A 144,179-nucleotide genomic window follows, 5' to 3' on the forward strand; every position below is an offset into this window, starting at 1 on the left:
TCTATTATAAGAGCTAGTGTGGGGATCTTTTTTTATTATTATTATTATTATTATTATTTATTTATTTTTTATTTTTTTATTTTTCTATGGTTGGAATGGAAGGTGGGATATTATACCGAGGCATTTGTCCCTCTAACCACCGATGCCCTAACCCCATTCCCTTTATAGGTGCAATTGTCCATGAGTAGATCTTTGAATGTAATCATAGGAGCCAATAAAGCATGGCAGTTTACCCGCCCTTCACAAGACTCGGACAATAATATCGTTGGCAATTCAAATAGGATATTGTGCATTGAGCATCTTAAGAAAAGAGGCCTAATCTTATCCAATGTTTACCTCCTTTACAAGTGGCATGAAGAGACTAAGGACCATGTCTTCTGCCTTCTGTGCCCTTTCTCAAATGCTATGTGGAAATGGAACTTTGGGGAGTTTGATTTCAATTGGTGATAAAATCAGCAAGGTGTGACCCTAAAAGAGATGGAAAATTTATGGAATCAAATAGAATCAAAGGTACCAATAAAAGAAACAAGGGAAAGCAATCAACCATATAAAGGATACAAGATTGAACATAATTAGGACACAAAAGAATAATACGAGGCTTTATTCACTTGATAATGGATATTACAAAAAGAAAACAAGGCTTAAAACCTCCAAAATACAGCAGCTTTCCCTTTCTAAACAAAGGCCCAAAACAGATACCAAGTACACTCAAATGAGTTCTCCTGTAACACTTTCTATGTCTAAATCTAAATCAGGGCCTGCAACAATGCATGAAAGACCGAACAAGGTGACCCTAATCCCTCACTTTCTCTCACTAGAAGTTAGAGCATAAAACAGGGCACCCCAAACCAAACCCAGTGTAAGCTCTCTCTCTCTCTCTCTCATTGCAAAACAAAAGGCAATAACCCCCTTTTAACATGGGACCTTTCAAAGCACCACTGCCCTTGGATTAGGTGCAATCCACTGACCTAGAAACAAGAGAGAAAAAATAAATAAATAAATAAATAAATAAACCCCAAAAAAATTTATTTGTGATTTGGCTTCACACATGCAACAATCTCTCACTTTAAATAAATCACCAAATATCTAAAATAACAACAAAATGCAACAGCCTACAACCCTCAAGGTTACATCTTCTTCAACCCCGAGCACTTTCTACACATCCGATGTTTTTATATGAAAACTATTTTTGTGTGCATATCAACCACATTCTTCTCAATATGGACTTTATCCACTACCAAATCTTTACGTTCTATGACCAATCACATGAAGTAGTACCAAAACTACTATATGCTTTATCTTTGAGTGGCAGGCTACATTCTTAGCTAGATGAATTCTACTCTGATTATTACAATTACAATTCACAACATATTGTTTTTGTCTCACCTCAAACTAGTCAACAAACTCCTTAACCAAGTCATTTACTTTGTTGCCTCTGTCAACACAACATAACCAACTTAAATTAGTGAAAAATAAAAAATCTAATAAATCATAGAACCAACATGAACTTTTGAATATCACAACACCTTGCATACTATGCATCGATAAAACAAACAACTTCCAATGGCGAATTTCCAAAGTATAAGCATACATTCCGTGTTCCATTCAAATACCAAAGAATCCACTTCAGTGCTTTCCAATATTCCCAACTTGGACTCGACATATATCGGGGAACAACTTCCATAGCATGGGCCATATCAGGTCTACTATAAAACATTGCATACGCCAAACTACCCATTGCAGAAGTATAAGGAACATTATTCATCTTGCTTTTATTTCCTCACTCATTGGAGAGTCATTTTTAGACAATTTAAAATGTTAAGTTAAGGGTATCGAAACAGGTTTATAGTCAACCATATTAAAGCACTCAAGAATTTTCGAAATATATTCAGATTGGCGTAACCAAAACTTACCTTACTTTTTACCTCTGTAGATATTCATGCTTAATATCTTCTTTGTTGGTCCAGGATCCTTGGTGGAAGAGCCTTGGACATATCAAGCTTCAAATGCTTGACTCTTTTGTATCATTGTTGGAAATAAACATATCAATATAAAGCAACAAAATAATAAAATAATCATATGTTTGGCCCTTAAAGTACACATAATGATCAGATTCACGTCTAGTATAGCCTTTACACTGCATAAAATTCAAATTTCTTATACCATTGCCTGTAAGCTTTCTTCAAACTATAAAATCCGTTTTTCAACTTACATGACTTCAAAACCTTCAGGCTGATACATGTAAATTTATTCTTCAAGATTACCATGCATAAAGGCAATTTTAATATCGAGTTGTTCTAGCTAATTCAAGTTATCAACCAAAGATAGAATGACTCTAATAGAACCATGTTTTACAACATGAGCAAAACTTTTATTAAACTTAACCCCTAGTTTTTGTTCATAGGCTTTTACTACAAGTCTAGCCTCATATTGCATAAGACCATTTGCCTATTACATAATTGCATACATTTACCTATTATTTAATGATTTCTTCTCAGAAGCTCCACCAAGTCCCATGCGTTATTTTTGTGCAAAGCATCAACCTCCTCCTCCATTGCCTTATGACATTTTTCAACATTAGAACAATTAATAGCCTCTTGAAAAGGTTCAGGTACACTATCATTAGTATGTAGAGCACAATATAAGGAAGGAGAATATCTTTGTGTTGGCTTATGAGAGCATGTGGATCTTCTCAATCTTTTTACATATGGTAGGCCTTCTTTATTTTCCATTAATACAATGTCTTCTTCATGACTAATATCACCTCCAATAACATCATCTTGAGCATGAAGCTGAGTTTCTTGTATTTACAGAGGAAAAATAATGGGTTCTCGAGCTTCATATGAACAAGTCTTTCTTGCTTTGGTTCTTCTTACTTCTTTCCAATGAGCACCACATTCCCATCAAAGAGAATATAACTACTCCCTATGGTCTTCTTGGTACTAGGATCCTAAAGCCTATAGCCTCTACCATCACCATCATATCCGAGAAAAGCATGTCTTCTTGACTTGATATCCAGCTTAGTTCTATTCTCACCTAGCAATTGAACATAACCATCATACCCAAATATTCTCAAATAACCATATGATACATTTTTATCCCTTCAAATAATTTTAGGTATTTCACCATTGAAGGGTGCACTAGGAGATCTATTACTCAAATATATAGTTGTATTAGCAGCTTGGTGAACTTATTCATCATCTTAATAACAACATTATGTTGTGGTGTTCTAGGAACAATCCTTGCTCTACGAATGTCATTCTCTCTATGAACAACATCTAAAGTATTGGAGCAATATTCACCACCTTTATTCACCCAAAGAAAACATTCATCACCATTATCAATTTGCAAGCACTTACTAAATATTTCTGTTCTTTTTCTTTTTACCTTACCTTTGGAAACTTTGAAAACATCAAAAACTTAATCTTAATTTTTCATTGGATTCAACAAATAGTTTCTAGAATAATCATCTAAAAAATTGACAAAATAAGAAGCACCACGAAGAAACCTTATATCAACAAGGACACAATTACTAGAATATCTAAATCAATGTTGTCAGATTTGCTTCCGAGTCTTTTTTGGTTTGGAGAGAAAAATAAAGCAATTCGGTGCTTTGGCCGATTCGGGAGCAAACGTTTTTTTTAATTTAATTTAATATAAATAAATTAGATATTTATATATAAAATATATACAAATAATAGACAAAAATGAAAATAAAAATAATAAAATAAAAAAATACTTTTATATGGCTAGTTCATTACCGGCCGAAGCAAACTCGAAGAAGACCCAAAGCATACTTGAATTTGGCCGAAGCAGCCTAAAGTGGCCCGAATCTGACTGAAGCGGCAACACCAGGCTTCACTTCGCTTCGGATTATGCTTAAAATCCGAAGAATAATCCGCAGGAGGCCGAAGCGAAGCGAATACGATAGCATTCATATAAATTCTAATGCCTTATTCTTCTATGAGATTCATTTCTTTTGAAGCTAGCTCGACGCTACTTAACTATGGGAGAATGATCACAAAATTCAATAAAGGAATAATTACTAGGGATAAGATTTTGATTTTGGCAATACTATCTTACCAAGTTCACTAAGATGACCCAAGCAGCTATGTCAAATCAGCATATCCTCATGCTTACGAGTTGTGGTAATGATCTTCTTCATAACATCATTCCTTTAAGCTGGACCATGAATAATGTAGAGATTTTCATCCTTTTGCAACGTTAATATTGTATTGTAACTTTCTTGAAATCTTCCATAATCCGTTTTCAAAAGTCATTGTAAAGCGAGAATTATCTCATTGCGCTACTGAAATGAGATCATCTTTAGTTTAGGAATATTCTTCACATTTCTCAATGTGTCTATCTGATTGCTTGATAACAACATTAGTAATGCCCAAATTTTGCAAGTACAATCATCACCACGATAGTCAAACCCACCATTTGCATTTGTGTATGAGAAACATATAATCTTTGTGTGTAAACATGAAATGAAACTCCAGAGTGCAAAACCCCAATGTCTTTATTACACAATGTTGTACATGCAATACTAAAAGTGACCCCTTCTTCACCGTCAAATATAATACTTACTTCATGGTTATCCATATTTTCGGCCTTTTGCTTATCTTCGAAGGAAAACTACCTTTTCGTGTACGACCAAATTTCTTGCAATATCAACAAGTAATCTTATTAGGATATTGATCTCTCTCTACTGAGATTTACCCCCATTAAATTCCAAGGATTGAAATCTTTGTTGTGCTCTTCCTCTATTTCCCTGAACATACTTTGAATCAAATCAGCAAGCATTTGTGTAGATGTTTTTCCAAGAGTGAGATGCTAGTTTCTTGTAGACAAGCGATTCATGTAAAGATCTTGGGTAGTTTTCTCTTTTAGTTAGAGAAAGTCTCGGTTGTTTTTACTTCCTGGGCAACAGTTTAATTATGAAATAGAGATGGGTCTTTACTTGGATAGTAGTTTAACTGTGGAATAGAGATGAGAGATCGATGGGTGGTGCCTGTCGAGAGAGAGGGTAAAAGGTTTTGCTCGACTAGTTTTTTCTTCTCTACTTTTTAAAGCCATTGCACAACCATCTTTCACTAACACCGCATGTATCTTTAATTTCCATGTTGAGAAATTCGAACCGTCAAACTTTAGAATTTCATATCTTGTTGAACTTCTTCCAGCCATCTTCAAAGATATCCGATCGGCCACAAACCTTATGCCCAAAAAAGACCCTAAACAACCCTAACCATTGCCTTTTTTTAAAAAAAAAATACAACACACATGCACAACAAAACCCATTTCTTCACAAATAAAGTGAATCACAAACCCTAAAGCTTAGATGCCATTTATTGATCATAAAATCAGCAAGGTTGTGATACTAGAAGAGTTATTGTGTATCATACACATGCAACAGAGACCATATGGAATCATAGAAAATCAAATGCACCAATAAAAAAACAAGGGACAACAATCAACTATAAAAATGAAACAAGATTTAAAGTGGTTCGGACACAAATTGTGACCCACATTCGTTGGAGATTGATGCTAGGTTCACTTACTTAATAATAAAGACTAAAAAAAAAAAATAAGGCCCAAACCCACAAAAATACAACTTTCTCTTTCTAAAATAGAGCTCAAAATAAGGCACCAAGCACACCCACCCAAAATAGGTTGTCCTTTAACACTTTCTCTTTCCAACAAAGCATGAAAACCAACAAAGTAACCATAAATCCCTTACTTTGTCTCACTAGAAGTCTGGGAGCAAAATAAGGAACCCCACCAAGCCTTAAAATCTCTCTTTTCCTCTCTCTCTATCACTATGAGACAAAAGAAAACGACCTGCGTTTTATCTATCACCATGAGACAAAAGGAAATAACCCCCCTTGTAAGATGGGACCTTTCAAAGCACGAGCCATGGCATTAGGTGCAATCCAATAGCCTAGAAACAAGAGAGAAAAGGGAATGAATACAAATAAATCAAACCTTATGTAATTTAACTTCACACATACAATAATCAGGTTGTTACCAAAAACTGTTAGGCACTCCATTACACAGTAGTAACAACATTTATATCAAGAATTGGTTTACTACTTTGGAAGATAGTGGTTGCAACAATAGTGTCACATCTGCAGAAAAGGCAATTAGTGGGGCCAATTAAAATGAAAAATTGTAATAGAAAGTTAGGCCAAAACATCACAGAGTTTAAGGGACTGTTTAAGGAAGACTTTCTTGAAAATATCAAACAAATTGCTCAAATGTTGGCCTTGGTCCAAGCCAAGGGTTGAAAAAGATATTAAAAATGAAATGATAAAAAAAACCTTTAAAAGAGAAATAAAACTAAAAACATAAGGATTCTAAATAAGCTGAAAAATATAAAAAGCATGTATCTTGAATCTTGATTGATGACATTTTAGGAAAATTCAAAAAAATAAAAATAAAAATATGGCATGTGACAATAAAAAACTCACAAATCTAAAGCACATCCAAATTGCATGTATAATTGCTATACATTGATTCTAAAAGTGTATATAATTTTTATGCCTTTTGTTTTTAATATACCGAGTTGTACTCGGGTACTCAACTGGACCAAGGGCCCACTCGTAGACACTATTCCTGAGCCAGCAGATCAGGAGCTAGTTCAGGAAAGTTAAGCATAGAAAAAAGAAAATTATCAATTTTCTAAGTAATTTCGAAGGTCTAGATATTTCGCTCGCTTCTTTTTTTTCTTTTTTTTCCGTGTGTGTGTGTGTTTTTTTGGAATATTTGTACATCAAACTCGCTGTACGTGCAAGCTTTATTAATAAAACGTCAAAGTTAACATTAAAATAAATAAATAAAAAGAGTTAGTGCTCCTTCCCCCCTGTTAATTCTTCCTAGGAATACAAAATACAAAATACACAAAGAATGAAACCCTATCATAATATGATCGCTAATCAACTTTTTAATTATCTTTCTCAAGCATCATGGAGACCCGCTGCAAATAAAATACTTTTCGAGCGGCTGCTGGGGGTCCCTTTCACAGTAGCTATCATATCAGTTCTACAAGCTTCCATTCTTCTTTAGCAGTCCCTTCTTCTTTTTTAATACAGAAACTGTCAACTTTTCATCTTTTCTCCTTTTGTGATTTACTCTTTTTACAGTTTGGTGCAATGCACGTGTCAACTTGTTCCTTGCAATTAGGCATAGAGTGGTCCATGGGATAAAGCTGGTAAGCCAAGAAAATATCAGGGAATTCAACATCCCACGTGATTTATAAACCATTCCAGTTATTTAGAAAAACGGATAGGTCACCAAATCGGGCATAGCAAAAATTGGTCTCGATCGGTGAATCGGCAGTCCGGATTACCGTTTTATTGTGTGGAAAAATAGTGAACCGGTGAACAAACACGAGCAAATACAGTGAACTAGACAAAAACTGGTCTAGATATGTGAATCGGCATTTTTTCTGTAGCAAATAGCCAGCTCTCTTCTAGAACCGAATGAGTTCCGACATATTGACAGAATCAGCGCGGGGTGACTGATTCCCATGTCAGGCTGAACGATTCCGACATATTGACATAATCACCAGACATTTTTTAAATCACTCACCGTACAAATCCAATTGGCTATATATCTCATACTCCATTTAATTTCCTGATGTACAATCTATCAAAGAGTAGAACCATAAGACCATTTTTCTTTTGGTACAAGCTGGCCACAATTACTCTAAACTATCTCGTGTCAAATCCTAATGTTTAAAATGTATTGTAAAGTTCAAGAATTTGTTTTTATTTTCTTGTTGTTGTTAATTTTGTGGATGACACATCCTCAACCGATACTAATAAATCTGACCACTTTGTACCAAAGATAAATAATCTTATTCTATACTTTTCAAAACCTTTATTAGGATTTAACATGGGTTACATTTGTTATTTACTATCTTGCATTTAGCTTTGAAACAGTATGCGTTGAGCTCCCCAACTGTCTGATTGAAGTTGAGAACGAAAGATAAAAGATCCCCAGCCGGGATATCATAGTATTCCTAACTCAAAAGGCCATAAAATCATACAATTGAAAAATGTTATCATAGTATACTTTCCTCAGTGCATGTTTAAAAGATCAGACCATGCGGTCCGAACTAGTCACCAACTGGTTCTGAGTATGCCCAGTCAGCTCAGAGAGTTAGAAAATATATAAATAAAATAAAAATTGAAAACAATAAAATTTGGGTGAGAAGGAAATGCTAAAAAAGAAGAAAAAAACACTACAACCTGAAGAAATTAAGATAATTTTTTTATAAAAATGAGCTTTAAATCATATTTTTTGATCTACGTCTACATCAGATTCAGAATTGAGCTCAAAATGAAACAAAAAAGAAAAATAAAAGAGAGAGACAAATTTCATCTAAAAAGAGCCTAGATCAAAAAATATGATTCAGATCTTATAAAGTAACTTAAAAAATACCAAAATCATATTTTATTGGGAGAATATACATCATAAGGACAAAAAAAAGGAAAGAAAAAAAAGGACAATTGAAGAAAATGGCAGGAAAATACTTGAAAATAACCAAAAAATCATGTTAGGACGATTATAGATCAATATGACAATAGAACATTTCGAATCAAACTTGACCAAATTTGGTAATAGAATGAGAGTGAAATTGAAGATTTTTTATTTCAATTTCAAGAAACTAAGAAAGGGGTTGAGTCAAGGTGGTAGCACCCCCATACTTAGTTACCAAGTTGTGGTTTTCAATGGTGTTAATACCACCCATCACTTTAAAAAAAACTAATTCCCTAATCTATATGAAAAAAAAATGGGTAGGGCCAGTCTTCCCTACTAAATTACCAAAAAAAAAAAAATTCAAGAAACTCCAAACCTTCATTTTGATTTTTTTTTTTTGAAAAGTAACGCATAAATGGGAAAGAGGGCTTGGAAACTAAAGTTTGAGAGTAATTTCATGATTCTTAGTGAAAAATGAGTAAAAAAGAGTGAAAACGAGAGATTAAATATTTACCCAAAAAAAGAAAATGAGAGATTAGATATTTCATAATAAAATATTTCCCAAGATTTGTTTTCACTAGCAAGGATAGTGTCTGATATTCAAAAAAGTTTCAAACAGTCATCCGTCGATGCCGCTACTGTTCATGTAGAGCCACACGCAACTTTCAAATTTAGATGACACCCAATGGATTTTAGTGCAATTACTTTACGAAACATCAAGTATATATTATTATTATATACCAAGTGATAGATTTGAAAATGCCGCAAAGAGCGGCAACTGTCTCTTCGATCATCCTTTGAAAATTACTTTTTCCCAACCACTATATAATTTTAATATGCCTACTGTTTTTAATTGATTAACTTTGTATTAATAATTAATTAATCAGCCATGCTTCATAAGTTTATGGAGTTAAATCGAATGCCTATGATTTACTTAGTACCCGGGTGATTATGTTACTTTGCTTTTTACCATTCCCATATTAATTATAGGAAAAAGTTTACATAAGGTGTAACCTTATGCTAAACGAGTACAGTGCACCTAGAACACCCACTCGCGAAGATTGTTCCTATGTTGGAAACCCTCAAATCGATCATCTCGAGATCTCGAGATTTATAGACATGAAGAAAAGGAGAATTTTTAGTCCTAAAAATTGTTTACCTTCTAACACGTTATTTGGACTGTCGATTTTCAAGTGTTTATAGATCTGCTTGATCGTCACTATCTCTAAAACTTTAAATTTCATACTTGGGGGTAACAATAGATTTTCAAGGCTTTGCGGTACTAAAACTGTATTTTCGAAATAGTTTTGTGGTGCACCTTAATTCAATAGTATCAGGTTGACACTTTATACAAACATCATCCTTGATTATACTGCTTCAAAGGAGATTGTACATTATAACCCCTTTTTTTTCGGGTAAAAGGAGGGCATAATTATTGTTGCAGTAAAATATAAAATCCATAAGCTTAGGATATGTTATAAAGATCAATAAAAAAAAATTTAAAACTTTAAGCTTGATTAATGACATATCCCCAACTATCAAATTTCAAATCTTGTGACTGATGATAATTATGACTTTTTAATATCAAAGATAAATAATGTTATATGTTTCCCGTGCATGTACAAGTAGCCTCCGCAAGGGAAACATAAAATTCATTATTTCTTTATGAATTAGTCAAAAGGTGCCTTACTTTTCCATCAACAAGGACTAAGGACAATATTTGCATTCAAGATACATAATGATAAAGTCGGTTCTATCAAGGACAAAATTGTGCACAATATTTCTCAAATTATTTTATTCATAGGGTTATCTTTTAAGTAAATTTTGGGGCGTCCATAATCACATACATCTCCTTCTAAATTCATATTAGAGATAGGTTTTGGATGTTAAACTATTTAATTCATAAAACGGTGTGATTTTTATGAGGTTGTAACTTTACTTGTAAAAATAAGATTTTGATGCTCTACACAATCTATTTTATTATGATAGTGTAGACTGTGAAGAGTATCAGGTTTTTCTTAAAAGTCTTAGGTTTCTCTGAAGAGAATCAAAGTCCATTAATTATATAAGTATACAGACTTGACTTTTATAGATAAATTATATAACAGAAAATATAGAAATAAATTACAAATTCCTATACTATACCCAGTCTTACCATAAATATAAAATATTGTATTCACCCTTCTCAAATATACAGATTACAATATACACCTTGCATATTAACCTGATAACAATATATACTTTCCTTTCACACTCTCCCTCAAACTCAAGATTCTATGAGAGAGATTAACTGGAGTTTGAACATTAATTACGGAAACGAGTAGTTGAATCTTCAAGTGTATAGCATGACCAGTAGATACAATGGTTGTCAAGCTCAGATTGCTTGATCAACAAGCACAGAAAGCAGCGGCGGATCAACAAGCCTTAGGAACAGATGGCCTCAAGAATTGAGGACCATATCAGAGTAGGTTCGATTAATCAGACAAAAATGCCAGAGAAAAAAACATATCAAAGAGTCGAAAACGATTCGGTAGATAGACAAATCTGAGAGTTGAAATACGACTCAGCAAAGAGTCAAAAAATGACTTGATAGAAGTTGCACCGACTGGGTGAGCAACAGATTCGTCTTAAAAATCGACGACAATACTCCAGGGACGAGGAATGGACACAACTAAGATGAATTTAGTTATGATACCATATGATGATTCTCAGATTTCTCTGAAGAGTCTTAGGTTTCTCTAAAGAGACTCAGTATCTATTAATCGTATGAATGTATAGACTTGTCTTTTATAAACAAATTATAGATCAGAAAATATAGAAATAAATCACAGATTGCTATACTAAACCCAGTCTTACCATATATATAAGATATTGTATCTACCCTTTCTAAATATACAAATTACAATATACACCTTTCATATTAACCTGATAACAATATATGTTTTCATTTCACATAAATTTACCACAACATTTAAAACAATATCAATACATGACACGTCTTTTAAGACATTATTCAATCTACACTGTCCAAAAAAAAATAGAGGTTAGGACCAACGTTATTGTTGCAAGTAAGGTTACAATCTTACATCTTTTTCCTTCACAAAAATGATCACTACTTTGGTACGATAGCATTCTACAAAGTACACAACTTACATAGGAAATGAGGAAATAAGCCATCGCTCATCTTGGCAATCTTCCTTGTTAATGATGATCATTTGGACTATAGTGGGGCTCACACTTTTCTAATGGATCTACGATGTGATCCCTTGTAAAATTTATCAAAATAATCATAAAATATATACTATTTAACGTCTTTTGATTTAATTTCTAAATACACAATAAAAAAAATGTTATTATAACGGAATTATATATATTGAGACCATTTCTTTTTTATATCAGGAGAGCACAATCATTTTTAGCCATTGAATGTGAAATACAATAAATGAAAATGTCCCAACATTCGATAAGTTTTGTTTAGGAATTTGTATCTAAACAACGAAACATCTTCAACCACCCAATTTAAATTTAATTGTCAAATCATGATTGTAACATCTTGATATCAAAAGTAAATGGTCTGATTGTATATTTTTTGATTAAGATATCGTTTTCATTTGGCCAACCCGCATACTGTAGAAATACAGGCTTGAAAATAAATATATTTTTTAAGTATAATTTGATCCTAATTTTTAGAGAATATATAATCTTTAACATGAAGATAATGAATATAACAAAAAATTAAAAAATTAAAATAATAATTATATCAATAAAACATTTGAACAGTTAGTTACAATGGTTTTTGACGAACAACCTATTTGCATCTATCTTTAAGATGGATGTTTTATACTTCTGGACCACATATTGTAGAAATACAATCCATTCTGCATGAGACAATTTTCCTTCTGATTATAATATGGAATGGTTACATAAGGGTAAATTAGCTCGGCTCCTATAAATCCCAAAAGGCCTTGTCGACTTATTTTATGGTTCAGAAATAACGTAATTTCTTTGGGTTGCTCAGTTTATGGAGACTTTGTAAGCATATTGATGACTTGATTACTCCTAAGAGAGAGAGAGAAAGAAAGGCATTGTAACATGCAATTGCCACCTGATCATAAAGAGGCAAAGAAGAGAATACTTATACTTCGCAATGGTACAAACAACAGAAACCGGAATAGGGTTTTTTTTTAAGGGAAATTATAGAATAAAACCGTTTACCTTTGGTATAAGGTAGTCGCATTAATCTTGATCGTTGGGTGGCTGTTATTATTCCATTGACAAAGCTCAAATTTCAAAAAAAAAATTTCCAATTTGATGACATATCTAATCTATCAAATTTCATATGTTTGTAAGTAATTGTTACCACCTTGTATAAAAAATAAATGGTTTCATTATATAAAATCTCTTTTTCTAATAGTTTTTAAAATTATAAGTAATATTATGCATTTCTTCGAAATATGTCGAATAACAAACAAGCCACAAAATGAACAGCGCCATCCTCAAAAAAAAACAGAAGGAAGAGAGAACAAGAAAAACAAGAAGACTTTAGAGAGAGAGAGAGGTGTACAAAGTAGTTGATGGGCATGGATGTAGTATTTTCACTATTGGGCACTTAGTAATTATACATGAGAGAGAGAGAGAGAGGAGAGAGAGTAAGTTCTCTAGAGAGAGAGAGAGGTGGTTCACATGATGGTGCATGCATGAGGATTATCGTCGCTAAAGAGAGAGGTGTATCGTTCCTGTGTGGTAGTGGGGCTTGGGAGTCCGTAGTCCAGTTTCTTGACATGGCCGGCGGGTGCCTTCTTGTCGTAGGATTGGGGAGCGTAGGGATAATAGACCAAGTTGTATGGAACGTATGGCCAAAACTCCGCCTTCTTTTTACCCGTCGATTGGACCTTCTTCAACACCTTATTTGCTTCCACGTATCCACTCACAGTCACCTTGTGTTGTTTCCTGTTCACTTCCACCTTTCTCACTCCTAATTTTAACACCACCAGCGTCTCACAAACAAATCAATCTTCAAAATCTCTCTCTCTCTAAAAAATAAGGACCTTTCAAACTCTCTCTCTCTCTCTAAGAAATAAGGACTTTCAAAATCTCTCTCTCTCTCCATTAAAAGACAAACTCAAACGAAATTTTTAAAAACTCTCTCTCTAGAAAACACAGTCTCTCTCACGCAAAAACAAGGGTGCAGTTTATACATGGCTTAGGCTCCAAACAATCAAATTAGAGCTTACCTTCAAATAGTATCGAAAAATGTAGTTTCAATATTGGAAATCAAATTAGAGCCTACCTTCAAATGGTATCGATAAATGTAGTTTCAATACTGGAAATCTTTTTATAGCCTTGAAATATATTTTCACCTTTATTTATAAAGTTTAAGTAGTGTAGATCAGAGACCTATCAAAACATAAAAATCTTAAAAAATTGAAGGAAACGTTTATATGGAGTCGATGCTCTAAGCTATCAAATTAGAGCCTACCTAAAATATTTCACCAGAAGAGGTTCTTTCGTGCCCAAATATCTTCAAATTGATCATCTCGACATCAAGATGCATGGACGTGAGAAAAAAATAGATTTTAAGTTTTGGAAATAGTGAATTTTATAATACAGTTTTGTACGGTCAATTTTCAAGGTTTTTAAGTTTACATCAATATGTGGATCTACACTATTTTTTAAGCTTTAAACTTTATAAATAAAGATGAAAACATATTTTAAGGCTAACAAAAAGATTTTCAATGTTGAAACCACATTTCTCGACACTATTTGAAGGTAGGCCGTAATTTGATTGTTTAGAGCCTAGGCTCTATACAAACCACACCCACAATCACACCAAACATACTCCTAAAAATATACCCAACAAAAAAATAAGTATTCAGCATGGCCCTCTCCCCCCGCCCCCCACACACACACGAAACCGGCATAACACCTGCTCACACACACACGAAACAGGCATAATACCTGCTCAATATACATTTCCTAATGAGAAAGTCTGGAAAAACAAACATACCAAGAGAAAAACAAGCTCTCTCTCTCTCTCTCCACATGAAACAGATAGAACGCCTGCTAAATATTCATTTCCTAATGAGAAAGTTTGCAAAAACAAACACTGGATATATAACCAAGAGAAAAACAAGAGATCTCTCTCTCTGTGCCAGGAAATGATGCTTTACCTTTCATGGAAGAGACAGCGTCCTTTACCTTTTTTTCACAACCTTCACAGTCCATCTTGACCTTGATCTCCACAGTCTGAAACCAAATAAAAATTTAAAAAAGATGAAAAAGAAGGAAAAGTATGATCATGATCTTCAATGGTGAAAACGCATAAGGCCTCTTTACCTGCAGTGGTTTACGCTTCTTACGAGAGCCGCTAATGGTGATAAAGTTAGAGAGATAATCCAATGCCCCCATTTCGATCAGAGAGAGAGACGAGAGAAGGGACTCAAATTGGCGAAGAGGTAGTGGAGGCTTATATAGTGGGAGGGAATGAAAGAGAGAAAAGTTTATATATAATAATTTAAAATTTAGAGAGAGAAAATATAGATAATAAACAAGAATATAGAAAAAGAAGGACATAGGGATTTGTAAAGAAGTGGATTACGAATCTAATTTTTTATTTGAATAATGAATCAAAGAAAAAAAAAAAGTCCTCTTATATTTTAAAATCGTCAAAAATTGGTGGGTTTTATGTGGTACCCCTTTTAAATAGAGGTTCATTGTCCTCTGCATTGAAACTTTTTCATAGATTAATGCCCTACGAATTTTCAAAATAACGGAAATACCTTTGATATCTCTGAAAACGACAATAGGACTAGGTTTTCTTGCCTGATTTAAGGATCGTTTTTCAAACCCAAAACCCACCTTCCTCTGCCTTTATTTTTTGGGTGCAGTTTGAATAGAGCCGAGGCTCTAAACAATCAAAATAGAGCACACCTTCAAACAGTGTGGAGAAATGTGGTTTCAATATCGGAAATTTTTGTTGTAGCCTTAAAATATATTTTCATCTCTAATTATAAAATTTAAACTCTAATTATAAACTTTAAAGATTAAAAAATAGTGTAGATCGAGCAGATCTATGAAAACTTAAAAATCTTGAAAATTGACGGTCCAAAAATACATTACAAGATGTACTATTTCCAAAACTTGAAATCCATTTTTTTTCACATGTTCATGCATCTTGAGGTCGAGATTATCAATTTAAGGATATTCGAACATCAAAACAACCTCTCCTAGTGAAATTTTTGATGTTGGTTCTAAAATGATTGTTTAAAGCTTGGGCTCTCAAATGATTGCTTAGAGCTTCGTTATGTAGACATGATCTCTATGAGTATATGTAGAATGAGTCACCTCTTAAAAATCTACTTTTGGAATGGATTTTTTTTTACTTAATTTTTAAGGACATGTATTCTCTAACATGGGATCATGAATATAAAAAATATATACATAAATTTTAAAACTTAAAAATAATAATTTTATTAGAAAAATATTTGGACCATTAGTTTCAATTGGGTTTAGATGGACCACCTATTTACATCCATCTTTAAGATGGATGCTTTATATCTCGGGGATCGCAAATGTAGAAATGCGATCCCCACCGCACGAAACAATTTTCCTTATTTTATAGCAATTTTTAGAAGAAATCGTGGGGAAGGTGTCCCTAACTAGGTGGCATGCTGTCTAACATGGAAGACACCAAAGTCTTTTTGGCCACATTAGGACAACCATGGCCATCTATGAATATGACAAGGGCATTCATGTCATTTGTCACAAATTTTAGGGACCACTTTTGTTTTCCATTCACAAGTGTTGTCCTCCTTATGTTAGCTTCTTGCTATTGTAGAGGCTACCTTAAATTAATTTCTTTCAATTTTTTTTGTTATATTTTATTTGGACTTTAGGAGAAAGGCTTAGATATAGTAAATGAGATGGAGTCCAATTCTAGTAAAATTTATTGATTGTGGCAATTATTTGGTGGGAAAACTGGCCCAGCACAAACCTCCTAAAACCCTAGATTTTTTAAGATGGGAGTGTTGTTAATAGCATGGGGGGTCAGGTCATTCACTAAGGACTCCATTATTGAGGGAACTTAGGTGGGTACTTTCTCCAAAAGATGGTCCTATTTCTCATTTTCTCTTTCTCCCTCTCTATTTTTTCCTAACCCTGAGCATGAGTGGTGGAAAAGGCGTGGTCTAGAGCAATTCAACCTTGAGTTTGAAGAAAAATAAATTATTAAGATATTGTATGTATAGAAAGATATGTATTTAAAAGAAGATTGAACAATCCTTGCGGCCCAAACTATAATGTGGAGAGAAATGTTTAATCTAAAGTTGTATGAGCACTTGTGATGAAGATGGGAGTAATGAGTGATGTTTCATCTGTGATGGAATGCCCTGGAAATGTCATGGACAACCCATGAACAACTCATATATAGGATATATATAGCTCTCTCTTCCTCTAATGTGGTATTGTGGTACCCCATTAGACTAAAGCGGTGAATAAATGAACGACCCGGGGATGAGCCTCGGCCCCGGCCCCCTCCCCGGCCCCGGCCCATGGCTGAGTTGAATAGCTCGGGCCGAGACAGAGTAACTCGGCCCAACCTACTGAGCTAAAAAGTGCTAAAAAAATATAAAAAGCCTCAAAAAATAGAAAAAACATGTTTAAAGTAAAATTAAATAAGCACATCTAGATGAGGTTAAAAAAAAGTAGTGAAAAAAATAGATTTTGAAAAATCAATTTGTGATAGGAATATTTTGGACATAACCCAAAAAGAAGGAAAAATACAAAAATTAGTATTCATGGCCAAAACTATTCCAATCTTTGCCAAAATAATATAAAACACAAAAAATATGTCACTAATGAATGTTTTAGGCTTTATAATTTTTTTAAAAAAAATTAAGAACCCCAAATCCAACCACCCAACTCGGGGAGACTCAGACTCGCCGAGGGGGCAAGTCCGAGTTGGCTCACTCCGAGTTTTTGTAGACTGGACTAAAGTCAAAAGATTCTAGGCTCAATTTCACTTCCTCGATCCCCACCGGTAGACCCTAGCTCGGTGCATTCTCGTGACTCTCAATTTGGGAATATAAACTCCTCAACATATCAACAAAGTTCCCAAAACCGAAAAGAAAACTAAAAATATGATATGCACGCTCTAGGTGCTGACATGACCTCCTATTGAATAAAGACCATGGCCAAAATAGTGTCGGAAAGCAGCAAGCGGGAATGGACCACATGCCCTGGGCAGGGCGGAGTAACCCAGCCTTAACCAGGCTGGTGACAAAAACAAGTATTTAAAAAATTAAAAAATATATTAGTAATCTTAAAATGAATAAATAATATTACAATGAAAATTAAACAAAACACATCTAAATGAAATTTGAAAAATTAAATTTTGAAAAATCAATTTGCTACCAAGGGTGGCGTATCTTATAAATAAAAAGAAAGTTGATATAAGGTTGAGACCTGGAACAAACAAATTAAGGTACACCTTAAATATTTACTAGCAGAGGTTGTTTTGATATCTAAAACGCATCAAACCGAACATCTCGATCTCAAGATATAGACGTGAAAAAAAATGAATTTCAAGTATGAAAAATAGTACATCTTATAATGCATTATCTAGGCATTTATTTTTTAATATTTTTAAGCATTCATAGATCTGCTCGATCCATACTATTTTTTAAGTATTATATTTTATAACTAGATATGGAAATAAAGTTTCAGGCCATTACAAGATATTTGCCATTGAAAATTCATGTTTTGATACTATTTAGAGGTATGCCTTACTTTCGTTGTTTCGGGCTTCGATCTTTACAAATCACACCCTAAAAATAATCCAAAAAGAAGAGAAAATATAAAAATAATTATTTATGATCAAAATACTTTCCATTCTTTACCAAAATAATAAAAAAAATATAAAAACATGTCATACATAATTTTCTTAATTTTTTCTTTTATATAATTTTTTTAAAAAATTTTAAGATCATGAGCTTGACCACCAAACTCGAGATATAACCAAGCTAACTGGGTAAAATCCGGTCAGGTAGTAGAAAAACGTCCCAATAAGAGGCCTACTCTAATAGGTCGGGTAGGGGGTCCCCCCCTAGCGATTAGAGCCCCTAAACAGGCTAAAAACCAGCTCACCCCAGTGGCCGAGTCTGGGTAACCAGGTCCGTTTCGATCCAGCAGGTTTTTACAAATTACAGCGGGCAACACATTATTACTCTTTTTTATTATTATTAACATCAGAGACAAGTGGCATCTCCAAGCGTAACATGTATAATCATGGTATATACTATCCATTATGTCCCCACCAAGTAATAAAAATTGAATTATAGCTATGAAAAGCAACCATAATCCTCTTTTATTTTAAGATAAAGTAATTGTAGTGATTTTCGAGGATAAACATTATCCCACTAGACTTTGTGTAATGCGTTGTCTTTGACCTGCGTTGCATAGATATGTACATGTATCAACATGTATGGTACAGCAATGGATGTGAGAAATATCATTATAAAAATTAGTAACACCATGAAAAGTCATAAATATTTGTTTCAAAATTAACTTTTAAAACATGATTTATTTAGAAATCATTTAAATAACGGGTGTGCTGGAATTTTAGATGACATTACCCGTGATATTTTGATAAGAAAATTGCAAAACAAGTATTTACGCATCTAAAATACCAAACAAAGTGTCGTGCCCTTAGTGTGTTGTCATACACAAAAACCCGTAAAAACACATTATTTTGTTCTGGATATGAAAAGAAAGGGATGGGGTTAGGGCATCAGTGGTCAAGGGGGTTGATGCTTTAAGATAACATCCTACCCTCCATTCCCACCATTAACATATCACAAAAAGAAAAGGGATTGTCTACAAAGACCATTTACCTTTTGTACAATGAGGTCACAATTATTCTGGCTCATTGGATGACAAATTAGATGGCTTGGGGTGAGTCACAATCATTCTTATCTCTTAGATTTCAAAATGGGTGGTTGTAAGAGTGTTATTGATTAGAATGGAGTTCCAATCCTTGTGCAAAAGGCAAATGGTCTCTTTGAAAATAATTTCAAAAGAAAAATACCCAAAATAAAAAAAAGATATGAAAAGAAAGAAAAAGAGACCAGGCAATAGCTCATGGCTTATCGATTTTGCACGTAAGGACCACAGTACCAGCCATTATTCCAAGTTCTACTACCCATCGTAAGGACTGCAGTACCAACCACTGTTCCAAGCTCTACTACCCATCGTATGTATCGAAAGAGAAAGTGTTCAGTGAAGTAAATCCCTTAGAGAATTTTAGAAGAGAGAGTATTTCTGAAGTGTATCTCTTGAGCAATAGAGAATTAGAGAGAAAAATTATTGTTAGGTTACGTAGCCATTAAAAACCTAATGAGAGCATGTAATCAATATCTAATAGTAGAACATAAATATAGTGGGAGTATGGTCTTTTATGGATCATACTAAGCGTATGCTATTTGCCGATACTTAAACTTGGCTTGACGTGTTAAGCCAGTCGAGTTGGAAAACCCATGGTGCCTGGGTATAAAACTAAACAGAAGGAATTTTTGGGTTATCCTTTGATGAGGTCGGAGTTGCCTGGATGAGTGAGCCGAGGGACTGTGTGACCCTTGTATATGATGGTTGGCCTTTAGAGATGAAAGTCAAAGCCTCATCCTTGAACTGTCATACGACATGTACATATGACAGACATATCGGGAAAGCGAACCACATTTCAGGCTGAAGCGTGTACATGTACGAGAGATTACACCTATGCACCATATAGTTATGGTTGCATCAGGTCTAAATGACCTTAGTTCGTCTCTAAGGGAGAACCTGTAATCCATAGACTATATCCCCTTACCTATTGATTGACTTTGGTGAACCAATTATGAATCCCTGCAGTGGTTTGGGGTCATAGAAACCACTGGGTCAGTTTGAGAAAGCAAGTGTAGATTATAGTCAATAGTAGAAGGTGGAGTGCTCTAGCAACTTTATAATTCTTAGACCTTGTCAGATTTGATTTCCCCCCAAAATTATTAAGATTTAATTATTTTAATATTATATAGTTTTTAAAATGATTATTTGAATTTTTGTGAATCTCTGGATATTTTATTTTTAGAAATTGGATTTATAAATCTAAAGAATATTGTTTTTTTGTATTAAAATATTCAAAGGAAAATAAAGTTTATTTCTAATATTTTAAAAATCGTTTTACTAATTTTATAATTCATAAATATTTTAGAGGGCCCATGGGGGCCCACCAACTCCACCATTGTGATGTGTGTGGGGCCCACATAAGGGCCCCATGGGTGGCACATCCCACTTAGTAGGGGTACTTCATTATTTTCTAACCTTGTGAACCAAGACAATCAAACAAGAGAAAATTTATGGAAAGTGTTATGTAGAGATTTTGATTGAAACAAGAAAATAGAGTTTTGAAAATCAAGAGATTTGATTTTTTAAGTTGAAGTAGGTGTAATAAGATTATGGAAAATAAGAGAAAGTATCATATTAGTTTCCATGTTTTATTATTTGATAGGAATTAGGTTTAGGAAGTTAGAAGATAAGGTTTTCGCACATTTTTTTAGTCAATGATGGTTGATCTAAGGAATGTATGACTTATATTTCTCACCCACATGTCTCTTATGATCAATGGTCTGGATCAAATCTAACTAAGGATGACTAACCCTAACCCTAAAGAAAGTCTATAAATAAGGGCGAAATCTCTACCCTTTCTCTACACTTCTCATCTCTCTCTCTCCCTCTCTAGCCTCTCTAAGATAATATTTGAGAAAAGAAAAGAGGGTCATGCCTCAAACCTAAGTATTGAGACTTAGTTCATCATACCAGGTGTTGAGACCTAGCCTAAGTTCCACTTTTGCTCTTTAGTTTAGTTAAAGGTTGTAGCCAAAGCTCTCCCATATTTCAAAGATTTGAGATAGACCGTTGATCCCATACGCTATTAGATGAGGAGATCCTATGTGGGGTATACTAATATGGTTGAGGTAATCTTCGGCATCTTCATTTTATGCTTTCTAGTGATCTCTTATTCCTGTGATTATTATGTGCTTTATTATCTCAAAATCAAATTTATGTAATTTTATTTGTGTAATAAAAGAGTTATTATAGTGGCAATAAGTAATAATCCTTGAGATTCTATATGTTTTTATAATTTTTCATCATATATTTGGACATCTGTAAATAATCCGGGTGGTGAAAATAACAAAAAAAAAGAAAAATTTTTAACCGATAAGTAAAATTTAAATGATGATAGATAGAGAGATAGTTGAGTGGAACTCATGGCTTATAACATAAGCACAAGTTTGATAAGATGAGAATTGAGAATATGACACGCATTCATGTGTAAAATTCAAGTCCTGCGTTACCTGCCCAATTAGACAGGAGACATAACATGTTAAACATAGAAATAAAAATCTTCAACTGCCATATCTCAGCATACCGCAATTAGGCTCCCATAAAGCCACGTGTAGACATGAGGGTACACGCAACACAGAAAGCAGGGCCATACTTATTGATTAGCTAGTAAAAGACAAAAGCCCTAACTCTCCATCTCCATGCTTCTAAGGTTGAAAACTTCCAATCACATGCAAAGGTTCAAAAGTTCAAATGATATAAGGACCAGTCTGCATATTCCAAGGTCCAAAACTTGAAACCACAGCTTACCTACTCCCAAGAGAGAGAGAAAGTGATTGATATAGAGAGAGAAAAAGTGATTGATATCATTTCAAGAGAGAGAGAGAGGAGTTTATTTGATTTTTTTTTTATTTGTTGTCTCATTGTGTATGTGTAACTCTTCATTATTTATTAGGGAAAAGTTTGTTGTAGGTTGCAACATTATACTGTTGAGAAAAAATGCATCTAAAAAATCCTACAGTGGAGAACGTTCTTACATAGGAGAACTCTCATCATTTTGACTTTGAGATGAATGGACATGAAAATGAAAAGATTCAAATTCAAAAATTAATATATTTTGTAAAAAGTTATCGAGACCGTCTATTTTCAAGATTTTCAAGTGTTTATTGATGTGTTCAATCTGTACTGTTTTTAAAATTTTAAATTTTTTAAGTGAAGATAAAAAGAGATTTTGAAACCATCATAAGATTTTCAATGCCGAAACAATATCTCTAAGTAAATTTTATAGATGCACTTGGGTTATACGTTATAAGGAGGCAGCCGTAGACAAACGTCATCCTTATTAGTAATGAAGTAAACACTCTTGTAAAAAAAGAAAAAGAGAAAGACAAAAAACAGAAGAAGGTGATTGATAGCAAAAGACAAAAGTAGACTAGGTTTCAAGTCCAACTACTTATAATACATAGGCTATGAGTTTTGACATGTATCCATGTGGGATACTTCATCTCTCTATTTTTCTTTGGTTCATACCAGCGTTCTAAAAAACGCCGAGTCGAACAGGATTCGTCCGGTCCGACTCGAAAATAGTGAAAAACGAACCGGATCGCCCAAAAATCAGAAATCGTCCGGGTCTAGAGAGAACCGGACGATTCTGTACAGTGAATCACCGATTTACTGTACGGAATCGACGAGTCCGAACAGTGAATCGGCGATTCCGTACGGATTTTTTTTTTTTTTTTTTTTTGGTAATCCATGATAGATTTTTTTGTAATACTTGATCGATTTTTTGTAATCCATGATCGAATTGTTTTTGTTTTTTTGTAATCCATGATCGAATTTTTTGGTTTTTTGTAACCCATAATAGAATTTTTTGTAATCCATGATCGAAATGTTTGTTTTCTTTTCTTGTAATCCATGATCGATTTTTTTGTTTTTTTTTTTTTTTTTGTAACCCATGATAGAATTTTTTGTAATCCATGATCGAATGTTTTGTAATACATGATCGAAATGTTTGTTTTTTTTTTGTAATCCATGATCGAAATGTTTGTTTGTTTTTTTTAATCCATGATTGAATTTTTTGTTGTTTGCTTTTTTTGTAACCCATGATAGAGTTTTTTGTAATCCATGATTGAATTTTTTGTAATCCATGATCGAACTATTTTTTTCATTTTTTGTAATCCACGATTGAATTTTTTGTTTTTTTTGTTTGTTTTTTTTTGTAATCCATGATCGAATTTTATGTAATCCATGATCGAATTTTATGTAATCCATGATCGAATTTTATGTAATCCATGATTGAATTTTTTGAAAATTTGTGATTTTTTTTGTTTAATCTATGATTGATTTTTTTTTTGTAATCCATGATAGAATTTTTTGAAAATTTGTGATTTTTTTTTTAATCCATGATCGATTTTTTTGAAAATTTGTTTTGTTTTTTTTTTAATCCATATTATTCAAAGAGAAAACGAGAGAGATGATGATTCTGAGGCCACCCTATCCAGCCATATTATTCACATATCGAGTCCCAACAGCAACAGTGTAGGGATGAGCACGATATACTGTAAATTAAATGCTGAATGGCGGTTCATGCAGGGAAAGAACATATCAATATTTCCATATTCATTCAAAAACATGAAAATTCTTAATGGAGTACCCTCATTTTTTATTGAATTCCTAAAAACCAATATTTATAATGAATTTTAATAATTTTTTCGAATTTTTTTTAAGCTTTATTCTGACCGATTCACCCGATTCTCGATCCGGATCGCCGATTCGTCGATCCCGATCGGTTTTTTGAAAGCCCGATCCGGGTCACCGATCCGTTTTTTAAACCATTGGTTCAGACATAAACAAACAAAAAAGGACATCTTTCTACTCCAATTGACGATCACAAGTATTTGGTGGTGGTATTAGAGAGGGGCCAATAATTGGTGGGCAATAAGGATCACTTCATGCGTTTCACGCACAATCACGTATACATTGCTCCCATAGAACATATTGTATATCTACTCCCTCAATCAAAAGACTTAGTCAAGTTTAGTTTTCTATTCTAGAATTTAGAAAATCATTTAACAATTACTAGATGATTATTTCAAAAAATTGAAATTTTTAAGTTTTGTGACACTTAGGTCTAACCCTTCAAAAATTGGGTAGTCTCTAGGTATTAGCTTTTACTCATTTCCTGGGGAGTTTATTTCTGATGAAACTTTTTTTGCTAAGATTATTTGTAGATTATAGAGTTACATCCTCAAAATTTGAGACCTAAACAGTATCCCTGGCATGTGTTTTGCTCGAGGGATGAAATGGATCCTGCCTAGGGAGGAGAAAATCTTTTAGCTTAATACAAAGAGGGGTATCAATCCTCATACTTGAAAGCAATGGATAGGAGCTGTGGACCATCGAAAAGGGGCCACTTGAAAATGTAGCTATCCAAAAGTGGAGCACGATCCCTTGAATGCAGAGAGTGAAAAAGAGGGAGAGAGATGTTTAAAGCAATGAATGTGATATCGCCAAGTTTTTGGTCCGTTTAAACAATATTTTTTAAAAAATTATATAAAATCTTAAACAATAAGAGATTTATTTGTAATGGGCTTTTTAATATTTTTTATAGCTGTGAATATTTATTTTTACATTTTTCCATCTTTTCTTTTAAATTTTAAAAATACCTTTGAACACAAATCGATTTTTTAAAATCTATTTTTTTACTAATTTTTAACTTCATTTGGATTTGCTTTGTTTAATCATGCTATAAGTATTTTTTATAGATTTTTTTGTAGTTTTATTTTTTAACACTTTTTTGACCGGTTAGAACTTGTCCAGTTAGTCCAGTTTAACCGACCGGTTTATGGGTTCCTCATAATCGGCCTTTGGCCGGTTTTTGAGGCGGGTTCAATTTTTCAAACACTGGTTTAAAGAATATATGGTTTATTTGCCCCCAAGGTTCTTTAAAATCCTACGAGGGGGGCAATCAGATTCATCAGAAACCCCAATTCCCATGGTTTTTTTGAATTAGTTGTATACTTGTGTGGGTAGATAAACAGGCTCATAGGCACCGGAAACTTGACTTAATGCAGCAAATGGGCCAAGCCAGTCTGGTCAGCCATGGGAAAGTACCTTGGGGCTCGAGTGGGCCCAATTCCAGGGCCCGCATAATTTTAAGGCTATTTTAGGGTCTAGGTTATTGGGCCTTGAAGGTTGTTCGCAATGGGCTCCACGGCCTAGCTCATCTCAGCCCATTGAATTTAGGCTAAATAGTTGAGCCAGTGTTGAAGCATATTAGGGGTTAATATTTGACAAAAAATTTTAAAATAAAAAGATACGGACTTCCTCCGCCATCAGTGAAACTAAGGCTTTTCCTTTCTATCCAAGGTTAAACTTTTTTTGGTGTTCTTGTTTCATGGAAGACCGTCTTTGACGCACTTGGTGAAGCCGCGGCTTTCATAGGTTAACATGGAAGCTACGGCATCCCTAAATCATGTCATTGTGACATTATTTTGAAAGTTGCGAGAAGCCATTGCTTCCAAAATAACACCGCAGCATTAAATTTAAAATAGGTAACCCCTTCCCCTTCTCTTTCAAAGTGCCCAATATAAAGTAATTGATTTTGGATGAGTAAATGATATATTGATAAATTAAAAGGTAAAAAAAACTCATACAAATAAATTAAAAGACTTAGAAACATGAAAATAGGTGCCATCAAAATCATTGTCCCAATGTGTAGACAGTTGAAGGGAATCTTTTTTTGGTGACTCGGTGAATTCAAGTCGAGGTCGAGATCGGTTAGATTTGTCTTGAATTCTAAACAAACTTGTGACTGATTTGGGTTCCCCATTTTCTGGGGATACAATTCCTTAATTTTGAGAAACTAATATCTTCCCATGTGAAAGCTTAATACAAAGTAGAGCTTATGGACTTGAGTGTATCTCATGTTATAGGTTACTTGCGAGTTAAGTTAGGGTTCTTTGAAATAGTGTGTATAAGAATGTATGTGACCTATGCGATGCGCTATTTGGGCCACTAATGGGAAAGATGGGTTCCCTTCTATGGAGAGGCAAGGGCCTCTAGCACAAATAAGGTGGCCCTTTGAAAAAGCTTCTAGAGAGAATTTTGTGTAACATCGCATGAAGAAAGTTGCTATATATTAGAGTGAAGCGATTCTCATGAAGAGTTAAAGTTGCATCCTTTTTATACAGAGAAAGTCAGTTTCACATTGCTTTCACGTCTCTATTTGGTAGTGGTTGGTAGTAGTTACCCAAAAAAAAGCCAATGTTGATTAACGTGCGATGTTAGTCGAAAGAGTAGTAAAAAAGGTTGTCTAGCTAGGTAGAGATAGATCTATGTTTCCAAAATATGTGATGTAATGCTCATCAATATACTAGACTTCCATTTGCCATACCAGTGAATGTTCTTTGTGGTGAACCACATATCCATTGTGTTGTTTTGGTATGCATACCTTTAAGTTTTATTTCCATGCCTGTAATATAGCGTGCACTCACTTATTTCTTTTCTCGTTGGTTATGTACATGATCCCAGTACGATTCCGTTACTTAGAATTCCTATTTTTGAATTGACATCATTAAAACCCCTCAAGTCTTCTACATCGACTTCCCCATGGGTATTCACCTTAACAATATATTAATCAAGTTCAAGTACATGTTAAACTTATATTATGGAACCGGCTCTATCAGAATTTCCATAATACTCCTCATGGTGTCAATCTCTAACAATAAGATATCACACTCAACTATTATTTCACTATAAACTGGTACTTGACATAAATATGCTTTGTCATTGCATGATAGAAGTGGTCCTTCTTTTTTTGGTATTTGATATAGTTTTTCATCAAATATATTGTGCTCTAAGTATCACAATGGACAACAGTCCAACCTTGCTATGAGTGTAGATCACTCACAAGTTCTCCAAGCCAACTAGCTTCTTTCACCGCTTCATAATAGCCTTGAACATTGCTTCAATTGTAGACAAGAAAACAATGGGCTATAGCATAAACCTCCAAAATAATCAAAGTTTTAAGAAGCATAAACACATCATATATGGTGAAAATCACCTCCAAGAATCGCATCCACGTAACCAACAACCTTGTCAATGTACCAACTATTGGTGTTAAGCACCAAGCGCACATTTGATGTACCCCTTAGGTGATACATGATCATTTCACAACATCCTAATGCTTCTTTTGTGGGTTAGTCATGTATTTGCTAACCACACTAACAACGTGAGAAATATTTAGACGAGTGCAAACCCTCGTGTACCTGAGGGTTCCAACTATGCTCGCATAAGGAAAATGAAGCATGCTTTCCCGTTAGCATTTGTATTAGGAGATGTAGGTACCCCTTGGAAATTTTGGTTAATAGAATTCCTAGAAGCCTCTGTTCTGAGTCCCAAGGACGACACTAAGCTTAGTTTTATCCTATGACAAAACTTAATCCCCTTAGTTTTGTCCTAAAAATACCCAAAACCTAGCCTAAGTTATAGTAGATCTCAATAGCTTTGTAATGGTCAAAGAATAATTAAAATCTGACCTACTATTACAACTAAATATTGACTTTGTCAAGTCGTCTGAGAAAAGCTATATATGACTTTGTCAAAGTTGTGGTAACTATTTTATTTGAATTCCCTTCTTCAATGGGATTCTATGTACACCCTTGTCTATTTATACGCTTCTTCTCTGAATAAAAAATATACTCAATACAGAGTTTTGAGTATAGTAGATCTCAATAGTTTTGAGTATAGTATACTCTCTCTCTCCCTCTCTCTCTCTCTCTCTCATTGACGTTGAAACTCTTTATAGAGAGAGAGTTGTCTTCTACTACTGCAACAGTCAAGCACCGTGGTCCCGGAGCTCTACCGCAAGCTCCAACAACTCGCAACCCATTGTGTTGTTGCATACATTCTAGCAAAATGTCTGTCTCCTTCTGAGTTGAGCCTCTACCATTGGTATGGCTTTTGGGTTGCATCTAAAACCCATGCATCAGACAACACTCGTTTGTTGTCATTCCCACTGACAACCACAAGGTACCGCTGGAAGACCAGAACCATTGCGTGGCCATAACGGGGTCTCGAGCTTAGTGAACCACCACCCTATGCTACCAAGAATTGGCACTTGTGATATCGAGCACATAGATATCATCAGTGAAATGCCCTGCTAGCTCTATCCCTCCTTGATCTCTCGCTGATCCCTAATCATGTGACATCTCAGCCATCAGCACCAACTCCCTAATCTTGTGCCATCTCCGCTCCTTCCTCCTCCCCGCCATCCCCATTTTCACCTCCACCATCAGCGGTAGTCCAGCCCGCATCTCCGCCAGCCCTCTCTCAGCTATCCACCCACCTGCAACCTTCTACCCATATGCTACCTCCCACTTTCTCTCTCTACAAAACAAAAACAAACAACACAACAACGACTCTCTCTCCCTATTCTTCGCTACTCTCTTCCTCTCTCTCTCTCTCCCACTATTGTCACCACTGCTCTACACCACGAGGTGGAGAAATTGACCTTTTTAGTTCATTTGCTATTGAATAACACTTCTGTAAAGACAAGTGTCGAGGAGACAGTGCGGATTAAGGGTGGAGAAGTAGAAAGTGAAAGTAAGGAGGACGATGATAGTAAAAGAGAAGAAGACAATGATGACGGAGAAGAGGATGATGATGGAGAAGATGATGTTGAAGGCAATGATGATGCTGATAGCGAGCATGAAAATGAGAGAAAAACAAAGAAAAAAACTAATCACTTTCTAGTGCCGACGTTGCAAGAGGAATCGATGTGGAATTTGTGATCGCAGAGAGATAGGAATGCCGATGAGGAACTCGATGTGAGGGAAAAGAGTGTTCTTAGTTCACCAAAAAAGGCGTTGAGGTGGAGAAATTGACCTTTTTAGTTTTTTTTATTGGATATGGATACTTGAAACAAATATTAAATAAAGAATATGGTTGATATTGATCGACATTCATATGTATTTTTTTATTTTATCTGTATGTTTGAAACAAATGTTACATAAATGATATGGTTGGTATATATTTTGATGTTGAGTTTGATGTGTTTTTGGATTTTATATGATTGTTTGAAACATATGTTAAATCAAAGGTATGTTAAGTAAATGAGATATCTCTCTTTATATGCCTTTCAGTGAATTTTGATCATGTTTCTCTTGATCTTTTTCATATGGGTTTTTTATCTGGATATATGATAATTTTGTCAATGATCATCTTTATCTTGATCTTTTGCATATGGGTTTTTGATCTAGATATATGATGACTTTGTCAATGCTTTGTTTCAATCATGAGGAAGTCATCAACTTGGAGATTGTATATTTTTATGACAATGTAACTTGGTTACCTGATGCAGCTGCTTTCATGCAATGCTAGTTGTTGCTTAGGTGATAAACTGTGAATATAGCAAAGAGAAGTGTAACTCCCTTAACAAAACATGTAGGATATCAAGCATAGAATGTAAAAGCTACAAATTTATACTTCGCAGATTAACACCTGAATTCGCAAAAATTCCAATAAATGACCAGGCTTAAGGAGAAGGATTTAGCAATCAAATCCATCTGCCAGTTAAAAACAGTGTCACCACCACCTAAAAAAAACACGTAACTCCAGTTCTCCCTATTATTAGCTAACATATAACACCACCAAAGGCAAAAAGACAAAAAAAAAAAAACGGAAGTTGAGGGACAGCGCTTTGGCAGTACACGTTTAGGAAACAATGCGCTCTGGCAGCGTCAAAGGGCACTCCGACAATACACGCTTTGGAGCCACAGCGCTCCGGCAATCGCATAGGGTGCTCCGGCACTAAAGACGAAGCGCTCCGGAAGTCAACATTCTAAAGACAATGCGCTCTGGCAGTCTCAAATGGCACTTCGACAATACATGCTCTGAAGCCACAGCGCTCCGACAGTTGCATAGGCCGCTCCGGCACTGAAGATGAAGCGCTCCGGCAGTAGCAGAAGGCGCTCCGATAGTCAACGTTCTAGAGACAATGTGCTCATGCAGTCCCAAAGGGTGCTCCGGGAATACATGCTCTGGAACCACAACGTTTCGACAATTGCATAGGGCGCTTCGGCACTGAAGACACAACGCTCCGGCAGTACACATTCTGGAGAGAATGCGCTCTGGCAGTCCCAAAGGGCACTTTGGCAATACATGCTCTGGAGCCACAGCGCTCCAGTAATTGCATAGGGCACTCCGACGCTGAAGACACAGCGCTCCGACAGTAGCAGAAGGCGCTTTAGCAGTACACATTCTGGAGACAATGCGCTCCGACAGTCTCAAAGGGCGCTCCAGTAATACATGCTCTGGAGCTACAACGCTCCGGCTGTTGCATAGGGCACTCTGGCACTTGAGACAGTGCTCGGGCACTCGAGACACATGAGCTCCGACTATGCATGTTCTAGAGACGACAGTCCTTCAGCATTTGCAAAACGCACTCCGACAATGCTTGTTTTGGAGACGAGGCGCTTCGGCAATTGAATAGGGCGCTTCAGCGATACTTGTCTTAGAATCACAACACTCTGGTTGTATCCGGAGGCGCTCCGACAGTATATGTTCTAGACAGTGCACTCCAACAGTTGCATATCGTGCTCTGGCAATGTGTTACTTGGGTCCAATAGTCAGCGCTAATTGATTTTTTTTTGGTACGGGAAGGGTATTTTTGTCTGAAAAAGAAACAATTACATTAGAGGAGTTTTTGCATAGAAAGTTTATTGTGCGAAAAAAAGTGAGAAAAGGTTTGAATGGGGGTAAGTTGCATAGATAGTGTATTTGGGGGGGTTTTTGTAATTTTCCCTAAAAAACGACACTCAAAATTGAGAGTTTTTTTTTTTTTGGTGAGTTAGTGAGGAGAAGGCCTCTACCCTAATAGAATTTAAGCCTAGGACGTAGCGCTGCAAATCATCTAGCGCTAACAAATTAAGCCCGGGTTCTATTCCTAAAATTTAGAGACATTAGTTTTCATAGAACTAACTATAAATGTGCATACATCTTAGCATTTATGATAAAAACCCAAAACCAGGGCATGTCCAATAAATAGATAAGCATGGTATCTCACAGCATAAGACTGATCTCCATGGCAAGCAAACATATCATGTTAATCGATGGCATATAACAATTAAACGAAGTCACACGTCTGCTTCTCTCCCAACCCTTTCCAGACTACAACATGCCAAAAGGCCGGTACCTTATCATTAAGGCTGCCAAGTATCCAAACCAGGACCTTGGGCATGCCCAGGTATCAGGCTGGGTGCCTACACATTGAAAACTAGCATAACAAAGGTACTCTCTCTCTAAGCCGCAAAATCAAAACCGAAAGTTCTATGTTGAAATCTGGTTCCAAACTCTAAGATACAGCTTTGCGGCTTGGATCTTCAATATTTAATTTTTTTGACATTCTAATCAAGATATAGACTCAGACATCCCCACTCCAATTAGGGGCCTCAAACATTTGGTTGATGTTGTATGTTGAGATTTAGAATAACCAATTGCCAACTAAGCTCACTTGCACCATTTACTTATGATAACTTCTGTAGTCGCTGTCCCCTTAAGCCATTCCAAAATGCACGAGCGCTCACCGCCTTCTTTCCGGGAAGCTGAACTTCCAACACCTGCCAATATTAACCATCAACTATCTCTCTCTCTCTCTCTCTCTCTCTCTCTCTCTCTCTCTCTCTGACACACACACACACACACACACACGGAGTAATAACGGGCAATCAGACCGGACATCCACTGTCACTGCTTATTAATGGATAGTGAAGATCATCGCTGCTGTCCTTTGATCAGTGAGAGCAGTGGATAGCAAGCATGTGTACCCCATAACGAGTATTCCATATTTTCCACAAGGAAAATGTTTTTGTCCAGCCTATAGGCTACACCAGAACTAGTGTGAGCTCACCTCCTTCACAACTTTTTGATAGAATGAGGGCATCTGAAAAAGTTTCCAAACCAGTCTTCCCAACTCCATAATCAATCTCCCTCTAAAAGAAATTTTGATTGGAGCTTTTATAGACCTCCAAATAAAACATTTTGTAGAGTATGATTTGGAAGCATTTATTAGCTCTTTTGGGTCCCTCACCAGGCAACACGGCTTTCTGGTGTAACCTTGGCTACACCATAAATGTACTCTATAATAAAGCATAACCGGTCAAATAACTTTATGAGCACTTCAAAATAGAGCACAACTTTGTGATTTTTATTTTTATTTTACTACATGTAACTGGATTTCACAAATTAATAATTACATTTCTAATATGTAATTAAATAGCTCATTTGCATTATTTCCTCTATCCATTCACTTTCAGAAGAAATTAGAATTTGAAAACACACATGTACTAAGGATTTGATAAGGTGCATCTTTCTGGCCTTGGATTCTCTTCCTGAACTAAAATTCTCTGGAACTCATATTTCTCTCTTATCATAAATATCAACATTGATATCCACCTTTTAACTGTAACATGAATGTTTGTTTAGCAGAAGGGTTGTTACTAGGGTAGTAACTCGTCTGAATAGTTTCATTTCTCGATTTGTTTTAACAAACTAAGAATTCAAACTCATAAAGCTCCCTATAGTTTCATCTTCAATTTAGAAGTCAATAACATCAGGACCATCAGTACTTCAATCTATAGAAAAGATCAAACCAATATTTAAGAAACTAAAAAAAATAGGATGCGGTTTGTATAGAGCCTAGGCTCTAAACAATCAAATTAGAGCCTACCTTCAATTAGCATCGAGAAATGTGGTTTCAATATTAAAAATCCTTTTGATAGCCTTAAAATATATTTTCATCTTTATTTATAAAGTTTAAAACTTCAAAAATAATGTAAATTGAGAGATCTATGAAAACTTCAAAAACTTGAAAATGGACAGTCCAAAAATGCATTACAAAATACGCTATTTCCAAAACTTGAAATCCATTTTTTTCTGATGTCCATGCATCTTGATGTCGAGATGATCAATTTGAAGATATTTGGGCATCAAAACAACCTCTTTTAGTGAAATTTTTTATTGTTTATAGCCTCGGCTCTACATAAACTTTTCCCAAAAAAATATTCTCATTTTTTAAAATTAGTTTAGAATTAAAGTGAACAATACCAAAAAAAAAATTGGTTTAGAATTAGGAGTGTTTACCATGTATCATAAAACTCAATTATCATTTTTGTATCTTTTCTCTTTATGCAATAAACTCATTTTGCCAAATCATATTTCAAGATGTTACTCTGTGATATGTATTTTCACAATTTTGTGCAATATCTGCTCCATTAGTGTGTGTTGTGCACATTGTATCTTGGAAAGCGCACCTCCAATGCAGATCCATGAGCACATGGAAATATCAAGACACCTCCTTCAAATGTGACGTTTCCACCACCCTGGAATTGGTTATTGTAAACTTTAGTGGTAATAATCTTCAGCTCTAGAATTTGAGGCGGTTCATTATCATGAACAATTTGGACTTTGGTCCGAGTTCCTGGCCAGCCTGCAAATGCACGGACCTGAAAAGGGCCAGTTTTCATGAAAATGATCTGCATTAGGATAGAGCCCATGACAAAGGACTCAAATGTCTATGTATTACAACACTTTACCTTGTTATGCACAACCAAAGCGTCTTCATCAAAAGATAGCCATGATTCCTCAACCCTTAGCTGCAACAAAAATCAAGAACAACAAGCGGCAATTATGTTGGACAAGAGTGAAAAACCGTTTTCATGCGTGACTTAGCAGAGATGAATGAGAACAATATAAACTAGTAAGAAGAAGCATATACTGTGGATATTAGAAATGTATAAATGGAAGAATCATTTAATGGTTCAAATGATGGGGGAAATGACCAATTTATTCAACTACACACATTCTTTCAGTTGTCTTATACTGTTTTATCTGCTTTTTCTTTATGAATTTCTTTTAACACGGAAAAAATAGAATACCTTGGATCACATATTGAAAATGGATATGCAAAGACACTGTCAAATACAAATTACATATATAATTCAATTTATTAAGAGTTAATAAAATGGGATTGTATTTATGGACAAGCATGGCTCTACCATTGTGAGACAAATAAGTGCCAGGATTTCCAATGATCTGTACAAGGTGAACACTCCATTTATAAAGTACAAGAGACTCTTACATGTCATTCAGGACAGAATGCCTTCCACAACAACTGTAGCACACAATTTTATCATGAAATTGAAAAAAAAATCATGTTCTCATACTTTACGACAAAAAGGAATCCCTCCATAAAGATTGACAAACTTTAGTACTAATTGAACCATATAAATTACGTATTCATCCATGTGAAGTTGTGATGGAAGTTCCATTACAAGTCCACAGTCAATGTTTATGCTATTAGATAATCAATCACTAGTCCACAGTCATATATATATATATATATATATATATATATATATATATATATATATATATATATATATATATATATATATTTGAAGTTTTCCTCAATCATCAATTTCAGGTACCAAAAAAAATATAAAAATGACAAAAAAAATGTGTAACTTTTAATTGTTAAATAACTATTTGCATTCTATAACTATTGGGCAAATAGATTACTAAAAAGAGTTTCATGAAGGTACACGTATAAAACTCATTGTCATCCAGAACTTTGAAAAGAACGGCACAAATGATACATTTTGTGATACATGTGAACCATAAAAAACCTTAGGAGCCAAAGTAGCCCTGGAATCATCCTGTTCCAATGCAGTTAATCGTGCAAATCCGTCAAAAATGGAAGTCAGTTCTTGAATCAAAAGTTTGCCTCCTGTAGAATTCCACAAACACTTTTAAGATTGAATGATAGGCTAATACCCATAGCGGTTAAACTCCCATGGAGATTAGTGCATAGATAATAGATAGAGCTCATATTGAACTTTTACAACCATAAAAATCATGTAAAATGAAACCCATTTGCTAGTTGGATTCTACCATCAGTTTAGACATCCATTTTCTGTAGAACTGAGACTACGAAGGGAATAAGACAAAATTAAACATTAATAGTTAGCAAATTGATCAAGATCTAGTAACATATAACGTTTCTCCTTGAAATAAGCAGACTATTTAGAGGTGACTCCCAGGAAGCCAAAATGTCCAAATTACTTTATATGCATGCAACTTAAGCTGAGTGAAGGTTCTACCAAAAAATTCAAAATCATTCCAGTAGTGTTACCTACTAACTGCTAATTGTATTCCCCATGATAACTTTTTTTTTTTTAATGTTTGTATTCCCCATGATACTTACAGAGAGGTATTTTAACTGTTTGTATTTGTGCCTTGCATTTATGTTGCTCAGCCTAAGGGCAGTAATCATTATGCTATACATGGAGGCTTAATATTTCCATGTATGGAATCAGTTGAATTATAAAAAATGAAACTCGAGGATGAAAACAACTGAAACTGAGAATCCAAAAGACCTATTTAGGACATCAGTAACTAAGTAATTCCTACAGAACATGAAAAGGACCAACTCATAAAAACCTCAGAAGCAAACCTCATGGTATAATCAACATGCTGTTTGACCCAACGAGATTTGGTTGAGCCAACTCAACTAGGGAATCATCCGCGCACCAATACCTCTTGATTAACTTTGATGTGTGAGGAAAGGGGCAAACGTTGACCTTTAAAATGTTATCCGTTATGCTACGTAACTGGCATGCGTAGCAGAGGCTTCCAATAGTTTAGAGGGCTTTGGTTGCTTGTTGCTACCACTGACTTTGCTCGTTGCCTACAAATCAATTATCAATTTACTCAAAAGGCCTCTAAATCAAGTAGTTTCATAAATATGCGAGGACCTACTTCACGCCTCATTTTATAAGGGCTTTGCGTACTGGACCAAGAAAAGTCAATGTAGGCTTCTTGCGTTTCATCTAGGCTTCTTGTGTTCTGTCTAAGCTTCCTACCCCATGATTGAAGGAGATTTCACTAACACCAATGCTAGAACGAAGGTCAGGGGAAGGTCAAGCAGTTGCTTCAGGTGAGTAGCACAGTAATGAGACCCAAACAATCTGTCACCAAAGAGACTCAGACTGATGCCACCACTGCCCACAACCCAGGTTTCAAACATGTGCTGAGCTTGCACTGCAACGTGGTGGCTTAAGTTGAATATCAAAGGTGTAGAATCGTGGAATCCAGGAGGTGGAGATTGCATCAGTTGGGGCCTAACAGATCTCATGGGCATGAACTCTATTAAATGGAAAACTAGGCATAACTACAGAGAGAAAAAATTTGAGTCACAGGAGGACTTCCCTGCTAAATGGCATATTGCAAGGAAAAAATACGCTTACTATATCCAACACTAGCTCATTACAATACACAAGTCATACAGCAGATCATCCGATTTTCATCATTCTAATCAGGTATCTCATGTGGCATGCTCTAGACCATAGTGATTAGAGGCGGGAGCGGGATCGGTTCGGTATTTGCGGAACCGCCCTGTAATGGAAGCTCCTTGGGGTAAGGATCAGCGTCCGTACAATGAACAAGACAAGGAGCGAGATCCGTAGGTTTATGGAAGCAAGATCCAATGTCAATAGGTTCGATATTTTGACTAGTAGGAATCTAAGCTCCACTCAAAAAAATGAGGTTGTAAATAGAGCTAGTACGAGTTCCCTTGGTTAAGGAATCGAGGTTTAAATATGTCATATATAGGGTTCCTCCTATTCTGATATTGAGATTCTTAAAGTATAGGAATCAAGGTCCTCAGCTGATTGGCCTCGAGGTCTGCAAGTGCCATTTACCAGGGTTCCCTTATCAAGTGCCCCCCGCCCTTTACAATGGATTTATTTATTTTTGTGTGAATAACAACAGATTAATTATGTAGTTGTATAAGCCGGTCTTTCTTATGACTACTACATCTTCTGGCCATGACACAAGTTTGGCATGCACCATTTCCTATGAGTCCTCGACAACCCAGAATCCAACCTCTCAAGAGTCATCTTTTTCGAATGTTGTCTCCTCTGCTTCATTGTTTCTCAAAAGCTGGCTCTCTGAAGGGGCAAGAGAATAAGATGAACTACTCTCTCTCTCTCTCTCTCTCTCTCTCTCTCTCTCTCTCATTGATATAAAATAAGCTTTTTAAAGCTTGAAATGAAAACATATATTCTCATCTCACAACTGCAATAAGATTTAAGACTCTAAAACAGGACATCATAAATATAAAACTTTAAATAGAATATATATTCTCACAACTAAGAGGGATGGCTTACACAATAGGACTTAATAAAACAATGGGTAACGCTAAACCATGCTTATATTTCAAATTAAGAATCTAAAATAATGGAACTTCGTGCTATACGAAAAAGGGACTGGATTTTAACATCATAGAACTTATGAATCCTAAATAATGGAAACTTCGGACAATGGCAATCTCTAACCTGGTATCATCCATTAATGAAGGTAGAACCCACAAACAAAGTACCAAAACCTTGGACCATGATTGATGGGAGAGGGGATCTATTTCGAAATAGTACTAGATTTCACTGATGGATGGTACGTGGTCCCCTATTTTGGGAGCGAGATCCCAAAATCGAAAAAACAAGGTCCCTACAAGATCCCTTGCAAGAACCGTGGGATCGAGGTTTCAGAGCGGGATCGTCACCCTACCCACAAGGTTCCCTTAACTATGCTATGGACATTTGGCTACCTTAGTTTTGAGAAGTGCACATTCTCAATTTGGTTGCTCCTACCCATGACCGCCTTGATCCTTTTTGTGCATGCAGATACCACGACTCTGGTAGAGTGTCCATATACCAACGAGGCTAATACATCAACAGAATAATTATATTAATTATTTACAAACTTATATAATTTTTATTATATTATTATCACATATTAATAATATTCATTAAAAAAATTGTAATAATATAAAATCATCATAATTTAAGTATTACTATAATAAATTAATTATTATATTAAGTTTATTTATTGATAAAATTAGAATAGAGATATGTATCATTTTCATATTTATAATTATCATATGTTATTTATGATATTTATTTTAGTATTTACAATAATATATCAGAATATTTATATATTTTATAATTTAAATATAGCCGCATGAGTTATATGTTATATGTCGGAACACATACAACATTTATAACAGCAACCAAAACTATCTAAAAAAAAAAAATCATTGGCGAAATCGATAGTTGCCATTTAACTATAGGTGTGGTTTGTATAAGGTGTTAACCTTAAACAATCAAAGTAAGGAGCACCTCCAAATTGTGCCGAAAGATCTAGTTATGGCGTCTGAAAATCTATTTTTGCCCCTAATCATGAAATTTAAAGCTCCACTAAAGGTTCAGATCAAGTAGATCTATAAACACTCGAAATTCTTGAAAATTGAAAGTCCAGATAACGCATTACAAGATGCACTATTTTTAGAACTCGAAATTTTGATAATATCTATAAGGCCTGAGTATTGGCAAAGGCAATACGTATGGGGGCAAAGGCCATCAAGATGTGCAAATGCACAATTAGGAGGGATTAAGCTTATGGGTCTCAATTTTCTGACTTATATGGAAATTTAACAGGTTCATTAACTTTTTGGTACCTTGTACTCTAACTCCTTGAACTTTAGACTCACCATCCATCATGTCAAATTTTTACTAAAATATAATGGACTCATTTTTTTCAAACTTAGTTGCCTTCATCGTTGATCCCGTCGGAGTTACATGAAATTTTTACATAGCCTTGTGGTGCAAAAAAAATTTCTAAAGAAAGAGGTCAGTTTTCCATTGTTTTATGGAAAACAATGCTGAGCATTTAGGGGCGTCAACAAGCCAAGTCAGCTCGTCAATCGGGCTGGCTGGGCTCGGCTCGTGTGAGCCAAGCTTGAGCAATATTTTGTGTCTCAATAAGCCAAGGCAAGCCGAGAGCAAGCAGGCCCATTTAGTAAATGGTTATATTAAAGCAGCCCCGCCTCAAAGAAGCAAGTCAAAATACTAAAGAATAAATAATAGATATAATACTATAACACTTGATTATGGGCTTGAAGTTGGTTTATTTATAGCTTGACCCAGCTTGTTTATGAACCTGTTTAGGAGAACAAGTTAAAAACTGATGCTCAAGCTCGGTTGCTTCAGCTCAAGTTACGTTCAACTCAGTGTTTTAAAATGTGGCTGCATCGTCGCATATGCGGCCGCATCAAGCTGTATGCGGTGGGCAGCACATCTGGAATGACCGCATATGCGCTTTGGAGGTATGCGTCGCATCAAAGCTACATAGTGCAACGCCCACATATAGGGCGGATAATTTTCTGCCTTTTTATTTTCGACTATGCCCCTCGGGGATGGGCAAAATGGTCATTTTTACCATAAAAAATTGGAAAAAATAGTTCGGGGTATTAAACCCCCTAAACGAGCATATACATCCACTTTCGTGGCTTTTTTGGGATCAAATCAAGCAAAAAAAAAAATAGGCGAAAATTTTTTTAATTGAGATTTTGGATTTGGGGATTGTTTGATACTTGGATATTGATTTGAACCTTTTGGTTGTTGATTTGGAGAAGTTTAGGTTTGTTGATTTGGGGATGTTTAGGTGAACTTGTGATAAGAAATCGGGGGTTTCAAAGGCCGTGAAAATCGAGCATTGCTTCAAGAACCGTTAACTTTTTATTCCTCCAACAGTAATACCTATTTTTGGGGTAATATCTTCTTCCCAATCTTCTAGTAATAAGGATCCGGTTTGGAAATATGCTAAACTAAAAAATCCGAAAGATAGAAATTGTGTGATTTGCATGCTCTGTGGAAATACTTATATAGGTGGTATTTTTCGACAAAAAGAACACTTAGCCAGAATTTCTAGAAATATAAGAGCAAGCCCACAAGCTACCGACAATATAAAAAAGGAGATTAGAGAATATATGGATAGATTGAAAGCAGATAAAGAGAAGAAAAAAATGAAAAGAAAAGAATTACTTGATGATATGCAATTATTTGATGATGATATTGATGATGATGATGATGATATATCTGAAGTTGCAATGAGGCAAAAAGGTACTTGTACTCCAATCTCAAGAGAGAGGATTATAAATATTGGTGGTAGTGTTGAAAAAAGAACACCTCACTCTAAAAGGCCAATGGATGTTTTTTTCACCCCTAGCCTCGAAATTGTGGTTCAAGAGAGGAAGAAAAAAACAAAACAAACCGCAATTAAAAATAGATACAAGAAAAAACATAAGAAGTCGGAATGTAAGTGGATTGCAAAATGGATTTACATGGCCAGCATTCCTTTTAATACTATAACCCTCGATAGTTTTGCATGTATGGTCCAGGCAATTGGGCAATATGGCCTGGGACTTGTTCCTCCTTCACTACATAAGATTAGGGAGCGCTTATTGAAGGATGTTGTATTTGATATCAAGAAAATTTTGATTTCACAAAGAGAAGGGTGGGACAAATATGGGGCTACTATTATGTGTGAGGATTGGTCCGATGGGAAGTCGAGGGCATACATTAAATTTTTGGTCAACTGTCCAAGGTACTTTTTTCTGTTAAAGCCTGTTGACAGATCCAACAAGTCACATGATGCTACATAATTATGTGGCTTGATGGATGAAATCGTAGAGTTTGCTTGAGAGAAAAATGTGATACAAATTGTAACTGACTATGGTGCCAATTATGCTGCAACAGGGCATTTCTTGACTTTGAAAAGGACGCATATGTTTTGACAACTCTTTGTGTTAATCTTATGCTTAAGGAAAAAGGCACAACATCTTTATTTAGTGGGGTGATTTCAAGAGCTATGTTTGTTGTTGGATTTATTTACAATCACACCATGGTCCTAAGCATGAAAAGGTCTTTTATAAAGAAGAGAGAATTAGTGAGACCGGGTATCACTAGATTTGCCACATCATTTCTCACTCTTCAAAGCCCAGCCAAGCAAAGAAATGCCTTGAGGACCATGTTTGCTTAAGAGTAATGAAGTCAAAGTAAATGGTCAAAGCATAAAAATAGGAGAAAGGTTGAATAAATTATTTTCAATACATATTTTTGGAGTCAAACAATTCTTGCATTGGAGGTGGCTCACCCTTTAATGAGAGTGCTTCGACTGGTTGATGGTGATGTGAAGCCCGTCATGGGCTACATACATGAGGCAATGACTAGGGCAAGAGCAGAGATAAAAAGTGTTTTAAAGGATGATGAAAATAAGCGCAAGGCTATACTTGAAATTATTGATAGGAGATGGGATACCCAGCTTCACAGGCACCTCCATTCAACCGGTTACTTTTTAAACCCATCTCTTCACTACAAGCACCCATACATTGAGTCAGATCGTGTAATAAATGGTCGGTTTTTAGATGTCCTTGAGAGGTTGGTGCCTGACAAAGATATCCAGGATGAGATCTAGAGCGATGAATTGATTAAGTTCAAGTTAAGCTTGGGAACTTTGGGAGAGAGATTGCTACTCGAAATCTACAGATCCAGATAAAAGCCAAAAGTACCCTTACATGTCCATGACTTTACATATAGTTCCATTGTTTATTTGTTTACCCTTAATTTTTATAATCTAAATTATAAAATATTATACAACTACATAGTGGGCATTATATGGAAGTAAGACACCAAATCTACAACGTCTCGCTATTCGAGTGTTGATTCTAACATGTAGCTCATCTGGTTGTAAACGCAATTGGAGTGCATTTGAGCATGTAAGTCCTTAACTCCTTTTCCTTGATCCTTATTTCTTGAATTTCAATTTCAAATTTTCTAATATAAAATCAAATTTATCTAAGTTCAATTTTCTACCACAACTCCATACCAAAAAAAGAAATAGGTTGAGGAAGAGGTATCAAAATCGCATGAAGCTCAACCCTATTCAATTGTATGAAGTTGATGGTGATTCTATAAGTGAGTTGACCATGGATCCAAGACTAGAGCGTGTGTTTGAGGCTGAGGATCTTACATGGCTCGATGTCGAGCTAGCAACAAAGGGCTAATGAAGAAAATCGACCCAACACTAAAGCACAAAGCAGTAGAGGAGTTGGGTTTAATCACACTCGCACATCAGCTCTAGAGGTCGAGGAGGATGCTGCTGACTAAGAGGAGACTGAGGAAGAAGAATACGTGGAGGTTGCCAAGGATGATATTGATGATGCACATGACAACTCTCAAGATGACTTCTCTGATTAATATTTAAAAAATTGACTTCAAAATTGACTCTCAAGATGACTTATATGATGAATGGATGATTGTATTAACTATTAACTCTTATTGAGCTTGACTTAAAAAATCTTTAGCCTTCATGGAGACAAACTTTTGGTTTGCAATATCACGATTTCGGAACTTTAAAGTTTGTAGTTGCAAATTTGTGCTTATGGTGGTTGATTATTTAATATTTTATGGTCTAGTTTAAAGTTTCTAGTTTACATCAGGGGATAGTGAATACAAAATCTCCGACAGCTAATATTTTTGGAGTTAATCATTAAACTAAAATACCTACTATCACATATATCACCTCTATATACTTTTTATGCATTCAACCTATTTTTTTATATTTTTTAGAATTCTTTATATTTATTGACCGTATCGTCGCGATGCACCCGCAGGTGAAGCCCCCCATGCGTCAACCCCTCTCTCAGCCAACAGAAGCTCAACCTCTGCCACTCATTCGGGCTCCCCCCCTAGTGGACTCCAATTTCATCAACGAGATGGAAAATGCCCAGGCCAATACTCCAAAGATCCTCAAGGTTATGGGTTTCAAAATCAACAACTCGCAGGAGGACATAAAAGCCTTCTTCAAATCGGATGCTTAGACCAGATTCAAAGTACGCGGAAAGGGTCAACAAGAGCTATCTAATCTGCGGTTTGAGGTCAATTACAACTTTGGGACTCCTTCCTCCCCCAAGGACCCTTCCTCTTCAATGGTCTCCCAGGGGCTCAAAACCCTTAGATGCTCTTCTCGACGCGTCTCTGCCTCCGAGCACTCCACATGAAGCTTTTAACATGGAATCTCAGGGGGCTACGAGACCCCCTCAAAAGCAGCTTGGTTCAAGCCTTTTGTTACGAATTCAACGAGAGAGGGATCATATAACAAGAGTATGAATGCCACCTTCTTTACCCTCATTCCCAAAGTGGAAAGGGCAGAAGAACTTATTAAGGACTTTAGACCCATCAACCTAATTAACAGCTCTTGCAAGATTTTGGCCAAGGCTCTAATCGAGGTGTTAGGATGGGTGATTTCCTCCTACCAGGGGGCCTTTGTGAAGGACCGACAAATAGTGGATGGAGCCTTGGTCGCACACGTGTTGATAGACGCAAGAATCAAATCCAAGACTCGGGGACTCCAAATCAAACTGGATTGGGAAAAAGCATATGACCATGTCGATTGGGAGATCTTGGACGAAACCCTCCACCACATAGGCTTCATATTCGGTGGCGCACATGGATTAAAGGGTGCATCCCTAATCCCTTTTTCTCTTTACTAATCAATGGTACACCCAAGGGCATTTTTCCTTCCCCAAGGGTCCTTAGACACGGGGACCCCCTATCCGCATTCCTCTTCGCTGTCGTCGCCGAGGTCTTTAGTAGATCCCTAGCCAAATTGTACCAACATGGTTTATTGGAAGTTTTTAATTTTAATAACGGAGGCCACCTCCAATATGTCGACAACACCTTAGTCTTTTTTGGGGCCTCCAAGCAGCAAGTCCACTCACGTCTCCTCTACCCCAAGTGTTCCGAGCAGGATACTAGCTTCAGGGTTAACATGGCCAAATCGAAAATGATTGGCGTTGCTATCGAGCTGTCAGCCACCCAGGTATTTGCCGACAAGTGGGGTTGTACCAGTGTTTTAAAATGCGGGATGCAGCCAAAAGTGGTGTGGGGGGCGATGCGGTGATGTGGCTCAATGCAGTCCGAATGCGGGTGCATCGCAGTGCTACGGTCAATAAATATAAAAAAGTTCTAAAAAATCTAAAAGAATGGGTTAATGCATAAAAAAAAAATAGAGGTGATATAAGTGATAGCAGGTATTTTATTTCTTTAATGATTAACTCCAAAAATATTAGCTGTCGAAGATTATGTATCCACTATCCCCTGATAGAAACTAGAAACTTGAAACTAACTTCATAAAACATTTAACAATCAACAACCATAAGCACAAATTTGCAACAACAAACTTTAAAAGTTATAAAATTGTGATACTACAAACCAAAAGTCCATGTCTCCATGAAGACTAAAGAGTTTTGAAGTCAAGCTCAAGAAGAGCTAATAATTAATACAATCATCCGTTCATGATAGATGTCATCTTGAGAGTCAATTTTGAAGTAGAGTTTTCAAATATTAATTAGAGAAGTCATCTTGAGAGTCGTCATGTGCATCATCAATATCATCATCGACGGCCTCCACGTATTATTCTTCCTCAGTCTCCTCTAAGTCAGCCTCCTCCTCCTCGACCTCTGGAGCTAATGTGAGAGTGAGACTAGACCCAGCTCCTCTACTCCTTTGTGCTCTAGTGTTAGGTCGATCTTCTGCATTAGCCCCTATTGCTAGCTCGACATCGAGCAATGTAAGCTCACCCTCAAACACACACTCTAGTCTTGGATCTGTGGTCCACTCACTTGTGGAATCACCATCAGCTTCATACAATTAAATAGGGTTGAACTTCATGCTATTTTGATACCTCTCCCTAAGCCGCTCATTATGTCGCACATAAACCAAATCATTCAACTTCTTCTGCTCCAGCCTATTTGTTTTTTTTGGTATGGAGCTGTGGTAGAAAATTAAAATTAGATAAATTAATTTTTAGAATAGAAATTTGAAATTGAAATTGAAATTCAAAAAGTAAGGATTAAGGAATGAGGAGTTAAGAACTTACATGCTCAAATGCACTCGAATTGCGTTCACAACCAGATGAGCTACATGTGAGATTCAATACTTGAATAGCGAGACGTTGTAGATTTGCTCGCTGCTATATAATGCCCACTATGAAGCTGTATAATATTTTATAATTTGGATTATAGATAAAACTAAGGGTAAAACAATGGAACTATACATAAAGTCATAGACAAGTAAGGGTACTTTTGGCCTTTACCTGGATCTATAGTGTCCCTATTTCGAGTAGCAATCTCTCTCCCAAAGTTTCCCAAGCCTAGCTTGAGCTTAATCAATTCATGGCTTTGGATCTCATCCTGGATATCTTTGTCAGGCACCAACCTCTCAAGCACATCTAAGAACCCACCATTTATTACATGATCTGACTCAATGGATGGGTGCTTGTGGTGAAGAGATAGGTTTAGAAAGTAGCCGGCTAAATGGAAGGGCATGTGAAGCTGGGTATCCCATCTCATATCAATAATTTCAAGTATAGCCTTAAGCTTATTTTCATCATCCTTTAAAACATTTTAAATCTCTGCTCTTACCCTAGTCATTGCCTCATGTATGTAGCCCATGGCAAGCTTCACACCACCATCAACCAGTTGAAGCACTCCCACTAAAGGGCGAGGCACCTCCAATGCAAGAATTATTTGACTCTAAAAAATTGTATTCAAAATAATTTGTTCAGCCTTTCTCCCATCCTTATGCTTTGACCATTTACTTTGACTCCATTGCTCTGAAGAAAACATGGTCCTCAAGGCACTTTTTTGCTTGGCTAGGCTTCAAAGAGTGCAAAATGACGTGGCAAATCTAGTGATACCCGGTCTCACTAATTCTCTCTTCTCTGTAAAAAAAGCGCATCATGCTTGAGACAATGGTGTGACTGTAAATAAATCCAACAACAAACATAGCTCTTGAAATCACCCCACTAAATAAAGATGTTGTACTCATTTCCTTAAGCATAAGATTAACACAATGAGCTGCACAAGGAGTCCAAAACATATGAGTCCTTTTCAAAGTCAAGAAATGCAAAGCGGCAACATAATTGGTACCATTGTCAAAGACAATTTGTGCTATAGTTTTCTCTCCAACAAACTCTACAATCTCATCCATCAAGCCACATAAGTATGTAGCATCATGTGACTTGCCTGATGCATTAACAGACGTCACAAAAAAAGTACTTGTTGGACAGTTAACCAAAAAATTAATGAATGCCCTCGACTTCCCATCGGACCAACCATCACACATGAAAGTCACCCCATATTTCTCCCACCCTTCTCTTTAAGAAATCAAAATTCTGCTGACATCAAATACAGCTTCTTCAATAAGGGCTCTCTAACCTCATGTAGTGGAGGAGGAACAAGTCCTGCGCCATGTTGCCCAATTGCCTGAACCATACATGCAAAACTATAGAGGGTAATAGTATTAAAAGGAATGTCGGCCATGTAATCCACTTTGAAATCCACTTACATACCGACTTCCTCTGTTCATTCTTGTATCTATTCCCAATTGTGGTTTGTTTTGTTTTTTTCTTCATCTCCTGAACCACAATTTCGGGGCTAGGCATAAAAAAACATTCATTGGCCCCTTAGAGAGAGGTGTTCTTTTTTCAACACTACCACCAATATTTATAATCCACTCTCTTGAGATTGGCGTACGAGTACCCCTTTGCCTGATTGCAACTTCAGATATATCAACATCATCATCATCATCATCATCATCAATATCATCATCAAATAATCGTATATCATCAAGTAATTCTTTTCTGTTCATTTTTTTCTTCTCTTTATCTTTCTTCAAGCTATCCATGTATTCTCTAATCTCCTTTTTTATATCGTCGGTAGCTTGTGGGCATGCTCTTACATTCCCAAAAATTCTGGCTAAATGTTCTTTTTGTTGAAAAATACCACCCACATAAGTATTTTTCACAGAGCATGCAAATCACAAAATTTCTATCTTCCGGATTTTTTGTTTGGCATATGTCCAAGCTAGATCCTTATCACTAGAAGATTGGGAAGAAGACATTACCCCAAAAAAAAGTATTACTGTAGAAGGAATAAAAAGTTACCAGTTCTTGAAGCCATGCTCGATTTCTTCATGGCCTTTAAAACCCCCGATTTCTTGTCACAAGTTCACCTAAACTTTCCCAAATCAACAACCAAAAGGTTCAAATCAATAACTAAGCATCAAACAATCCCCAAATCCAAGATCTCAACAAAAAAAATTTCTGCATATTTTTTTTTGCTCAATTTGATCCCAAAAAAGCCACAAAAGTGGCTGTAAATACTCGTTTAGGGGGTTTAATACCCCCCCAAACTATTTCCCCCAATTTTTGATGGTCAAAAAAACTATTTTTACCATCCCCGAGGGGCATAGTCGAAAATAAAAGTACGAAAAATTATGCTCCCATATGCGGGCAATGCGCTATGCGGCTCTGATGCACTCTGATGTGACGCATATGTGCCCGCATACCTACAAACTGCATATGAGGTCATTCCAAATGTGCTGCCCACCGCATACCACTTGATGCGGCTGCATATGCAACGATGCGGCCACATTTTAAAACACTAGGCTGTACGGTGAACAACCTCCCCTCTACCTATTTGGGCCTCCCCCTTTGTCACGGCAAGCCAAAACTTAGGCAATAGGGGCACGATATATATAGATATATATATATATATAGACAAATTCGACCATAAGCTAGCAACGTTGAAAGGTAGACTTATGTCCCCAGCTGGTAATAACCTTACCAAGGCCACTTTATCCAATGTCCCTATCTTCCAAATGTCCCTCTTCCACATGCCCGCCGTTGTTGCCTCACATCTGAAAAAGCTCATGCACAACTTCTTATGGGATAACGAAACCAAGAAATATCACCTCATTTCCTGAACCATAGTTCGTAAGCCTAAGTCACAGGGTGGCCTGGGCATGGGCATTCACTTTCTTATGTTCAACAATTTGGCATTACTGGGTAAATGGTGGTGGCGCCTGGCCACTCAAGAAGGCCACCTGTGGCAAGCCGTACTTATCCACAAATACCGTCTCCACCACCCACCTTGGCTCCCTCACAACACGCCCTACAATTCTTGTTTAGGAGCCCAGAGATCTTTCTTGCATTGCCTTTTCCCGCTCAAAGCAAACATTCACGTTCATGCAAGGGCGGGCAACAGCATCAACTTTGGACCTTTGGATTGGCCATACTCCCCTGAGAGACCTTTTTCCCAACCCTTTCCGGCCTAGCCAACGATGTCAATATCTCAGTGGAGGAGTCTTTCCAATTGATAGGCTCCACTCTCTCCTTGAACTCTAATTTCAGAAGATATATTCCGTTACAGAGGGGCTCAAGACTTCCTCCAAGCCTTAGCCCTCCTCCATTCCGTCCACCTTTCCCCTCATGAACAGGATAAAGTAATCTGATCCCTTACTGCGGATGGCTCTTTCTCAGTATCGTCCTTTTACAGGAAGCTACAATCCACTTTCCCAACCTCTACCCCCACCTCCTCAATAGTGGCCAGAGCCTGGAGGCCTTTCATTCCTCCCAAAATCCAACTCTTCAGTTGGATTTCCCTCTGCAAAAGGGTCCTAACGGTAGATCAATTGCAAAGAAGGGTATGATCACCCCCAATCGTTGTGTCATATGCATGGCAGATGAGGAAACAAATCCACACCTCTTCATCCACTGCAGTCTAGCCAGCAATCTGTGGAAGGACCTTCTCACACTCTTTCACTGGTCATGGGTCACCCCTAGGTCAATACCTCAATTTTTTGAATTTGCGAAGTTCCTTCCCTGGACTACTCCGGCATCTTACTATGGAAGGGCTCAATAGCAGCCACCCTATGGGTCATTTGGATTGAGTGCAACAACCACATTTTTTGAGGTCACTTCTTCTCAATCCATAATCAGATCCAAGGTCATTTTCTGGCTGCGAACCACAAGTACTTCAAGCACCTCCCAGCCTGGGACTTCTACCTCAACTGGCAATCACTCCTTTCTTTGAGGCCCAATGCCATTCCTCAATCGTCTCTTTGGAGACCTTCAGAACAGGGCAAAACTAAGCTCAACTTCAATGGCTGCTCGCTTGGCAACCCAAAACCAGCTGGTATTGGAGGCATCTTTAGAAACTACCAAGGACTACTCCTCTCTTCTTTCGATAGACCGATTGGCCGAGCCGGCTCCACCATGGCGGAAGCGCTGGCCATCTTGAAAGGGCTCAAACTCTTCAACCCCCAATGGAACACTGAACTTATTGTGGAAGGAGACTCTAGAAATGTCATCCTCTAGGCTTCGAGGGAGGCCACACCCCCGTGGAGACTAACCCACATGTTTAACGAGATTTTCGACATTTGCAGGCTCATTCTCGTTTCATAGATTCATACCTAGCGGAAGGCGAATCACATAGTATACGCACTCGCTAGAGAAGGCACAATAATGGCTGGAGACTAGATGCCTTTGGTTTTTGGGACTTTTTCGGTTTTGGATTTCTTAGCCTTCTTGCTATCAGAGTCACTGGATACACATTTTTTTGCCCTCACCACCCTCTTAGGGGTTTTTGTATAGAGCTCCCGTGTTTGTGGATAGCCCAATTTTTGATAGCTTGTACATCTTTACTTTATGCTTTAATACAATAGTAAACACGTTCAAAAAATAAATAAATAAAGACATGGATTTACAATGTCACAATCCATGCATGATCGTATTCCCTCATCGATTCAACCTCACTTGAGCATCTTTGATTTCCAACAATATATAAATGTTATAGACAATAATGCATATGTGTATATGCTCAAATATAGATATACATGGATATTTAACCTTATGATTGCACTTAAGAAAACAAAAATCCAAACCCACTAGCATTACAGTATAATTGCTAATAATTTATGCCAGATGCGACAAATTGATCAGCCTTTCCAAATACATGGCAAATGTTGTTCAAATCAATGGTCTGTTACAGTAACTTGTAAAAAATATTACTAGTTCCCACTGACCAATCAGAGCAGGTTTGAGATAAGAATTTAAACTGTACCTTAGTATAACTAACCAAAATTTTGGCTTGTCAAATATATCATGCATTTTAAATTATGTATGGTCATAAAAAGGGGAAAGTTGCATACCTCGATCAAAAAGTATTGAAAGCAACTCCGGTGCCTACACAGAATGGTTGCCCAGTAACGAGTAAAACATTTGTGTATCATCGTATAATTATCTTATAATCAAAGAAGCATGAATCAATAAAGTCAATAAGAGAGTTCTCAAATTTTAAGATAAATGCAGCACTGAAAGCCCAATCAAAAAGGCAAGCCGACTCCAGCAGTCTGGCTCATTTATCAAATGAAGTTATCGAGGTAGCTAATTTGTTAAAAAAAATATATACTCTAAATATTCTCACTTTGATAAATGTTGATGGAAGCATGTAGGCTACCTATTACTGTATCTGCTCATATCACATGATTACACAGTTCCATTAGGGTGCTACAGACATCTAACATGTTGAACTCAAGGTCTCAAGAAATCGAAGGATAAGAAAAGCAAGGGGACAACACATGTTTGAATATGGAGACACAACACATGTTTGAATATGGAGACACTAAAGACAAAAGAAAAATAAATTAGATCTTTGAAAATAAAACTTGACAATATTCAATTGGCCAACATGTAAGGTGCCCTGGTGATATTATGCAAGAACACCTGGTTAGAATAGCAAGGAATTCTTGAACAAAGCCCACTACCTTAAATCCATTAACCAAGGATTTTAGTACTAACCACTCATACAAAGTGCACTGATTTTGATACAGATTTATAATGATGGAATTTTAAATACCCAATAACACATTCATAGGACACATGCGCATGCACATGCACATGCATGCCTTTACCTGCTTAATTTGTGAAAGTACTTATGTTTGCACATGTGCATATAATATTCATGCATATTTCCATAATGGGACTGGATAATTCATCAAACCACATCCGACAACTACACAGAAAAATGGAGTGCCTAAGCACAAGAAATGCCACCTCTATGAAGTCACACACTCTTTCTAATCTGTTGAATGCATTTTTCTCGGTATTCTGTAACCCAGACGTAGTAGAAATGTTTGATTTGAAATGTGACATTCTACGAAGCAACTTTTTTTACAAATGTCAAGAGCCTTGCCATCCTCTCTCTCTCTCGGTCACCAGTCACAAGGTCTGGCCACCAGATTTGACCAGGCCTACATGAACTTCGATCACAATTAGAATGGGAAGTGCTACTTTAAGAAATGGTTATTTTCCTATTCATGTTACTTAGAATTATGGTTGGTAATACAAGGAAAAACTAAAGATACCCTAAAGCAAATCTCCCTCTCCCTTAGATCAAAGGACCCGAAGACTACATTAGAAAACCCATGCCCCTAGGAATGCCCTTTTTGCCTAAGAGACTCCTACCTCAAACCTAAACCTGAGGTTAATTCAAGTGGGTAGTTTTAGCAGGTTTACAGGTGTCAGTACCAAAAAGAGCCTCCTAAGGCAGAGTGCTAGTCGCTTGGGTGGCATATAGAATAGGTCATAAGTGTGTCCCGGTATTGACACAGCACACAGTATAAATAAATAAAATCCAATAGAAAATACAGCTGAAACGTCCCAATGGAGAGAAGTCTCTCTACACTAAAAAATGCAGCAAAACTACTCTCTAATCTCTTTACAAATTCTTAAATAGCCACTCTTTTAAACCCTAAATTATAATAAAACACCAAACTACGCCTCCTAGTTAATAAATTCCAAAAACTCCTCACCACCACTAAATAATATTAAAATTTTCAGAAATACCACTGTGGACAGTAATTCATGAACAGTACCCATGAATAGCAACTCATGAATAGTAAAAAAATAAATATTCATGATGATGTCAGCATGATATCAGCAGGACTGCAGCAGGTGTGAAGAATATATCATGCCTTTCCTAAAAGCAGACTGTAAAGCATGACCCTTATGAAAACTGGGACAAGGTAGAAACTTTAAAATGGAGGTTAACTTAACCAGGTCAAGCACCCCACGTGGAAGAAGCCGGACCAACCAGGTTATGTCCCTATTTTTTATGAGGCTGAACATGGTGAATGAAGAGTTAACAGATGGCAGTCGGCCAAACCTGAATAAGGACTGGGTCATGCATTCAAAATGAAGAATGCAACCTCCGCCATCCATTTTACCTTCCACAAAGCAGAGCGAGTGAAAAACATAACGAGCGTTTGAGGCCTGGAGTCAATGTGGGCTTAAACTTCTATTTTACAATGAGGGATAAGTGGGTTGTAAATAGAGCACAATGAAGGAGCCAAATGTTTAGTCTGCACCTCACACTTCCATAGGAAGGAAAAAAGTAGGAAATGTGAAAGGCTCCGTGGGCAATGAAGTCCTCATCTTTGTCAAAGGACTAAGCGGGATAGTACAACCTAACATTCCTTATGGCAAGTGCAACATGGGATTAGCAATATGTTGTTTAATGGAAAAAAGGCATAAGTCAAGGTTTGCCTCTACGAAAGCCAGGAGGGGAGGGAAGAGAAAACAAATCGGTTTTTCAAAGAGACACAAGAGTCCACAAAAGAGTAGAGTACAAATCAGTTTTTCAAAGAGGTGCAAGAGCCCACAAAAGAGCAGAGTAATAATGATGTAAGATAAACCATTAGCAAGGATGGTGTTGGCACCTTCTCAAAGCAGGAGGAATGAAGAGTTTACTACCCCATACTTCAAAGGCCAAAAGTCGCATAGCTCAATGCTCGAAGTAGGCAACTTACTGGATGTGTGATTGCATCATTCCAATTGGCCAACACGTAGTGGATAGTTATAGGTGCATTGAATATGCGGGATATCGCAAAGTATCCTGCGAGGTTGGGATTTCAGAAATTTCTTTGAAAAGTAAGGGCATCAATCCCACTCCTCAGGCAATGTTAATTGTGGGGTTCAGGGTACTGAATTCGGGCATATTCTGCTTGGCACTTTAAGGGTTTGAAAATTTCCTTTGCAGGTACTTGGTGAGTCATCCAAAAGTCAAGGATCTAAACTTATGAGCTTAGGAATCATCTTGTATCTTCCACAACTTTGAAACCAAACTGTAAATATAAGTGACAACGTCCATGAGAACCACTTATAGGAGAGAACTCAGATTTTTATGATCATTCATAAATAATAGAAAAATTAACTCAAGCGACGTGTGTGTGTGTGCATTATCATATAATACAAAAATATCTACATACACACAACCATGTGTTTATATTTTTAATATAACCTGGTCAAGGCTATAACTTTTCACTCATGTCTGCTAATTTTTGCACTTGATGAATCCGCAATAATGTCTATGTCCATATTTCATGGAAGGGAAGGTACTTTGATGCAATCATCAACTTGAAATTTTTCAAATGCAATAATTGGTCCAGCATCCAAGGCCCGAACTGTATATACAAGTGACACTCCAGTTTCTTTGGCATCATCCTGTATCCAACAAAGCCAAAATCAAATTTTCTGACAAAATAACTCACACACTAAAAATTGGAAACAAGAATAAGATAGATCAAAATCTTTTGTATTTAAAACCAAGCAGAAACTGAACTTGTAATGCTCGTTGAACAGGTGCAGCTCCACGATAGAGGGGCAGCAAACTAGGATGTATATTGACAATGCCTGATAGAATCGAGTATCAAGATTTCAATTTCAAACATGAGAAAAAATTTCAATAAGCAATATGAATTATACAACATTAAAACATTTGTAGACACTAGAAAGAAAGAAATTATTATTATGGATGAAATTCCCTTGGAACATTACTTGCTTTGGGTTAGATACATGATAGTAACCAACTTAGCCAACTCTAACTGCTTGATCTATTAAGGCTGACTAAGGTTATGGCACCGGTGATGCCCATTATAGATTGAGCCAAAGAAAAGTTTAAAGTCATCTATCTGACAAAGGGGGAAAAAAACGAAAGACAACTTACACAAAAAACATTCTATGTCCTCATCAGGATTCAAGATAATGTTCTGTATACTGCAAAAGAAATCATTTTAAATGGTCAAGATTTTAGAAAATGCAAGGCAGATGGATGTGGAAACCAACCCACACCTCTTCATCCATTGCCGAGTCGCTTTTACCTTGTGGGGCCTACTGCTCCAACTCTTCGAATGGGTGTGGGTAGCGCCCTCCTCCATCTCACAAAAAACATTTCTCTGTCCTCATCAGGATTCAAGATAATGTTATGTATATCGCAAAAGAAATCATTTTAAATTGTCAAGACTTTAGAAAATGAAAGCTAGACGGATGTGGAAACCAACCCACACCTCTTCATCCATTGCCAAGTCGCATTTACCTTGTGGGGCCCACTGCTCCAACTCTTCGGATGGGTGTGGGTAGCCCCTCCTGCAGCGCACAACTCATTGAGGCCTTCTTCTCTTCTCCCTGGACCAAACAAGAGATCTTCCTATGGAAAGCCGTTAGTCGTTGCCATCCTCTGGGTCATCTAGTTGGAGACAACAGTCGGATCTTTAGAGGAGAATCTTCCACCATTCAGGCCATGTTTCATACGGTAACATCCCTAGTCACTTTCCGGGCCAAAAGCAAAAAGTCATTCCAGCACTACTCCTTCTCGGATTTCCATCTTAATTGGAGAAACCTGTTGTCCCTTTGATCAGAAAGGATCTCTCGTTCCTCTTTATGGAAACCACATGAGCCGGGCCAAGTGAAGCTCAACTTTGATAGCTGCTCCCTTGGCAACCCGAGCTCTACTGGAATAGGGGGCTCATTCAGAAATTCCAATGGCTACACCATTCTTTCCTTTGCTCTCTTCGTCCGACCTACCAACTCCTCCGTGGCCGAAGCTCTGGCTTCCTCGTTGGTTTTTGCAAATTCAATCCCGCTTGGAGTAGCTCCCTCGTAATAGAAGGCAACTCCAAAAATGTCAAAAAATGGCCTCGCAGATTGTCACCTTATCCATGGAGACTGGCTCGCATTTTTTACGAAATCTTTCACATTTGCAAGGATAAATCCATGGCCTATCGGCATATTTGGCGAGAGTCAATTGCAGTAGCCGACACCCTAGCTAAAGCAGGAGCCTCTTAAAAGATCATCACAGAGTCTTTCTAGCACCTTTTTTAGATATAAACATCCATCGTATCTCTTTTTCTATTTATGCTAGTATAGCATTTTTTGGACCCTTTAGGGGTTTTGTACAGGTTCTCCCACCTTAAGGGAGCCCCATTTTTAGTACCTTCTATACAACTCTTTGCAACACAAGAAAAAATTCAGATGAAAAAACTTTCCTCCCCTATCCCCTCCCTCCTACCCTCTCGACACTATTACGCAAGTAAGCGTCGTCCTGCTCTTCCGATGCATCATCCCCCCTTTCTGCCCCATCTCCCGCGTAGCTGGAATGAAATCTACGACCTTTACCCTAAACCCCCTCCTCCGCCTCCCTCTTACTCTATTTCTTTGTTCCCCGCCTCCTTCAGGGCATCTTTCTCTTAGGTTACTGCCTCGCGTAAGCCTAACTCTTCCCTCCCCCTGAACCCACCTCTGAAACTACCTGAGATCCCCCCTATTGTGGTTAGGTCCCCTCTCACATCTTTTTGTATCCCTGTCCCAAAGGTCGATGTTGCGAAGACCAACCCCAAACTCCTTGCATCCATAATAGGAAGGTCCTACCCTGCTCGGCATAATGTTAGAGGAATTGAAAAGGCCACGCAGAAACACTGGGGGGAACCCAATCTCAATTGCAGGCGCCTTTCCAACAGTGATTTCCTCCTCTCCTTTCCCTCTTCTTCTGGTGCTAGCCTTGCACTTCAAAGCTCTTCCCCCTTCACCTTCTTCGGCGAACGATGTGACCTGCGGGCCCGGTCACCTTCCAAAGGGTCTTTCCCTAAGCAGCGTGTTTGGCTTACCATCGACGACATCCCCCTGCACGTCTGGCCCCCTATTACGTTCCAGAGCCTCGCTACTGGGTGTGGATCTTTCGTGTCCACCCATTGGATTTCACTTGAAACTCTCCCTCTGGCAACAATTCGTGTCCTCATTGAAACGCTGGACCCCAGTACCATTCCTAGCTTGCTGTGCTTAGAGGTTGGCGAGCTTTTCTACCCCATTTCGACCTCTTGGTCGTTTGCCTCTCCCCCTTCCCCTCATTTCCTTGCCAATAAGGATCCGCCTGCGCCCTCAGTTGCTCAACCTGACTCTTGGACTCTGGTAGAGAAGAAATCCCATCGACGCTCCAGACATCCTAGGTCTCTTGCTTTGGTGGGGGTCAAAGACTGCCAACCTCCAATCCCTCCTCCTCCGTCTGCACCTAAACTCTCTGCGCCGGCCCCCCTAGCTCTGCCGCACTTAGCCCCTTCCACCTCTGGCCTGCGCCACGTCAAAGAGCCCTCTCCTCCTCAGGTCGACTCCCTGACCCGGGCAAATCTAACTCGAAATCCCCTCCCCCCTGGACGACCCCCCTCAGTAACCGCCTTCTGTGCCCACCCCTCCGGAGTACCCGTGCTAGCTTACTGAGCCCCTTCCTGCCTCGTTCTCTCCAGCTGTCCCTTCAGCCCACGCATCACAAGCTCCCCCCTCCGGCCTGTCGACAAATCCTGCCACTCTCCTGAAAGCACCGTCTTCTTGTGTGGCCCCTTACCACTTTTCTCCCTTTCGTGCCTCCTTGGCCCACCTCTTACCTACCCCCCTCTCTGTTCTCCCCCCCTTTCGAAACGTGGCTTTTGCCACTGCCTTAGATCTCTCTCCCCTTCAGTCTATCTGCCTTCTTAAGCCCAATAAGGATGGCCCGAAGGACCCGCTCACCTCTTCCCAACTTGCTTCGGCCCCGGGTCCCCTTTTGCTACCTGGCCCGACTGCCTCTTCGGTCTTGTCGGTCCCTTTTTTCGTACTTCCTTGCCCCCTTCACACGTGTGAGCATGGCTTCCCCACTGGCGACCCTTCGATCAACAAGGATCTCTCGTTCCTCTTTATGGAGACCACCTGAGCCAGGCCAAGTGAAGCTCAACTTAGATGGCTGCTCCCTTGGCAACTCGAACTCTAATGGAATAGGGGGCTCATTTAGAAATTCCAATGGCTACACCATTCTTTCCTTCTCTCTCTTCGCCCGACCTACCAACTCCTCGGTGGCCAAAGCTCTAGCCACCTCGTTGGTCTTTGCAAATTCAATCCCGCTTGGAGTAGCTTACTCGTAATAGAGGGCGACTCCAAAAATGTCAAACAAATGGCCTTGCAGATTGTCACCTTTATCCATGGAGACTAGCTCGCCTTTTTTACGAAATCTTTCACAATTGCAATGATATATTCGTGGTCCTTCAGCATATTAGGAGGGAGTCCAATGCAGTAGCCGACGCCCTAACTAAAGAAGGAGCCTCTCAGAAGATCGTCACAGAGTCTTTCGAGCACCTTTTTTAGATCTAAACATCCATTGAATCTCTTTTTGTACCTATGCTTGTATAGCATTTTTTGGACCCTTTATGGGTTTTGTACAGGTTCTCCTGCCTTAAAGGAGCCCCATATTTAGTACCTTCTATACAACTCTTTGCAACACAAAAAAAATTTCAGATGAAAAAACTTTCCTCCCCTTTCCCCTCCCTCCGCCCCTCTCAACACCATTACGCGAGTAAGCATCGTCGTGCTCTTCCTGTGCATTATCCCCCCTTCCCTCATCCCCCCTTTCGACCCCATCTCTCGCATAGCTGGAATGTAATCTACGACCTTTACCTCAAAACCCCCTCCTCTGCCTCCCTCTTCTTCTATTTCTTCGTCTCCCGCCTCCTTCAAGGTGTCTTCCTCTCAGGTTACTGCCTCGCATAAGCCTAACTCTTCCCTAACCCTGAACCCACCTCTGAAACCGCCTGAGATCCCCCCTCTTGTGGTTAGGTCCCCTCTTACGTCTTTCTGTATCCCTGTCCCTAAGGACGATGTTGCGAAGACCAACCCCAATATCCTTGCGTCCCTCATAAGAAGGTTCTACCCTGCTAGGCATGATGTCAGAGGAATAGAGAAGGTCGCGCAGAAACACTGGGGGGAACCCAATCTCAATTGCAGGCGCTTTTCCAACAATGATTTCCTCCTCTCCTTTCCCTCTTCTTCTGGTGCTAACCTTGCACTTCAGGGTTCTTCCCCCATCACCATCTTCGGCGCACGATGTGCCCTGTGGGCCTAGTCACCTTCCGAAGGGTCTTTTTGAAAGCAGCGTGTTTGGCTTACCTTCTACGACATCCCCCTGCACGTCTGGTCCCCTACTACATTCCAGAGCCTCGCTACTGAGGGTGGGTCTTCCGTGTCCACCCATTGGATTTCCATTGAAACTCTCCCTCTGAGAGCAATTCGTGTCCTCATTGAAACGCTGGACCCCAGTACCATTCCTAGCTTGTTGTGCTTAGAGGTTAGCGAGCTTTTCTACCCCATTCGACCTCTTGGTCGTTTGCCTCTCCCCCTTTCCCGCATTTCCTTGTCAATAAGGATCCACCTGTGCCCTCAGCTGCTCAACTTGACTCCTGGACTGTGGTGGAGAAGAAATCTCGTCAGTGCTCTAGACATCCTAGATCTCCTGCTTTGGCGTGGGTCAAAGACTGCAAACCTGCTATCCCTCCTCCTCCTTCTGCCCCTGAACTCTCTGCGTCAGCCACCCTAGCTACGCCCTCCTTAGCCCCTACCTCCTCTTGCCGCCGCCCCGACAAAGAGCCCTCTCCTTCCTCCTCGGGTCAACTCCCTGACCCGAGCCCATCTTACTCGAAATCCCCTTCCCCCCTGGACGACCCCCCTCAGCTACCGCCTCCTGCGCCCACCCCTCCGGGGTACGCGTGCCAGCCTAACGAGTCCTTTCCTGCCTCACTGTCCTCTCTAACTGTCCCTTCAGCCCACATGTCGCACGCTCCCCCCTACGGCCTGTCGACAGATCCTGCCACTCTCGAGAGAGCGTCGTCTTCTTGTGTGGCCCCATGCCATTTTTCTCCCTTTCGTGCATCCTTGGCCCACCTCTTAACTACCCCCCTCTCTGTTCTCCCCCCCCTTTGGAAACGTGGCTTCTGCCACTGCCATAGATCTCTCTCCCCTTCATCCTCTCTGCCTTCTTAAGACCAGTAAGGATGGCCCGAAGGACCCGCTTCCCTCTACCTAGCATGCTTCGGCCCCGTGTCCCCTTTTGGAACCTGGCCCAGCTGCCTCTTCGATCTTGTCGGTCCCTTTGTCCGTACTTCCTTGCCCCCTTCATACGTGTGAGCATGGCTTCCCCACTAGAGACCCTCTAATCAGCAAGGATCTCTCGTTCCTCTTTATGGAGACCACCTGAGCCAGGCCAAGTGAAGCTCAACTTTGATGGCTGCTCCCTTAGCAACCCGAGCTCTACTAGAATAGGGGGCTCATTCAGAAATTCCAATGGCTACACCATTCTTTCCTTCTCTCTCTTCATCCAACCTCCCAACTCCTCGGTGGCCGAAGCTCTGGCCTCCTCGTGGGTCTATGCAAATTCAATCCCGCTTGGAGTAGCTCCCTCATAATAGAGGTTGACTCCAAAAATGGCCTTGCAGATTGTCACCTTATCCATGGAGACTGGCTCGCATTATTTACGAAATCTTTCACAATTGCAGGGATATTTCTGTGGTCTTTCGGCATATTTGGAGGGAGTCCAATGCAGTACCCGACGCCCTAGCTAAAGCAGGAACCTCTCAGAAGATCGTCACAGAGTCTTTCGAGCACCGTTTTTACATCTAAACATCTATTATATCTCTTTTTGTATCTATGCTTGTATAGCATTGCTTGGACCCTTTAGGGGTTTTGTACAGGTTCTCCCGCCTTAAAGAAGCCCTATTTTAAGTACCTTCTATACAACTCTTTGCAACACGAAAAAATTCAGATGAAAAAACTTTCCTCCCCTTTTCCCTCCCTCCGCCCCTCTCGACACCATTATGCGAGTAAACGTCATCCGGCTCTTCCTGTGCCCCTCCCCTCATCCCCCCTTTTGGCCCATCTCTCGCATAGCTGGAATGAAATCTACGACCTTTACCCCAAAACCCCCTCTTCCGCCTCCCTCTTCTTCTATTTCTTCGTCCCCCGCCTCCTTCAGGGCATGTTTCACTCAGGTTACTGCCTCGTGTAAGCCTAACTCTTCCCTCCCCCTGAACCAACCTCTGAAACCGCCAGAGATCCCCCCTCTTGTGGTTAGGTCCCTTCTCACGTCTTTTAGTATCCCTGTCCCTAAGGTCGATGTTGGGAAGACCAACCCCAAACTCCTTGCGTTCAGAATAGGAAGGTTCTACCCTGCTCAGCGTGATGTCAAAGGAATTGAGAACGCCGCGCAAAAACACTGGGGGGAACCCAATCGCAATTGCAGGCGCCTTTCCAATGGTGATTTCCTCCTCTCCTTTCTATCTTCTTCTAGTGCTTGCCTTGCACTTCAGGGTTCTTCCCCCTTCACCTTCTTCGGCGAACGATGTGCCCTGTGGCCCTGGTCATCTTTCGAAGGGTCTTTCTGTAAACAACGTGTTTCGCTTACCTTCTACGAAATCCCCCTGCACGTCTGGTCCCCTACTATGTTTCAGAGCCTCGCTACTAGGTGTGGGTCTTTCGTGTCACCCATTGGATTTCCATTGAAACTCTCCCTCTGGGAGCAATTCGTGTCCTCATTGAAACGCTGAACCCCAGTACCACTCCTAGCTTGCTGTGCTTAAAGGATGGCGAGCTTTTCTACCCCATTTCGACCTCTTGGTCGTTTGCCTCTCCCCCTTCCCCGCATTTCCTTGCCAATAAGGCTCCGCTTGTGCCCTCAGCTGCTCAACCTGACTACTGGACTTTGGTGGAGAAGAAATCCCGTCGACGCTCGAGACATCCTAGGTCTCCTGCTTTAGCGGGGAACAAAGACTGCCAACCTCCTATCCCTCCTCCGTCTGCCCCTGAACTCTCTGCGATGGCCCCCATAGCTCCGCCCACCTTGGCCCCTTCCTCCTTTGGTCGCCGCCCCGACAAAGAGCCCTCTCCTTCCTCGGGTAAACTCCCTGACCCGGGCCAATTTTACTTGAAATCCCCTCCCCCCCTAGACGACCCCCATTAGCTACCGCCTCCGGTGCCAACCCCTCCAGGGTACGCGTGCCAGCCTCCCGAGCCCGTTCTTGCCTTGCTGTCTTCTTCAGCTGTCCCTTCAGCCCACGCATCGAAGGCTCCCCCCTCCGGCCTATCAACAGATCCTGCCAATCTCCTGAGAGCATCGTCTTCTGGGGTGGCCCCTTGCCACTTTTTTCCCTTTCGTGCCTTCTTGACGCACCTCTTACCTACCACCCTCTCTGTTCTCTCCCCCTTTGGAAAAGTGGCTTCTGCCACCGTCTTAGATCTCGCTCCCCTTCAGCCTCTCTGCCTTCTTAAGCCTAGCAAGGATGGCCTAAAGGACCCGCTTCCCTCTCCCCAGCTTGCTTCAGTCCCAGGTTCCCATTTGCTACCTGGCCCGGGTGCCTCTTCGGTCTAGTCGGTCCCTTTTTCCGTACTTCCTTGCCGCCTTCACATATGTGAGCATGGCTTCCCCACTGGCGACCCTTCGATCAGCAAAGATCTCTCGTTCCTCTTCATGGAGACCACCTGAGCCGAGCCAAGTGAAGCTCAACTTTGATAGCTGCTCCCTTGGCAACCCGAGCTCTACTGGAATAGGGGGCTCATTCAAAAATTCCAATGTCTACACCATTCTTTCCTTCTCTCTCATCGTCTGACCTACCGACTCCTCAGTGCCGAAGCTCTAGCCTCCTCATTGGTCTTTGCAAATTCAATCCCGCTTGGAGTAGCCCCCTCATAATAGAGGGCGACTCCAAAAATTTCAAAAAATGGCCTTGAAGATTGTCACCTTATCCATGGAGACTGGCTCGCATTTTTTACGAATCAGATTTGAAGGGATATATCCGTGGTCTTTCGGCATATTTGGAGGGAGTCCAATGCAGTAGCTGACGCCCTAGCTAAAGCAGGAGCCTCTCAGAAGATCGTCCCAGAGTCTTTCGAGCACCTTTTTAGATCTAAACATCCATTGTATCTCGTTTGTATCTATGCTTGTATAGCATTTTTTGGACCCTTTAAGGGTTTTGTACAGGTTCTCCTGCCTTAAAGGAGCCCCATTTTTAGTACCTTCTATACAACTCTTTGCAATAAAAAAAAATTCAGATGAAATACTTTCCTCCCCTTTCCCCTCCCTCCGCCCCTCTCGACACCATTATGCGAGTAAGCGTCGTCCTGCTCTTCCTTTACAATATACCCCCTCCCCTCATCCCCCCTTTCGGCCCCATCTCTCGCGTAGCTGGAATGAAATCTACGACCTTTACCCCGAAGGCCCCTCCTCCGCCTCCCTTTTCTTTTATTTCTTCGTCGCTCGCCTCCTTCAAGTGTCTTTATCTCAGGTTACCACCTCACGAAAGCATAACTCTTCCCTCCCCCTGAACCCACCTATGAAACCGCCTGAGATCCCCCCTCTTGTGGTTAGGTCCCCTCTCAAGTCTTTCTGCATCCCTGTCCCTCAGGTCGATGTTGCAAAGACCAACCCCAAACTCCTTGCGTCCCTCATAAGAAGGTTCTACCCTGCTCGGCATGATGTCAGAGGAATAGAGAAGGCCACACAGAAACACTTGGGGGAACCCAATCTCAATTGCAGGCGCCTTTCCAACGGTGATTTCCTCCTCTCCTTTCCCACTTCTTCTGGTGCTTGCCTTGCACTTCAGGTTTCTTCCCCCTTCACCTTCTTCGGCGCACAATGTGCCCTGCAAACCTAGTCCCCTTCCGAAGGGTCTTTCCGTAAGCAGCGTGTTTGGCTTAACTTCTACGACATCCCCCTGCACGTCTGGTCCCCTACTATGTTCCAGAGCCTCGCTACTGAGTGTGGGTCTTTCTTGTCCACCCATTGGATTTCCATTCAAACTCTCCCTCTGGGAGCAATTCGTGTCTTCATTGAAACGTTGGACTCCAGTATTATTCCTAGCTTGTTGTGCTTAGAGGTTGGCAAGCTTTTCTACCCCATTTCTACCTCTTGCTCGTTTGCCTCATCCCCTTCCCCGCATTTCCTTACCAATAAGGCTCCGCATGTGCCCTCAGCTGCTCAACTTGACTCCTGGACTCTGGTGGAGAAGAAATCCCGTCGACGCTCCGGACATCCTGGGTCTCCTGCTTTGGCGAGGGTCAAAGACTGCCAACCTCTTATCCCTCCTCTTCCATCTGCCCCTGAACTCCTTGCGCCGCCCCCCCTAGCTGCGCCCTCCTTGGCCCCTTTCCTCCTCTTGCTGCCGCCCTGGCAAAGAGCCCTCTCCTTCCTCCTCGGGTTGACACTTTGACCCAGGCCCATCTTACTTGAAATCCCCTTCCCCCCTGGACGACTCCCCTCAGCTACCGCCTCCTGTGCCCACCCCTCCGTTGTGCGCGTGCCAACCTACTAAGCCCCTTCCTGCCTCGTTGTCCTCTCCAGCTGTCCCGTCAGTCCATGCGTCGTAGGCTCCCCCCTCCTGCCTGTCAACAGATTCTGCCACTGTCCTGAGAGCGCCGTCTTCTTGTGTGGCCCCTTGCCACTTTTCTCCTTTTCGTGCCTCCTTGGCCCACCTCTTACCTACCCCCCTCTCTGTTCTCCCCCCCTTTGGAAACGTGGCTTCTGCCACAGCCTTAGATCTCTCTCCCCTTTAGCCTCTCTGCCTTCTTAAGCCCAGTAAGGATGGCCCGAAGGACCCGCTTCCCTCTTCCCAGCTTGCTGTGGCCCCGGGTCCCCTTTTGCTACCTGGCCCGATTGCCTCTTTCGTCTTGTCGGTCCCTTTTTCCATACTTCCTTGCCCCCTTCACACGCGTGAGCATGGATTCCCCACTGGTGACCCTTCGTTCAGCAAAGATCTCTCGTTCCTCTTTATGGAGACCACCTGAGCCGGGCCAAGTGAAGCTCAACTTTGATGGCTGCTCCCTTGGCAACCCGAGCTCTACTGGAATAGGGGGCTCATTCAGAAATTCCAATGGATACACCATTCTTTCCTTCTCTCTCTTCGTCCGACCTACCAACTCCTCAGTGGCCGAAGCTCTGGCCTCCTCGTTGGTCTTTGCAAATTCAATCCCGCTTGGAGTAGCTCCCCCTTCACACGTGTGAGCATGGCTTCCCCACTGGCGACCCTTCGGGTTCTTTCGGCGTGTCTCCCCCGGTTTTCGCCACGTTGCCTCCTACCCATACAGATGTCCCATCTTTGAAGAGCGTGATGGCATCCACGCCGCCTTCCCTTCTCTGATTGACCGCCGTTCTCCCTACGTCTTCTCCCCTCTGGATAATGATGTGTCCTTCCCCTTCGCTTCCTCCTTCGTCCATCCTCCTGCTACTCCTCTACTTCAGGGTGCCGCCAATGATGTCCTCGAGCCCCCCATCTCTGCCCCCTCCATTTTATGGAGCACCGCGTGTTGCTTCCCGCATACAAACGGCCTTTTCTCTCACTCTAAGTCATCCCTCTCCCCTTCTGCTGTCCTTGACTCGTCCCTCTCACTCTGGGTCATCCCTCTCCCCTTCTGCTGTCTTTCTCTTTTCTTTGCAGCTGCCCTCCGGTCTTCCTCCACCTGCGACCTTGGTTTCAATGGACCCTTTCCCTCCCTTTCAGGACGTGGACCTCACGCACCCCTCTCTCAACTCTTACCATCCTCACAGCCTTATCCCTAGCATCATTAAGGTCCATTGGGTCCATTCCTCCCACCACTGCCTTGGTCCCTTCGGCCTCTCCCATCATTCTCTTTGTGTCCCACCGTCTTACCTACCTCCCCCCCCCTTCCATTCTCACCTCCATTGACCCCAACTTCACCCCCGCCTACCCCTTCCTGTGGACTTTCGCCTCAACTGGACCCCTCTCGCTACCTGCTCCCCCTCTCTTTTTCGGGTTACCTCTCGCCCCTTTCCCTCCCCCAGTACCCTTTGTCATCCACTCTCCCTCCTCCTCCTCCTCCAGCTATCAATATGGTCCCCCCCTCCCCTCGGACCTATACGCCTCCTTCTCCCCGTCCCCCCCCCTCTCGAGGCTCTCCATGAATTTCCAGAGGAGCCCATCGCTCCCCCCTTCGCCCAAGGACTTGGATGGGGGGGTCGACGGGGATGGACTCCCCTCTTCAGAGGCTGTTGTCTCAACGTCCATATCTCCCCCCTAGGTGGCCTCTAGTCAGGAGGGGATCGACAGTGATGGGCCAGACCATGACTTGGCTAGGATGCGAGAAATTTACCGTGTGATGGGCTTCCAACACGATGGCCCGGAAGGTCCGGCACATCGCTTCATGCTGGCTGACCCTCAAAGTCGTATGGAGGTGGGTTTCAAAGGGAAGAGGGAGCTTTTGAACCTCTTCTCTTCCCTATCTGTTCAGGGACCGTCCTCCGCCATTGTGCCCTTTTTCTCCCCTTCTCTCTCTGCTCCGAGGCGTGCTCCCAGAATCGCCTCCCTCCTCCCCTCTTCTTCTTTCCCATGAAGATCATTTATTGGAATATCAGGGGTTTGGGTCACCCAAACAAAAGGACCGCTATCAAGGACATGTCTGTCAAACACTGTCCCCTTATCCTTGCCCTTACTGAAACTAAGTGTCTTGAACCTTCCCTACTCCAAGTTCGTCAGATTTGGGGTAGACGCTCTTGCCAGTGGCTGGCTCTATCTGCTGAAGGGGCATCCGGGGGTATCTGGGTAATCTGGGATCCCTCTGACCACTCGCTTGTCTCCTCTTTTGTGGGGGAATTCTCGGTCCCTATCCTGCTGTCAAGGGTATCTGATGGCCTGGAATGGAAATTCACGGCCGTCTACGGCCCGTGCTCATCCTCGATTAGATCGCGCCTCTGGTCTGAACTAGGTTATGTTGCGTCTCTCCCCCACCTCATTGGTGCTTGGGTGGGGACTTTAACACTAGTCAGTGGTCTTTCGAACGTAACTCTAGTTTGTTTATTTCCCAAGGGATGGTTGCTTTTTCAGATTTTATCTCTAGGAACGAGCTGCTTGACATCCCCCTCCAAGTTACTTGGTCAAGCTATTCCTCCCGGCCCATCTTCTCTAAATTGGATAGGTTCCTGCTTTCTTTAGACTGGGAAGAGTTCTTCCCTGGCTCTCATGCCCTAACCTTGCATAAACCGACTTCTGATCATTGCCCCATCCTTTTGTCTACCATTGCAGTCAACAGAGGCCCTAAACCGTTTAGGTTCGAGCTTGCTTAGATGGAAGAGGTGTCTCTCCACACTTTGATTTCTTCCTAGTGGACTTCTTTTTCTGCCCAAGTCAGTGGTAGAGCTTCAGTCGAAAATTAAGTTACTCAAGGCCGCCCTTAAGTCCTGGAGTAAGACTGTCCCTGGGAATTATAACCTCTTCAAGAACGACCTCCTAAAGAATATTCAAGTTTTGGATAGCTTAGAAGAATCCTTACCACTCTCTTCCCCCGAAGCTAACCTCAGAACCCAGTATAAACTTGATTTCTTCTCCACTCTGAAAAAGGAGGAGATCTATTGGTATCAGATATCTAGGGTTAACTGGCTCAAAACTGGAGATCACAATACCCGGTTCTTCCACAGGATTGCTAACTGTCATAGGAAGGATAATTCTATCTCGTCCATCAAAGTTAACGATCGCCTCTTGAAACAGCCGGCTGAGATTGAAGCTGCTATTATCTCTTTCTTCCAGAATCTTTATACTGCCCCCATAGGCCATAAACCTTTCATGGTCGACCTGGATTTCTTGTCTCTCTCCGATGAACAAGCTTTGTGGTTAGAGCGCCCTTTCCTCGAAGAGAAAATAATCTTAGCATTGGATAATCTTGCTAAAGACAAAGCCCCCGGGCTTGACGGTTTCCGATGGCCCCCTTCAAGTCTTTTTGGCAGACCTTTCGGTTGGATTTTTTGAATATCTTCTCCGAGTTCTTTCAGCGAGGGATTCTTAACAAATCCATCAACACTACGTTCATCACTCTGGTCCCAAAGGTTGAAGGGGCGGAGGAACTTAAGGACTTCCGCCCTATAAGTTTGCTCAACTCCTCCTATAAGATTCTAGCTAAGGTTCTGGCTTCTCGGCTCCAACAGGTCCTACCCTCGGTCATATCCCCCTCGCAGTCAGCCTCTCTCAAAAATAGACAAATCCTTGACAAGGTTTTAATAGCAAACGAATGTCTCCATGCTAGACATCTAGCCAAAGAACCGGGCCTCATTTTCAAGATTGACTGGAAGAAAGCCTACGACCATGTTGACTGGTCGGTTTTAAATGAGACTATGGCCCGTATGGGCTTTTGAGAACGCTGGCGAAAATGGATGAGGCGGTGTTATTCACACCCAACTTTCTCTATCCTCATCAATGTGTCACCCAAAGGGTTTTTCCAGTCATCTAGAGGCTTGCGACAAGGGGATCCGTTGTCTCCCTTCCTCTTTGCGATCTCAGCTGAGGTTTTCAGCCGTTCTCTCGGCCGCCTCTATCGTGCTAACCTCTTCTCTGATTTTGCGTCGTCTAGAAGAAGGCCCACTGTGTCGCATCTGCAATATGCAGACAACACCTTGGTCTTCCTTGAGGCCTTCCCCACGGAGGTGGAAAAAACTTAGAATTTTCCTCAAGTGTTTCCAAAGGGCCACAAGTTTCAAGGTTAACATGGCGAAATCTAAGATGATGGGTGTTGCCATCACCCCTAACCTTATTAGTGACCTTATTCCGGGTTGAGAATGCAAGGTGGAGGTTTTACCCACTTCCTATTTGGGTCACCCCTTAGGACTGGGCAAACCTAAAAAGAACAACTGGTCCCATGTTATAGACAAGGTGGATAGGAGGTTGATTGGTTGGAAAGAGCAGTGCCTATCCCAAGCAGGTAGGACCGCCCTTATCAAAGCAACTCTTTCTAACGCACCGGTGTATATGATGTCTCTTTTCCACCTTCCAGCCTCGGTGGCCTACCGTTTGGATCAGCTTATGAGAAACTTTCTCTGGTCGGGTCAGGCTGCCAAAAGTAAGTTCCATCTTATCTCCTGGGATAAGATTCTTTTACCCAAATCTCAAGGGGGACTAGGGATCAGAAATTTGAGAAAACACAACATCGCCCTCTTAGGGAAATGGTGCTGGCGTTTGGCCACCCAACCTGGTTCTCTTTGGTCGCAAGTTCTTCGGGATAAGTACAATGTCCCGACCATTTCGTGGATCCCTGGTGACAGATCCTAGTCCAACGCTTCAGAGGTGTGGAGGTCCCTTACGACATCCCTTTCTTCTTTTAGGAAACACTTAAGACTAGAGAGGGTAATAGAGTCAGGTTTTGGACTGATTTATGGCTAGGTAATGCCCCTTTCAAGGATTCCCAACCCTTACTGTACTCTGTTGCGAGGAATAGAGAAGCTACCGTTGAGGACGAATTCAATATTGAGGGAGGTAGGAGACGTTGGAACCCATCTTTTAGAAGGAACCTTTCCGAGGAGGAAACCCTTCAATTTCTCTCCCTCTTGTCCTTGCTCTTCAACACCTTCATGTCGATCCAGGGGAGGGATAAGCTGGTGTGGTCCCTTACCCCCTCGGGGGAATTCAACGTCGCTTCCTTCTACAAAAGTCTCATCCAACCCCTTACTTTCCCCCTCAATCCTATTCCGACTCTCGCACTAGTTTGGAAGACCATTGCTCCCCCAAAAGTACAAACCTTTAACTGGATAGCAGGATCCAACAGGGCACTCACAGTGGACCAACTTCAAAGGAAAGGTATCCCTATTCCCAATAGGTGTGCCATGTGTTTGAACCATGAGGAATCAAATAACCACCTCTTCCTCCACTGTAATGTGGCCCATGAGATTTGGAGTCTCCTCCTTCAACTCTTTCGGGTTCTTTGGGTCTTACCCCCGACTGTGAAAGATCTTTTGGAGTTAAACTTGGCTGAGCATAGGCCGAAAGCTGGTAGAATCATTTGGAGAGCTACTGTGGCAGCAACAATATGGACCATCTAGATTGAAAGAAATGGCAGTATTTTTAAGGGAGAGTCCACCCCCGCCTCTCGGTTATTCCTGAAAGTTACCTCCTTAGTAACTTTCTGGGCAGCTACCCTGGTTCAAAGGCATTCCTAAGGACTCTTTCTACCGGAATTGGGAGCATATTTTATTCCATAACCCAAAGAAAAACAAAGATTTTGTTGCTTGGACGGCTCCTCCCCAAGGAACTATTAAACTTAATTTTGACGGCTGCTCACTCGGCAATCCTGGGCATGCAGGGATAGGAGAGGCTTTAGAGACCTTCAAAATGTCCTCTTCTCCATCTCTGAATACATTCGGTTACATGACTCGCAGTTCACTGAATCTATGACTCTCCTTAGAGGCATTCAAAGTTTTGATCGGTCCTGGGGTCAGTTTCTCAGTTTCTTGGGCTTCAGCTCCTCCCCCTTGGTATCTCTTACCCATTTATGACGAAATCAACTATCTCTGCAGGGATACGCCAATGTTATGGAGGCATACCTCAAGGACATCGAACGGGTTCGCCGATCTACTAGGTAAGGATGGAGCCAGAGCCGGCGTTGAAGACTAGTGGTGTTATGGGTTTTTTGCGGAGCTCTAATGGGAGGGTTTATGGGGGTTTTTGTGGAGATCTAAGGGACTGTGCTTTTTGCTTGATTCTCTCCCTCGCCTCCTTTGTATCTTTTTTGTACACTAACTCTTTACTGTGTAAGGGGACTTCTTATAACCCCATTTTGTTTACGGTTTTTTGACCCATTTTTTACCAGAAGCCCTATCGTTTAGGCACTCCTGCTCTGTCTGTCTCATGTATCTATCCCTCTTTCTCAATACAAACGTTAACAGTTATCAAAAAAAAAACTCTTTGCAACACAACAGTCAACACTTACCCCAAAAAAAAAAACTTTTCTTTTTCTTTTTTTCTTTTTCTTTGGTATCCCTCCCTACCCTATCAAAAGAGCAAGACAACAATGATTTTGATTCTAAGTGAGAAAGAAGGGGGCCATGAAAAATACAAACAAAGTTGGTTAGAAAAGAGTGATTCAAGATAGGTAGCTCAAAGCTCATGTTAAACAAAGACTAGGATTTCTCAGTGTTAGGGGGTAGGACTATCAACAACAACCCCCCCCCCGAGTCACTAATAAAGAAATAAATAAATCCCCCCCTTAAAAGCGAGAAAAAAGACAATGGCCTTACCTGAGGCCATTTTTTGCCCTCGTAAAGGTGACTCAAAAGGGGGCACTAAGCGGCCGCATAGACGCTGCTCGACGCTAGGCCACCCAGGATAGGGGTGGGTCTCCTCACCGGAGGCGAGGTAGCTAGGCCCCGGGCTGCCTTAGGTGGGCACCAAGGAGGGCCAGGTACCTGCTTTTTAAAACACTAGAAATGGATGGCATAAATCTAGTGGTCCAAACATTGATGATCCAAAGAACATTTATCAAGTTAATGCAGCCTAAGAGAATTCCCTTGTTGAGGGTCTCCAAAAGTTTAGAGAACCTTCATAGACTAACCAGGAAGTGCACCCCTCGGTTACTAAGGCACTCTAGCATGGGCATACCCTTTTGGCACTCTTTTCATTAGGCTGAACTATTGGTCCAAGGGTTGTATTGTAATCCTCATATGATTACATGATAGCAGATATTGGCACTAGTAATAAGTTAAGGATGGATGGATCTGAACTAGGGGAGAAATTCATGGAAACCCGAGTGTTCTGCTCTAATACCAAAGTTACAACTGTTGCTAAAAACAATTTCTCAGACAAAGCTAATGGCCCCGTAATACAATCTCTTACAATGGAAAGAAAAAGAAAGACCAAGTAAAAACATCAAATATGACTACTGCACCAAAAACAAAAGAAAATAATGCCTCCAATGTAATCATCTGATAACACCTGAATCTCAAAAATGTTTGCCCTTCCTCATGTAGAACATGGAAGGAGACACAACTGACAATATCATAAACCTCTCTAGAATAATAAGAACTAAGGAGATATAGACTCCACACACATCTACACATGTCACTCATGGGCATATTATCAAAATTAATTTTGTTAGTAGCATTTACATGTAATCCATAGTACACAAATAGGAAGAATATGTATTTGCAATAAACAAAAGGCTACAGGCTAAATATGTGGAATCGCACACAAAATACAGGCAAACTAAATGCAAGCCCACCACACAAATAGTCTCAAAAATATTTAAGTAGATGTGGAGCACGGATATGTCTGTCATGATTCAGGAAAATGCCAAGGCAAGTTGACAATTCGAAGTATAATTATATTCCTTGTGCCATTTGACTGTTCAGTCCAATTTTCAAAAATATGAAGCCCAGCCAGAAGTCGAATCTTGGAAAAATGACTTAAGTCAGCAAGTTGAGTTTGAAGACGGAAAAAGGTTTGCAAATTTTTTATTTTTATACCTAACAAAACAAAAAGGCCCCAAAAAAGTTGGGATTGTATTAAATTGGCCACCCCCAAAACCAACTTGAATCAGGCAACTCAGGTTGAGTCTGTCGACCTTTTAGCACGGGTTCTGGCCTAACCCAAAATTCCAAATCCATAGCGCTGCGGCACTGGCAATACACCATTGTCGCTTCATAAATGTATTGGAAGATTAGTTATCTGGTAGCGTTTTGATGGAATCCACCAGGCCACAGGCCCCATGGCTTTCATTGAATTAAATCCTTCATGAGGCATTATAATGTCCTATGTGGTCAATGTGATATTAAACTTCCTACTGAAGATAATGAGAAATTCAAAAGAAATGAAAAACAAATAAATCATGTTGATTAAATACAAAAAAAAAAAGTTGATCTAGGTATTCCCTGGCTTTTACATTTGGAATCATATATTGAGAACTTATATGTGTGTGAGTGTGTGCATCCAGCCCATGGTATGCAATAACTAGAAACAAGAGTAGTTCCCCCATGGTCAAAAGGTAAAGTCCCTCTTTCTTGTGATCAGTGCTGAAATTGCACACTCATCTCATTGTGCTTCAAGAAAGGCATTTGCATGGCAGACACAAACCAACGCATGGGTCAAGATTTTCCCCTGATTAGGCTGCAAATGAAAATGAAACTGCAATTATTATTATTTTTAAATGCAGATAGTTATCTGTTGCATTTCCATAAATTGCATCCAGATCATATTGTTCTCTGGACCTGTTTGGCTGCCATGTCCCCCAAATCTATTCACTCAACTCCATGGTCTCTGATCCATAACCTTCTCACCTCCAGCAAGAATGGATTCCATTTCCTCTCTCTCTCTCTCTCTCTCTCTCTCTCTCAATACTCCTTTTCTCAGTTCATTGTCTCTCTCTCTCTACATTGTCTCTCTTCATTCTCTCCCTCTATTGGTATTTAAAGGTTGGTGCTGGCCTCTGGGCCTTCCTCTCTTTACCTTTTTTTATGCTGTCATTGATCATTGGATTTGGTATTTCACAGCCGTGATTCTTTGGAGATGCTTTCTACCCATCAGTTTCCATTCCATTGATTGAAATTCAAATAAACAAGGTTCAAAGATAAAGTGGAAAAGACAGAGGATTTCATTAGTCGTAATATGTTATGAGCTTCATTGCTTTCGATTATCAAGAAAAGAGAAAAAGGACAACACTTAGAACTTAGAATCACAAAAACAAGCCACATCCCCACAATCCACAAATATGGCCCACAAACTCTTCAGAACTCCCTAACCTTTCATCCATATAGCTGCCATTACCCTAACCCCAACCTAATCAGACCCCAACTTCTCCCCCTCTCTGAGATGACTTCTACTTGCTCTCCCCTTGCTTCTTCTCCTTTAATGGCTCCTAGCGCTACAAAAGAACCTAATTTCTGCAACATAAACACTCCACTCTTCCAATCCACTTCAATAGAGTTCTCCAAAAACCTATGGCATCTGGCCCCTCCCCATTCGCAGGGAAGTTTTAGAGAGAGAAAGCTAGAGAAAAAAAGAGAAATTCTAGAAATAGAGAGGCAGAGAGAGGTAGTTTGAAAAGAGAGAATTGGGTGCCTTGAGACCACACAACCCCAACAAACAAATGACTGAGTTCTGGAGATGAAAATAGGAGGTCAGGACATCTTTGTTTTTTAATTTGTGGTTCGGCCTATTATTTGCAAGGGCATCCAAACATGCCACAAACTTCACTTTTAGTTTTCAACTTTACAAACGAACCAACCATCAAAATGGATGCACTCAAGCCATAGTATGCATCTGCTACCAACCCCAAGGAACATGTCTATCTATTAAATTCCAAACAGGAACCATAAACTATACAATAAGGCAAGAGGCGCCTTCATGTTAATGCAAATTGAAACTCATAGAAATAAAAAGGTGAACCAGATGAGACCCAAAAAAAAAGAAAAAGAACTGATGCCTGTTGTCTATGCCCAGGAAAAATAAGCACCACATGAGACAGAAAATGTTTCCCATAAATATATTGACTAGTAAAACTAGTAAGGCCAATAACCATTTTTGAGGACTGATTCAAACATTGGCACAAATTTACAACAGCTGCCCAAAATTCCCCATGGTTTGGCCAATATGTGTCGTGTAAAACGAGAAGAAAGATACGTGAATGCGATATAAGTTCTAGATGTAGCACAATAAAAATTTTATTGGTTTTTATGAAATGAAATTCATAGTGATGCACAGAGATAGCAAAACAAAATAGATGCTGAGCATTTCATTATGTAGAGAAAATGACATATCTTCACGATTGAGCTCAGGATTACAGACCGCATTGTGGAATCTCAAGAAATTTGTTGGGCAAAATGTTCCCATATGCTGCCGTGACACAAAGTTCAGGTTTTATAGCCCTCAAATCAGACAAAAATTTCTCCTGCGTGACAACAAGATAGCATTCGGAAAAAACTCCTAAAGCATATGACACTTCAGGAAACGAGGAATTTGCCCTTTAGAATGCCCATCAATGAATAGCAATCCATGTAAGAATGAAACAAATCACTAGCACACTGGCAACAAAATTATTAACATGCTGAAGGAAAAAAATAAAACCAAGAGCCTACAAGAGGTTAGACAAATTTTTCAACAGATGAATACAACAAATACAAATCTAATTGTACAACAAATTTCAGACCAATGACTTGGTCCCTTTTAGCCACCAGTAAAATCTTTAAAGAGTCCCTACCCTTGGGTCTTTTCTGCATCTGACACGGTTCTAAGTTTGATATGAGTTTTCATTCTCAGAAATGCTTCTTTGGAAAACTCAAGCAGTCCCTAGAGGTGCAGGAATGTAAAGAGAAGAAGGAGCTGCTTATCGAATAATCAAAAAATTAATAAAAGAATTAGAGAACACAATGGTGGAACCAAGAGGGAAAAATATGCATTGAACACCCTTGTTTCCTAAACTATTGGCCACGTAGTAAGGGTGTACTGCAAAAGTAATGCCAAAAGCTTGATTCCCAGCTTAACATGCAAGGAAAAAAAAAGGGATAAGGCATCAATTCATAGGCATTGAACTGGCTGAATGGTAGGGGCATACTGCAAAGGTAACACCAAAGGTTTAACTCCCAGCTTACCTATACAAGGATAGAACGAGAGTTCTCAATTGATAGGCTTATCCTTCCCATTAGTGACCAAAAATGTTCCAGAGAACAATTCATAGGCATTGAACTGGCTGAGTGGTAGGGGCATACCGCAAAGGTAACACCAAAGGTTTAACTCCCAGCTTAACTATGCAAGGATAGAAGGAGAGAGATCTCAATTGATAGGCTTATCCTTCCCATTCGTGACCAAAAATGTTCCATACAATTCTCTGGCACATAGATTCTCACAGGATTGGGCTAAAAAGAGCAGTGTGTTTGGATTGCATGCATGTAAAATAAAGGTTTCCCGATATCCCCGTAAAATTCAGGAATATATCAAAATAAGCCAACAAAGATGTTCACTATTGATATATTCACATGCTGCCAAATCGGATACCAAAATGGATGCTTACTTTCCATATTTTCTGCCCTAATCACTATCTATTCTATACAAAATGAATTCCAAAAGCCATCGCTCATACAACTGTATATAACCTCTTCATTTCCTTATTACTTTCCAAGACAACCATAAATATGAGTAACCTGCTTTTAAGTTAACCTTCAAATGGATTGTTCCCCAGCGGAAAGTCAGAAATGTATTTAGCTAGTGTTGTGAATATGCTAAAACTAGTACATCAAGTCTTCATTTGGTCCAATACAACGTTTGGGGTCCTCGAAATGTTAGATCTAAACTTGAATCGTGTTTTTATATCACCTTTTACGAATGACTTGATCAGAGGTGTCACAATATTTCAATAATTCAATGTTTCAACAAAATAGTGAAAACACAATGTCACAAAAAGATATCCTTCATTTGAAATATCAATTGCCATCACAGGCTCAGTTGAAAGAACATGGAGGTAACATGTTTTTTTGATATTCAGGAGGCATGCTCCCCACAAAACTATGTAATATCCCAACATAATGCACGAAAAGAGATGTTTATGGGAGTTACGGTTATCAAATTCAAATGGATACAACGTAGAGTTGAATGCAAAGTGTTAAGCTCATGAGGGAGAGCTTTATCCGATGGTAAGCAATATAATTGACGAGCACCAAGTTTAACTTCACTCTATACGCGACACATGCATTATCTGCATTGGGAGCCAGCTACTTATGCACCACAAGAATCGCATAATAATTCTCGATAGGATCCTCTAAGACATTCAATCATCTCCAATATTTCTTTTACTTTTTTTTTTTCTTTTGACAAGTGACAGTGATTATTCTATTCATCTGATCTTGAATAAGCCTACCTCATGTAGGTTTCTTTAGGCGATATGTTTGAATCAGTACAGGTCTGCTAGAGGCTTCACAGAGGATCAAGAAAAACTCGACTATTCCATCTTTAAGCCTTCAAGGTATATGGATTTGCAATACTGATTAAAATGATCTTGAATTTCCAAATATATTCCATATTCAGGGAATATAGATTTCCAAATCACAGCAAATTTCCATGTACAAAACAAGTAAAAGAAAGAGATCAAACCACCCTTATCATCATCATCCAAGCATTATCCCAATTAGGTGAACAAAAAAATAAAGAGATCAAACCATGGTGAACAAAAATATTCAGTATTGAAGTTAGGTAAGAAACATCATATAATATGAACAATGTAGAGATGTGCCACAACTTCTCAAATAAATGTCTTAAAAGGCCATCAACAATGAGCATACCTCCCCAGCTCTTTCAGGCGTAAAAATGAGATTGTTAGGGAAGCCCAAGTCTAGAGCATGTTGTGCAACAGGGGAGGGCATTAACTTTTTCCCTCTGTGCCTTGCAGAAGGTGGCTGGGTAACAATTGCTGCAAGCTAACATGCAGATCACACCAATTGCATCAAGCTAAAATACAAACCATATCAATCCATATTTATTGCATACATAATACAAAACCTAATAAGCATTCTGATAAGCTTCATAGTAAACAAGATTTCCACTGATTAGTACAAGGAAAATTGTTTCATGCGAGCTGGACCGCATTTCTACAATATGCAGTCCAGAGGTATAAAGCATCTATCTTAAAGATGGATGCAAATAGGTGGTCCATCTAAAAACAAGTGTAACTAACAGTCCAAATATTTTCTTAATATATTATTTCTAGTTTCCAAATATATTTTTTTCATATTCATGATCTCCATGTTTAGGATCAAATTATATTTAAAATATATATTTATTGCCAAGCCCGCATTTCTACAATATGCGGGCTGGCCGCATGGAAACCATGTCCTTAGTACAAAGGATTCAGAGAAAAGGTCCAACAGATCTTACCAAACCTTAGGAAACAACAATTCACCATGTAAGTAATATGCATGAATATTATCAAGATAAGTTATTATCATGAAATCATCGACAAAACTCAAATCTTGAAATGCTCCACAAAACAGTAAAATTATCCAAATGATGATTGATGATCCAAAATGATGATTGATGACCATGTGACGTTGAGAACTGCATGTTTTCAATATTTCATGATTAAAGGTAATATTACTTATGCAGAAGTTTTCCATAACGGTACAAGACAGAAACTAATTAATGAAGCACAAGACTACAGGATACCAGATGAGTGTCACACACGATGAACAATTAGAGAAACATAAATCACTACTTCAAAAAGACCGAATCTAAAACATTGAGCATCTTATGCTGTAGACGATATTTTCTGATAAGTAACAGTGTATTGATAAGAAAATAAGATAGATCAAGTAGCACTTGACACTGCAAAGAAATGGGAAACTACATATCAAAGGGAGGGAGTTGTACTGTAGACAAGTTAAGCCTCACAATATGTTCATATTTTGTACTACTAACTACAGTCAAATTGCTTATCTTTCCCTGTTAAACCTCATTAGTCCTACATTCTCAAAAACCTCATTAGTCCTAATACCACTGGCCCAAATGGAATATCCTAGGTGCCAACGAACAATTAAGTCATACAGCAATCTACCATGATAAAACCCTAGATTATGGATCTGTCCTCTCATAGAAGCATACAAGTAATAATATGCTATGAGTGTTCGATGCATATAGCAAACCATGCTTGTTTCATCCATATAATCACAATATATTTATTTATCAACTTTTTTGAGAAAGTTTTTCAACTATGTTATTTATAGTCACAAATCCTAACAGGTTACTAGATGGTTAATCATAACACATCAAGTTCCTGACAGTTGCATCCCTATTCAAGATGACAAGTCATACATGCCCAATGTAGATTAGAAGTTATATTTTCCATCAAAAAAAATTTATAGCCTCCCATCTAGAAATGTTGACAGTAATAGCCCGTCACCAAGTTTATTAAGCTTGATGAGCACCAATACAATGCAATGTTTTTAGACTCAGCTCAGGCCTTGGACTTGGCCCGAGCCAAGTAATTCAGCCGGGTAATGTATAGGGACTAGAATTTTGAAAAATTCGAAGTACTAAAAAGTAAGATAAAAACTTTAAGTGAAATAAAAAACTCAAACAATATAAGGAGTTTAAATAAGCTGAAAAAAATTTAAAAAATATATACAGATTTAGAATAAATCGATTTACGATTGGAAACATTTCAGAAAAAATCTTTAAAAAATAAGAATTAAAATATATGGAATTTGACAATAAAAACCCATAAATCATTGCAAAACATCTCCAAATTACATATCTAATTTCCATACATTGATCCCACACACTTATATAATTTTTCATTTTTTTATTTTTGAAATACCCCAAGTAGTACCAGAATACACTTGGCCAGAAGCCAAGTCCGACCGGGCCGATTAGTTAAAAACTTATCAAATGAATTCATAAACAATTTCAAAACTTATCATACCAGAGACCATTAGTAAATATTGTTAAAAAAACATAGAAGTTCGACCATACGTATATACAAGTAATAGCCTTCATATGACATTATAAACAATCAAATACTCGACAAGAATGATAACCCATCAATTCAAGTTGGCCCGATTTGTACAGCTTAGTTTACACTGCAATATTTTGTTTATTGCTCACAAATGTCTCTTGATTAATGAATTGATTCTGTTCAAGTTCATTTTCTCACAATTGCCCCCCATTTAAGCCATTGACTCACTTCAAAAATGTTCCCTTTCCCCCATTTAAGCCATTGACTCACTTCAAAAATGTTCCCTTTTCAAATGTAATCAAGAAAATAAGCCATTGACTCACTTCAAAAATGTTCCCTTTCCCCCATTTAAGCCATTGACTGACTTCAAAAATGTTCCCTTTTCAAATGTAATCAACAAAATTGAAGCAGCAACAGCACAGTTCTATAAAATCGAGTCTGAACACTCTCCCAGGGAATCTAATCGCCATCCTTTACCAAGCTCCAGACATCAATGATCCCACAGAGGGCTTATAAGAATAAATGGCGAAAACAGTACCTCGAAAGTGGAATCGGGCGCTCGAGATGCATGGAACAGCTTATCCAAAACAGATGCAGCAACCTAAAACATTGAGCCACAAATAAAAGATTTAGAGAGTGTTAGAATGTGTGTCAGTGTAAGAAAGACGGAAAGCTTTTAAAGGACTGTTCCTAAAGGAAGAGAGAGGAAGCTAGGTTATCCAGAAACAAAGAGAAACCAAGGACTGAAATAGGTAGCGAGAGAGAGCATAGTAACCCAGGTGTAGAGAGAGAATTGAGTTGAGAGAAGAGGATATATACAGGAGGGGAGCCAAGGAAGACGAGCTGCTTCTTCCTGGCGGTCTCGAGACCAGCAGAGCCACAGTAACAGCAGAAGCGAAGGAGAGAAGAAGGCGAGTAAAACTGCATCATATGCATTGTTGATTTGTTTATTTATTGATATCAGAAACTCGTAGAGAGAAAGAAAGAGGTCAGAAATGGTCTCTATGGAGATGATAAACAACAGCGGCCATTATCCCATGTACAGAGGAGAGGCAGTTGCAGCAGTTTGTGCTTGTGCCACTGCTACTCTCGACATGCCTTATTTGCGGTTTATACTTTAGCGAAAGTGTTACATACTATCATAAGAGTATACTGTTCATTTATTCCGTTGGGATAAAAGCCGACTCTAGTAAAAAGAAAGTTTGCAATTGCATCCACCCAACTTTACATCCGATGGTGATGGGTATTATATATATATTTAATATTAAAAAATTTATTTTTTATATTCATGATCATTTTAATCAATCCAATTTTTGGATTAAAAACTAGTTTTAAGATAGATTTAAAACCTAGGGAAACCCCATCCCAGTAATAATCCTTCCGCGTTGCTGATTAGAGAGAGAAGAAAGGATTTCTGCCAATTTCTAGAAATGCTAAGAGAGCTCTGACTCTGCAGAGCGTGCTCCTTGAGAAGAGAGAAATAGAGAGTGCCCCCAATTTTACAGAGAGGGGCTGTGGAGAAGAGAAAGAATCACTTTGCCCTAGGCGAAGGAAATGGTGAAATTCTCCATGGAGGTGGCTAGCGAGCCATTCCCAAGGAAGAGGAGGCTCTCAGAAATTTCAAAAGAAACTGAAGACCAATTCATTAGCAGCAAACCTATATCTGTAACAATCGACCCTGATATCTTTGATTGTGCCATTTGCATGGACCCCTTATCTGGACACGTTTACCAGGTATCAAACCAGACATCTTTACTGTCTTGAATTTAACACTGCTATGTAATATGATCTTCTGTTACAATACAATATACTTAGTATGTGTACTTGCAAGTCAGCAATACCATTGTTTTCTAACTTGATGGCTTAGAATCCCAATTAGAAGTTCTATATGCTATTAACAATACCAATCATCCCACATATTAAAAAAAAAAAAAATTTATTAAGCACCTCAGGTTGCTCATAGATTGTTATGCCCAAAGGGGACCATAACATATTGCGATAGTATCAGTTCATCACTTCTGTACACTACACCTTTCAAAAGAATCACTTCTGTGCACTATATATTCTGTTGAGTTCTCAGTTTTTATAATGTTTTTCCACAAACTCTACTGTACTAATATTAGATTTCTTGTGCTTATCAGCAACAATAGCAACAACAACAACAACAACAAAAATAACAAGTTTCTTATGTTTTTAATATTTTAATAGCTCACATATATAGTTTTATTGTCAATTGTGTTTGAGGTACAACAAAAGGAACATATGCAATCATAGAGATCTTACCTAGAGCGCCAACTGGACAATGGTAATGAAGGTTTTAGACTGCTCAGCCGCAGAACTCGGCCACTAACCTGGCTTTGTTACTTTCGGCTAGTCCCAAACTCCTAATCAATTTGCCTGAGTCTATGCCAAGCCAGGAAAGAGCAAAATCAAAAGAATAATAAAAAATCTGGAAATTTTGCTAAAATTCAGGAAAAAAATATAGAAATGGATAGACAAGAGGAAAGCAGAAAAAAGTTTCAAAAAGAAAAAAAACATAAACTGGTTAAATATCATTTTATCAAAACGAAATATAAATTAAAATCACAAAACCTTAGAAAAATTAGAAAACTAATAATAATTCAGTAATAATTGATTTAATCAAATATTTGATCTAGTATAAATATGTTCTAATTATTTTTAATCAACTGCTGTTTCCACCTAGTTGGGGGTGGGGGGCTTAGGCAAGGCACACTGCCAAGCCTGAGTTACTCGGCTGATTGAGGGTGTCGTCTGAGTAGTCAAATATTGATGGTAACAACGAACATCAAACTGCAATGCTCAAACAAAGAAGACATGACTAATGAGTTACTCCTCCTCGCGATGCTAGAAAACCTTAATGAACATTCTGATAGAAAATTTATGCAGTGTACCATTTTTTTTTCTCTTGTCAATGACCCTAAGTAGGATGAACATCCTTCTAGGCAACCTAGGACTCCATCTCCTCTATTTCCACATTGTTCATATTCAATCCGTATTGACTTGGACCTGACCAGGTCCAGGTCCACCCCCACCCCCACCCACTTGCTCTGTCACGTTTGGGCCTGACCTGACCCACCCCATTTATAACTCTAGTTATAAAATGGGGTTTATCCTTTGTAAAATATCGCATTCATTTGGGAAAGAAGGTGATATCTAATTTACACCTACTGAACCGAGTTTCATTGGGACCAATCATAACTATTGTTCTTCTTTTTTTCTTTTGAATAGCGAAAACAGAAGCATTGGTAGTGTGTTTGTGTGTTTTGGTGCATGCATGAGCCCCACCCTCAGCTAAAGCCTATAGACCTTCTATATTCTTCTAGTTTGTGTAAAAAGCATGAACCTAGGAAAAAGAGTGCTCACATGAAAAATTAAGTTAAAATGTTGTTTGGTTCTGCCAAAAGCTAGCATCTACAAGAGCCTTGAGAAAAGCTATTTTATAAGTTTGAAACATAGGTGGTGACCTAGCAGTGAATATCCCTTGAATTTTATGATTTTTGAATTTCAAGGCTACTAAAATCTCTTAAATGGACTAGAAAGTTATTGTGCCCCCAAAAGATAGTAACAAGTCAAATTAAAAGATTCCTTCACAACAGTTCATTGGATCAGCTTTGCCAGAGGTCAACTTCCAAGATTTGAAGTTAAGGTCTCATGTTTGACTTAAAGATATTTTCCACCCTCCAAGAACTTAGAAACTTTAAGGAACTTAGTTTGAAGGTTCTAAGAATGGAAAAGTAAATGGCTTGGCCCCGCTCTTACTAAAACCCTCTGCACCGCCTTCCCCTCCTCCTCCTCCTCTAAATACTTGTAAATCCATTTCCACCCCTAAAACTGGATTTGTCTCTCCTAAAACGGTGCAATTGTGATGAATCTTGCATCAACTGAAATGGATGGGCTGTATCTGATATTGAGATGGCTTTCAAGATGCGCCATTTTTTAGGCTCCAGATCTCCCTTTTTAATTATTTATTTGCTTATATATTTTCAGGATCTTGATCCTGGAGGTACAAAGGATGGGTTTCAGACTTTTGGGTCCTCAAGCCATCTCTTTGATGGCATGCCAAAACTGGGTGATGAGAGTAAGTAAAAGGAAACCTTAGATTAAAGGGTGACAAGTTTTAAGTAAAGAGAAGGCTGAAGAGAAATTAAAAAGAAGAAAGATAAAGAGCAAACCATAGTTGCACAGTCTTTGGAAACAGTGAAAGTTCTTCCTGTTCTTCTTTAAATAGACTTTTGAGGCGACCCGGTAGAAAATGTGCTAATTGCAGAATATCATCGGCAAAAACAAAGAATGCAAACCAGAAAGTAATACTTTAAGTCACTTAAGTAAGGCCAGATACCTTTATTACCTCCTAGTTTTTTACTCCGCAGGGGAAGCTTTCTGAGTTTTGGCATCTATGAACTTAAGATGGTTTTAATCTCAAAGGTCCAAGCCTTGGAAGATTGCAAGAGAGGGTCGCTTTATAGTGAACAATTCTGTTCCTGAGCCTTTGACTAAAGAAACGAATATCATCCATGTCATGTCAAAAAGCCATATCGGTTTTGCAGTGTGGAATACATCCAATCACTAAAAATTGAATTCAACAAGTTTACTGCATAACAGTTTTGAAGTGCAAATTACATCCATGTGTTATCTAATCATGTCAAACAGACATGGGTGAAACTATGCAGTTAAGGGGTAATATGTTATACATCAAATATCAAATGTTGTTGTGCAAGTTCAACCTATGCCTCTTCAGAGTTTGCCAATCTTTTGACCAATTTTGTGCTGTGGTTTTCTTTTGTGGTCTTTGTTCATTACAAATATTGACTTGTGTTACACATTGAAAGTTTTTAAGTTTCTAATCTATCGAAATTTCAGGTCCACTTAGTCTGTGGGCATTTGTCATCAGAAGTTCTATGTGGTGAAGGCAAATGAAAGTTACTTTGCATGAACTTTACTTGCTACTGGTAATCTACATTGTGGCATCAGTTTGACATTTGGCGATTTGTTTCTTAATGTTGGACCTAATCATTGGATTAGCAATTCAAGAGGCATTTCACAAGTCATTTGTGTCCTTAATCATATGCTGTATAATTTGTGCAGTATTCTCTGAAACATCTTCCTGGCTATGAAACTTGAACTATTTGGAACTTTTCTATATTGCCTTTAAACCCCATTTGATGTTCCTTTGAGTATTAAGACTGCCCAGGCCTAAGGTGGCACAGACCACACCCATTGAGGCTAAAATGCATTGGAACACCATGAGTAATCTGGTTTGCTCCAAATGGTGATAGAATATCAAAGGTTGGGAATGAGGACATGCTTAGAATATTGAGGTGAAAGCTGCTTTGTCTATTGGAGGACTAGGGGAATTTCAAGAGTGAAGATAAGAGGTGACGTCATCGCAGTGAGGGAAGGAGACTCAAAGTATAGGGCTGAAGAATAACTTCCAATGGAATACCAGGTGCAAGAAAGTTGGTCAGAATGAAGGACCTGAGGTAGGATTTCTATTTTTGTACAAGAAAGAATATTGTTTAACCAGTTAACATTCCAAAGTTTATCTGGGGCAATAGGAAAAGGAAGGTGCATATTCTGAATGTGACAAGGATTTCATTGTGGTTCAGTATGAAACTTGGTCTCTCTTTTTTCCTCCACATAGCTAGAGGCAATATTTAGATGGAAAATCCATTTTCAGAAGATGAGATACTCAAAACTTGTCATAGTTTGGCAACTTTAATGACTCCATGTTCTGTTGGCTTCCTGGCTTCTTTTCTTTGGGAACTTTTGGGAAAGACAATGATGACTATAGTGGAAAAGACAATGATGGGTATAAACTTTGGTATACAAGAAAGGATAATAATAGAAATGGCGTAGGCATAATAGTAGACAAAGATTTAAAAGATAAAGTAGTTAATGTCAAAAGAATAGGTGATAGGTTCCTATTAATTAAACTTGTATAAGGGCAAGAGATGATTAACATAATTAGTGTTTAAGCACCATAAGTAGGGTTAGATGATAGAATTAAGAGACAATTTTGGGAGGAGATAGATGGAATAGTCCAACATACCAAATGGAGAGAGAACCTTTTTAGGAAGGGACTTAAATGGCTATGTAAGGACGAATAGTAGAGGATATAAAGGGGTACTTGGGGGATATGGGTTTAGGCAAAGAAATGAGATGGGTGAGACTATTCTAGACTTTGCTATGGCCTACGACCTAGCAATAGCAAACATTTACTTTAAAAAGCGAGATGAACATTTACTAGCTATAAAAGTGGATCGCATAAAAGCCAAATAGACTTCTTCTTAGTTAAGAAGGTAGATCGACCATCATGTAAAGGCTGCAAGGTTATCCCAGGAGAGAGTTTGACTACCCAACATAGGCTCGTGGTTATGGACATTTGCTTAAAGGCATGGAAGAGAAGGGATGAAAGTAATGAGTGTCCAAGAACTAGGTGGTGGAATTTAAAAAAATGAGAAAATAGACTTATTTAAAAATAAATTAGTTGAAGAAGAAAAATAAGAAAATTAGTTGAAAAAGGAAAATGGAACTCTGAACATAATGTCAATGTAATTTGGAATGAGATGGCTGACTGTATCAAGAAAATGGCAAATGAAGTTTTAAGAGAATCTAAAGGAAAAAGAAATTCCGATAAGGAAACTTGGTGGTGGAGTGATGAGGTCCAGAAGGTCATTAGCTAAAAACGATCATGTTATAGAACTCGGCAGTGTAATAGAAATGATCAAAACTTAGAAGAATATAAAAATGCTAAGACAACGTTGAACAAATAGTAAGTAAAGCGAAAATTAAGGCATATGCTAATCTATACAATAAACTGAGAACATGAGAAAGTGAAAAAGATGTCTTCAAATTAGCAAAATAAGAGAGAAAAGTGTAGGGATCTAAGGGTCTTGGTGAAGGATGACAAAGACAACGAAAACTTAGAGAGTTTATTTTAAAAAATTATTAAATGACGAACACAATGGGAAAATAGCGATAGAAGGAATTGTTGGTATAAATGAGGGTGGAGGTCATAGATACATTCGTAGGATTAGGATGTCAGAAGTGAAAGAAGCTTTGAAAATGATGAAGATAGGAAAGGCTTTAAGACCAGATGGTATCCCGATAGAGGTTTGAAAGTGCATGGCATTGATTGGATGATGAAGCTATTCAACAAGGTGCTGAGAACAAAGAAAATGTCAAACGAATGGAGGAAAAGTATTGTGGTACACCTATTTATAAGAACAAAGGAGACATACAAAATTGTGTAAACTATCGAGGGATCAAGCTAATGAGCCATACTATGAAGTTCTGGGAGATAGTGATTGAGCAACGACTAAGGCATGAAACGAGTGTATCTGAAAACCAATTTGGTTTTATACCAAGAAGGTCAACAATCGAGGCTATTTTCCTACATGGACAACTGATTTAGAAGTTTAGGGTGAAGGGAAAAGACCTCCACATTGACTTTATTAACCTAGAAAAAGCATATGATAGAGTACCGCAAGATTTGATTTGGAGGGTGTTGGAAAAGAAATGCGTCTCCAGACACTACATCGACTTGGTGAGAGATATGTGCGATGGAGCGCTAACTAGTGTGCAAACAACTAGTGGTGAGACGAGTGAGTTTTCAATGACAATAAGTCTACATCAAGCGTTAGCATTGAGCCAGTGCCTCTTTGTCTTAATTATGGACGGCTTAACTAGGACCTGCAGGATGAGGTACCGTGATGCATATTATTCGTAGATGACATAGTTTTGATCGATGAGACCTGAAATGGCGTCAACACAAAGTTACAACTTTGGAGGGATGCTCTAGAATCTGAAGGTTTTAAAATTAGTCGGACTAAGACAGAGTGTATGGAATGTAAGTTTAGTAGTAATAGGAGTAGAGAAGAGAAAATAGTTAAGATTGATGGTTAGGAAATACAAAATAGACCGCACTTTCGATACCTGGGGTCGATAATCCAGGAAATGGGAGAGGTTGAGGAAGATGTCGCATATAGAATTAGAGCCAGGTGGGCAAAGTGGAGATGTGCAACTGGAATTTTATGAGATCGCAGCAGGCCACTGAAGTTGAAGGGTAAGTTCTATAAGACGGTTGTGAGACCAGCTTTGCTTTATGAGGCAGAATGTTGGGCGGACAAAAAATAATATACCCATAAAATACGTGTAGCGAAGATGAGGATGTTGAGATGGATGAGTGGCAAGACAAGAAGCAATAGAATCCAAAATGAATCCATTCATAAAAGTTTAGATGTGGCACCAATAGGCAATAAGATGAGAGATATTATACTTAGATGGGCTAGCAATGTGTGGCGTCGACCCAATACAGGGCTTATTAGGAGGTGCAAGTTAGTTCAAGTGGAAGGATTGAAAAGGGTAAGGGGTAGACCCAAAAGGACGTGGTTGGAAATAGTCCGAAAAGATATAGGAACTTATGGCCTCACTGAGGGTATGGCCTTAAATAGAGCAGAATGACGTACCAAGATTTGTGTAACCAACCCCAATTAATTGGAGAAAGGTTATGATGATGATGAATGATGACTGTAGTGGATGCTTTCCATGATCTCTACTTTTAAGTAGGAGATCATGGTGGACATCACTGCAAATTTTTTATCTGTATAATAAATGGGAGTGGGTGAAGGACCTCAAGTCTTTTGCAAGCATCTTATTCATTTCGCTATTGGGCTCTACAAAGTGATCTCCATGGTTCTATTTAGATTTGCTTGATCTGCACATTTTTTTTAATTTTAAATTTCATAATTAGTGGTTAAAATAGACTTTCCAGCCATCCTAGGAATTTCCAGCACCAAAATTACATCTTTCGATAAAATTTTGAGGTGTATATTGTTTTTGGTTCTAAAAAGATTCCTCTGACCATGATATGGAAAATGGATTGTTCTATACTGGGTGCGATAAAGAATAAATCTACATCATGGAGTGCAAATTGTTTTTGATGATTGATGGTTGGTGATAAGTTTGCTTATTCATAGTACAGATATGCAATTTTTTTCTGCCTATCAATTATAGATGTGTGAGCTACGTGTATATTGTATGTATGTAAGGTGTATATACATGTGTATATGTATGTATGTATGAGTGAATGCTCGCATGTGTCCTTGTATGCATGTTTACACGCTCATATGTATGAGTAACATTCCAAAGGTCTCAAACTTGTGATTTGACCTGAATCTTTGGTAACTTAGTGTGAGAATGGGCACATTGCATGCTCCCCATGTCGTCATAAGCTTCAGAACTCATGCCACTCCTGTTTCAAACCAATCAACAACAGATGCCTGGCCATTGAGAAGGTCATAGACTCCATGAAAATCCTTTGCAAGTATGCATGCTATGGTTGCACTGAGATGATCAGCTTCTCTCATAGAAATGTCCATGAAGAGAATTGCCCCCATTTGCCATACAGTTGCCCAGTTGCAAATTGTGTCTTTCGTGGGTCGAGCTTGCACCTCTCCTTCCATTTTAACGGTGAGCATAAGGCTTCTGCGAGGTTCTTTAGATATGGTGAGTGGTTCACTCTGCTATTGGATAAAGAAGAGCCTATCTACGTTCTTAATGGGGAGAATGGTCTCTTGTTTATCTTGGATAATAGGGTCGAGTGTGTGGGGAATGTGTTTTCGGTCATGGGTTTTGGGCCGAGCTCTTTGGAGGAGGAGTATGGGTATGGTTTGACTGTTAGAAGCGGTCGTAGGTGTTTGAAGTTGGAGTCTTTTCCGAGAAGTGAAAGGCAGAGGGACAACGGTCTAATGGATTTCCTTGTGATTCCTTTGGAGGCATATTGTAATAAGGGGCAGCTCAAGTTGGAGGTCTGTATATGGAGTTTGAGTAATGGGAAAGATAGTGGGGTTTAGGCTTGAGAGTTTGGAGTACGATTGGCAACAGAAAAGAAAAGTCTCTCTCTCTCTCTCTCTCTCCACCACATTCTCATGCGTGTGCACAGATTTGGGCTTGGTGACCTGATTTATATGAGGGCAAACTTTGAGCCGTCTCTCGTATGTACAGACATGGGTTGGTAAGCTGGTCTGTGTGAGAAAAAACTTCGAAAACTCCCTCAATCAATCACCAACCATCATACGTGCAGATGCTCATGGTATTGGCAAACTGCTTTGTAAAGACGAGTTTTGGAAAAACTCTCTCTCTATCTCTCTCTCTCATGCAGACCACTCTCTGCAAGTTTGTCCCTCACGTTAACCAGTTTCTTGATGTATAACCGTCCCTCACGTTAACCGTTCAATAATGTAATTGCATAATTTGTATCTGTACATTAGTCTTGTGATGTGATCTACAAACCTATTCACTTGTAAATATACATGTAAATGTATCACAGGTTTTGTGCGTTATAGTTTTTATTTATATACTGTATATTCTCGATTGTTACAATGTGGATTCCATTTTTCATTATTTTTCTATAGAAAAGTATACAATAAAACCATTTTTATTTATTACATGGAGATGAATAGTTATCAGACTTCACATCATATGGTTCAAGGAAATTGTGATCAGGTCGCATAGTATTTTTCACGTTGTACCTTTCCATTATAAAAAGGATTGTATACTATGGGGCCATTTATCTTTATTACAAAGATGTCACAATTGCTACCATTCATTGATGTCAGCTGATGGCTAGGAGTGTCATATGGTTCAAGAATTTATTTTTTTGAATTTTGAGTCTAACCAATGACACATTCACAACCATATGATTGAAATTTGATATAAAACTGCTTTGTATTAAAGTAAATGGTCCCATTGTATAATTTTCCTCTAATATTTGGATATTGTCAAAATCTACCGTTTGGATTGTTTAATGACTAGGATACTTAAAATCAAAAAAATCAAAATCATGAAAATAACACTTACTTTTTCAAGATTTTATTTCTATACCAAAACCTGTTTTTTTACATTTCTAAGGCCCATGGATTTCACTCATTGGCTCCCTCGACCCGAAACATATAGAGCATTTGGCAGGTATAAAAATTTTAGAGAAAGAAAGTACCTAAATTTTTTAAAGAGAAACTATCTCAAAATTTTTAGTGAGAAAAACTATCTCAAATTTTAACTTTTAGATAGAAAAAGTATGTTAAAATTTTAGAGAGATAAAATATGTTAAAATTTTAAAGAGAGAGTACCAATTTTTTTAGAGAGATGAATTATCGCAAAATTTTAAAGAGAGAAACTGTTTCAAATTTTAACTTTTAGAGATAAAATATATTAAAATTTTAGAGAGAAAAAGTACTAAAAATTTTTAGAGAGAGAAAGTAGATGCAAATTTTTAGAGAGAAGCTATCTCAATTTTTTAGAGAAATTGTTTTAAAATTTTTAGAGAGAGAAACAATCTCATAGTTTAATTTTTAGAGAGAGAAATTATATCAAATTTTAGAGAGAGTACTTAAAAAGTTTTAGAAACATAAACTATTTCAAAAAAAATTAGAGGGAGAAATTCTATCAAATATTAAGTTTTGGAGAGATAAAGTATTCTTAAAACTATAGAGAGAAAGTATTCTTAATCTTTTAGAGAAACTATTATAAATTTTAGAAAGAGAAATGGCCAAAAAAAACTATCTCCAATTTTGAGTTTTATAGATAAACTATCTCGAATTTTGAATTTTAGAAAGAGAAAATATATTAAAATTTTAGAAATAGAAATTATATCAAATTTTAGAGAGAGAAACTACTAAAAAAATTTAGAGAGCGAAATTATCTCAAAATTTTTGGAGAGATAAACTATCGCAAATTTTATGTTTTAGAGAGACAAAGTATATTAAAATTTTCAGGCAATAAATTATATCAAATTTTAAATAGATAAAGTACATAAAATTTTTAGAGAGAGCTATCTCAAAAAAATTAGAGAGAGAAACTATCTCAAAATTTAAGTTTTAGAGAGATAAAGTATCTCAAATTTTAAACTTTAGATATATAAAGTATATCAAAGTTTACATAGACTATATCAAATTTTAAAGATAAATTATTTCAAAATTTTAGAGAGAGAAAACATCTTAAAATTTAAGAGAGATAAAACATCTCAAAATTTTAGAAAGAGAAAGTACATAAAAAATTTTAGAAAAATAAACTATCAAAAAAATTTTAGAAAGAAATTATTTCAAATTTTAGCTTTTAGAAAGAAAAAATATCTTAAAATTTGAGCAAAAAACTATATCATATTTTAGAGAGAGAAACTACTTAAAAATGCTTTAAGAGAGAAACTATCTCAAAATTATTGAAGAGGAGAACTATCTAAAGTTTTAAGTTTTAGAAAAAGAGCATCTTGAAATTTTAGAAAGATAAACTATATTAAATTTTAGAGAGAGTAAAGTACCTAAAAATTTTAGAGAGAGAAATTATCTCAAAATTTTTAGATAGACAATTTCAAATTTTAAAATTTGGATAGAATTTATATTAAATTTTAGAGAGACAAACCATATCAAATTTTAGAGAGAGAAACTATCTCAAAAATTTTATGGATACATTATCCTAAATTTTGAGTTTTAGAGAGAGAGTATATAAAAATTTTAGAGAGAAAAATTGTATCAAGTTTTGTTACCAAAAAAAAAATGGGCATAAAAGAGAAGGAATCCATAAATTTTGTGTAGTTTATCCAGATTTGAGGAATCCATGACAAAAATCCTTGATATTGAAAATCTATAGATTTTTTTGAATTTCAAATATCTAAGATTCCTAATTCCCCCTTATATAAACGGGCTCTTAAAAAATAATGAGTTTCCGAGCATTAGTCAACTTGCCTTATTTTTATTATAGTCTCCTTCAAAAATACATCTCATAGTAAGGAAAATAAGTGTAAAAATCACTTTTTAAAAAATTATTCATTTGTCAAAGCAAAGTGAAAAACGTCATAGAAAACCTCCCAATTTGTGCGCATCTTCTTTCTCAATATTACAGCCCCAGAATAATTTTCTTTTCAACTACCCCTAAGTTTATTCTTTTAAAACAAAATACCCCACATAAAACTTTCCATAACGTGACACCTAACAGTAGTTGAAAGAGAGTGAAAAACATGGCAATAGGGTATTTTGGTTTAAAAAAATGTCGGACTGCTGTACTTGGGTTGTGAAAATAATTTTGGGATTAATAGTACTTTTATCCAAACTCAAAAGTATTGTCGAGGATGCCTAGAGAATACAAAATTGGGGTATTCTTGAAAAAAATTTAAAAAAATTGAAAAGTATAAAATGAGACTACCTACCTTTAGTACAATGTGATTACATTAATCTTGACCATTAGATATTAGATGTGAAATTTAGTGGCTGCAATTATTTCATTGATTAAGCTCAACCTTCAAAATAAATTTTTTTGAACTTTATAGTACATCCAAACTATCAAATTTCACATCGAGTGGTTCCAAGTAATTTTGACCATCTACACAACCCCAAAAATTAATTCCTGTATTTTGCTTTTGTTAGTGTGGATCGCGAGGAGGCCGCAGTACGCTCCTTAAATCCCAAACAAAATGGTGGCCACCTCTGACCAATTCTCATACCGAAGGATTTTATAAAACTTGAAAGACTTCAAAACATATTCACCTCTTGATTGGATTGGACATTCAGTGGTCAATCTGGGAAGAGAGTCTGCTTTTGAGGTAATAGAAATTATGTAATATGAATTATTTTTACTTAAGAATGCAAAAAAAAAAATAGAAAATTAATTAACCGATAATACTTATATTGATAAATGGAAAAAACAAAGACATTATTCCTTTTCTGTTTTTCTTTTAATACTTATTTATAAGTAATAATATATTTATTAATATAATCAAGATATTTAAATTTATGTTAATAAATTGTAAATACAAAGAAGAAAAGGACGAGCAAAATAATAATTAACCACAATTGCAAATTTTAGAAATATAATTGCTTTCAAAAAAATAGTTACCCAAAATGCAAGCTACATTGGTAAATAAAAATAATTTAAATTAATAAATATAAAAAGAAAAAAATCCTTCTCCATTTTTCTTTATTCATTTATAGTTTCTTTCTACCTTTTATTTCTATCTGTACTTGTTGGTGATTTTCAAAATCCAAACCTAATTTGAAAAACAAAACAGGGAGAAGGAGAGAGGGCCTTCACTATCATGAAATAAATAAAAAATAAATAATACCAACATTATAATCAATTTTAACTGCAATAGATATCTTATTATATGGGTTATTGGTTACATGTACCATGCGACATGTTTTTGTATTTGTATCTTTTCTAATTTTTTATAATTCTATTTACTTACAAGTAAACAATATATTTACTAATATAAATGAAGATAATGTCAATTATTTAAAAATAACATAAAAAATAATAATACCTATATTGGTGAATACAAAAAAAAGGAATTCTTTCTCTTTTTTCTTTTTGACATATGATATATCAAGGTCATACTCTTAGTCAAACCATAGGTAAACCATATCCATTATTATTACTTCTATCTAAATAATATAATAAAATTATTTTTAAGAAAATAATTAGCTCAACATGTAATTATAAATCTCGAGGTGGGTTTCTATGCAGCCAAGCCCGCATATGTAGAAATGCGGCCCTCTTAATAAATCTATTTTTTAGATGAATATTTGGATTTAATTTTTAAGGACATGTACAAGAAGATCATGAATATGAAAATAAATAAATTTTAAAAACTATAACTAATCATTCTAGTAAAAAAACATTTGGACAGTTAGTTTCCATTGTTTTCAGATGAAACACCTCTTTGCAACCATCTTTACTATGAATGTTTTACACCTTTTGAACCTCATATATAGTTATATGGTCTAGCCCTCATAAAACAATTTTCCATATAATAATATTATTGCGGAATTTAAAATAGCATAGTTATTTTGTCATTTTGGTAATTTTTTTCTTTAGCCGTTTACACTTCTGAGCATATTGTGAATGTGCTCCCTCAATCAACGTACTTACTTAGGAGGAATTTTTCAGTCCGAAATATTACGAACTGCCTAAGAATCCCTAGATAATTAATTTCAAAAGAAAAGAACATTGAACTTGAGCCTTTTGACACTTGCATCTTGCCCTTCAAACTTGAATGGTCTTGAGACATATATGTTTTTTTTTTCTAGTATATGGGTAGTTTAATTTTGAAATCTTGTTTGCTGAGTTACTTTGAGAGTTTCATTAATATCATTTGTGTTATTATGATCAGAATTTATGCGAAGTGTACTTTTAAACTTCTTAGGGAATTTGTATTTAACTTTTCATTATTTAACTTTACAAATTCTTTTGTTATCTAATGAGATGTAGTGTTACATAAATGATTATTTTTGTTATCTAATGAGATGCAGTGTCACAGTGTTACAGAAATGATACAATGCATGTTGTGTGCATAGATAGAATGACAATAGGAAGAATCATAATTCGACCTATAAAAATACCGAAAAAATATGATTCAAACCATCTAATTTATTTATTAAATTATTGATAACTTATTCTAAATTTTTTTATTTTTTTGGCCATGTATCGATACGGAACCAGGTATTGAGAAAAACCAAACAACATTGTGCTTAAAACCAACTTTTATAAATACTAGAATCAACAAAACGAGGTATTGAGAAAAACTCAGGATTCGTGTATCCAATGACCCACAACGGACTATATCCCTAAACTAGAGGCTCCTAAAATTACCCCTGTAACGCGTTCTACCTGAGGAATTAATTAAGCACTATACTCGCGCGGGAGTATAAAATCGTTTGGCTTTTTCCTTTGGGAAAAAAGGGGGGCGGGAAACACAGTGGAAAGACAGAAGGGTCGATTTAGCGGGAAAATGAAAACAAAAATGTAGAGAGAGAAATAGTGTGCCGAGAGGAGAGTGCGTGTTTTTAGAGAGAGAGAGAAAGAGGTGGGGAGATAAGGGGTTAGCGGGCATGGGGATCCAAGGCCTGCTGAGGGCCATGAAGCCCTTTACAAAGCCTGTTCATGTGAGCAAATACACAGGGCAAAGAGTTGGGATTGATGCTTACTCATGGCTTCACAAAGGAGGTCAGCTCCCATCCCCACTTCCATTTATTTAATTTTGTTTTCTTTGCTTTATCCTTTCAATTCACAAGAAATTTATCATCTGTTTTTTGTTTATTTTTCTTTGGCAATTCGCCGGATTTATCGATTATTGATGGCGTTCTGGTATAAAAAAACAGCTTATTCGTGTAGCATGGAGCTATGTGTAAATGGAGGGAAGGGGAGTGAACTGCCATATTTGCAGTATTTCATGCACAGGATAAATCTGTTGAGGCATCACCATGTCACCCCAGTTGTGGTTTTTGATGGCGGGAATCTCACTTTCAAGTCTGCTACTGAAAACCAGCGCCAAAGGTATCATTCTCTGTCTATATTTTTACCATTTGTTACTTATACACCCCTCACCCCCTCCCTCTCTCTCTCTCTGAGCCAAATGGTTTTTCTTTGATTCGCATTTCACCTCTCTCTCTCTCTCTCTCAATATATCCATCAATGCATAAAATCACATCTTACGTCTTATTCTTCGTTGTCTTCTTCTTCTCTCTCACTCGAGTCTGAATGAAGGAGCTTTTAGTACAGTCTTTCAAGGATCACCTCACATGTCCCCTTTCTTTTTTGGATATCTCTTTCTCTCTAATTAAGGCATGGGGTTTTGTTAAAATGATACAGAAACAGGGAGGCCAATCTCGTTCTGGCCCAAAAAAGTTTGGAAAAAGGTGATGTTACCTCTGCCATTGAGTTCTTCCAGGTGAGACTTCTAACAATGGAAAATGATAATAATGCCTCTCTTTTTTCCCTGAAGAAATAACATCAGAAAAAGAAGTTGACATAAACAATTGACCCATACTGCCCTACTATCAAACAACGCAGGGCATTCTTCAGATGATAAAATGAGTGGGGCTCAATTCCACATCCATGGAAAACTGGCATTTCATTTGTTTTTAGTAGTTTATGTGCATATTTTGTTCCTCTCTTTGTTGCAGAGAGCAGTGTGTATCACTCCTTCCATGGCTCATCAGTTGATCCAGGCAGGTCCTTCTTCAAATCTTTTGAAAATTAATGTCATTTTCCTCATATCTAAAATAACAATCATCCTTTTTGTTCAACAGATCTTAAGAGCAGAGAAGGTGGAATTTGTTGTGGCCCCTTATGAAGCAGATGCACAACTTGCTTATTTATCGAGTGTGGGGAGTGATAAAGGAGGTATAGCTGCTGTCATCACGGAGGACAGTGATCTTCTCGCATATGGCTGTGAAGCGGTGAGAGCTCTCCAGTCAAAACCAAATCATCTTGTTCAAACTGTAAATGAGTAACAATACACACTCGATTCTTCTGTCAGCCCCCAAGTTTTCAAGTTTGGATAGATAAAACTTTAAGTTAAACTTGAGGCCCAATCTTGAAATGGAGACATTTACAAACATAAAACCTGCAACATGTGGTTTGGTGTTAATCCTACTTAATTTAAAACTTGAAAAACTTTACCAAGCCTGTGCTTTTCATAATAAAGCTTGTTTAGGGTTTTCTTTTGTAATGTTCTCTTTTGAAGCCCACTTATCCCCCCCTTAATTTATTTTCTTTTTTTTTGTGGCATTTTAAAGTTAGAGTTTTAACTGCTTTTTTGCTGGGAACTAATAACCATGGTGACAAATGGCATTAGCAAATACAAAAATCTGGTCACAGATTAATTGACTGCAGTGTCTTAACTCTTTTTATTGTTACAGATTATATTCAAAATGGACCGGAATGGTAATGGTGAAGAGATATTGCTAGATGAAGTTTTCAACTCTACAACTCGTGAATTTTCCTTGAGGAATTTTGACAAGCAACTTTTTACTGGTGCGTCTTGTAAGATATATTGTGTTTTCTCTTTTGATATGTAATGTAGCAAATAGATGCAATGGAGATATGTTGATCCATAATTTTATTTTTTGAGATGGTAATTATTTTGCGTTGACCCATCCATAAGTTTATTATTTTTTATAGAGAAATGCACTTGATCCTTTGTCTTAAACATTCTTGTGTCGATAAAAGGAATGAAAGCTAATGGGCAGGGCAGTGGCTATCTTGCTTGTATGACATTTACTTACAGTTTCTCTTTTAATAAATAATGTAGCAAATAACAGCAATGTAATATGAACATACATACATACATACATGTGTCTATGTGTGTGTGCATGTGTGCCTGTGTACGTGTATGCGTTTGTGTGTAGAGAAAGGAAATGTTGGCTATTGGGCAATGTTATGGCTCACAAGTTTGGCCACTGGCCCGGTCTTAACAACATTCATTGAGATGCATTAAGATTTCAATAGTTTGCGTCGGTAAAAATTTGTAGAAATCTGCCCCTTAGTGAAATATGCATACTCATTTGGTTGATGAGGTAAAGGAACAAAAAATAAGCACACTGTAGTGCAGCTTCAACACATAATTGTTAAGGAAGGTTTATTTTGGACATGAGAAATGATGGATGTTATGATGCTTCATTTGATGGGCAAAAGGCTTTTGAAGTAAGTTCGTTGCCATCCAAATTAGAGAAAAATTAAGTAAAATTACCTGTCATCATTGATTTAAACATTTTCAAGTTTTAGCATCACGTTGTTACGTATATAATTGAAGTCATCCACAAATATCTCAAGAAACTTATAGATTTTTCTATTATGGAATAAGTGGCTCCTAAACATTTAAATTCATAATTTCTAATGTAAAGGTAGCCTAAAATGTCCATGTTAAAGATATATGTTGTTTGTCCAATGCAATTCAATTCAATACAATAAAGAAACAAATTAGGAACAAGTAGAAACACCCTTCTTGAGTGAAAAGATTATAAAACTGATTTTTAATTCCTTATGATGAGCAATTTGGGCCTGGTGGTTAATGCATCTTCATTAGAGAGAGCCGTTGATTTCTAATGCCCACACAAGGTCTCAATAGTTATCAATAAATAAAAGTATGAAAATGGAGGCTCAATGTTAGCAAGATCTTAATAAAATATGAAGCCTCCTAGGCCCTTGACATGCTCGCCAATTTGAAGGGAAAATTCCAAAGTTAGCGATGCGGTGGTGCATTCCTCGTGATACAAGTCATTTGCTAGAATTTGTAAAGAGTTACAACCCAAAGAGTTATGGTTGCTTCATGGCCCATACAAGACTTTCTTTTTTGAGAAAGCTATAATTACTTTTTAAGTTTCTATTAGCTCCAAACCTTCAAGATGGTAGGAGAATTGAGGAAACTTGGCTTTCAAACCAAGCAGAGAAAAATATGCTTGTGGTGGCATATCTTTGACAACTTACTCATAGAGAAGAGATGAATTGTAGAGAAGTTGTGGGACTCTTTCTAACGTGGTTCTGTAAAGTGTGATTCTGCAAAGTGAAGCCCTGATCTATGTTTCTTATCTTGCATTGTGTCTTTTTGGTGAAGGCAAGCTGCCCCCCACCACCCCCAACACAAAAAAAAAAAAAAAAGGCGAGAGGCAGGCCTTGGTCCATCTGCCTAGTTATGTCTCTGAGATATTCAAGGTTCATTCGCCCTAGGTGCCATGGCAAAAATCCTTCTTGCATGGCTAGCATGCTTTTCTGATTTGATCATACCCATTTCCTTTAAGACATTTAATTGAATGATTTGGATTAATAGCTCCACGTATTGAGTTTTACTGTGGACCCCCAAGAAATGTTCTCAATCACTTGGATTTGATATATTTTGTGGTTGATTTATAGTTGGCTTTCATGCACATGAGTTGTGTCTTACATTATATGGCAGTACGATCTATTAATTTGAGTCCCTCTAGGCCAATCCTTATTCAGTCCTATGCTCCTCAAATGTTTATTTCTATGTATCTTTCTTTCTCTTGAGTACCTAGTATTAGTCCTTTATCTGAGTGTGCTATAATGTCTGAGCATTATGTGATCTTGTTTAATGCTTAGTTTGGCTCATTGAAGGTATCCATTATTCCTTTTCTCTCTCTTTTTCCCAAACAAATGCACCGGACTATTGCCCAACTTTGGGATACGTTTCATCACTCTATAATGCAAAAAATAGAGACATGAGGAAAACCCTTATATGTTTTAATTTGTTTGATTATCTATTGATTATTTATTGAAATAAATCCATGATGGCATTACTGGGCTAAATATGCAAAATACTTTGATCTTGTGATAGGTATGTGCGTGTTGGCAGGTTGTGATTTCTTGCCTTCAGTTCCTGGCATTGGAATAAAACGTGCTCATGGCTTAGTTTCCAAGTACAGGAACTTAGATCGGGTTAGCAATCTTCTTTGATCCCAATTATCATATTCTGACTTCCTTTTTCTATTCTATTGATTAATTTTTTTTATTATTTTTATGTTTTAAAATAAATTGCCATTTCTGGGGTGTATTATCTCAACTGGGATTCAAAAGTGTCCACAACCAGCTTGCTAGTCATTGTGCTTCAAACTCTGAGAGTTAGTAGAGTAAAAGTATGAGGAGTAACATATAGCTTTAAAACAAGCGATCAATGTAGCAAAGGAAAAAAAACAAAGCTAAGCTTCATTGTTGCCACCTTGTTGGGCTGAGGTTGCACCCAAAAGAATATCCTGATTAGTTTAAGCAGTTCTCTGTGCTATTAATTTACTTTTTATATAATGAGAAAATCACATTAAACTTTGAGATAATGGTGAAACCCCCCATAAATGTCTTTTAAAGTGTTTCTAAGAATTGTAAGCCTTATTATGTGACAGAGTAACGAAGCTCTTATGCCCAAACTGGACTGAAGTTGTATAAGCAACCTAGCTGGTTTAACATAGTGATATACCGGCCAAGTGAGATACCTATATTTTAAGTTCGTAGTTCATGTATATTAGTATTGGAGTTCAAAAGTTATAGGTATCAAATCGATGTTGTTTATGAATGGCATTCAAAACTTATAGGTAACAAATCGCTGTTGTGTATGAATGGCAGTGGTAGTTTTGGTTAACTATCTGCTAGAATCATAAAATAGAAGAGTTCATCCCTACTATGATTAAAGCATCTTAAATTCAGACCAAGTTATTTCATAGCTATAATTGTTTGGTGGCCTTTTAATGTTAAGGCTTAACCTTTTGTACATTTGATTTTGGATGAAGTGGTGTCCATTGGCCAAATACATTGACGTTCATTGTGTGATGCAAAAGGCATATCCATAAATACTGTAGCAAAGGATTTAATTTCTTTTTGCCATGGATACAGGTTCTTTCCGTGATAAAGGTTGACAAGAGTGAACAAATGCCTGAAGGTTATTGCAAGTCTTTTAGAGAAGCAGTTGCTGTTTTCCATCATGCCCGAATGTAATGACACCCATGTTTTCACTGTTCTTCTCTTCGCATTTATTTATGCTATTATTATTATTATTATTATTATTATTATTATTATTATTATTATTATTATTATTATTATTATTATTATTATTATTATTATTATTATTATTATTATTATTATTATTATTATTATTATTATTATTATTATTATTATTATTATTATTATTATTATTATTATTATTATTATTATTATTATTATTATTATTATTATTATTATTATTATTATTATTATTATTATTATTATTATTATTATTATTATTATTATTATTATTATTGTTATTGTTATTATTGTTATTACTATTAATTTTATTACGCTTGCTATTGTTGTATTGCTGTTTCACATGTTTATATTGCCTTTTTTTTTTGTGGAACTCTCTGGACATTCTGCATCTGCTATTGCAGATTTGATTCCAGTACAAAGAGCTTGAAACCCATGAAACCCCTAACACAAGAGCTTCTGGAGTTGCTGGGTGAAGATATGGACTTCCTTGGACCGTATCCTTTCTTCTTTGCCAAATAGCATGGAAAAATATATAGAAAATGGAAAATCAATGAAGCATTTGCTGACGACATTATTATCTTTAAAAAATATTCTCATAAAATAATTTACTGTCTTTCTCATGTGTACCTAATCTTTGCTTATCAGGTTCTTTTTATAATTTATGCATTTCAATTCATGAATTCTGCATTATCTAAACTTAAGTTATCTGATTCAATTCTGGAGAGTGGTTTTATCTTTAAAGGATCGGATTGCAAGGTTATTAGTGATCCTTTCATCTACACTCTTTATAGAACTTCAAGCATAGTCTCGAATCTTGTTACTAGTCTTGAAAATAATTACTGCCGCTCCTTACTCAACCCACTTTGTATTTTAACTACTAGAACAGTGGCACAGTTTTAAATTTATTGAAAGGGTTTCAACAAACTGTGTACGTGTTGTATACAGCATATTTGTTTTTTACACTTAGTGATATTTAACGAAAATTCGCTCCATGTCACTTCAATAGGACGTCATGGCACATAGTTTGTTGCTAAGATACTAAATGAAAATCCCTTTGTGCATCCTTTAGAAATGAACGTTCCCCAGTGATTTACCCCAAAAAAAAAAAAAACAAAGGTTCATGGAAGGCATTTTTTGTTGAGCTCAATGATTTGTAGGACAGCTCTCCCAGATAGCCACACCTATTCGCTTAATATCAAAATCCTTAACCAAAGAAAGATCCATCAACCTAGTATCCCATTATTTGACACATTTGCCGAAACCCTCTCTCTCTCTCTCTCTCTCTCTCTCTCTGCCATGTTAGATTGATGATATATGATTGGTTTCTCATTGCTTTTACCATGACAAGAAACTCAGAGAAATCCCATGTTCAATAGCAGTGGCCATAGCTGAGGGGCATTTGGATCCAATCACATTGGAAGCTTTCGACTGCTCACAACCCACTGAAGCTTTTGACATAATGCAAACACAGCAGACGGCATGTTTTGCCACATACAAGTCTTCTACTACTAGAGAAGAAAAGTTCACAGGCAGTTCCTAAGCTTTCAAATGATTCTTCCTTTCTGAAAGTAAACGGATACCGTAGTGTTTATGTGATGCACAGAGAGTTATTATGGTCACATGAGAGTTAAGGGGTATCATAGTCTAGTCACAAGACAATCACTGAAATAAATGATCTCTCAAAGAAAAGGAAGTATGCGGTGTATGTTATATGCTACACGTAGAGGGGCATCCATTGTCTCTTCACCAGGACATGTGGTGGAGATTAACTGTTCAGGCATGAGTTTGTCATCAGAAATCATGTTTAATTTCCACCGTCCATATTGCAGAATGGTCGGCGGTTATCCCTGTGCTTTACCACATACCATACGCCGCTGGTGTGTATACTTTAAGGAGACAAATCAAGTGCTCCAATTTTCAGAAATAACCACAATGCCTGTTTTTGAGATAAACCAAATGGACCAGGATTTGCCAGTTTTTGAGATTTGCCAGTCTTTTTGAAAATATGGTCCATTAGATTATTTCTCGTAGGAAATGGAAATTAATGGAGATTTGAAACCACCATTGTGCTCATGCTCACTTGCTATGCATTTAAACATATACTGAACTATGAGGTTTCTTCCGTATCACGGTTTACTTACATGTATGGCGTTTGACAGTTACAGAGCAGAGGGTGGTCTCAGCGTCAGAGAAAAGGATGCTCTCAAATGAAGCATTGGCACTCAGAAAATTGGTTTTCCAGCTAAAAGCTTGTCAAAATTCCGCAACGGTGGAATGTGCAGAAGTACTTTATCCCAATAACAATCCTTTCAAGAAAAGGAAAACAAGTGAAACCTTCACAACCCCTGAAGAGGACGAGAGCGAGCCAATATCTGCAGTGATTGATGCTGGGGACCCTGATGAGAATTTGTGCAACACGCCGGAGTCACAAGCGAGTGTCGAATCGAAGCTCCTTGAGTTCAAGATACTTTGTAACATTACCAATACAAGCGATAATGAGAGTAATAATAATCATAGTGTTAGTAGTAGCAGAAGCAATTGTTGTCCTGATATTAGAGGTAATCATAAGAATAAAGATAGTGATCATAGGAACAGCAGGGGTTGTAATACTCCTAGTGGTGGCATTAGTAACAAAAATAGTAACAATAGAAATAAGAAAAATCTTAGAACAGGAGGAAAAAATGGGTGCCCAAAGATGGGTAATGGGAGCATACTTAAATTTATTGCTCGCTCTTGATGGTGGGGACCCAAAGAAACAGCCATGGAGGATGGTGCTTTGGTGACTTGTGGAGGGCATTATGGTCATTTCCTAAGATGATGAGCTTTCTTTTGTGCTTGTTTGAAGAAAGAGAACTTCAGGTCTGGTTCATTTGGGGGTAATTTGGTCATTCAAAGAAGGGTATTTTGGTCATTGCTGATGCAAGGGAGGTCTTGTTCAGAATTCTTTATTTCCTTATGTATTCATTCGGCTCTCAGCAAAGGCAATTTTGATAAATTATGTTTAAAAGAAGCATCTCGGGAATTGCATTAACAAGTCTTTCTTTAAAGGAGTGTGGTTTGTATAAGGTTGAGGCCTTAAACAATCAAAGTAAGGTGCACTTTTAAATAGTACCAAAATATGTTGTTTCACTTTAAAAAATCTTTATGACGGCCTCAAAATTTTATTTTTATCTCTAATTATAAGATTTAAATATTAAAAAATTGTATAGATCAAGCAGATCTATGAACATTTGAAAATCTTGAAAATTTATGGTCTAGATAATACATTACGAGATGTCTTTTAATATTTGAAATCTATTTATTTTTATTTTCATACATCTTCACATCAACATGATCAAATTGAGGATATTTCAACATCAAAATATCTTCTAGTAAATTTTGGAGGTGTCTTAATTTGATTGTTTCAAGCCACATTCTTATGTAAACTTTTTTTCTTAAAATGCCAATGGTGCCATCTTTCTTCGGGCGGGAGGAGAGAGAGAGAGAGAGAGAGTAAACAATTTTTTTGTTCATCATGTTATCAATTACAATATGGAAAGTAAATATATATAAGAGTATATGGTTAGGCCTAGCAACGGGTGGGGTTGGCTCTGACCCAAGTTTGGCCTGGGTCCCAAGAGGATTGACCTACACCAATCTGGCTTGGGTAAAGAAATTTTTATGATCTATAATTTTGGGATATACTTTAGGATCATATGGGTATTTTAGGAAAGGAAATTGGATTTTGAGTTTCTAAATATTTTGATCAAACTGTCTGAAAATTGGATAGTATGTATTCATCTTTGGATTTTTTCTATTGGTTAAAAATGTGAGCATTTTTTTCTTCTAAGCTTGGTCGCTATATTGAATTTATATTTCAGAGGTCCTAAAAATACTTCTAGAGGTTTTTCCAAAAGGAAGCATATACCTGTTGTATTATATATATATATATATATATTCTTGATACATGTATCCACTGTCCATTCTCAATGATGGTGGTGGTGATAAACTATTTGCATGTTTTGTTTAAGTGTGGGAATGGTTTTATTTGGAATTATCAGAGCGGATTGACCATTGAACTAGTGAAAGTGGTATAATCAAAACTAATTTGTTCATTGAATCGGTTATGCTAGATTAGAAAGAAAAGCGAATAATACTATAGAAATATGAAATATATTATAAAAGAAGTGCCTACTTTTATTTAGTAGGTCTAAAGCAATAATAGACTAAAACTGATCATGACTTTAATTGATTTTTACCCAAACTTATATTTGCTTTGGAGTAGAATGATTAAGACATTGGTCAGTAGTCTGCCTGTTCATATCCAGCTCAGTCTTGATAACCATGGTTTTATCTTTGCAGTGTTGCTAGGAGTGGAGGTTAGAAACCTTATGTTGTTATATAAATTTGTCACATTCTCTATAAGAGAAATAATATCTTACTCATTTATTCAAAATATGCACGAGAAAACACATGGTCTTGAGATGGAATATCTGCAGATGGGCAAATTGTTAAATAATTGGGTATTTTTATAAATTTCCTTAGTTGGTATACAAATGGTGTGCTTTCCATACTACAATCACACTCGCATAAGATATTGGTGGTAATACCTTTAATAAGAAAATTATGTGCTCAATAGCTACAGTGCTTTGTCAATGCCATGCAAACTTTAGGTAGACTTGGAGATCCTTCCTAGACTATGGGCCCTAGCCCTTGTCTCCTTAAGCTTTGTGGTACTCGAAGCTTTTGTTAAATTGCCTTTTTTGTGTGGTATTCTAAAGGGAGGATGAAGATTTGTGAGCTAGTGGAGGTCTAGAGTCTATAGGGTTTACCCTCCATTTCTTGGAAATTATATATGTTCCCTCAAGCATGTGTTGAGATTAAAGTGAAATGTTTGTTTTAAGACTAATTTATGGCCAAATGAAGAAAAAGCGCTACATAAAATCACCAGTGTCAGACAAAGAAAAGAAAAGAACAAGAAACTTCATAAAGGCTCCTTGAATGACAAAGTTCAAATTTGATATGGTGAAATGTTAGCTCTAAGGAAAATATAGTGCAAATACCTTCTACAGTGGAAACTGAAAATTGAGTTGTTAACCTTAAGGAAGTATCCCTTTGAACAAGTTTCATAATGTATCTTCGAACTCATTTCTCCACACTTCCCTTTAAATCTCCTAAGATAAATCTTGGAGAAGCATAAAAGGAAAAGACGATAAAAGAATACTGATCAACCATTATAGAAGTGAGTTTGTATCATTACAAAAAAAAGTCTTGCCTGATGTTGGTGCCTTGGGTCATAAACACTAATTACTAAAACTTTATATATTACAAAATAATATTACAAAACAAGCGATAGGATCTAGGTCGCCGCATTATATCCTATTGAAATACAATCTTGTAGGTTTGATGCCATTTCGGGTTATATATATGTATATATTTCTTCTTTGGGTAGTGCAACAATACGAATTGAACTTGGGACATAGTGTTGCTATCATGAACCGTAACAAATTAAAGCCCGAGCCTAATTTTGGTATATACTTTCATGAAGGCATGCGAAGGTACATAGGGACATAAGTAGGAGGATCGGGGTTGGAGTGCCAAACTGCAAAAGCACTTGAGCTCCTCATCCATTTATCTATCATGTCGGGATAATGGCGATAAATCACATCTTTGAGGCTCTCGGTCTTGTTAACCCATTCGAACCCCTTCTCTGTGTAGCTTTCTTTGTTGAAGTTGGTTGTGAAAAAGCGGTCAGCCTCTAGTCTCCTGTGATCAAATAGACTTGTCATACACGTGTGTGTGTGTGTGAGAGAGAGAGATTGATTTACCTGGAGGCAATGAGGAGAAAGATGAAGAAAGCTGTCTCACTGATGGCAAAGCCCTTGATCTTCTTCTCAGCAAGTAGTCCCACTTGAAGATCCAGCGCCTCCACATCATCTCTATAAACATCTCGCAGTGCTGAAATGGCATCTTGGTCATCAGTGAGATCCTCCCACTTGGTGATGGGAAGCATCATGAGATTCCTTCTGAACTCGTTGTACCGGGCCACCTTCCTCTCTCTGTCACGGTAGACTGATGGGAACCAAACCCAATGTATGTGTCAAGTTATAGGTGCAAATAATTCTTAAACATGTATCTAATTTGCAAAATTAACAGCTCAATTGGTACTGATTCCATAATTGAATCCTATACCTCAATTGAAAGGTGATAGGGTAACTAAATCATGTACTTCAATTGAAAGATGATGAGCAGATTAAATCTTATACCTCAATTGAAAGGTGAAAAGAAAATTACAGGCATCAAATTAGGTAGCCAACATTGATAAGATACTGCTATGGACCTTTCTAAACAAAGAAACAAAAATTCCTCTGTAAATAGAAGCGTGTTTCCTAGAATAGTATTATTTACCTTAAATACAAGGTGGTCTCAATGATCCTTAAGCTTTAGATGTAAAATCTGGGGATTAAAAGTGTGCTATTGACCGTTTCAAGAGTCCAAAAAAGAAAAATTTCTTAAACTTCGTAGCACTCCTCTAGTCAACTGATTTCACATCTGAAAGCTTGAAGCGATATTGTGACTTTTTTGTACCAAAAATAAATAGTCTCCTACTTTCACTCACTTCATTTGAAGATTTGAATCAAACTTGACTGATAAGAGCAAGTAGAAGGAAATTGAAAAAAGGAAAAAGAAGAGGGGCTGGTTATCAGATGAATACTCTCAAGAGCTGCCATGTCCACAGGATGTGGTCTCTCTCGCCCATGCGGATCGTGGACGACGAGGTCTCTCATCCAAGAAGGGTAGTTCCATAGGCACAACGCACCACATGCTTGATGCCCCATAGAAACCATCATTGTCTCGAATCCAATGCTTGACAGCTTCTTCTCTCCTCCTATTCCTATCATTAACCTCATATCGACCCTACAGTTTCAAAACACTTTTCCTTCACTTTCAAATGGTGAAGAGTGTCACAGAGAGAGAGAGAGAGAGAGAGAGAGAGAGGGGCTTACTCTTCAAGAGGTTGAGGGCACTTAGGCAGTGATGGGGCAGGAGGTGAGTATATGTCTCTAAGGATGAGTTTATCAGGAAGAAGTGCATGCATTCTGTAGACACTCACAAATTCTTCAGTCAAGGAGTATGGGACACCATGGTTTTGTGGCCTCTTCATTCCTACCAAACCACTTAGTATTGGGCCTAGTGGTCCACCCAGGTGCCCAATGGTATCCTTCAACTTCTTCCCCAAAAATCCATACCTTCAGCATACAAATCTTTGTTAATTATAATTCTTCTGCCCAAATCTCGTTCCATTATTATTATTATTATTGCTATTATTATTTTATTAATTTTTATTTTTAATTGTTTTTTTTATTTTCTAGGTCACAATCTTGGCTTTTTTTTAAGGGAAATTTATGCACAGACCCAGTAAAATTTATGGAATTACCATTTAATCCATATTTTTAGGAATATTTTGGTAAGTTTTTTTGTTTTTTGTTACATTCGGTAAGTTGTTTCAACCATCGGATTGCTTTATTTATTTATTTACATTTTTTGGCATTTGTGGGGCGGTCTGGTAGATAAGACCCACGCTTTTATATGGGGTGGTCCGATGCTCCACATATAAAACCAGCCCATACTTAAGATTTTCTTTTTTTCCCAAGTATATCGGTCGGGTGATTGGAACATAGGAATGCCCATACAAATGAATAGATTAGATCGTAAGCAGACGATGTTACAAAAAAATTGAAGCGGTTCGATGTTTGAAACATTCAACCCATGGAAAAACTGAAAAAAAAAGAAAAAAAAGGCCCCCACGTAAAATTCTTGAACCAAAAGGTAATTCTATAAATTTTATCTAGTCTGTATATAAAGTTCCCCTTTTCTTAGTAGAACACTATTGCTAAGTTTTGATAATCTGCTGTCAATAAAGGTAGCTGGATGTTTGAGAGTGTATCATCAATCAATCGTCTGTTGTTGGGAAAGTAGTAAGGTCATCTCCCCTTGGGAAAACTAAATGGGAAGAAGAAAAGCACAAAAAATCAACATTTTTCGATGGAAATTACCAGTTTATCCTCATTCCAGCCATCAAGGTATGAGTTTTGAGGAGCTCCACAGTCCAGTCGATGGTGTGGAGTTTTGCTATGACTGCAGAAGTCACTAATCTTGCGTGCCGGTAAAGTTTCTCGTCATCTAAATCCGGATAATGCTCCTGTCCATACACTTCTAGTTTTAATATGGGTGGCGACCGTTAAACAGAAATTTCAGGAACAAAGAAAAAGAAAAAGGAATTTTCAGAGCCATTTGTTTCTGGTGTGCATGGTTTCAAGGGGAATTCCATTAAGTCCCTGGGGTCAAAAGACAGAAGTACCAGTGTTTGTTTGAAGTTTCAAAACTGGAACAACAATTTCCGATGAAAGAAGAACATGTTTGAGGTTTAGAACCTAGAACAAACATGGGTATTTTAGCTTGAGTGACTTTAGGGGGTCAAGTTAGCATAATCTCTTCACTTCCTAAAGATCTACAACCCCGTTCTAAATGCAATTCTGCTATTTTGTTTTTAACAAAATGATAGAAAAAGCATCCAAATGCAATGATTTTTAGAAAGTAAATATCTTATTGATTCTTTAACATGGTATGACTATCATATTCGATAATTTCCATTAAAGATATATAAAAAGTGTAGCTTGAATGAGATATTTACTTTGAGCATGTTACAAACTGCATTGTGTTCTTTGACAAAGAGGGCTTGCAAGAGAGAGAAGCCTGCCCAACAATTCCTCACGTCTCCTGAGATTGGAATTCCATCCTCATCATGCATCAGTAACCCATCTTCTGATGAGATTTTCAGTTTTCCTTCTTTGAAGCTTCTCACTTTTCTCGACCCCTTGTCATCGTTTCCGTAAATGGCACTTCCGTCCCTGCAAAAACCAAATTATTATGCTTGTGCAGTAGAAATTCCTACCTTCACATTTTTGTGAGGAAAATGCGCCCCACCCACTTTTTCATATCGATAAAAGAGTTAGCTTTTTGAAGGTATCAGTAGGTGGTGTGAGCAGGATTAGAAACCTCAACGTGGTAACTAAGTATAGGGGTGCTACCAACATGACCCACCACCTTTCCCTCTTCCTACTTTCATATCCACTTTGATATTTCAATGGTTACTATAAAAAAAGGCATGGTAGTTGTAAAGTGATGGTGATAAAAGTATATCTATTGTAAGAAGAAAAAAACAAACATATTTGAGCAAAACATTGTTCAGAAAATTGTTTAAACTCTAAGCTTGTCTTTTTAAAATTTAAATAAAAATATCCTTTGGTTACTATTTACCAATCAAAAGGAACAAATGGAAAAGGATGAATAAATTGCTCATTGAAACAAGAATAGATGATTTAAGAGTATTATGGGGACATGTGAAAGCACACTTGATCTACATTTGCATATGTGCATGCCTTTGTATTTCTTAGGAGTGTTAGGTTAGGGCAGGCTCGGGATGGCGACCTGATCCAGAAAACCTTACTCCAAAAACATTTAACAATATAATACCACATTAATTAAAAGGTTGGAAGGGTTGGGTCCACCTTGACCTGCACGCAACTTGACTCTATAAGGAAAACCCCGAACTAAACCAAACCTAGGTCAGGTCCAGGACCCAGACCTGACCCACTGGATTAAATATTTGGGTCCAGATCTGGACCCATGTTGGGCTAATCTAATCCAATTACCAACCCTAGTATTTCTACAAACTCTAGACTTGAAAAAATCAGAAAACAGAAGACCTATTTCTTGATCAGAAATTTTGAAGTCTACTTTATAATTGTATAATTGCGACATAATCTATAGGCTTTGTTCAATCCCATTGGTTTCTCTAATTAAGAAATAGAGTAAGTAGATTTTCTTACCACCAAGGAGTTCTGGAATTCAAGTGACCAGTCTTGGCATGGGACAAACCCGTTGCTACTTCTTTGGTTTTGAAGAACTTGAATAATTTGAGAGGGCACTCATGTGCAACACTCTCATCAGCTCTCATCTCCACCTGCACTTTCCTCAAACATAAAAGCTCAAGTGACTAAAGATTAAATCATCCAAAAAACCATGATAACAACAACTATTATCATAGGCGGTTTGTATAAAGCTGAGGTTCTAAACAATCAAACAAAAGCGCACCTTTAAATAGTGCCAAAATGTAGAAATCTTTGTCATGGCCTTAAAATATATTTTCATCTCTAATTATAAAATTTAAAGGTTCAAAAATGGTATAGATCAAGCAGATCTATGAAAACTTGAAAATCTTGAAGATTGACGGTCCAAAAATGCATTACAAGATGTACTATTTCCAAAACTTGAAATCCATTTTTTCTAATGTTCATCATCTTGATCTCGAGATGATCAATTTGAAGATATTTGAGCATCAAAATAACCTCTTCTAGTGAAATTTTTTAGGTGTGCCCCAATTTGATTGTTTAGAGCCTTGCACTTACATAAAATTTTTCCATAAAATAAAGAGTCAAGAAATGAACTTTCAAGGTAATTATACAAATTCCTAGCTAAAATGAACCATGATAACAGCTATGATCATAGTAATTAGATGTAAATTTGAGTTCATGTTTGTGATTAAGCCATTTAGTTACCTGTTCAGTGTCCTCCAAGTGATCAATCCAGTCATGTATCATGAACTGAATCCACGAACCTGCGATCATGTTAAATTGTTTTCCATTATCTACGAACTTTGTCCTAGCCAACAGCTTCGCGGCGACGATAGTTGGATGAGGATCCAACAACTGCAAATTTTCATTGTTAAAGTTCAGTGATAGTGAATCCTGACAAATACATGTTTTTGTATTGATAGATAATTTTCGATCGTTTTCATAAATGCAATTTCGATCTTCTCTTGAACTAAGAATCAATTTTAGCCCTGCATACTGCCCGAAGTTTTGAAAAAGGGAAATTTGGCATCATGACAAGGTCTTGGCCCAAACATACAACTATGGGATATTTCTGATCTGTAATATTTTCAAATCATTGACATCAATTTAAGAAATAAAAATACATATGGAGCTCAAAAGTATATTGCAAATCAAATCGCCCTCAAAATTGGCTTTGGGCAACGCATTCATGGGAGGAGCATTCAATCTAGGGTATTAAGTGCCCTAACATTAAAAAAAAAAGTCTTTTTTGTTTTCCTTTGAAATCTCCATGAGGGTAATCAAAGATGATCTAAGCAGGTCATAAAGGGTCCCCAAAATACGTTTTGCATGCCAAACCATGTGCTAGAGTGGTTGGATGGGTTGCCCACATTTGGAAATTTGTGACAACATTTACTATTTTAAAAAAGCCGGGTTGGATTTGGATTTGGATCTGGATCTGGATCTGGTTAGATCCAGAACGGATTCACCTGCACTCAGATCCACTCTAGTTTTCAATTCGGACCTGACTTTTGAGTTCGGATCCAGATCCAAATAAAATTTGAAATCCAGGTTTTGAATTTGAATTGGGTCAATTCTCACCCCTATATTTGTCCCAGCTTCGCCCGGCCCTTACCCTAACAAGACCAGGGATGGGCTTAGGCTAAGGTCTCTTCAGCCTGATCAAGGCTCGGCCAGGGTTAGGCAGGCCCGATAAGGATTGTGGCCGGGCTAGGCCAAGGTTAGCTTGGCTCGAGCCTGGGGCATTAGGAGTCCCATTTTTAGCAGCTTTTTTAAGGGCCGGTGTGTCCAAATGATTGACTTGTAGCAACACACTGACTTAAGGGACTGGTGCGACCTAAAACCATCTCTCACCAATTTTTATTCATCATAAAAATGAACATAGAAAAATTGATTTTGAACCCCACATTGATTCTCTATGATCATTCCTTGAATAGTAGTTCGATTTGGGGCTAATCTTGACCTCCACTTCATCTTTTTTAAATGATATATTCGAGAGTCTTTGGGACCACTATATCTCTCGAACAAAATGTGGGAATCCAAGTTAACAATGTGGACTCTCCGCTCCACATAACATTTCTTTCTGTACCTTTTCAAGTCAAGGATTTGAACGAATTCCCAAATTCCCAGGTAACAAGAGCATTGCATATCTGCAACCGCCTGCCATACCTACTGGTCTACTTACCCGTATTCATTCACTGTTTCTTTTCCAAATCTTTAATGCACAATCCTTCTTTTGGATGACAATTAATTAATGAAAAATTTACCAACAACATATCTCAATTTTAACTATGAGTGCCATTTGTATAGAGCCGGCACTAAACAATCAAAGTAAAACAGACCTTCAAATGGTGTTGAGAAAGGTGGTTTCAATACTGATAATCTATGTAGTAGCTTTAAAATATATTTTTACTTTTAATTATAAAATTTAAAGATTAAAAAATAATGTAGATCGAGCCGATCTACGAAAACTTAAAAATCTTGAAAATTGACAGACTAAAAATACAATACAAGATGCACTATTTCCAAAACTTTAAATTCATTTTTTTCTCGGATGATCAATTTGAAGATATTTGGGCATCAAAAGAACCTCTTCTAGTAAAAGTTTTGAGTGGGCTCTAATTTGATTGTTTAGAGCCTCGGCTCGATATAAGCTTTTTTTTCTTTAACCATTTAGCAATGGATGAAGTTTTTATATGTCCTAGACTTTATGAAAACCAAATAAACTCTCACTTCAAATTCGATTGGGAAAGCACTTTCAGCAACAAATATCTCCATGGCTCTAAAATCAATTTCCAACACTGACAATAAAATTTGAAACTCAAACAATCGTACAGATCTTGTGGATCTATTAACACTTATTTTTAAGGAGAAATAGACAGTCTAAATAATTTGTTACAATATACATTATTTTTAGAGCTTGCAATTTATTTATTTTTCACAACCATAATGTTCAAGCCAAAATGATCGATGTAAAAGTTTTCTATTAATTGTAGCGCAATTTTCAATGAGTTATGAGTAAAGGTTTTACTTAGTTTGATAGGCCTGCAAACTATTTTCTTTTAACAATTTATTTATGAGATTATGTACTATGAGATCATTTACCTTTGATACAATTACTTATAACATGTGAAATATGATAGCTTTGATGTGTCACAAAGTCTAAGAAAATTATTTTTGACCTTTGAGCTTAATCAATAAGAAAATTGTAGCCACCAAATTTTATATGTAATAGTCAAGATTAATTGTGACCTCCTTGTATACCTCATTATAGACTTTTCTTTTTTTTCATTTACAAAAATAAATTTAAAACACAAGCTATTCTAACTCATGATAAGTATCATTTGATAGGATTTGACAAATTAAATAAAAATAGTGGTAGTAAAATAATTCATTTTTGAGATACAGTTTCCCTTAAGGGTTATGTTAGGGTGTCCACACTATGGAGTAATTTATCATTGTATTCAACAAAATTTGAACACTTATATGCCCTTGTTTCGTCCATGGATTTCTTTCTTTTTTTTTTCATAAAGATATTTTTAGTCATTAGGAGCATGTGACGTCCTCTGATGTAATATCAAGCATTAAATATAATTAGTGTGCTTCATGTGGATAATGTCCTACTCTATGTTGATAATATCACACAACTTTTAATGACCAAAAGTAATCTTATTAAAAAAATACTTTAATTTCAAAATAAAAGTATAAAAATGTCCTAAATTTGTTTAGTATAATGATAAAACTTGTTTATATTTATAAAAGATATACTTTATTTATATTCAATTTTTAAAAAAATCTGAATTCTTCCCTAAATTGACCAAAACTTCAAATTATTATTATTTAAGAAACCAAATAAGGTTGTAAAGTAATATGGGAATGTTGTTGTTATTCCCTTTGGATGTGCACTCGATTGGTCAAGGTACTCGAAGCTTGGTCAAGATAACTTGAATGAGTTATGCCTGACCATTAGAACTCAAAATAAAAATGAAAAAAAAAAACTTAATAAAAATCGTCAGCAAACTAAAAAAATGAAAAATAACTATGAATATGGACTGACGAAATCATTAGAAGACTAAAAAAATGAAAAAATAGCCATAAATATGGACTAACGACATCATTAGAAGACTCAAAAAATGAAAAATAACTATAACTATCGACTAACCCCAGTCATTGAAAACTAAAATAATCCCCCTCTAATAAATCTCACGAATTTTTGTCTTTTTTCCAATTGAAATTCAAATTTTGAATATTCTAGAAAATTACTGAGTTTCCCATCTGAAAATTGCCATTATGCTCCTTATTCTCACCTTGTCAGTGGACGGAGATGGCGGCATATTCCGACCGAAAAACGTCCCTTGGCTCCCAGTTATGCCGTCCGCCGGATCGTTATATTTTCCGTCGGCTGTGCGATACCAATACTCGTCTGACTCATACGCCTCTGCGCCGGAATCTGACCCACAGACGTGCAACTGGTTGTATCTCTCGTGCAAATGCCGCCGGATTCCGAGATACGCCAGCCCTAGTAAGACTGGCAATCTGTGCCATGCTCCTAACCTATCCACCACGTGTATAATCTGCCCAATATTTCAGAAAAGAATAACATTAAAAACTCGGAAATTAGAAGATTAATCAACTAATGCAATGCAAGTTCATAGCTCTTTAGAGAGAGAGACTTACAGTGAATAGAAACTTGTCAAAGAGAGACATCTTGGAGTACATAAAATTGAGGTCGGCATGAACGAAATCCCTCATTTTCTCTCTTCCAATGTCAAGAGAGTAACAGATTTTACAGTGTTCGCGAGTCAAGAATAATCTCTCTCTCTCTATGGAATGTATGATGAGCAAGAGTGGCCACTCTTCTCTGTCAATGCCAATAAAGCTGAGAAGGTAGTAGAATTTATATTGTTCAAGAATGATCTCATTTCTTATTTCTTTAGAACCTACATACTGACCAACAGTTGACTCTCTCTCTCTAGAGTTACAGTGTAGACTTGAGACTTTCTCTCTCTACATGTCCCTCTCAATTATTACAGAGCGTACGAGAATTTAAAGGATAAGACTTCCAGCGATCTTACTTTTGTGTTTGAGTAGAGGCTTTTTAATTTTTCACCTACTTTATTTGGCTTCTTATTATTATTATTATTATTTATTTATTTATTTATTAATTTACTGATTTAAAAGGACTTAGGACCTCGGAACTAAATACTTAGAAAAAAAACTATATTGGTGATAGTGAGGATAATAATGACATAATTTTGGTGAGTCAACCCGACATTCTCATTGTAGTGCGTCTCACTTATTTCTAAAATGGATTTCATACAAGGAAAATTGTTTTATTTGGCAGGGGCCGCATTTCTACATGTGCGGTCCTTAAGGTATAAAGCTCTTCTTGAAGTATAAAGCATCCATCTTGTAAATAGGTGGTCCATCTAAAACAATTGAAATTAACGATTCAAATATTTTTTTAGCAGATTTATTATTTTTAATTTTTAAAATTTATTTATTTTTTCATTTTTATAACCTCCATGTAAGGGATTAAATGTCTTTATAAAATTAAATCCAAAAATCCATCTTAAAAATAGATTTTCAAGAGATGATTCATTTCCACATAGACTCATAAAATGGACTCATAGAAACCCTGTCCATAAAAAAATGATAGCCTCACTAAAAGCTGGGATAGATGGTGAAAATAAAATAAAATAAATTATTTAACTTTTTAAAAAATTCTATATTTATAATTATCATCATTGCTGAGATCAGCAAATTCCAAAATTTTGAGTTCCAAAGTCCAGCTCAACATAAATTTCTGCTAGGGAACACAACCTCAAACATTTCCTTATTATGCCAAGTTGCCGACAGATGGACCGTTGGTAGAGTAAAAGTGGGTTGCCCTTAAATGAGCGGATTTAGTAAGGCAATGGCAATCAATATTATCAATATGTAACCTTGAAAAAAATTATTTAATTATTGCTATTGTTAACTTTAAAGTCATTTTCTAGTGACACGCTCAAAATTAATTATAATGCGAGAGGCTACTATTGAGCCAAGTATGACTACCGTCTCATCATTTTCTAGAGGGAAACGTTTATACGGAGCCGTCGAGGCTCTAACCAATTAAATTTAAGTTTACCTCAATAATTTTTTTAGAAGAAGTTGTTTTTATACTCAAATTCTTCATCTCGACATCAAGATGCATAGACATGAGGAAAAAAACCTATTTCAAATTTTAAAAATTACGACATTTTACAATGCATTTTTTGATTATCAATTTTCAAGTTTTCATAAATCTATCGATCTACACTATTTTTGAATCTTTAAACTTTATAAATAAAAATGAAAATATATTTTAAGACTATCACAAATATTTTCAATATTAAAACTACATTTCTCGATACTATTTGAAGGTAGGCTCTAATTTGATTATTTAGAGACTAAGCTCTATACAAACCACGCCCTTTTCTAAAGGCACCCAAGGAAAAGATTTTGGGAAGTTCTCATTGGAATGCACTCTCTTACAAAAGGTTTATCTTCTATATATAAAACATGAAATAAGCATGTTTGTGATGGCAATCAATAAATATTTTACATTTATTCGTGGAATACAAGACAGACTTATTATTGCATCTAGTATATAAAGTCCATGAGTGAGGAAAGTCAAACGGAACTAGTGGTAACAACAAGAAGCTGATCTTACATGTCAAAGGATGTAAAATTTCTCACCACAAACTTTTTCTAAAAACTCAAAATTTAAACGTTTTTTTTTTTTAATGTATTTTTAAAAGTAGATCCCCCATATTTACCATTACATAAAATACTATTAATGAATATTTTTCTTGATGGATCAAGTATATAGTGTGTTCTTATGGGTACACTTTAGACAATATAATTTTACCTTCCGCATGTCCCCAATAATAAATGAACTATAAAAGTTATTTTTCATTCTTCCAAAATAACCAATAGTTTTATTACAAAAGATAATATTCTCTTTATCTTTCACAATACAAGTATATAGTATTTTTTTTAGTTTGGCATTCTATTGTTATTATCAAATTGAATTCATTTTTAATTTTTATATAATAATTAAAATTTTGAATATAACATGAAATTACAAATTTCATGCAATAAAATTAAGACACATCATTATATCCATTATACTTTTGAAATTCAAAATTTTACTTAAGAGCCAAAATAACCTAAAATTTATAATTTGCCATTAAAAACTAGGTATTGTATACAATTAGACCATTTAACTAACACAATTACTTATAAATATTTGATGTGAAATTTGATAGCTTGGATGTATCACGAAGTTCGAAAAAATTTCTTTTTAACTTTGAGCTTGATCATACAATAAATGCAAATACTAAATTTCATATCCAATAATCAAAGTTAATTGTGACCACCTTATATCAAAGATAAATGTTCTTATGGTATCCTTTTCCTAAAAATTATATTTGATTAGATAAAATATTTCACAAATTATAAATGAAACAAAACGTATTTGATTTAAAAAAATTATGCACTTATGTTATAAATTTTACATTCATGTTGTCTCCCACTAATTGATTCGAAAGCTACAAATTTTCTATAAAAATTTAATATTTATTTAATTTTTTATCTTATTTTCAAATTATTATTTTAAAAATTATAAATTTATTATAAAAATAATTTCAAAACATCAAATTATTAACATGATTTAATAAATGAGTTCAAAAGTATTAACTATAATTAAACTATAATTATAACTATAAAGTAGAATTTATAATTATAAATATGAAATACAATTTAAAATAAAATTCATAATTGAGCTATATCATAATTCTTAATAAAATTAGATTTGAATCATAAATAAAAAATATTATTCTTTCATAAAAAGTGTAAATGAGATTACTCACAATTTCATTTATTTACTTGAACAATTTGGTGATCGAATTATTAGGTAAGGTTTTTAATCTTAATTACCTATTTATAACTTTATAAATTTAATATCAAGATTAAAACATATATGAAGGAAGAAATGTTATTACGGAAGAAAAAAATTTCTTGAATTATAAGATTAAAATCATGATTTTTTTTATACCAGTTCTAAATAAATTCTGCATACATGGTATTTTTCTAAATAAAATTTGACACAATTTGAGTAGCTTGCACAACATAGTACCACCTTAACGCTATATATATATATATATATATATATATATATATATATATATATATATATATATATATATATATATATATATATATATAGGAAGATCCTAAAAAAACATCCATAGGTGAAAATAAACAATGATTTCGCCTACCCTGATCATCGTCCAAAGTTCATCGTACGGTCATGATTGTCTGGTAGTGTTTTATTTTTTATTTTTTTCTACAAATCAGAATGATTTGAAATTTGGAGCGTGAGTGCACCTTAGTGAGGCGCACCTAATAATAATATGAAAATAATATTTTAAAAAATATAAGATATCCAAAATACCCCTGTAATTTTTTAAACGTATTTGGTCAAATTATATTTTATGAATTATTTTTTTATATTTTTATTATATTCTCCTATTTTTTATGAACACATTTTTCAAATTTCAGATCATTCTGATTTATAGAAAAAAATAAAAATTGAAAAATTATCAGACAATCGTAACCGTGCGATGAACTTTGGACGGTGATGGGCATAGGCGAAATCACTGTTCATTTTCACCTATAGGCGTTACATAATATTTTCTTGACCATTCGTGTTTACTGTAGCTATACGCCCATGGGCGTACACGATCTTTTTCCTATATATATATATATATATATAAGAAGATATTACAACATCATTTTTTCCTTTCTTAACATTGTTCATCTAATGATAATAAAGCCATCCAAAAAATTTGGAAATGAAAATATCCTTCTAGGGTCTAGATCTAAGCATCTCACCAAAATGAATGGCCTATATTAATTGAGCTAAAAAAATAATTTCTAGGTTGTGTTTTCAATTTTTTCTTTTTTTGTGATTGTTCATTAGAATGAAAAGAATGTACTAGTCAAAATTTGAATCAAATAAATGGTGATAAGATGGTTTTTTAAGGCTGTTGCATCATATTACTATACAACAGTTGCATGAAATCGTTGCCCTATATATATATATATATATATATATATATATATATATATATATATATATATATATATATATACATTATTTTCATTCTAATGGACAATCACAAAAAAATTGAAAACACAACCTAGGTTGTATTTTTTTAGCTTAATTAACATAGGCCGCTCATTTTGGTAAGATCCTTAGATCTTGACCTTAAAAGGATTTTTCTTTTTTTGGATGACTCTCTTATCATTAGATGAACAATGTTAAAAAGGAAAAAAATGATTTTGATTTTATAAGGCTAAGATCTTGAAATTCACAAAATGAATAGTTTAGATTCGTTTTTGGAGGGGACTCATTTTGACCATATCTAGGGTTCAAATTGAACTTTTTTTTTAGGAGGGATTGATTATTGAGATGAAGAGAGTGCGTATGTAAAATTTGCGGACATACAAATGCCACAAACATAGTTTTCTAGAAGTGTTGTTGCATTATACTATGATACAACCGTTGCATTGGATCATTGCTTATATATATATATATATATATATATATATATATATATATATATATATATATATATATATATATATATATATATATATATATATATATATATATATATATATATATATATATATATATATATATTTGAGATTAACCCACTAGCTGTTATGAACATATGAACCCTACGGCTCAGATTCACTCACTAGCTCTTATGAACTTATGAGCCCAACGGCCCAGATTGAATCTGGGCCGATCTAATGGTTACAACCTCATTTTATGTTTTAATTTTAATTTTTTTTTTATACAAATCTGAATAACTTGAAATTTTAGACATGTATTATTCTCATCAAGCCGCACTTAATAAAAATATTTTAAAAATAATTTGTAAAAAATAAATAGACCAAAATACCCCTGAAACATTTCAGAGGTATTTTGATAAAGTTATTTATTGTAAATTATTTTTTTGATATATATATATATATATATATATATATATATATATATATATATATATATATATATATATATATATTCATATAGAAGTACATATTTGCAACTTATAACTAAATTTTAATTAGAATAAAATCTTAAAAATTGATTAATAAATTTAATTTACTTAAAAAACATAACATATTACAAATAAACCTACAATATATTCTAGCAAGAACAAAATAAAAAACTCCTATTGTTTTCTTTTACGCAATTAAAACATTAAGCTCCCGTGTCAGTTTGTAATGCACATGCCTCTTTCAAGTATATAATAAAAAATATATATTCATTTTAAATAAATTATACATTTATATCGACTTCTTTGAAATAAATTTGACACAAGTAAAACACTTAACCCAACATAATGCCAACATAAAATGACACATTGCATTGCTACAAGATTAATTAAATACAAACCTACAATATATTCTAACAAGATCACAATAAAGAACTTCCCGTTTATAATTTCTAAGCAATCCAATGCACATGTCCCTTCCCGTTCATAATTTTTAAGCAATCCAATGCACATGTCCATTTAAACTTTATAAAGAAACAATATGTCCACTTTAAATCAATTCTACATTCACGTTAATTTCTTTAAAATGAGTATAAACGCTCTGCTTGAAGCAATAGTTTACTTAATATCAATGCTTCTTTAAAATAATAGCACAAGTAGCACAAGCAACACAATATAGTGCCACCACAAAAATGGCATATTATATTGTTCTAAATAGTAGTTTATTTATTATTAATATTAATTAAATGTCACACTTTAAATCTTAATAAATTATTTATTCCTTTATAAGTATAATATCAACTTATCAGTCAAATTATAGCGTTAGCTATATTTTGTTATGACTCAATATAAGTTATATGGGTTGTTCTTACATATTCTTACAATAGAAAATTTTCGCTATTACCTTTCCCTAGGTATCTCTAGAGCCACTTATGGTTGACACCTAAACTTATTACACAATTAAGCTGGCAACACAATAGTATGTTACTTAAAAATTAATATACAAAACTAATTTATTAAAATGAAATGTTTATATAAGATCGCAACTTTAAAATGTAAAATTAAGAGGTACTTAAACAATCCATTGTAAAAAACTATTTTGATGTTGGAAAACCTTCTAATTAATCATCTCCACGTGCTATCCATTTTCAATATTTTCATGTGTTCATAGATCTACTTGATTTGAACCATTTTTTTAGCCTAAACTTTTATAATTAGAGGTGAAAATTAATTATCAGGACATCCTATGAAGTTTTTATACGAAAATTACATCTTGTGATAAAATTTGATAGTTCACCTTACTTTGATTGTTTAAAATTGCAACCTTATGTAAACCACACCCTTATTTAAACACTAATGATTTCTTTTAAAAGAATTCAAATCACATGTGGAGCATGTGGATTATGCTAGTATCCGATAAAAATTTTGATTGGTAATTTTAGAATGACTTAACGTTTAAGATTTATTGCATATCTTAAATTCGTGATTATAGTGGTCAAAACCAGTGACACATTGAATTCCATATACAAGATAAATGCTGATGAGTAGAGTTCTATTGAACAAACGGGTCTCAAATTTCGGTCATGGGCGGGATTCAAGTAACCGGTCCTAACCGGGTAGGTCTTAACTGGGATTTAAAAAAAGTTTTTAAAAAATATGAAAAGTATATTTTATTTAAATTATAATTAAATAAAATACATATAAATGAGATTAAAAAATTAATGCAAAATGGATTTTGGGTGTTTTAAAAAATCCAAAACATATAAAAGTAAGTATTTATGGTCAAAATACTTCCCAATCTTTTGCAAATCAATAGAAAAAGTTAAAAACAATTACAAATAAATTTCTTATTTTTAACTTTTTATATATATTTTATAAAAGTTAGGGTGGTCAAGTCTATTGATCACCCTAACTGGCCAAAATCAATCACGATTGGTGGCTGGTTCCGAGTAACTCCGTCGGTTCCAATTCAACCCGGTCGGGTTGTCGAGCACCTAACAAAGTCCATAAAAAACGCTCCAATATTAAAATTCTTTCTCGATAGGTGATTATTTATGGGGATTGTCTACAAAAAAGACTATTTATCTTTTCTATCAAGAAGTCACAACTATTCTTATTCATTAGATGTTAAATTGGAAGACTCACAACTATTCTTATTCATTAGATGTTAAATTGGAAGACTTGAGCTAAGTTAAAAAGTTGAATTTTTTTAAAAATTTTTTTTATATCTAATCAATGACATACTTATAACCATCTTTTCGAAATTTAGAAGATAAAAAAAAATTATTAATATCCAAGTTTATCTCATAAACTAATTTACTGTTTCCTCTATATCCACCCATCATTAGGGACTATGATGTTTTGGGGACATGGGTACAATTAAGAGTGTTGGCCCATCATTTATCGTTAGTGACTGCGATAGTTCTCTGGACACGGGTACAATTAAGAGCGTTGAAATTAGGTTCAATCATTTACTATGGAAGACAGACACATTAGGCCAAAACTAAAAATTTAGGTCCTCACTTCTCTCCTTCAACGGCCCAAGATACATGATTTTCCTCGGAAAAGCACAATCCAAAAGTCCACTCCATGTCCCTTCAGGTGTACGAGTCATTATCAAGTTTCAAAAATTAGACTAGTAACGCGGACAATATATCTGGAAAATCAAGTCAAAGCCGCACATCAACTATCTAGATTAGAGAATGGGCGGTATTCAGATTAAAAAAAAGAGAAAATTTTTTAATACTATTTATTTAGGTTTTATTTTGGTTTAAGGTTTTAAAAGATATATTTGTTGAATTATGTGGTTTTTAAAGACCTTATGAGTTATTATAAAATGAAATGATATAGTGGAATATGAATTTAATGGGTGTGTAGTCTCTCGTGGACCATACTAAACAAACAATGGTTTGTTGATACCGATATGTGCTTAACAATCTAAGCCAGTCGGTTGGAAAAAACCCATATTACCTGGACATAAAGAACAAACCGATGAGGGTCTATGGGTTAGCCCTTGATGAGGTCGAAAAACATACCCGGATGAGTGAGCCGAAGGACTGTGTGACTTTTGTGTGTGATGATGGCCTACTAAGACGGGGGCCAAAACCTCATCCATGTTCCATCACACGGCATACATGTTGATAGATCGTTCGAGAAAGTCGGATATCCACTTTTGGGTGAAGCGTATGCATGTGCGAGAGATACCCCTATACGTCATAAAGCTGTGGTCGCATCAGCTCGTGATGACCTTGACTCATCTCTAAAGGGGGACCAGTAATCTACAAACTGGGATTGTGACCCCTTGATTCATCGACCTGACTTTGGTGATCTGCTAATGAGCCATTGCTTGGACTGTGGGTTATGGGAAACACTGGGTCGGCTCGATAAAGCTAGTGTTGTCTGTAGTCTATAGTTGAATGTGGAGTACCCCATTATTACAGATTGGATTCCTAAAACCATATGGATCATTTTTCTATCATATTAATTTAATTGTATTCATTTTATTATTGAAATGATTTTAGTTTTATTATTTGAATTTTTATGAATCTCTCAATATTTTATTTGTGCTTTTTGGACTTATAAAATATAATTATTGTTATTACAAAATTATAAAAATTTCAAACATATATTTTAAATTGTTTTATTCAATTTTAAAAATAATTTTTTTTTATAATATTCCATGGGAGCTCATAGTGCATATAGGCCCACCATATGGCATGTGGGTGGGGGTCCACATGTGCCACAAAAGAGTGGCACGCCTCACCCTCTTTGGATTCTCTTGTTTGCTTTTAAGATAAGGTGAGTTTGATCTGTGGCATTTGGTCAAATCTTGGAAGGGATATATTGATCATTGCTTTATCTATTTTGTAGCAAGTTTGTTTTATTTGATATATCCTTATGGAATATGAGACATAGATCGTGCAATTTTATAGAATGGATGATATTTATTTTATTTAAATATATTGATGGGAAACTGGTTTAAGAAATGGAGATAATGGTGCATGCACCTTTCATAATGTTGATGGTTCATCTATAATGGATGGCACAGATCTCTCACCCCACAAGTCACCTTGATCGACAGTCTATGTTCAATCTCACAATAAGAGGTAAGCTAAGGAAAATCTAAGAAAACCCTAATCTTATTCAAAGCCTATAAAAAAAGATTGTCTTTACCAAAAAATCTCTACACCTTATCTCTTGTACCTAATTCTCATCTTTCTCTCTCACATCCCACAAAGGAGGCATACACCAGTCTCTCATGTTTGATTTCTCTAAAAGAACCTAAGGGTTTAGGTTATGGAGTTCTTCTCTCCTATCTCTCAAATATGGATTTACAGTTAAGGGTTTTAAGATTTAGCAAAACGAGAATCCATCTCTCTTAAACTAGGTTGCTAAGAGAATTCACCTAGGGTTTGAGTTTGTGATCAAATAGGTTCATGTTCTATTGGTGTGGCTTAGCCGAAATTTGCTTTCCTGGTTCGAGATTGAAGCTAGACCGTTGATCCTGCGCCATCGGATGGTGGTGACTCGGTGTGGGGTGTAATAAGTCCGATTGAGGTAATCTTCGACACTCTTCTTTTTTGTTTCTTGCAATCTTATCTTTTATTCTCATGCACAGTGCATAATTGCTTCAATGGCATCAAGTTGTTATGATATTGGTTTTATTATTATGTTGATTTTATTTTGAAATTTATCTTATTATAATAAAGACCACCTGTAAGTGATCTTTTGGCAAAAGGAAAGGGTGAAAAAAAAAAAAAAAAAAAATGTATTCCTTGGTAAAATATCACATAGGTTTTTCTTTCAATTTTAAGATATAAAAATGGTAAATTTTATTTCTTCTAACCCTTTAAGCTACTTTAAACCTATTTTTTAGGCCAAATAAATCTAAAAAAACATGCCTTTTCTAAAAACCATCATCTCAAAGGTCTATCTCTTTCTCTCTACCCGCACCTCTTCTCTCTCTGTCGTTCCCATCTTTAACCCCTCATTCTCTCTCCTCCTGCCCTCTCTTTACATTTTTTCATCTCTCCCCTCACTCTCTCTCTTCTCTAATACATAGTAATTATAAAGAGAAAAATAGAGTGCTTGGAAAAACACAGGAAAATAGAGGTGTTTAGATAAATACGGGAGAGACAAGTGTTTAGATAAACACGAGAAGAAAGAGAGATGGGTGTTTGGATAGACACGGACTAGCGAGAAATAGAGAAGTTTGGGATATATAAATGAAGAGAGAGAGGGGATTGGGTTTAGAAAGATCATATCTTTCTCACATTTATTTAAGTTAAAAAATAGGTTTAAAGTGGCCAGGGGGTTGAAAGATATTCTTTGAAACCTTGAGTTTATTAAGAAATAAAATCTAAAAATAAGGGATATAGAGATAATTTCCTTTTAAAAATACTCAAAATTGTACTAGTACTTTTTAAAAAATATAAGGGTTGTGCATTATGTATTGGGTGTGGTTTCCACAAGGTTGCAACCTTAAACAATCCATTTAAGCCACACCTTCAAATTTTATCATAATATATAATTTTGATGTAAAATATACTTAATATTATCTCAAAATCTATTTTCAAATATAATTATAAATTTTTAAACTCTAAAAATGATTAAAATAAAGTAGATCTATAAACATATGAAAATCTTGAAAATGGATGGTCTAGATAATGTGTTGCAAGATGCACTATTTTTGGGAATGAAAATCCTTTTTTTTTTCGTCATACATCTCGATGTCGAGATGATCAATTAGAGGGCTTTTCAACATTAAAACAACCTTTAGCGATGGATTTTTGAAGTGCATTCATAGTTCTACATTTTAAGGTTGCAACCATATATAAACTTTTCCCTTATGTAATTTCATTATTATGCAAAAATACATGAATATTGAAATACCATTTTCCTGTCTTGATATCTATTGACTATTAAGTTCACATTACTAGAAAAAATGAGTTTACAATCATCCAAATTTCTATCCATCTTAAGGACAATACAACATCTAATACAAAAAACTAACATCGCTACCGATAAAGGGTATAAACAATCAAAGTAAAGCACATCTTCAAATAGTATTGAGAAATGTGGTTTCAATGCTGAAAATCTTTGTGACAACATTAAAATATATTTTCAGCTTTAATTATAAAATTTAAAACTTTAAAAATAGTGTAGATGAGCCGATCTAGGAAAACTTGAAAATTGATAGTCCAAAACTGCGTTACAAAATGCATTATTTTCAAAACTTGAAATTCATTTTTTTCGCATGCCCATGCATCTTGATATAGAGGTAATCAATTTGAATATATTTGGGCATCAAAACAACCTCTTTTAGTTAAATTTTTTAGGTGGGTTCTAATTTGATTGTTTAGAGCCTTCCATAAATAAACTAGCCAAGACATACGAATATGAAGTAACGTGGCGAAAATATGCTACATATTTTTGTAAATAATATCAAATTCACAATGGACGAATGGGAGGAGCTAATGTTGCGTTGTCTTTCAATAATACAAAGTCCAACGCTGACCATTCATTGATAAAGATATATGGTCACGATGTGTGTACCTTTGAACTATGCATGAGAGAGAGTTGGGGTGCGCCATTGGTGGGCCCTTCATCTAAGTAATATTACGTTTTTGTTTTATTAGAATACGAGGTGATTTAATTTTTTATATGTAATCCTTGCTATATTTAATGAGATATTGGAGGAGATGAAGATGATATATTTTGTAATAACTCATAAATAATTTTTGGTAATAACTCACAAATAATAATTTTTTAAATTTTTTATTTACAACAAAAATATAGAACATTGAAAAACTAATATAAACCCTAAACATATGATAATTTCGTGCAAAAACAACTAAAAGAAAAATATAACTTTATAAATAAATTATAACTATATCTAGAAAAAACTCCGGGAATCGGTATCACTGTGCCTTTGCCAATTCCCCTGCGCATGCAATAATAAATGATTTTCTTTTTTCCCTTTAAAGCCTTAAATAAATTATATTTATATCCTAATGTGTTTGCCAATTCCATAATAAATGATTTTACCTTCCCCCTACTTCCTTAATGCCTTAACCCACCATCTCGGTGTGTCTTTGTTTTTACCAAACATCTTATTGAAATAAATTTATTCCCACAAAGGGCACTTGCCTAGCACACTAGGAGACAAAGTTTAATGATATGTATCCTAGAATTGGTATTTCATAAAAAGATAGGTGTATGTTATTTTGGATAGCATCCGACATAGACCTTAAAGTTAGATCTTCATTGTTTGGATTGTTTGGAATATGTATTTTCAAGAAATTATAAAATTATCATTGCATCTTCAGTGTTAAAAAAGTAACTATTCTCAATGTTGTGGTTATTGTACTTGAGAATCGTTTAGGTTCATAATTGTTGAGTTTGTCTTTTGACATCTAATAGCAACCAAAAATTGAGGCAAAAATTAAAGTTTTCTTTTTTAAAAAAGTTCAAATATAATATCCATACTTGAAAATGTGAGATTCCTCATTCCAACATTATATTTCACAAAACATGTACATTTTGTTGGTACGTGTGTATGGCCATGGGGCATTTAAATGTGCAATATTTCTCTCTTTTATGATTTAATGTTTATCTATAAAAAAAAGAGGCTTATTATAGAGAGAAAGTGGTGTTATCTAACGGCTAGAAAGTAACCACCCACTTTCCAGGATTACAGGGCCATGTTTTCTCAGATATTTCAGGAGGAAGTCGAACGTTGGAGAACGACATTCTCCATCCCTCTTTAAGAAGGGTTTCATGGCTATGGAGAGGGATACATAAATTTACAGAGTTCTCATAGTTTTGATAAAAGTCTGATCTCTGAAATCGAGAGTCTCACGATACTGCCCCTAATCTTGGGAGTGGGTCCATCTCTTCCGTCAAGTTTTCAACATTGGAATCAGAGCAGGTTGTGAAAGCGTAGTGAGCTCAAAACCTACAGACCTTACATAATCTACCCTATATTGAAGAAGAATATATCCAATTTTTCTTTTCCACATAAAAAAATTGGTCCCATTGAGTTTTTCAAGTTTGGATAATTCTGATACGACTAGCCTAGATGCCATTTTAGATTTTTAGATAATACCTAAAAGTTCAAAAACAAATTTAATTGTGTTTAAGAAAAGGGTGTCTGCTAGCTAAATCAATAAGTTTGCCGACTCTCAGTGAGCTGCAACTTCAAAAAAAAAATTTCTCGAACAGTTTATCTTCGCACTGCTGTGATGCAACAAAAAATTAATAAAGTAAAGCAACAACTACTTTTACGTCAAATCTTGTATGAGAATAATTTTTATAAATATGTGAATATGTCTTAGCACAAGATAGAGAGTCTACAATGATATTTGATATTTTTCAACAAAAAAATATGGCATTGCATAATCATACAAAAAAAAAAATTTCACAAAATCAAGATCATGAAATTTTCCAACTTAAAGAGACCAAATCATAGAATAATTATGCAATGCAGTGACAATTATTATGCAAATAAAATATGTCGAAAATCCCCAAATTATAAGTCACAAAAAAAAAAAAAATTCATGCAATTGATATAACAACCTTTACTTTAATAGTTGTTGTGTGCATAGCAATTTTCAATAATCCAATAAAATTATGCACTAATTTTCAGCAATAAAATATGGAAGAAAGAAAAGATGCAAGCCAACTGATTTTCAGCAATTATGTGTCTCTTTGTCTCCCTCTCTAAAATTACAGTAGTAACTCTATATCTCTCTCTCTAAAATTATGCAGCAAATTTTATCTTTTATTTTATTTTATTTTATTATTAGAGAGAGAATTACCACTTCACTTTGGCCAAAGTTTATCTTCTCAGATCTTCAAGAAGCCTTTCAATTATCAGAAAAATAATAGGTATAAGCGAATGAGGATAAATTTTAAAAGTCAAAAAAATAAGGTTGAGAAGACCTGTTTTTATTGTAAGGAAATTGGGCACATCAAGCTTAATTGTCTTAATTTGAAAAATAAAAATAGGAACCAAAATAACAACCCTGTTCGAAATAATCAAAATAAGAAAAATGATTTGATCTGCGTAGTCCTAGAATCAATAGTTGCCGATCATGACCTAAGAAATTGGTGGGTCGATTCAGCCTCCACTCGACATGTCTCGAGGATCAAGGATGGATACACAGAATTGAAAGAGTTTGCAACCGATAACCAACAGATTTATATGGGAAATGACACATACTGTGATGTACTAGGTGTTGGTACTTTCAAGCTGTATTTACCAAAAAAAACAAATCTATTATTGACTGATACATTGTATACGCCCAATATGAGGCGCAATTTGATTTCTGTCCGAAAGCTAGATGGGAAGGGTTATGAAATAAGGTTCAGGTCTGGTCGGGTTACCATTGGGAAGCATTCTAAAGTTGACAATTTGTATCGACTGAATATTAATGAAAGTTCATCATTTTCTGGTTATATTTTGATGCTTTTATATGTATGGATAATCCATACTTATAGGACATAAGATTAGGATATATAAATAAAGACAAAATTAATCAAATGATTAAAAGAGGCTTGCTCCTCAATTTAGGAGAAATTGTGTTCAAAACATGCGAGCCATGTATTTCTCATAAATTAACTAAAAAGCCTTTCCCTAAAGGGAAAAGGTCTAGTGAACTACTTAGTGTTGTTCACTATGATATATGTGGCCTATTAAATGTGAAAACACATAGAGGTATGGAATATTTCATAACATTTATAGACGATTATTCATGTTATGGATATGTATACCTAATTAGTAAGAAATCAGATGCATTAAAAACATTTAAAGAATATAAAGCTGAGGTAGAAAACCAGTTAGGTAGACATATTAAAATTTTTCAAACAGATAAGAGGGATGAATATTGCTCTACCTTATTTTCTGAATTTTGTAAGGAGTATGGTATAATTCACCAAACAATTAAGCCATATACACCACAACAAAATGGTGTAGCTAAAAGGAGAAATAGAACTCTAATGGACATGGTTAGGTCCATGATAAGCCATTCAAATTTATCACCTCATTTTTGGGGTGAGACTCTCAACACTGCAATATATATCATTAATCGTGTTCCAACTAAATCTATAGACTTTACTCCGTATGAATTATGAATAGGTAGGAAACCCGACCTTACTATTTTGAAAGTTTGGGGTTCTTAGGCACATGTGCTTATACCACCACAAAATAGAGATAAATTATAAAGTAAAACTATACAATGCTCTTTTATAGGCTATTCAGAAAATTCTAAAGGGTATAGATTATAGAACCATGATACTAGATCATTAGTAGAGAGTCGTGATACTCATTTCTTAGAAAATATAGATGATGAAAATATTTTAAATAAGCCTATTGACTTACATGAAATTGATAAAGATAAGGGTCTGGAAGACTCTGTTTCTCAGACTCCCTCTACATTTGGTGAAAATGATTCAATTGAAGTATACCAGATAGGCCTAAAAGAACTAGAGCACCACCTACGACTTTAGAAGAATTTTATGTATTTATGAATGAAGATAATTACTCTTCAATGAGTGATGATACAATAGATGAACCTTGTAGCTACAGTGAAGCTATTAGCTCGCATGACTCAGTTGAGTGGACTCAAGCCATGGATGATGAACTTGATTCTATTAAAAGAAATCAAGTCTGGGAGTCAGTTGTACTCCTTAAAGATAGAAAACCCATCGGTTGCAAATGGGTTATAAAGAAAAAGTTTAATGCAAATAGATCCATTGATAAATATAAAGCTAGGTTAGTAGCTAAAGGATTTATCCAAAGGGAGGGCATAGATTATGTATAAACTTATTCTCCAGTAGCAAAATTTTCATCTATTAGGATCATCTTTACATTAGTTGCATCTAATGATCTAGAATTATTTCAGATGGATGTTAAAACAGCTTTCTTAAATGGATAATTAAAAGAAGATATATACATGAAACAACCAGAAGGATATGTAATTAAAGGCCAAAAAAACAAAGTATATTAACTTAAAAAATCTTTATATGGTCTAAAATAGTCTTCTAGGCAATGATACTTTACTTTTCATAATGCAATCATTGAAATTTGTTATATAGCCAATATGTTAGACCATTGTGCATATGTCTGGAATAGTGAGAGCAATTTTGTTATATTGTCACTATATGTGGATGATATTTTAATAGCCGGTAATAATATTGGCATGATTAACCATACCAAATCATGGCTAAGTTCTCATTTTGAGATGAAAGATATGAGAGAAGCCTCATATGTATTGGGCATTAAGATAACAAGAGATAGAAGTTCAAGACTTCTATGTTTATCTCAAGAAAATTATTTAGAAAGTGTTTTAAATAGATTTAACCTGGAAAATTGTAAGCCCATAGATACACCTGTTTGTAATAGCTTGAAGTTATCAAAAAAAATGTGTCCATTAAATGATAGTGACAAAGCTGAAATGGAAAGAATTCCATATACTCAAGTTGTAGGATGCATAAATTATGCCATGTTGTATACAAGACCTGATTTGAGTCATGCATTCTTGTAAGTAGATTTCAGAGTAATCCTAAGATGGCTCATTGGCAAGCTGTAAAAAGGATACTCACATATATTCAAAAAACTAAAAATTACAAGTTGTGCTTCCAAGCTGATAACTTAGAGGTTACTGGGTACTCTGCTACAGATTTTGTAGGAGACTTAGATGATAGAAAATCAACCTCAGGAATTGTATTCCTCTTTGGAGGTAGATGTGTTTCTTGGTCTAGTAAGAAACAAGGTTGTGTAGCTCGGTATACTATGGAAGCCGGTATCATTGCTACAACTTATGCCGTCTGGATTAAACTCTTCATAAATGATTTGAAGCTGGATATAGCCAACGGACCTGTTAAATTTTTTTGTGATAATCATGCTGTTATTTCATCAATTAGAAATGGAGCTTATAGTTCAAAATGTAAGCACATTGAAATTGATTATCATTATATTTATGATATTATTGGAAAGAATGAAATAATTGTAAGCTATTTGTGATTGTAGACCCTTTAACAAACGGATTGAGTGCAAAAATATTATCAAAGCATCTAGCTTTGATGGGACTTGAAAATATTTAAGACAGGAACTCCCAAATGAGATATTTTTTGATGTCTTGGTCATGAGAAAAAAGACCGCATTAGCGTGAAAAAACATGACATGACTTCAGATATTTTTTGTTATGAGATGTATAACCGCACTTGCGTGAAAGCCTCATGACAAAATATGCGCATAAATGTTAAATTCATTAAGTGGTAAAGACTTTATGATATTTCAATATATCTGGCGCTCATGGTCTAGTGGGAGATGTTGGTACGTGTGTGTGGCTATGGGGCCTTAAACGTGCAATATTTTTCTCTCTGATAATTTAATGCTTATATCTAAAAAAGGGAGGCTTCTTAGAGAGAGAAAGTATCTAACGATTAGAAAGTAACCACCCACTTCCTAGGATTACAGGGCCACGTTTTCTCAGTGATTTCAAGAAGAAGCCGAACATTTGAGAACGACATCCTCCATCCTTTTTTAAGAAGGGTTTCATAGCCATGGAGAAGGACACAAAAATTTACAGAGTTCTCATAGTTCTGGTAAAGCCTGATCTCTGCAATCTATAGTCTCACGACACTACCCCTAATCCTGGAAGTGGGTCCATCTCGTCCTTCAAGTTTTCAACACATTTAAGCATCAACATCATAATTATAATAATTAAATAATAATATAATATTATTTTATTAGTATTACTATGATAGTATAGTGTCATTATATTGTAATTATATTATTATAACATTATCATTTTAATTATAATTACTATTATCATAAATTTTTATAATATATCATAATAATAATAATTATTATCTCATATTTGTTATTGCATTATGATTATGTTTATTATCATTATTACTATTATGATAATATTATATATAATATATAATATTATTATTGTAATATAATCATCATCATCATTATCATCCCAATTAATTGAGTTGGCTAATTGTAATAATTATATAATATAATACATTTTATTGCTATTAATATAATATTATAATATTAAAATATCATAATAAAATGCAAATATTTTAATGGTAATATAATGTAAAATATATCAAGTTAATAACATAAGAGTAATGATCCTATAAGACCATTCCCCACCCATGTGTGTAGGACCTCAAATGATCACCATTAAAGTTGACACGGATTTCTAGAAAAGTTATCATGTGGGTGTGGGACTTGACTTTTCTATAGATCCATACCAAATTTAATGGTGATCTTTTGGGGTCCTACACACATGGGTGGGAGAGGGTCCTATAGGATCATTACTCATAACCATAATATTATAATAAAATATATTTAAATGAGCACTAATTCAATTATAAATATTTTAAATACTAATATTAATAATACCAATATTAACAATAGTAGTAGCAGTATTCGAAAAATCGAACTAGCCAAGGGTTGGTTTCGAGTAACCAGTAAACCGGCCGTTTAGAGCGGTCTAACTGGGCAAGTCCCTATCAGTCAAAAAATTGTTAAAAAAAAACAAACCAACAAAAGATAAACTAATATATGAAGTATGATTACACAAAGAATATCCAAATAAATTTGAAAAATTAGTAAAAAATGGATTTTAAAAATTGATTTGTGCGCAAGGGTATTTTTTAAATTTTTAAGAAAAGATGGGGAAAATGTAAAAATAAGTATTATGGCTAAAACACTTTCTAATATTTTCCAAAATGAAAATATTTAAAAATACATTACAAACAAATTCTTCTTTTTTGAGATTTTATATATATAAACTTTTTTGAATTTTTTTAAAATACCTAGCTAGATCACTCAAACCGGCCATCGGCCATTACAATAAATAGGAGTATAGGACATAAGTTGGGTAAGCTAATTTTGTGAGAAAGGCACGGGAAAACTAATAATATTAAAAGGGTGTAATTGTTCATTTCTCCTTTTTATTTCTCAAAATATTAAAAGGGTGTAATTTGTATAAAGTTGCAACCTTAAATAATCAAATTAAGGCGCACCTCCAGATTTTATCCTAACATGTAGTTTTGGTATTCTTTTGGATGACCTAAGAATCTATTTTCATCTGTAGTCATAAAACTTTAAGGACACGATTTCTATGCTTCCCCTACAACATAAAACTTATATGTTTCACCTTATCCAACCATCCATTTTGAATGGAGGGCTAAGATTTTCTCAATCATAATGTCACGTCTCTACACTATTTTATTTTTAAATCTTTTATATAAAATATTTTCACACCAAATTTTGGGCGTCCAATATTCTATTAAAAAAGATAAAAAAAATATTATCAATAAAATAAAATGACAAACATACCCTCAAAAGTTTCAAGGGGTATTGTGGTTATTATATTTTATCAAAATTTATTTATATTTTATTGGTATGCCCCAATGAGAAGACGACACGTACCAAATTTCATATTCATACAATTTGTATTAAAAAATTAAAAATAAAATACTTTGAGGCATCGGATTTAGGATCAAACAATGAGTGGCTCACTTGATCAAATTGGACGGTTGGATAGTCGGGAAAGCATAGATCTTTCATGATATAAGGGAAGTATAAAAAACCTTTCTCAATTTTTACATACCAAAAAATGGTGCAAATTAAGTAGATCATGAAAATCTTGAAAGTGGACGGTCCAGATAATATGATGCAAGATGCACTATTTTTGGGACTCAAAATCACTTTTATATATATATATATATATATATATATATATATATATATATATATATATATATATATTATACATATGTCGAGATGAACAATTAAACGGTTTTCCAACGTCAAACGACCATTTTTCGATGGAGTTTTGAGGTGCACCTTAACATAGAACAACCTTTTTCGAAATGTTTTCAAGATGTCTCACTTCTGCCGGATAAGATTAACTTCTTATACAACTTTTTCCCTATTAAAGATCATCAATTATGGAAAACATAGTAATTGAGGTGCAACTTCTTAAAAATAGGGCATCGTATAACATAGATGGTCAATTTTTTGATTTTAAACAACAATTAGTAATGGATATTATTATGAAAAAAGTTTATATGCGGGCATGCCACGTATAAACTAGATGGTGGGATGCCCTTGTGGCAATGTGGGCTTGCCCACATAGCAACCGCATCTCATTATTATTATAATTATTATTTGATATGTTAACTGTAGGAATATGCATGCGCACATAGCAACCGCATCTCATTATTATTATAATTATTATTTGATATATTAACTGTGGGAATAGAGCACGGGACAATAGTAGATATGGTCAAAGACTTTAATTTTGGTATATATTTCTAAAATTATTTATCTTAATTGGACATTTGAAATGCTCTTAGATTACTAAAAAACAAAATCATCCCCCTAATATGTTTCTCCCAACATTAGTTTTTTGAATTTCACATTCTCAACAAGAAGTAGTCATCCATGCAAAACATGTTTGTAAGCTTTTACAAATCTATCAATTATTACCAATGGCATTTTATCATGCATTGCTTGTGCAGCCGATGTGATGCACAAGCATGCATTTATTTTCGATGGATGGCAAGAAGGACATGCGTTGGGCCGAAAGTTTTTTAAAAAAAATAGAAAGAAAAAAAAGAAGAAAATATAATCAGAGCGGGCCGACCCTATCAAGTGACTGCAAGGTCAGTCTGGCCTGACCCTCATGCCACATTTTGTAACTCATATCGGCATTTTATGATTCATATCCTTGTCCTTTGGGGTGGACTGGGCTACCCAATCCATTGTCAACCCTAACTCTAGGAAAGCATTCAGCTTGCACGCAAAATGTTGAGTTAACCACAACCGTCTATTATGAACAACAGATGCCTATGACGATTCATTTCTCTCGTCAGGTATATTAGGAAAGTATTCAGCTTGCACGCAAAATGTTGAGGTAACTACAACCGTCTATTATGAACAACGGATGCCTATGACGATTCATTTCTCTCATCAAGTATGTATATATCCACATGAGTGGATGTAAAATTTATCTCCATCGTCCATTGCTACCTTATTATTTTGTATAATATTTTTTTTTTGGACGAGTTAGTGGGGGAGAACACCTTTATTTTTAGTAGAAATTGAGTTTAAGACGTAGCGTTGTAAATCTTCAAATGCTAATCAATTAAGCTCGAGCTCTTTTCCTTGTTTTGTATAACTTCATGGCACTCCAAATAGTAATGTTTTGTAGGTTACTAACACTAAATTTTTTCCTATGTAAATTTATTATGGTTTTTGGAATAAGTGATTAAATATGCCCATATGCTAAAATTTTTAATACATGCCAAAAAGGGGCCAATATAAGTAGATAGGGTAGGTGTAGGTGTTGACTTAGGAACGCATGCTATGGCTCCTCCAAGTACAGGGATGGGCCCCGCCCAGCCAAGGTGCACTTAAGAGGAATTATGTCTCAGTTTGGTGCTCCCTATCACACCTACAAACAATAAAAAGAGAAGTAACCAATGTTTAAAAAAAAAAATGGATCCGTGACTTAGATCTCCCCTCGGGATTTCTGATTCGAGACAAATTTAAAAATTGAAAGGAAGAAAAGTGAGGCTGATTCGAGACAAATTTAAAAATTGAAAAGAAGAAAAGTGAGGCTGGTTCTCAGATTTGCGCGGGAACAGGCCGATTCGGTTTGCCTGATTCTTGATTCGGATAAGTAGGTTCTGATTTCGATCGTCAATTTTTTAAACACCGAAAGAAACTATATTTTTATGGATTTTATATTGTAGGGGTCATTTATTTATGAGGTTGTATGATATCAGACCAGTGTTAGTAAAATCGACCAAGTAGTTTCTACTTAGCTGAGTTACTTGGACTTGGGCTCCTTGCCTGAAGCCGAATTGGGTGTCCAATTCAAGGATATTTAAAAAATTCATAAAACTAATACAAATTTTAAGAAATAAATTTATTTAGGATATGTTTTTTTATGTTTTCTATCATTTTGACAAAGATTGGAAAGTGTGTTGGTGATAAATACTTATTTTTATATTTTTTGGATAATTTTAAAAATATCCCCAGCACAAATTGATTTTAAAAATCTATTTTTTACTACTTTTTTAACATCGTGTTTTGCTTAATCTTATAATTTTTTAACTTTTTTTTTTGTTGCTACAATACTTGACAGTTGACACTAATTGGCCGAGTTACTCAGACTTGGTCCGCGTAATTGGTTCGGGCCAAGACCACTTACTTGGTCCGAGTTGTACTTTCTGACATTGTATAATACTATTTATTTTTAGTATAAGGATTTCCCAGCCATTTTTAGATATTGGATGTGAAATCAAATAGATGAAAGTATGTCACAATATTCAAAATATTTTATTTTAAGTATTGTGCCTAAACAATGACACATCCCAAACCACCCGATTTCAAATCTAATGGTCAATAATGATTATGACCTCTTTGTATCAAAAGTAAATGGTCTCATTGTATACATTTCCTTTTTTTTCTTTTGACAAATGTAATAATCTTTGTTGAAGTATACATTTCCTTCTTCTGTTTTTTGACAAATGTTATAATCTTTATTGAAATTATATATTTCCTTTATTTATATTGTAGTGCTTATGTATTATTATTAAAGATTGTATACCATGATACCATTTATCTTTATTACAAAGAGGTCATAATTACTCATAGCTATTATATATCAAATTGGATAACTTGAGATGTTTTTGAGATTGTTCTTTTTTAAATTTTGAGTTTGGTTAATATCGTTCTTACAACCACCATATTTAAAATCGAACAAACAAAAGTGATTGTGGCCTTTATGTATCAATAATAAATGATATATTTGTCAAATTTTTTTTTTATTATTATTTAAAAAAAAAAAAAAAAGTTAAATATTGATGTAGTCCCCTCTCTCTCACACACATAGATCACACCCAATTGTTTGACACAGGAAGTCTCAGCAGCCGATGAGAGGTCAATTGTACTTAGTAGCAATGAAGAGTCGGGCCTCAAATTATTCTGTCAGGGATAAGTAGCAGCAACTTGTTGCCTGAGTTTTGACTTTTGAGTGAGGATGGGCCAAACTTGGGGGCATCATTAATAAGTTAAACATACTTCAAAACAAGTGGCCGATGATTCACATGTACATTAATGCTTCAAAGGGAGACCCAAACGTGGGGCCATTGGAATTAATTATCCCACTCAACGTTATCCATACAAACGTTGTAGCGACCACGGATTCGATGGGGTTGGGGCACCAAAAATAAATGTTAAAGAAATAAAAGAAAAAATAAGGAAAAGAGAGGGCTTGGCTGGACCAAACCAGGCACACTTTGTCTCCCGAGCCCTACATTTTTAGGGCTGAATTGACCGGGCCCGGCCGCCCAACCCATGGCCAACACTCGCGGATTCTCAAATCTTCTCACTGCCTTAACTAAAACCAAGCAAAGTAATGCATCATGCTCTGGAAATAGAGAAATTTATGTATGGAATGGATTAAACTAATGAGGGAAAAATTACAAAAACCCTCCAAAAGCAATAGATAACAGCCCCAACCAAGTTTTTTAGCAACTTTTATTTCAAATTTTAACTTTTACCACAAATATTCCAAGGTCAAAAGCTCATATTTTTTGACAAAAATGTCCTTTCCTATACATAAAAAATCATATTTGGCTAGATATTGACGTGGGTTGACACTTAATATACCAAAAACAGCCAGACACACATTCGTGTTGGACCATAACCAACACTACACCAACTGTCGGACCATATGCAACAATTGTCAGACTGGGGCTTCGTAGTGACACACGCTTCATAAATACAGTGCCGGACCGAAAACTGGAGCGTCAGACTGTGAGAAACCCTTGCCTAACCGCGTCTCACCTGTTGGACCGAGGCAATGCACCGAAACTATCGGAGCCCATCACAACAGTATCTGACCGCATTAGCAACAAAAGCCAAAGTACTGGATAGAGGATATAATTTGCCGGATCCAGTGTTCGCAAAATCGAACTAGAACGATTAACCGGACATGGGCCTGGAAGCGGTTTAACCGGCCTAACTAGTAAACCGGCTTAACTAGTAAACCGGCCGATTCAACCGCTCTAACTGGATAAGTTTCGAGAGTTAAAAAATGTGTTAAAAAAATAAAAAAAAATACAAAAAAAAATCTACTAAAATATGAAAAATCATATAAATAATGATTAAAACAAAACACATTCAAATGAAGTTGAAAATTAATGAAAAAATGGATTTAAACCAATTTTATATTTTCCAAGGGCTATTTTTTAAATTTTCTAAAAAAAATGGAAAAATATAAAAGTGAGTATTAATAACCAAAACAATTTTTAATCTTTACCATAATGTAAATAATATTTAAAAATGTATTGCAAATCAAATTCTTTATTTTTGAGAATTTATATACATTTCTTTGAATTTTGTTTTTTTAAATACTGGATGATCACCCTAACAGCCCAAAACTGGACGGTTCTGATCTAACCGGGCGGTTAGCAGTTAGATCATGCAATTTTGCTAACAATGGCCAGGCTGCATAAAGACAACCTGAGGCAACAATTGCTGGACCGACTCATAAGAGTGTCGAACTGTGTGAACGTGCTACCTAACCGCAAGCAAATCATGTCGACCTGCCGGACTGAGATATGTACATGCCGAACCATGATAAGAAAATGCCGGACCGCCTTCATCATTTGCCGGACCCATGTTAATCCAGAACCACTAAGGATGGGTTCGTTTGGGTACCTGGAAATATATTATTTAGGAAATATATTACTAAAGTAATACACTACCAGCAAATAGGTTGTTATTGTTTGGGTAGTATCTAGACACAATCTGAGAAATACATTACTTCTGATTGGCTGTCTAGAATAATTCTAAAAAATGCATTACCAACATTTTAGTTAAAAAATATTACGTTAATTTTATCTATAATAAAGTAGGTTTTTTAAATACCTTTTTAAGATAAATAATCAATTAAAGCTACTTTGTTTTCTAATATATGAGGTAATATCAAGTATGGCCTCTTGCGCTCCTCTACCCCTCTCTCTCTTATTTTTGGGGTGGATTTGGTGAAAAACAGAGTATGGAATTGTGTTTCCTTCTGCTGATATGGCTTGAGAGGAAAGCTAAGGAGGTGAAACAATGGCGCAGTTTATCTTTCTAGAAGCCAAAGTAGCTTCTCCTTTCCATCGAATCCCTTGTCTTTCTCCTCACTTTGATAGCTGTTAATGTCCTGCTATCATTAAACCTTATGTTGCCTTGGAAAATAAGATTTAATCATGAATTAGCGCATCAAAAGACTACCAAAAACCATGAAAAAAAAAATGAAAACATCAAATCTTATTGCACTAAAAAGCATACCAAAAAAACCCTTGATACAATCATCAAAGTGCAAAAAACAAACGCCCAAAAATGACGAGTAAGAGAGAGAGTGAGAGAGAGAGATAGATGGCCCATCACCTATCCACTAAGCCTGTAACCACAACCTTGTTCACAACATAAGAGATCAACATGTCCAAGAAAGCAACCCCTCCAGCCATTTTCTCTCTCTATCTCTAGAAAGTTATGTACAAATCTCTTTCTAGAAGGCTTTGTACTACTCTCTCTATATCGAACACTAACTTGCCATCACAAACCAAGCCCTAGATTTTGCTTTTGGAGAAGAAACCAAACCGAAGTGAGAGAAGGCGGAAGGCTTACTAGCGAAGAGAAACAACTGGGAAAGGAGCTGCATCCAAGAAAGAGAGTGGGGTTTTTAAATGGACCTCAAAACACAGAGGTCAATTTAATAATTTATGGCCGATCTAGGCTTATATAACATGTCGTACCCCGTAATAGATTTCGCAGCTCTCCAAGCGTGAAATGGATTTCATAATTTTTGGGCAAATCTTAGGTAATATATTTTCATTCTCGCCATCTTATGCATACCCAAACATTGAAAATAACAAATTTCTTTATAATCTATTTCCTTTTAATAGAAATATAGGTACCCAAAGGACCCCTAAGAGGTTGGTAATATCTAGACGCAAATTGGGAAATACATTACTAATGTTTGACTGTGTCTAAAAGAATTTTGGGAAATACATTACCAACATTTTAGTTAAAAAATATTACGTTAATTGTATCAATAGAAAAGTAGTTTTTTAAAATACCTTTTTATGATAAATATTCAATAAAAGCTACTTTGTTTCATAATATGTGAGGTAATATTAAGCATGGGCACTTGTGCCCCTCCACCCTCTCTCTCTCATATTTTTTGGGTGGATCTGGTGAAAAAAAGACCCTAGAATTATGGTTCCTTTCTGATGGTATGGCTCAAAGGGAAAGCTAAGGAGGTGAAATAATGACCTTGTTTATCTTTCTAGAAGCTGAAATAACTTCTTCCTTTTCAGTGAATCCCTTGCGTTTCTCCACATTTTGATAGCCATTAATGCCCCGCTCTCCATTGAACAATATGTTGCATTGATAAATAAGCTTTAACTATGAATTAGCAGCATTAAAAGACCACCAAAAACCATGAAAAACAAATATGAAAATATCAAATTTTATTACACTGAAAATCATACCAAAAAACCCTTGATACAATCAGGACAATAAAGTTTATTACACTGAAAATCATACCAAAAAACCCTTAATACATATTTAGTTAATGCATAAAATTGGCTTGTATTTGTTGGAATGATTCAATATTGCTTTTTGTTTTGGTTTTACTTCTTTTGAGATAATGTGCTTTTGATACTAGGAAGTCACGTTTATTATAAAAGTTGGATGTGAAATTGGTTGTTGAGGATGTGCCGTTAATTAGACACAGTTTAAAATAAAAATTTTCAAGTATTGTGATACACTTCAATATATTGTGTTTTATATTCAATGAATAAAAATGATTGTGACCAAATGAGTATGCTTAGCATGTAACCTCTTTACCTTATTATTAAACTTCGTTTTAGTTTACTCTTCTATTATTTTTGCTACTTATTATCTTTCCCTTTATTGGTTTACTTGCAGTTGGACCATATTGTAGTTGGCAGCATAATAGTTGATAGAGACAAGTATGATGGATGGATGGATAGTGTTGGCGAGATGTGCGGCCATTCAAGACATTAAAGGATCCAGAGGTAGGTTTCCCTCACTCTCCATTGTTGTCGATCCATCAAATCAATGGTGTTAGGCTGATCTTTAATAAGGGTGGCAATAGCCTGGGTGGCCTGGCCCAGCACAACACATACTTTTTTCATATTTATGTATTATTATTATCATTATTATTATTATTATTATTATTATTATTATTATTTTTAACAATCTTAAAATTTCAAAAAAAAAAAAAAAAAAAAGGAGAAAAGATGCTTTTAAATAGGTGATGGTCTGATTGAGTATGATGGTCCTTGGGGACCATCACTATTTTCAAAACTTTTTACTTAGTTTAAGCTTTTGCTGCTGCCTTTATTGCTTTTGTTTGCAGCCTTTGCAGTTGCTGCTTGCTGCTGGCCACGTCCTTTAGCGGACGTGGTTTTCGTATGTTAAAAGCAGACGCTTAACGCGACACCTCATGTATGAGGTAGAGCGTAATAAAATATTATAATAATACGTTATAAGAATTTAAATAGGGGAGGTGAGCACTCCCACCCTAGAAAATTTTGAGATCTCTCTCTCTCTCTCTGGTCGAAACACAGTGAACTCCTCTCTTGAACCGAATTTTTTATCGGAAGCTCCCTCTCAAACATTTGTGAGTAAGTGACATCGTCTTTCTAAAAAATAGTCTATTTTTAATAAATAGTGATATTTCCATCTAGGATCTTTATTTTATCAGTTTTGTGTGTAAGTGACCTCATTGTCTCGAAAAATAATCCATTCTTTTTAAAAATAAAATGAAATAATTGTTTCTGCTTATTGTCATGAATTTTAAGCGCGATAAATTTTATGAGCACGTGACCTCATTATCTTGAAAAATAATCTTTTTGATAAAAATTGTGATATTTTATCTATGTTAGAAATTTTGAATGCTGTAAATTAGAAAAATAAATTTATTTATTTTTCTTGTTTATTGTTAGAAATAAATGTGATATTTCTGCTTTTAGTAAAAAATTGTGATATTTCCTTCTACTATTTTGAATATTTAGACATTGAAAAATTCATGTGCAAATGACTGCCTTATTATTTAAAAATTGACATTTTTGCAATTGATTATAATATTGTTGTGAAATGTTTATTTGTGGATTGATATCCCATAAATTGTGATAATTCCGTATTCTTGAATTTTTATAAGAGTTTTTCTATACATATTAAATTGGCAATTATGCTAGAATGCCTTTACAAACTGCTACCTTTCTAAATTTGAGCCCAAAATATTTGATTGGTTATTTTTGAAATATTATAAAGAGTGACTGTTATTAATGGTTTAAGTGAAATTCATATTAATGGTTTCAGCGATATGTTGAGTACATGATATTGCTGCTTTCAAATGTTTAAAGAGATTTAGAAATAATTTAAGTATGCAAGTGGACTCATCTGATACGCCGGTGAGGTTTTAAGGGCAAGTTTTTTATACTTTCCCTACAGCATAAAACTTATATACTTCCCCTTATCGAACCGTCCATTCTGAATGGAGGGCTAAGATTGCCCCAATCACAATGTCACGTCTCTACACTATTTTATATTTAATTTTTTCTATAAACTATTTTGACACCAAATTTTAGACGTCCAATCTTCTATTAAACTCGCACTAGCGAAAAATATAAAAAACTATTTTCAATAAAATAAAATGACCAAAATACCCCTGAAATTTTTAAGGGGTATTTTGGTCATTATATTTTATCGAAAAAATATTTTTAATATTTTTTATAGGTGCTCCCCAATGAGAAGATGGCACCTACCAAATTTCACATTCATACAATTTGTATATAAAAAAAAAAACTAAAAATAAAATACTTTGAGACGTCGGATCTAAGATCAAACGATAAGCGGCTTTCTTGATCAAAATTGGACGGCTGGATGGTAGGAGAAACATAGATCTTTTGTGCTGTAGGGAAAATATAGAAACCTTTCCCATGTTGTAAATGCTCTCAATCAGGGCATATTTGACAATATTTTTGTTAACATGAAAATAGTATCTCATCACTCAAGTGTATAATATAAAATTATATTATAAAGATGCGTAAAATATAAACTTAATTTGGAAAAATATATATAGAATTCTAGAAAATTTAATAGTAAGATGTATCGATATAGAAAAATAAGTATTGATTGACCGATTAAACAGATATATGAGAGTGACTCGCTTATGAAAAGTTTTTAATGATGCTATATAGTTTTTACTAAGAGGGAGCAACTCTCAAATACCAAGAATAGACGTAGGGTCTCATATATGTT

At 36.4% G+C, this 144,179-nt stretch overlaps 5 protein-coding genes across 23 annotated transcripts; 2 read left to right on the forward strand and 3 right to left on the reverse strand.

Moving 5' to 3' along the window:
* Nucleotides 1-13,055: 13,055 nt before the first annotated feature.
* On the reverse strand, nucleotides 13,056-14,925 carry LOC18435162 (heavy metal-associated isoprenylated plant protein 22). The gene is made up of 3 exons (XM_006845213.4): nucleotides 14,821-14,925; nucleotides 14,655-14,730; nucleotides 13,056-13,459 (listed from the first exon to the last, which is right to left on the reverse strand). Exons 1-3 carry the CDS (start codon nucleotides 14,890-14,892, stop codon nucleotides 13,164-13,166), a joined length of 444 nt encoding a protein of 147 aa, XP_006845276.1. The 5' UTR covers nucleotides 14,893-14,925; the 3' UTR covers nucleotides 13,056-13,163.
* A 14,868-nt stretch (nucleotides 14,926-29,793) lies between these two features.
* PDE194 (formyltransferase) lies at nucleotides 29,794-79,621 on the reverse strand. Of its 13 annotated transcripts, none has more exons than XR_016047020.1 (11): nucleotides 79,303-79,621; nucleotides 79,022-79,084; nucleotides 76,316-76,450; nucleotides 73,830-73,932; nucleotides 53,780-53,850; nucleotides 53,459-53,661; nucleotides 50,310-50,343; nucleotides 35,046-35,146; nucleotides 33,954-34,013; nucleotides 33,672-33,863; nucleotides 29,794-31,034 (listed from the first exon to the last, which is right to left on the reverse strand). XR_016047020.1 is itself a non-coding variant. In XM_020667813.2 (11 exons), the coding sequence occupies exons 1-11, from the start codon at nucleotides 79,417-79,419 to the stop codon at nucleotides 30,996-30,998; spliced, it is 1,020 nt and encodes a 339-aa protein (XP_020523472.1). In that variant the 5' UTR covers nucleotides 79,420-79,621; the 3' UTR covers nucleotides 29,794-30,995. The 13 variants fall into 13 exon arrangements, 8 of the variants coding, with proteins under 8 accessions (XP_020523472.1, XP_088711204.1, XP_088711201.1 ...); XM_020667813.2 differs by having other exon boundaries at nucleotides 53,557-53,661; XM_011625457.3 differs by lacking the exon at nucleotides 29,794-31,034 and adding an exon at nucleotides 31,367-31,979 and having other exon boundaries at nucleotides 53,557-53,661.
* A 188-nt stretch (nucleotides 79,622-79,809) lies between these two features.
* On the forward strand, nucleotides 79,810-88,860 carry LOC18435159 (E3 ubiquitin-protein ligase SINA-like 10). The gene is made up of 2 exons (XM_011625416.3): nucleotides 79,810-80,217; nucleotides 87,696-88,860. The coding sequence occupies exons 1-2, from the start codon at nucleotides 80,038-80,040 to the stop codon at nucleotides 88,356-88,358; spliced, it is 843 nt and encodes a 280-aa protein (XP_011623718.1). The 5' UTR covers nucleotides 79,810-80,037; the 3' UTR covers nucleotides 88,359-88,860.
* A 4,726-nt stretch (nucleotides 88,861-93,586) lies between these two features.
* LOC18435158 (5'-3' exonuclease family protein) lies at nucleotides 93,587-102,808 on the forward strand. 6 transcript variants are annotated; one of them, XM_088855079.1, is made up of 11 exons: nucleotides 93,587-94,497; nucleotides 94,653-94,827; nucleotides 95,143-95,221; nucleotides 95,457-95,501; nucleotides 95,583-95,732; nucleotides 96,195-96,309; nucleotides 98,627-98,727; nucleotides 99,673-99,770; nucleotides 100,203-100,295; nucleotides 101,158-101,330; nucleotides 101,961-102,808. In XM_088855079.1, exons 1-11 carry the CDS (start codon nucleotides 94,383-94,385, stop codon nucleotides 102,536-102,538), a joined length of 1,722 nt encoding a protein of 573 aa, XP_088711205.1. In that variant the 5' UTR covers nucleotides 93,587-94,382; the 3' UTR covers nucleotides 102,539-102,808. The 6 variants fall into 6 exon arrangements, 3 of the variants coding, with proteins under 3 accessions (XP_088711205.1, XP_088711207.1, XP_088711206.1); XR_016047026.1 differs by having other exon boundaries at nucleotides 94,164-94,497; nucleotides 101,150-101,369; XR_016047024.1 differs by having other exon boundaries at nucleotides 94,164-94,497; nucleotides 101,150-101,330.
* Nucleotides 102,809-104,993: 2,185 nt separating this feature from the next.
* On the reverse strand, nucleotides 104,994-114,566 carry LOC18428104 (alpha dioxygenase). Of its 2 annotated transcripts, XM_006837095.4 has the most exons (10): nucleotides 114,375-114,566; nucleotides 114,005-114,271; nucleotides 110,403-110,552; nucleotides 109,674-109,807; nucleotides 108,476-108,692; nucleotides 107,838-107,983; nucleotides 106,788-107,030; nucleotides 106,496-106,698; nucleotides 105,609-105,852; nucleotides 104,994-105,546 (listed from the first exon to the last, which is right to left on the reverse strand). In XM_006837095.4, exons 1-10 carry the CDS (start codon nucleotides 114,447-114,449, stop codon nucleotides 105,321-105,323), a joined length of 1,905 nt encoding a protein of 634 aa, XP_006837158.3. In that variant the 5' UTR covers nucleotides 114,450-114,566; the 3' UTR covers nucleotides 104,994-105,320. The 2 variants fall into 2 exon arrangements, with proteins under 2 accessions (XP_006837158.3, XP_088711208.1); XM_088855082.1 differs by lacking the exons at nucleotides 114,005-114,271; nucleotides 114,375-114,566 and adding an exon at nucleotides 111,279-111,651.
* Nucleotides 114,567-144,179: the final 29,613 nt, after the last annotated feature.

This window comes from Amborella trichopoda, chromosome 13 (genome assembly GCF_054954075.1).
Source record: "Amborella trichopoda isolate Santa Cruz 75 chromosome 13, AtrichopodaSantaCruz75HAP2 v2.0, whole genome shotgun sequence".
Classification (NCBI taxonomy): domain Eukaryota; kingdom Viridiplantae; phylum Streptophyta; class Magnoliopsida; order Amborellales; family Amborellaceae; genus Amborella; species Amborella trichopoda.

Coding starts and splice junctions, on each gene's coding strand:
- LOC18435162 (XM_006845213.4), bottom strand. CDS start 14,892: ATGGGGGCATTGGATTATCTCTCTAACTTTATCACCATTAGCGGCTCT. Junction 14,731..14,820: donor AGAAGCGTAAACCACTGCAG/GTAAAGAGGCCT, acceptor ATTTGGTTTCAG/ACTGTGGAGATCAAGGTCAA. Junction 13,460..14,654: donor CGCTGTCTCTTCCATGAAAG/GTAAAGCATCAT, acceptor TGTTAAAATTAG/GAGTGAGAAAGGTGGAAGTG.
- PDE194 (XM_011625457.3), bottom strand. CDS start 79,419: ATGCATATGATGCAGTTTTACTCGCCTTCTTCTCTCCTTCGCTTCTGC. Junction 73,933..76,315: donor CGCCTGAAAGAGCTGGGGAG/GTATGCTCATTG, acceptor GTTGTCACGCAG/GAGAAATTTTTGTCTGATTT. Junction 33,864..33,953: donor CTTTGGTTGTGCATAACAAG/GTAAAGTGTTGT, acceptor GGCCCTTTTCAG/GTCCGTGCATTTGCAGGCTG.
- LOC18435159 (XM_011625416.3), top strand. CDS start 80,038: ATGGTGAAATTCTCCATGGAGGTGGCTAGCGAGCCATTCCCAAGGAAG. Junction 80,218..87,695: donor TATCTGGACACGTTTACCAG/GTATCAAACCAG, acceptor TTGGTAACTTAG/TGTGAGAATGGGCACATTGC.
- LOC18435158 (XM_088855079.1), top strand. CDS start 94,383: ATGGGGATCCAAGGCCTGCTGAGGGCCATGAAGCCCTTTACAAAGCCT. Junction 96,310..98,626: donor TGACAAGCAACTTTTTACTG/GTGCGTCTTGTA, acceptor ATCTTGTGATAG/GTATGTGCGTGTTGGCAGGT. Junction 98,728..99,672: donor AGTACAGGAACTTAGATCGG/GTTAGCAATCTT, acceptor CCATGGATACAG/GTTCTTTCCGTGATAAAGGT.
- LOC18428104 (XM_006837095.4), bottom strand. CDS start 114,449: ATGAGGGATTTCGTTCATGCCGACCTCAATTTTATGTACTCCAAGATG. Junction 114,272..114,374: donor TTGACAAGTTTCTATTCACT/GTAAGTCTCTCT, acceptor AATATTGGGCAG/ATTATACACGTGGTGGATAG. Junction 107,984..108,475: donor CAGTTTGTAACATGCTCAAA/GTAAATATCTCA, acceptor GTGTATGGACAG/GAGCATTATCCGGATTTAGA.